Source organism: Hemiscyllium ocellatum, chromosome 25 (assembly GCF_020745735.1).
Source record: "Hemiscyllium ocellatum isolate sHemOce1 chromosome 25, sHemOce1.pat.X.cur, whole genome shotgun sequence".
NCBI classification, from domain to species: Eukaryota; Metazoa; Chordata; class Chondrichthyes; order Orectolobiformes; family Hemiscylliidae; genus Hemiscyllium; species Hemiscyllium ocellatum.
In genome coordinates this window covers 22239051-22383229 of record NC_083425.1, presented here as the reverse complement: position 1 = coordinate 22383229, position 144179 = coordinate 22239051, and the positions used below count along the sequence as shown (strand labels likewise).

Here is a 144179-nt window from a genome sequence, read left to right as displayed (position 1 = left end):
CCTGTACTTGCACATTCTTCTTTATTTCCTGAATGAGAGCCAAGGCTGGGATAAAGTATTGACTCTCCTAACTGAATGTGCAGTATTTTACTGTCAGGCTACAGGGCATTAGAGTAAGTTTTTTTTTTGCGAAGTATGATTTGCAAAACCATTTAAAAGTCATGAAAGCAGCAGGTCTGATGTTGAAAGCAAGAGAATTTATCATCATTAGGGAAAAAAAAGTGGCCTTCTACTACATTCATACTGCAAAAATAACATTATATACCTTCCAGTGAATGGAATTACTGTTCTGTACAGATAAAACCATATGAAAATAAATGTACATACATAAATGATGAAAGGTCATGAACAATATTCATTGCTATCCAGCTTTACGATGTAGCTATATTACCAAGGAATGCCAATTGCTATTCTTGCCAAAATGTACCTATATTTCAAGCTGACATTCAAAAGTATTAATTTAATTGTAAAAGGGTTGATTACTCACACAACAAGAACTTTATAGCACTTGAGGCAGGGAACTGAGGACAAAGCAATTCCTGATCAGATGGAATAATGTGAATTGATACTACACTTACTTTCATCACAAATTCCCCTTGTTTAGATTCAGATATCACAGATGGTGCATTGCAGTGACAAATCCCCCTCACTGTGCTGAGTTTGTATGGTCCCAAAGCTAATTAATACTGAGATCTGGAATGATGATTATTCCAATTTGGGACTTTGTAGAATGTTTCGCAAATTTTCACATTGCAGCAGTTGGCATTGGTAAGGGAGGGGATAATCACAACAAAGCAGTTAAGAAATGGACTCAGTGAGGGGAAATTCAGGAGCATTGCAATGAGGGAGCAGAAATTATTGTATCTTGGCGAACCATGATTAATGGATCAATTGTTCTGTCAGAATATGTGGATACTAAATAACTCCAGTGCTAGTGCTGTGTATTCCCTTGTATTTACCATTACACGGTTTCACAAAATGACAAGGAAGATGTAATACTTCTTTCATTGTGAACATACATTTTGAAAGCTGCTTCGTATTGTTTGATGCACAATACCAGTTCTCTAAGGTACTCAGAAGAGCAACAAAATACAACAATATTTGTAATTTTTGTCATGATCAATTAATTGCATTAATAAAACACTTTGTCCATGAAAGAACCCAGTTTAGAAAAACCAACAAAATAACCATCACGCCATTAAAAAAATTGTGAGACATTAGCCATGGTCCAAGTGAAAGATTTCACCGAGGCTCTTGAAGACTAATACCAACAGAAGAGATTTGAGGAGATAGTTCCTGAAAGCAGGGAAACAGTGGTGGGTAATTTATGGGCTAAAAGAGGGTAAAAAGGGTGAGCCTGGGAGGAAGGAAGTGGAGGATGGGATAAAATAAGATGGAATGGCAGAGATGCCATATCTATTGCCTTCTTGCAGTTATTGGGAGTTTACCAGAGGTGAGTGGTTCACCTAGCCTTAAACTAAAGTGCCTCATCCCACTGTTGCTGGTATTTTGTTAGTGGTGAATGGCCAACCTCCCATGTGGCAAAACTGCCAGGTATTATCTGGTGGCCTCCCTGCAGGCACAGGTGGAGGGGAGCAAACCTGATCAAGTAACAGAGGTGTCTCCTAGTCGTGTCCTTGCTGAAAGAACCACGTCTCCCTTCAATGTGGCTCACCTGATTGGCTGCAGTGAGCCCTGAAGCCATTTACCTTGAGCTTAAACCTCCTTACGGTAGCTGCTGACTGGAGACAGTTCAAGAGGTGGCCATTGCCAGCAGTGCTGGGATTGAAGAGCGGCTCACTGACCGGCTTGCATCTTTTTGGGCTGTATTTGATGTTTTTTCTAAGAAGAATGAAGGCCACTGTTGCAGTAAATGAATTGGCTTCTGGATCAGTGGTGCTGGAAGAGCACAGCAGTTCAGGCAGCATCCAACGAGCAGCGAAATCGACGTTTCGGGCAAAAGCCCTTCTTGTCAATGCAAAAGTAAACTAGGGCTGTTATGGCTGGGAGAGCTGGGATTGCCGCTAACTTTGAGGCAGTGAATGAGGAAGAGGTGGGTAGATCTCCCAGATTTTAAGCAATACCAAATAAGCACTGTACTGTCCTATGTGAGTGACTGATCCAAGGTCAATATGGCTTGACATCAAGACCTCCCAGACAAGGTGTCCTCTCCTTAACTTGTTGTTTGTGGATAGAAATGAAATCTGTTACTGAGCATTGTAGAAGCCCGATTGTCATCAACATGGTTAAAACATGGAGGATGATGCGGCAGGACAGGGGTAACCCGCATAAGACCTCACCGTTTACCCCTTAGTTGGAGCCCCAGGTTTCAGGCCGGGGTCCATGGATTCTGGCTTTAAAACATGGGAAGTCAAGGGAGTCTCCTGTCTGGGAGACCTATTTGAGGGTGAGGTCCTGGTGTCTTATGACCAGTTAAGTCACAAGTTTGGGCTACCCAATAGGAATCTCTTCCATTATATTCAGATTAGGGATTATATACAGAGAAGGATCACACTTTTAACTCAGCCCTACAAGTTCGACATGGAGAGAAGAGTGCTCTGGTGTGCAGACATTCTCTCGGTCAGTACTCTGTATCATTTACAGAGAGGGGGCACCTTGGAAAATATGGAAAGACTCTACGGAGTCAGGAGCTGGGGGTAGAAATACCATCTGAAACATGGGAGGACATATGGGAGAATGTGAAGAAGATCTCGATATGCAATAAAGAGCAGGCTATGCAATTTAAGATTCTCCACAGACCTCATATGGCCCTGGAGCGATTAGCAAGATTCAAGAAAGGAGCATCTCCAGGGTGCCCTAAATGTAAGATAAGTACTGGCGGCCTGACACATTGTCTGTGGTTGTGCCATAAGATTCGTAAGTTCTGGGATGCCATAGTGAATGAGATGGAAGGGATCCTAGGAATGGAAGTTAGGGCGAATCCAGTATTCCTTCTTTTGGGATTGCTAAATCTGCCTTCACGAGATAAGCACAGGAAGAGATTATTCAACATTCTCACGTATTGTGTAAGGAAGAAAATTTTAATGAGCTGGACCTCAGAAAACCTCAAGTCTCATAGGGTGGTATAGATTCATGATCGAGCATGTTCCCCTGATTTTCTTACGAACGCGGTGCACCAGAAAATAGAAGTATTCTACAATACATGGCGGCCCTTTTTAAATTACATAGACGTGTACCTGTCAGCCATATTGACTACAACCTTTATATAGCCGTGAGGACTGGATTTGGTGGTCGGGGACCTTGCGGGGAGGAGACTTGAATAAATAATGGTATAACAGTTAATGCTTCCATGGATGGGAGCTTTGCTGGAGGTGCACCGGGTGGTGTAATTTAATTTAATTTCACTTAATTAAATTCAATTTAATTTGGTTTGAGTTGAGTTCATTTTAATTGATTTTATCTAGTTGGACTTAATCTAGGATAAGTTGGGATAGTTAATTATAAATTAAGCTGATTTAAACTAATTTGCTAAGTTCAATTATTTATCGAATTATAATGTGGAAAGATTGTTCATATTTTTGTGATAGTTTCAGTTTATATGTAGAGGAGTAGGCAGTTTATTGTTAGTGTTTTTTTGTAATATAGGTTTGTTATACTATCTTTTGTATTTTTATAATTTTGTAAAAAATAAAAATCTTCATCAATTTAAAAAAAAAGATTCTGAAGAATATACTAACAACATGAGCACATGAAAACACAGATTCCACATAAGAAGGTGATGTTGTTAAGTGTTAGTATGTAAATAACCAAAAGATTAAATGTTTGGGTATAATGGATTTGACAACGTGCACATTTTGGTTATTAATGTCATTTTCAGCAGTTAATGCTTAGATTATTAATTACCGGTTAATGTTGCCTGGGATAAAATTAAAGTTATAAAGAATGTTTGAAGTTGAATTCAGTTCGACAGGAAGGCTCAAGTTATGTCTTTCTTACCTAGTGCCAATTTTCTATCAATTATTGCTGCAATAATCTCAGCTCCAGGTAGCTGAGATGGGTCAGCTCAGAGGGCTGGGAGAAGAGTGGAATAGGGGTAGTCCCTCGATTTGAACTCATGTGAGCCTGATGAAAGTCATGGTCAAAGGGCAGGAAAATGACATCTCAAGAGTATCATACCTGCTCTTGCTTTCAAGCCCCATGATTCCATTCTCCCTGTAATGCTCCCTATCCCACCCCCTGCCCCTCCCCCCAACACCGCCAGAACTTTATCCATGGGTTGCTTCTCCACTCTGGGAGTTTAGGAATATTGTACTGGCAACAGCTCTGGCCTCCTCAGGCTGGCAGGTCTCAATGGATGAGACTTTCTCAATTGGGGTCTTATTCCCAGTTGGCCACTGAGCAGCGGCCAACCAGATGGCTAATTGCTGGAATATCAGGCAGATTTTGCTTAAATGACATGATTTTTCTCCCTGCTAATCTCTCATATTTCTAGACTTAGTCCAAAAACAGAAGATTCTGATCTTCATTGGGATTCAGACACTTAAAAGGGTCAGGATAGAATATGAATAAATTAGAGTCTCAGTGCCTCCTGTGTTGAAAAATAATTTGTATTTTTTCCCAATTTTTGCATTGCTTTTTTCTATTAGTTTGTTTGATCATTTCAAATAACTCCATGCTGCTGTATATGGTTTCTGTAAAGTGATGGCAGACTATTCTTCTGAAACTAGGACAATGAAGACAGAACATTGCCAGAAAGAAATGAAATGGTGGTCCATTCAACTAAAATATGACACCTCACTAGAAATTCTACCTTTTTGTGCTCATTGGACTAAACACCTGCAAATACATCATTTCTGATTCATTTGGTGACCTTGGATTATGCAATTTGGATTATCTAACTACAGTCAGTTCTGATGTAACATGATGGTTCCATTCTTGTGTGATCTCACGTTATAAGAAAATCGTGCAATAGCACACCATGTAAACTAATGAGGCCAGAATCGCATTATAGCCAATACAGGTAAGGAAAGTTCATGTTCTACAACAACAGTCTAAACTCTTTAATTGTGTTAAAATCAATTCACATTGAAGAAATGTACATTATAGCAGAACCAATTGTATTTTATTTACTCATTTTTACTTAAGTTTTTAATGTAAGTTAACCCCAAATTCTCCTACTTTGCTTTTTAATTGGGATTGAGCTTTAGAAAATGAGAATCAAACTGAAAGATAATGATTTGAGTTTTGTGTATTTTTAATTTAAGTTACTCTCTGTAACACTCACTATGTTGGGATCTAATCAATCAAAAACAAAGAAATTTAAGACTGATTTTTCCACTGAATGCAATTGAAAATGCCCTGCATTTCTGTCCCAACTAATTCTCCTCAGATTATTAACATTACTTGTATAAATAAGTTCTTAGAACAATTCAGACATATTACTCCAGTACTAGAGTGTTGCTGTAGATGGCCAGGTCACGTCGGCACTAGGAGTTGACCTGATCAATTTCCAGTTCAGGGAGCAAGGTCATCTCCCCAAAGCAAAGTCTTTTTTCAACATTTGCATGACAGTCTCAGCAGCCAGGCCGGTCTGAGCAGGAAACAAAAGTGAGTTTTCCACTTGGGAACCTGACAGCCTTCTGGACTCAATATTGAGTGCAACAATTTTAGGGCTTGAAGCACCTTCTCCCATCTCCTTACTCCAGTCCCCACACACCAGGCCTTATTATCACACGGTCTGCTCTTAAACACCACATATCATTAGCCACTAATTCACTCTCCGAAGCTGATCGTTATCACTCCCTTATCTGTTTAACTGTTCATAGAGTCATAGAGATGTTCTGTTTCCATGCTGTACCTTTGGTCCAACTCGTCCATGCCGACCAAATATCCTAACCTAATCTAGTCCCATTTCCAAGCACTTGGTCCATATCCCTCCAAACCCTTCCTATTCATATACCCATCCAGATGCCTTTTAAATGCTGTAATTGTACCAGCCTCAACCACTTCCTCTGGCAGCTCATTCTATATACGCACCACATGCTATGTGAAAAAGTTGCCCCTTAGGTCCCTTTTGAATTTTTACCCTCTTACTCAAAACCTATGCCGTCTAGTTCCGGACCCCACCACCCCATGAAAAAGACCTTGTCCAATTACTGTATCCATACCCCTCAAGATTTGATAAGATCATCCCTAAGCCTCTGACACTCTGGAGAAAACAGCTCCAGCCTATTCAGCTTCTCCCTAAAGTTCAAATCCTCCAACCCTGAGCCTTCCTTCTTTTTGGGCTCTATCTCCATCTATTGCTTACTCCTTATCCTCTCCCCCTACTCTATTTTCTGCATATAAACTGACATTTTCTGAGCTATCATCAGTTCTGAGGAAGGATCACCGAACGTGAAATGTTAACTCGGATTTCTCACCACAGATGCTGCCAGACCCCAGTTCTTTCATTTCTTAATAAAAGTGAGATTCCCAGCTTGGCTGCCGAAGGGAGAATCAGACTAAAGCCAGAAACAACCCCAAAAATAAAATAAGTTGATGGTTTTAATTTTGATGGCTTTTTCGGGACCAGGAGAGGTAGGAGCCTAATTAACCAAGTTTCCACTAACGTAGAAGTAAAAGGCTTCCAGAAACTTACCGTAATCATCGAATCCCCACAGTAATGACCAAACCAGATTCACCTGCTTTTCACAGTTGGCCTTTGAGCTGAGTGAATTGTCACCATTTCACAATGTAAATAAATTAGAAGTCAGCAGACCACATTTAACAGAAGCGTGGGTGTTGAAATCTACCAAGTCTTATCTTTAGTCCAGTGGGTGAAATTTGGATTAGTATCAAGTTCGTCTGCCCCAAAACAGAGAACTATTAAATTCAGGTGCATAATTGTATAAACCGTATTAATAAGGAGCAGGGATTTATGATTAACATTTTCTAAACTCTTGGGAAATCATATAGTTGCAATACTAATCACAGAAATCTTCCTATTCTGCTCAAAACATTGACTAGCTCATGTCAACATACAAAGGGTTAACACTGCAGGATTACGAGTTGGGGAAATCAGAAGTAGAAGTAATTATGGAAACCAACAGCAGGTATCTATTAAAACAGCAATGACAGCAGATTTATTAGTTGTATATCATACAATGAAAGTAAATTGGTAGAACAGACATTGGCAAAGAAGCACAATACTTCTTGGGAGTGTCATAGGCATTCTCGCTTTAAGTGAATACATCTGAAACCACTTAAATGGGAATAGTTTGACAGAAATATCATCCATCTAGCAAAGCATACCTAACAATAAATTCATGCTGGTTTGAATGCATTAAACAATAGACATAAAAATGCCTCATTTAGAGGAATGTTCCCATTAACCAAGTTTCCGCTAACATGCACCAAATATACTGGCACATGATAGAACATAAAGAAACTTCAGAAGTCCTAATGGTTATTTGTAGAGAATCAGCAGAGTCTGATTTCATTTCTACTGGATTTAGGTACTAGGTCTGGTGACTGGCTTCTTCACTTTACGGACAACAACTCGCGTTCTGCGGGGCCCATCATTGCCCGGCTTCTCGTGGGTGGATTGCACCCGCCTCTCACCCATTCGGGTGGCATATCGGGCAGCCTTTAGCTCATCCACAAATAACTCGATTCCCTCAAACTTGTTGGTCAGCTCAATCAATCTCTCCTTCAAAGCATTAAACTCTTTATAGAGATCATCAAGTGCTTCAGAGAGCGTATGAATCCTGCATGGGAGCAAAGGAAAAGAGGAAACACTGTTATTCATATTCTGCAACACAACTCTGGTTTGTTAATCTTTATCAAAATGAGCTTGAAGCAATTTTTCTTATATCAGTGTTTTATTTTGCTTCTCAACCTATCAGTTATACCATCACTGGATGGAATGGAGCAAGTATGCATAATAATTACAAATAGACCCACTGAGAGACCATTAACTACGGCTTGGGCGATCTCTACATTTGGCTGAAGGTGTTGGCAGGAATTTCATTTTCAAACAAAATAAATAAAGCATATGATCAATATTCCTTTAACAGATTAATGGAGAAAAGATCTGTTACTAAGTTAAACAGATCTGGACAATCCCAGATTCAGTCCCAGCTTTGGACTCAGTTGGTCAAATTGTTTCCATGCACTTGAATGAGCAACACAACAAGGATTAACTGATGACATGCTCCTGGTTGTCCTATGACTAGTGGAAGGTCAAGGTGGGTGGGTGTTCAATTAGACCAGGATCATGCTTTATCTCCTGCTATTCTCTCAGCCCCTATTGAGTAACCAGCTCATTCTGGATCTTGGGCACACAAGTGCACAGAATGGTCAAACATGCTGCCATAATTTGGGGCAACCAGGTCAACAGTAGCTTCAGTGAAAGGAGGGAAAAAATGTGACCCTTCAACAATGGTTATATAATTCAGTTAATGAGACCTTTTAAAAACATTTAAATTTCCAAACAAAACTTTATCTCTTCTGTAGTTCAAAGAGGCTTTGCCTGGAATGATAACTCAAGCACAGGGCTCCCTCATTCAGTCCATGTCTGACAATGATTGTCACCATGTCTAAAAAAGCTCAGATGTGACTGCACCATATGATGAATGGGTGCATAACTGTTGAATCAAAACTTCATATAGAGAGGAAACGTGAGAAATGGAGCTGAAATGGCAAATGGACTGAGGTCACAATCGCTCACAATGTAACCTGGTGAGGAATAGGCCTGAGCAAATCCATTTTTTTTCCTAATCCACTAGCAGCATCACAGGTGCAGTGCAGCATTGGAAATATTGTCCAAAAGCATGAATAGATTGTATAATAATGAAAGGATTCAGATTTGAGAGCAGGAAACTGCCTGTCTATAAACAATGCCAAAGAATTGGTTTTGCTTATCCTTACTTTCAAATGGAAATGTCTGGCAAATGAATTAGGTAAAACTAGGAGATGTAAAATTGATTGAATATAAAAGCATTTTAATATACAGTATATGTTCTTGTGTTTAAATGATGCTGCAGTTACATTGTTCTTCCTGTTAAGTTGTAGCTGTGATTAACAGGATCTACTGATAAAAGTCAAAAGTTTGGAGAAATTATTACTTTATTTGAGAAATATTTTGTTAAAGAATATGAAATCAATATGTAGGCCTAAATATGGATAAATATACATTTAAAATACTGGACTGAAAATAGTCCAACTTAAAATGCTTCAATTCCCAAATGCTTCAATTTATCTTGCTTTTCCCTTTCACACATATTGTGCTGCTTCTGCCTCTTTTGATTTTGTTTCCTTGGCTAAAGTGGAGTTTGCTGAACCTTCACTTGAAACAGTGAAAGTGCCCAGATAGAATCAAACTCATTCCTTGTTCTTTCACTTAGAGGCATCCCATACCATTGGAGTGTTTTGTTTGCCATCCCAAGAACATGGATTGTCCATAATGCAAAAAAAAATGGCTGCCTTGTTTTTCTGGCTACACTTCAAAAGTATTGCATTGACCTTGAGACCTTTTGCAGCCCCAGTTGTAAAAAAATGCTACAAAAATGTGAGTTCTTCCTTTACCGAATTCTTACCGTCCGTAGTCTGGTAGCACAGTCTGATGATCATACAGTAGCATGTCTTTAATCTGAGTCATGATAGCAAATTTCCAGTTGTCCAGAACATTGGTAAGGTTTGCACAGCCTCGCATATTCACCTTCTTTGCTAGAGATTAAAGGCACAACATAATTCATGTTTCAAAGGAATGTAATCTTCTTCATAAGGTCACTATTGCAGTTCAATCATAGCAGTATAATCTAGATTGTCATTCATTTCACACAGAATCAGAGTACAGTCTTGAATCTTTAATTCAAAACTCATTATCATATATTTTTAAAAAATAAAAATTAGAAAAAAAGACTCCCATATTTATAATCAAATTCAAACACAGTCTTGCCAACAAAAAACAAAATTGTCATAAATTTCCTTATTACTCTCTTTAGCCTCCTCCTATATCATTCTCTTACCTGACTGGCCAGGTTGGTTACCTACTCTCATGCTACATTACCTTTGGCTGGTTGGTTAGTAGGAACTTATAGATGCCATCTTTGTCTCACTGAGGAAGCACTTTGCGGAATCCCTCAGATGATTGTCTCCTTAAATGGTTGTCTAAGGCCTCCCTAGATCATCTACTCCAAACATTGTTGTTATTCAAAATAATTAAAGGGTTCAATCCATTGATTAACCATCTTCTAAGTTTGAGCCCAGTTCCCCTTGCTGGGTCATTCTGTGAAACACAATAAGTTGGTTCTCAGGATTCAATTTGCTAATATGTTTCGCATCTTGCTAAGACTGTCTCTGAACTTTACTTCTCTATTGTAAATATATCTAGCTTTGTAACCTTTCGTATAGTGTACACACACACACACACACACAATAAATTGTCTATGCAGGGGATTGTGTATTTATCCAGCTGTTTAAGATCCCCACAAAACCTGTCAGGCTTCACCATCGGTATGATCGGTGCTGCCCATTCCACTAACTGGGCTGGTTTGATGATTCCTTAGCTTTCCAGCCTTTTGATTTCTGCCTCTACTTTTGCTTGTAAGATAAATGGCACTGCTGGACCTTGCAGAATTGTGGAATCGCTTCCAGCTTAACATGCAAGGTGACCTCGGCTCCTTTGATAGTTCCCTAGATCCTTCTGAAAAATTCCAGGTATTTAATTGTGACTTCCCTCAGGCAGCCATTTTCTAATTGAAAAATGTTGAACCAGTTGAGGTGATTCTTTCTTAATCAATTTCACCCCAACAAGCCTAGGCCCAGGCCGTTTACTACAGATCAATAACTGAACCTGCTTTTCATAACAGAGCAGAACTGAAGTTGTATCCTAAATCTGTAAAGATTCCCTGATATAGGTCCTCAGCCTAGCCAAGGTCTTGCATAAGCTTGAGCAAAAGGGTTGGAGTCCAGAGTGAATTTTGTTAAAGACTGGTTTTGCAGTCACTGAAATGGTCACGCTGGTATCTATCTCCATTAGAAGCAGGAGATCGTTTAACCAGATGGTTATTTTGCTTGATTCTGATTTGGACGTTGCTCAGGAATTTAACTATTCCAAACCATGTGTAGGTGGACTTTCAAGGGTGTCCACTCTCCTGGATACCACCCTATGAGTTCTCTTAGTCACTTTAGATCTAAGGGGACTCTTTTGCTATCTCAGGTCCACATATCGGCAGCAACTACAATGGCTTGCCATCTTGGGTCCTGAGGAAAATTTAACAGTTTCGTTGAAACTTGGCTTTGTTTTGGGGTTTTGCTGTGGGGTGACCTAGAGTTCCTCTGTTCAGGAAATGTCCTGAATGAGGCTATGGATTTGCTTTCACTCAAGTAGTGTTCCCAACAGGCGAGGATATCCACTTCCATCAGAATACCCTGCAACTCATATGCTCCATTTGTCACATTTTCCAGTCATAAAGCCAGTTTTAGTATCTGCTCAAGTCCAGTCAAACTTCAGCCAGTAGGTGCTTTTGCATGGTTACATCATTAATCCCACATACCAAACGGTCTCTCCACATCTTAAGGGTTAAACCAAAGTCACATGCCTCTGCCAGTCACCTTAACCTAGTCAAAAATCCCAACATAGATTCCCCTGGTTCTTGAATTGCCAAGTAAAGATGATAGCATCTCAGAATTACAGGAGGCTTGAGGTCATATTTCTTAAAAAAAACTTCAACTCTTTAAGGACTGCCTTGTTTCTGATACTGAAATAAATTTCATTCCCTATATAATGTACACATAGCTAATTGATGATGTGACCTCCTTTTCTAAAATTTTAATTTTGTTGTGGTCATTGAAGTAGGACAAAGAAAGGAACCAGTTCACACTTCCTATTCAGTCAAAACACATACTGTATTCCAAAAGCTGAAACCACTTATTCTTCTATTTTCACTACTTTAAACTTACGTCTCTAAGAGTGCTATTTTAGCCTTGGAGGGAGTACAGCACAGATTTACATACATTATACCTGTACACCATGAGTTAATTACCAGGCAAGATAATACAACAGCACTGTATTTCTAGTAATTTAGAAAGTTAAATGATTAAATCAACCAAAATCATTGAAATGCAATGATGGGGATATTGAATGGATACAGAGAAAGTATTTCCATATGTTAGGGAGTCTATGACTAGGGGATGTAGCCTAAAAATTACAACCAGACCTTTTAGGACTCAATTAAGAAACATGCCGACACACAAAAGTTGCTAGAACTTTGGAACTCCATTCCACAAATGACAATTGATAATTTAAATTGGAAACTCAGTTTTCCTAAAGAGTATAGGGCAAAGGCTAAGATATGGAATGAGATCACAGATCAGACAAAATCTCATTGAAGGGTAGAGCAAGCTGGAGGGATTAAATAGCCTCCCCCTATTTCTGTAGTGGGATCAACAGTCACTTGTCACTAAGTGAGATGCAGATGCTGGACATTTTGCGCCTAGCTCAGTTTGTTCTCCAGTGACTTTCAGTGGATAGGATGAATTGGATGGGATGTGAAGTGAGCTAACAAATTGCTGTCATCTGTTTTTCAACCAGTGACAAAAGTCAAAATTACTTCCACTGAAGTACATCAAAATAATACTAACTTTCATCAACACTGTTGAGTTTGACATTTCCAAACCCAACTTTTCAAACTATCTAAAATCCTTCAGAATAACCTACTGAATTGTTTGCAGCCATTCTCCCTTTCCACCTCAGTATAATCAGTAAAGTTTGTCTCCACATCCACTTTCAAATTGCTGAAAAGTTTTCAGAGCAAAGATCCCAGCACTGCACCTTAGGCATCCCATTAGCCAATCCCTGCAGCTCTGATGCAGCAGCATGTATAATCACTCTGTCTCCCTTCAGGCAGCCAGTTCTCAACCCACTTCAATAACTGATCTAAATTATCTATTTTGTACTTTCACTCTAATACACTACTCTCCTGTTTCAAAGTGCTTGCTGAAATCTAAAGGAAAATGTCCACAAAATTCCTTTCATTCACAAGAACTGGAGGTTGTCCTATTAAAGCCAAGTTGACCTGCCCTGGTAACATCATAGCTGATCATTAATGGCCATCATTGGAATTATCTCAATAGTGACCCTACAAAAGATCTGCAAAATGTGTTGCTGGAAAAGTGCAGCAGGTCAGGCAGCATCAAAGGAGCAGGAGAATCGACATTTTGGGCATAAGCTCTTCTTCAGGAATGTGGAGGGTGTGCCAAGCAGGCTAAAGTGTCCTTGGTAGCTTTCAAAGACCAACTATTCCTTGGCTCTTTATTTATGAGCAATCGCTTGCTTAAGGCTACTTCCAACGAAGTACAAGGTCGCAGCACCATTCCCTTCATTTCCACCCAAATCCAGGTCACTTAAGAAATCACTTGTTTTCATGGCTGTTTATTAGCAGTATATTATTCCTGAAAATGACTCTGATTAGTTCTAAGAAAGATATTAAATAAGAATGCTAGACACAATCCACTATTGTCATACAGAAGAGTGTGTTCTACACATAATGTGCTCTTAATTTTGTCCTAAGAGTCAGTTTTAAGCAGTAACAGAGGACTGGGAGATGTAAGTAGTTATAAAAAATGATCGTTGCGTACACTAAACGTATAGATTTTCCAATTACAATTCTTGCACCCAAGGGGACTGAAGGTCAATTTTTGTATTTGTTTACATAACAGCACAGTACACTAATTAAATGGTGGCACAGGGAATCTTGTTTACATCTTTGCACCATAGGGAATCAGAGTAATTTGTTAACTTAGAGCAGAATAACAATTAAATTATAGTGCCTTTAGGGGTCTCTTGCAGTGTGCTAATATTGTAAGCGGTTTGCAGTGTATTACATAAGAAATAGGAACAGCAGTAGGCCATTCAGCTCCTCAAGCCTGTTCCACCTTTCAGCAAGCTCATGGCTGATCTCTCCGAGGCCTCAACTCCATTGTGCCAGCTCAACTATAGCCCTCAAGGCCCAAAATTTCAAAACTTCAGCCACCTCACCTTTAAGTACGCTCAAACCAACCCAACTCTCGGGGATAGAGAATTCCATATATTCACTACCCTCTGGGAGAGGAAATTTCTTTGCATCTCAGTTTTAAATGAGTGTCCCTCATATGCTCTTGCACTTTTTCTTCTCATCAACAAATTTGGATATATTACACTTTGCCTCCTCCTCCTCCAGACCATTAACATACATAATAAATAACTGAAGCCCCAGGGCTGATCTTTGTAGCACTTCACCAGTTACATTATTCCAAGCTGTAAAAGACCTACCAATCCTGTATCCTATGTGTTCACCATTCCTCAGTACATTCTAGTAGATTATGGAATTCGATGAGCTCTTACCTTGTGCAATAATCCATTACGCAGGACCTTATTGAATGCCTTCTGGAAATCCACACATCTATCAGTTTCCCTTTATCAACTCTGTTTCCTTAAAGAATTCTAGCAAATTTGTCAAACATAATTTCCCTTTAGCAAAACCATGTTGATTCTTGATTGTGTTTGATTGTATTGCATTTTTCTAAGTGTCCTGCTATTTCCTCCTTGATAACTGCTATTAACATTATTCCCAATGACAAATGGTAGGCAAGTAGATCTGCCTCCCTCCCTTCTTGAATGGAGGCATCAACAGGATGGCTTGAACAGCGTGTGTAACCCACACAAAAACATTTAAAACCATTTATTCAGGTTAAAACCACATACAGAGAATAACATAGAATAACACAGAATCACTTCGTATGAAATCAGGCCATTTGGTCCATTAAGTCAGCACCAAGAGTATCCCACCCAGGCCTATCCCTCTACAGTTTCCCTATAATCCTGCATTTCCCATGGCTAACCAGCTTAACCTGCACATCCCTGGATATGATGGGTACTTTAACTTCAACACAACACTGTTTTCTCCTGCAACCTCCTATAGAACACATGCAGAGAGGAAAACGTCTCAGCATTTTGTGGCAGGGGCTGGGAACCAGAAGAGAAGACAAGTAGACAGCGAGGTAGAAACTGGAGACTGTAAGAATCATGAAGATAGCATTAATAAGGGGAAGAGTAGGCAGAGAGCAGATGAATGCAAAAGAACTGGTGGCCTGAAATGTATCTACTTTAATGTAAGGAGTATAGTGTGTTAGGCAGATGAACTTAGGGCTTCGATTGGTGCCTGGGAGTAAGATGTTATTGCAATCACAGAGACTTGGTTGAAGGAAGGGCATGACTAGCAACCAAATGTTCCAGGATATAGATGTTTCAGACAGGACAGGGAGGGAAGTAAAAGGGAGTTGTATTCCTGGTCAGGGATGATGTCACAGCTGTGCTAAAGGAGGACAATATGGAGGGCTTGGGTAGTGAGGCATTATGGGTGGAGCTGAGAAATAAGAAGGGTGCAGTTACATTGTTAGGGCTGTCTTACAGGCCTCCCAACAGTGAGCGTGAGGTAGAAGAACAAATAGGTAAACAGATTATGGAAGATGTAGAGGCAATAGTGTAATGGTGATGGGAGATTTTAATTTTCCTAACATTGACTGGGATACACATAGCGTCAGAGGTCTGGATGGGATAGAATTTGTAAAAAGCGTCCAGGAGGGTTTTCCAGAGTAGTATGTCAATAGTCCGATGAGGGAAGGGGCCATATTGGACCTGGTATTGGGGAATGAGCTAGGACAGGTGGCAGAAGTTATGGTGGGGGATTTACTTGGGAACAGTGACCACAATTCTGCAAGTTTTAGAATACCCATCGACAAAGATGAGAGTGGTCCTGAGGGAAGAGTACTAAACTATATCAAAATTAGTCAGGAGCTGGGAAATGTGGATTGGACACAGCTATTTGAAGGGAAGTCCACATTTGATATATGGGAGGCTTTCAAAGATAGGTTTAAGATAGTGCAGGATAGGCATATCCTGTTGAAGGCAGAGGATAGGAAAGGCAAGATTCGTGAACTGTAGATGACAGGATAAATCGTACGGCTAGCCAAGAGGAAAAGGGAAGCATATATAAGGTCCAGGCAGCTAAGAACAGAATGGGTCCTGGATGAATATCAGAAGAGTAGGACCAGCCTTAAATGAGGAATCAAGCGGGCTTAAAAGGGGTCATGAAATAGCTTTAGCGAGCAGAATTAAGGAGAATCTCAAAGCATTTTATTCTTATATAAGAAGCAAACGGGTAACTAGAGAAAGGATTGGTCCACTAAAGGATAATGAAGGAAGGCTGTGGGTCAAACCTGAGAGAATGGGTGAGATTCTGAATGATTATTTTGGGTCAGTGTTTACGGAGGAGAAAAACATGATGAATCTTGAGATTAGCGATAGATGTTTGATTAGTCTGGATCACGTTGACATAAGTAGGGAAGATGTGTTGGGTAGGCTAGAGGTTATTAAGGTGGACAAATCCCCAGGACCGGATGGGATCTATCCCAGGTTGCTGAGGGAGGCGAGAGAGGAAATAGCTGAGGCCCTGGCAGATATCTTTGTGGCATCCTTAAAAACAGGTGAGGTGCCAGAGGACTGGAAGGTTGCTCATGTTGTCCCCTGTACAAGAAGGGTAGTAGGGATATTCCAGGTAACTACAGACCAGTGAGCCTGACGTCAGTGGTGGGAAAGTTGCGAGAAAAGGTACTGAGGGATAGGATCTATTTATATTTTAAAAAGAATGAGCTTATTGGTGAGAGGGAGTTTCTCAAAATGGAGAAAGATGACCAGTGATGTTCCACAGGGATCGGTGTTGGGGCCACTGTTGTTTATGATATACATAAATGATCTGAAGAGGGTACTATTGGTATGATCAGCATGTTTGCAGATGACACGAACATTGGTGGAGTAGTAGAAAGCATAAGGGACTGTCAAAGAATACAGGAGAAAATAGATAGACTGGAGACTTGGCAGGAAAGTGGCAGATGGAGTTCAATCCAGACAAATGTGAGATGATGCATTTTGGCAAGTCTAATTCTGGAGTGAATTATACAATGAATGGAAGAGCCTTGAGAAAAATTTATGAACAGAGATACCTGGAAGTGCCATTGTACCCTGAAGGTTGCTGCACAGGTGGATAGAGTGGTCAAGAAGGCACTGATTCCCAACAAAGGGCTTTTGCCCAAAACGTCGATTTTCCTGCTCATCGGATGCTGCCTGACCTACTGTGCTTTTCCAGCACCACTCTAATCTAGACTCTGGTTTCCAGCATCTTCAGTCCTCACTTTTGCCTGGTCAAGAAGGCATATGGTATGCTTGCCTTCATTGGACTGGATAGTGAGTATAAGAGTTGGCAGGTCATGTTAAAATTGTACAGGACATTGGTTTGGCCACATTTAGAATACTGTGTACAGTTGTGGTCACCACATTACCAAAAGGATGTGGACGCTTTGGAGAGGGTGCAGAGAAGGTTTCGAGGATGTTGCCTGGTATGGAAGGTGCTAGCTATGAAGACAGGTTGAGTAGGTTAGGATTGTTTTTATGAGAAAAAAGGAGATTGAGGAAAGAGATAAGCTTTTTCCCAGGGTGAAGGATTCAATAACGAGAAGTCTTGCTTTCAAGGTGAGAGGTGAAAAGTTTAAGGGGGATACACGCGGCAAGTACTTTACACAGAGGGTGGTGGGTGTCTGGAACGTGTTGCCAGCAGAACTGGTAGAGGCAGTCATGATAGATTAATTTAAGATGCATCTAGACAGATGCATGAGTAAGTGGGGAGCAGAGGGATACAGATGCCTAGGAATTGGGCAACAGGTTTAGACAGTAGATTTGGATTGGCTCAGGCTTGGAGGGCCGAAGGGCCTGTTCCTGGGCTGTAAATTTTCTTTGTTCTTTTCATAATGATGACATTGGCTTAAAGGATGAAGTTTTAAGTCAGGGTACATCATTCAATACCAATGCTCTGTAAACGAAACTACAAAATCGAAGTGGTAGGGCACAGGTACAAATAGAGTGACAATGTAATAAATAGCATCATTCAAGTTGGTGTTTCATTAGCCCAGATTTTACCTACAAATGAACATGGGAATTAGGAGAATGAATGGGCCACTCATCCCTTTGAGCCTGTTTCACCATATGATATAATCGTGCTGATCTGATTACTCCACATGCCCACCAATCCCTATCCTCTTGGACAAAGACAATTCTCTTTTCTCTGTCTAAAATGAGCAAGCCAATATCTTGAAGCAGTAACCCTAGTAACTAGTAACTCTAGTAACTCTAGACCTATCCAGAAGATCATGCATCCTTTCCACATCCACCCTGTCAAGATTTTCAGTTGAATCAAGTTATCTCTGGCTCTTCTAAACTACAGGAAATATCATAGCAACCTATCCAACCTCTCCTCAGGCAACATATCCATTCCAAATACGAATCAAGTAAACCTTTGAACTGCTCTCAATGCATTTACATCCTCCCTTAAAATAAGACAATCAATACTATATACAGTATTCTAGGGTCGTCCCATCCATATCATGTATAACTGAGGAATAACCTCCCTCCTTTTGTATTCTGGTCCCCTCGCAATATAGTTTTTATTAACATTCCTTAAGATTATACCTAAATGGTAATCTTTTGCAATTTCTGTGCTAGGACACACAGTTCCTCCTGTATCTCAGAGTTCTTTAACCTCTCACCATTCACATGACACGCTTCTTTTCATTCTTCCTTCTAAAATGGAAATTTCACGTTTTCCTACATTATACACGATTTGCAAGATCTTTACCTGCTCACGTAATGGGTTTATAGCCCTTAGTGGTCTCCTTATATCCTCTCTACAACTAACTTTCCTACCCATTTTTGTGTAATCAGCAAATTTACCTCCCAAACCTTCCGTTCCTTTCATAGAACATAGAAAAGTACAGCACAGAACAAGCCCTTTGACCCACAATGTTGTGCCGAGGTTTACTCCTAACGCAAAATATAATAACTTACCCTATGCACCCTTCAATGCACTGTTGTCCATGTGCACGTCCAGCAGTCACTTAAATGTCCCTAATGACTCTACTTCCACCACCACCGCTGGCAACGCATTCCATGCATTCACAATTCTCTGCATAAAGAACCTACCTCTGATGTCTCCCCTATACCTTCCTCCTAATATCTTAAAACTATGACCCCTTGTACCAGTCAATCCTGCCCTGGGGAAAAGTCTCTGGCTATTGACTCTCGATTCCTCTCATCCAAGTTATTTGCATAATTTGTAAATGGTTAATGCTCCAGCACTGATCCCTGTGGCACAGCACTTGTAACATCTTGATGACCTTTTCTGGCTACTTATTCTGAAATTATGCCCTTGGTCCTTGACTCTCCCACATTAATACATTTTCTTGTATTTGTTAATACACAAGGGAACAAAGTCAGTGAACCATAGATTAATTATTCCTGTGTAATAACATTTTTCCATGTATTTTCATCCCAGCATTTCTCCCTGCACCCTAGCTGGTACCACATAAGGAACAGTGAGAGTGCATTGAGTCTGTTTCTATGCCTTGCTGAACAGCCTTAGGCTCACACACAACCACCTGATGAAGGAGCAGTGCTTCGAAAGCTAGTGCTTTCAATTATACCTGTTGGACTATAACCTGGTGGTGTGATTTGTACCTTTGAGTTGGTAGGTCAAGGGTTCAAGCCAGACTTCCAAAACCAAAGTGTATGAATGATGTTGACTAGACACTGCAGGATTGAAGGAGTACTGTACTCTCTTGAGCTGCCAAAATGACTGTTAGCTAAATGTGAAAGATTTGTGTGGCACAACTTGAAGAGAAAGGGAATTGACTTGATTAACATCTATTGCCAAACCAACACCTAACACAGATAACCCCAGTCATTTATTTCATTGACCTTTGTGGGAGTATATCACTCAGATTTGAAATTCTGCTTGAGGAGTGGAACTAAGTGACATAGTTCAAAGAAAAGACTTTGTACTGGAAATGTTAAAGCTTCTAGTTTCTTGTTCCATTCTCTCTACGGACTGAGTATTTTCAGCACTTAGTTATTTATTCTTTTGTGTGGATATATAAACTTGGAGAAAAAAACACATGGAGCAGCATAGTCTCTGCATTCACCGATTCAGATTTGAATAGACCTGCCTCACTGTCTGCTCGTCCGATGTTTGGTTGTTTCACTGTAAAAACAGTGTGCGTGGGCATGTCTGTATGTGCACGTGTTGTGCATGTATGCACGTTGGGGGGTGGGGGAGAAAGAAAGGTGGCACCAGACCCAATGTCAGCTATCAGCTGTATATTTTAATGTATAAAAGCAAGATAGTACACTTTTAAGTAGGAAATGTTCAGCTCATATTAGTGCTCTTACATGTCTAACAATATAACCAGGAGAAAGTGAGGACTGCAGATGCTGGAGATCAGAGCTGAAAATGTGTTGCTGGAAAAGCGCAGCAGGTCAGGCAGCATCCAAGGAACAGGAGATTCGATGTAGAAGGGCTTATGCCCGAAACGTCGAATCTCCTGTTCCTTGGATGCTGCCTGACCTGCTGCCCTTTTCCAGCAACACATTTTCAGCTAACACTATAACCAATCTCACACACATTATCCCCATTAAATATATTGGTCATTCCCAGTTCCTGAGCTGTAAAATGAACCCACAATGAGACCAAGCACTTGGCTCCTCTCCTGAATTTGTAGTAGTTGCAGTTTGTTAGGAATTTCTGTTGCTGGCCCACAATCCAGATTGCATTCATTGCAAATGGAAGTATTCTGGATAAGTTCCAATATACTGCAAGACTGTTACTCCTAACTGGTTAAACAGTCATCAAGAACCCCCTACATATACATTGTGTGCTGCCTTATATAAATAAATTGTTGTTGGCACTTTCCTACGGTCTGGTAGATTGCTGAAGTGACAACAGTTATTCAAAGCTTGGATGAACAAGTTGATAAATAGATAAGTAAACAAGAAACTGTGGATGCTGGAGAACTAAATTTTAAAAAAAACACAAATTGCTCAGGTCTGATAGATAAATGGGACAAAAATGCATCTATTGAACTGGAGTCAATATGATGGAAGATTACTGTTGTTACAATTAATTTTTACTAATATTGAACTTCAGACAGGGAGCAAATTGAAATTGAACGTTGTATTTAATTGGGAAAAACTTCCTAGAGGCAAGAGCTGGATTGGTGCAAAATTAGGATTGAATCTTTATGTTGCCAAAAAACTAGAACATCAGATTAGAAATGAATGCAATCCTATTTCACATATTCAGACTGTACTGAATAACTTTTAGCTGCAAAAAATTCAGATCGATCATTTCCATTGGAGACAAAATCTGTTGCTGAATGAATATATAAAACTAGGATAACTTTTGTGCATGTTAGAAAACTTCTTGTTGCTGTGTCTCAACCTCTACAGACTGAACAAGTAAACAGGATAAATAAATTATGTAACTGTAATAAGTCAGTGTGAAACAATGTAGATGTCACTAATTAGCTGGTGACGGAAGGCAAACCATAGAAATTGGAGCATTCATAAGAAATGGTGTTTTATTAGGATCAACTGAAAATAAAGTTGATATAAACATGACTGAGTGTTACCAAAGCCCGTTGCAAGGTCTTGTTCAATACTAAAATATCATGTGGATCAAAATATTGTTGAGCACACCAGCTTGAGTACACTCAAATTCTGTGTAATTCACCATGAAGTAATTGTAATGATTTGTTTAGAAGTGAATTCTATGCCTAACGCAACTTGCTGGAAGACAAGTCTGGCAAATGTACCCTCCCTGTCATGTGGGGGTGCCAGTGTTGGACAGGGGTGGACAAAGTTTTTTAAAAAATCACACAACACCAAGTCATAGTCCCACAAGTTTATTTGGAAACACTAGCTTTTGGAGCACTGCTTCTTTGTCAGGTAGCTGCCTGGGAGCTGCACTCCGAAAGCTTGTGCTTCCAAATAAACTTGGTGTTGTGATTTTGTTTTAAACTTTGATGACCCCCCTTCCTGTCTAGTTCAAGCTCCTTATCTCCCCCTCCCCCCCCCCCAAAAAAGTAGAATTTTTCTTGTTGACAATCCCACATCAGAAGGCAGTGTTTGCCAGTCTGATCCCCTGCTTATCCCACACCAGCTGATGTTGTAATAGTCCATGTACAGCAGACCTGAGATATACTCTATTAAGTCCTAAATATGTAGAAAATTGGAACTGTAAATTTTTTTTTCACTTCTAATTAGCACCCCAGTTGGCAATAAGATTAGAATTCACCCCAAAGAAATAAATGGGCAGTCACAGTGTTTCCTTACTAACTGTGACCTCACTTCTTTGTTACAAACTCATGGATATGGAAACTGAAATGTTTAAAAACAAAATTCCTTTTAATGCTAGTCATTTCTAACATAACCGCCAATTCACATGATATGGGGAAGAGCCTGCTATGTCACTTCTGCCGTGTGTCTCCCGCTGATCAACACCCAAATCAGTCAGTGTTGAGTGAATCCTACTCAACTGCCGCTTATTAAATCGTGCGTATGGCCTGCAACAAAATAAATTACATTTTAAATTAATTTATCTGTGGTCCAAGAGAGATGTGGTTAATACAATTCCGACGACCCTCTTTTCTCCACTTTCATTAACCCTTGATGCAGAATTCTTACATTAACAATTGGCGATTCAAGTTCCCTGAAGTGAAACATTTCAAAGGATACCTTGCAGTGGAAGAAGCCGCCGCGCCGAGAATTCCGATCTCCCCTTACCTTCCGATCTGTAATCCCACTCTCGGCTCCTCCGCGCCGAACTGGCCATAGCCAGCAGCAGCACCAGCACCAACTTTTCCATCTGTCCCTGCAAGAGGAACAGTCCGGTTCAAGCGGATTTTGTACCCAATCTCTCCGAAGCGCTTCACACGCTGACACGGAGTCGCTACTGAGCTGACATCGAGTTCAGAGCTGCCGACAGAGCCTACCGACATCCCTCCCAGACACACAGCCGGTGTAAAAATGAAACATTTACCTTTCATTCACACTACACTCACTTACCCCAAAGTCTGCTCTCTAATTATATCAGCTTTGATTTTTTTTTTAAAAAGAGAGGGCGTTTGAACAATTCTGGCTCGTCTGTAATTGCTGTCTCACTACTTCAAAGCCTTTTGTCAAAAAAAATGTTAGCCCAGCTATGACACCCTCCCCCAACTGTAGTACAAACAAAGCCCCGGTTTGCGCTGAGTGAAAGGTCAGTGTTGAGGAGGGAATTACTGACCTACTCTGAGGTTTCTGTGAGCTGTACAAGTCCCGGCTTCTCTCAGCTCGAGTTCCCCTTTCCGCTTCATTTATTCAGGTGGAGAGCCGCCAATGTAAATATACCCGCGGAAAATGTGCTCAACTCTCTTCAGATGAAACACTTGTCTCTAGGGAACTACGGTGTGAAGACCCAAGCAATGTTTCTTGCAGTTCTTTGGAAATTAGTTCCAACGTGAACACATTATTCTGACCACACAGAATAAAAGGAACTTTTGCCTTCCAATTGATCCAATGTTGCGTGGTCGAGTTGTTATTTATAAAATCCCTCTTAATTCAGAGTGACTCAAGATCATGGAGATACAAGAACAACTCTTTCACACGCCGTTGTTCCAGACTTAACCATTTTAACATAATGTCCCCATCGTCCTTCGCGACCTTTCTCCTGACATAGGAACAACTCGGGGTGGTTTATCCTGAGAGTCACCTATACCTCAGGTTGGGGCGGGGTGGGGGCATGTTAGGAAACTGAGAAGGCGAATTCTTCAGCGTTACCTCAGCCGCTGTTGGGATTGAGGTTCGGTCCCACCCTCAGGCAACTGTCTCTGTGCACTTTGCATGTTCTCCCGCTCCGTGCCAGTGTGCGGTTTCCTCCGACAGTTCAAACATGTGCAAGTTGGGTGGATTGGCCATAGGAAATGCAAGGGTCTGAGATGCTCTTTGGTGGGTCAGTGCGGACTCAATGGGCTGAATTGCCTGCTTTCACGCTGGAGGGATTCTATGATCACTTTGCATGATGAACCAGCCGTCACGTCAACAGCATGGGTGGAGTTCCCACAGCAGCTGAGGAGACTAAGAAGTTCCAATTTTCTCATCCTCTCCTTTCTACTGAGGTGTGGTGATCCTCAGACCTGCTGTGCTTTTCCAGCACCACACTCTGGACTCTGATCTCCAGTATCTGCAGTCCTCACATTCTTATCCTTCCTATCACCATAATCCCTTCCAAATGCACAACCCACTGAGGTTTCTCCTATTCTGGTTCTCCTCCTTGATTTTAACCTGTTGTATAAGGTAATCATTCTGAAAGGCTTACTGTTGAAGCTATGCCCAATCTGACAATGTCTTTGCATGGAGAAACTATCATGCACAAGGTCCCAATAGAGACAGACACAGCATACACAGGCTCAGATCATTGCGGTTGTGCTGGATTAGTCAGGTACAATGTTAATTGTACATATTGCTCACATGCAATAAAACATACTTTGTTATTCAAGACAAGCTCCTCAAGACAAGTCATTGTGTTGGGACTCTTGAGTGGTCTATCCTCAACAATTCAAAAGGTCCTTAGACATCAGGATAGAAAGGGTATTATTAGAAGCATTCTACTCCAATAGTCCACTGCCAAGGGCCCAATACGAGATAATCATGCCATCCTGGAAGTTGTGCCATCAGCTGCCAATATCCTAAATTCTGGAATTCTCTCCCTGATGTCTCTTTCCTCTGAAAGTCCCATCTCCATGTCCAACCCTAAGATCGTTTGCTGTAATATCACCTTATGGTGTCAAATAGTGATCCATTAAAATATCTCCAGATTTAACTGTTAAAGACTTAAATATCAAGTTGTTGTTGTTAATGGTGAACCTGGAGAAGTTGGGGAGAATCTTCTGAAATTACTTGTTGGAAATCTTTTTTGAATTTGTAATTGATTTTGCACAATTTAGCTCCATGATTCTCACATCATTGGGAACATTATGAATAATCCTCATGCCTTTCAGAAATATTGATTTAAGAAAAAATGCATTTAAAGATATGTCTGAAAATACCACTTGCCACCAATGCATTTTCTTTCAATTCACAATGAAAAGCCTATCCATGTCTCTTGCATTTGAAAACTTATTACCTCTTGTTTAAAATGAGGGCATGCAGATGTTAGAAATCTGAGACATCAACAGAATGTGCTGGAGTAACTTAGCAGATCTGGCAGAATCCGTAGAGATAAAAACAGAATTAACATTTTGAGTCATGACTCTTCGTTCAGTGACCTTTTGCATTTGACTTGTGCAGCAAGCTCAAGGTTAGAGTGGTGCTGGAAAAGCACAGCAAGCCAGGCAGCATCCGAGGGACAGGAAGATTGACATTCATGGCAAAAGCCTTTCATCAGAATTGAGAAGGTGTGATTTACTAAATATATTTATGATTATGAAAATACTTGACAGAATCAACACTGATTCTGATGAAGGGCTTTTGCCTGAAACATCAATTTTCCTGCTCCTCAGATGCTGCCTGACCTGCTGTGCTTTTCCAGCACCACTCTAATCTTGACTCTGCTTTCCAGCATCTGCAGTCCTCACCTTTGCCATGTGCAGCAAGCTACTATGCCTTGTCCTCTAGTGCTGAGCTGTGGAAGTTCACCTGGTTTCCCACCATGTACTTTGAATGCCAACTAATTTGATCTAATCATGAACCTTGAATGCTTGAACCTAGACACTGGAAAGTTTTCATTCTTCTATGATTTCAAAATGTAGAGCATGTTTTGTGAAATAATTAATGTGTGAGCATATGGAATGATTTCCCTAAAGGAAACTGCCTGATCACTTCCTTCAAACAGATAATATTCTGTTATCAAGTTTGTGTGATGATTTACATTCATTATGGAAAGAAACACAAAATGCAACAAATAGAAGACAATTTTAGACTTATGTTTATGGCCTCTAGTTCTAGTTTTTCCACAAGTGTTTAAGTATTGATTCTGTCAAGTATTTTCATAATCCTAAATACATTTAATGAATCACACCATCGATGCTTCCTTTACTGTGGTGTGTGAATATTGTGGTACCCTAGACTTGATCTTCTTGGCTTCCAGTTAGCTAACAAGAAATTTGAGTATGCAGAAATCAGATATTTTCTTGTTGGCAAGATGTAACAAGTGGTGTACAACAGGGATTAGTGCTGGGGTCCTCATCAGTTACATACATCACTTGACTGAAGATACCAAAGTAATTGTTGCTAAATTTGCTGACAACACAAAGATAGGTAAGAGAGTAAGGTTGTTACAAAGGGACAGAGATAAGTGAGTCGACAAAGATTTGGGAAATGGAATTCACTAAGGAAAAATGTTAAATTGTCCATTCTGGCAGGAAGAATAAAGGAAAAGCATGTTATCTGAAGGGTGAAATATTTCAGAGATACAGAGGGATTAGATGTTTGAATGCATGAAGCATTAAACATTATTCTGCAGGTACAGCAAGTAATTAGGAAAGCTAAGTGGGGAAATAGATGGTGACATTTTGAAAAATGCCCATATTAAAGAAGAGGAAGTGCTCGATGTCTTGAAATGCCTAAAGGTGGATAAATCCCCAGTGACCTGATCGGGTACACCCTAGAACTGTGTGGGAAGCTAGGGACGTTATTGTTTGGCCCCTTACTGAGATATTTGTGTCATTGATAGTCACAGGTGAGGTGGCAGAAGACTGGTGGTTGACTAACGTGGCACTATTTTTTAAGAATGGTGGTAAGGACAAGCCAGGGAACTATAGACCAGTGAGCCTGACATCGGTGGTGGGCAAGTTGTTGGAGAGAATCCTGAGGCACAGGATTTACATGTATTTGGAAAGGCAAGGACTGATTAGGGATAATCAATATGGCTTTGTGCGTGGGAAATCATGTCTCATGAACTTGATTGAGTTTTTTGAGAAAGTAACAAAGTGGATTGATGAGGACAGAGAAGTAGATGTGATCTATATCAGTAAGGCATTCGACAAGGTTCTCCATGGGAGATTGGTTAGCAAGGTTAGATCTCATGGAATACAGGGAGAACTAGCCATTTGGATGCAGAAGTGGCTTGAAGGTAGAAGACAGAAGGTGGTGGTAGGGGATTGTTTTTTCAGACTGGAGGCCTGTGATCAGTGGAGCGCCACAAGGATCAGTGCTGGATACACTACTTTTCGTTATTTATATAAATGATTTGGATGTGAACACAGGAGGTATATTTAGTAAGTTTACAGATAACACCAAAATTGGAGGTGTAGTGGACAGTGAAGAAGGTTACCTCAGATTACAATGGGAACTTGATCAGATGGGCCAATGGGCTGAGAAGTGGTAGATGGAGTTTAATTAAGATAAATGTGAGGTGCTGCATTTTGGGAAAGCAAATCTTAGCAGGACTTATACACTTAATGGTGAGGTCCTAGGGAGTATTGCTGAACAAAGAGACCTTGGAGTGCAGGTTCATAGCTCCATGAAAGTAGAATTGCAGATAGAAAGGATAGTTTTCTCTCTCTCAACAACTTCTCCTTCAACTCATTCCATTTTCTCCAAATCAAAGGTGTAGCAATGGGTATCCGCATGGGTTCTAGCTATGCCTGCCTTTTCTTGAGGTATGTGGAACATTTCTTGGTCCAGGCCTACCCGGGTCCCCACCCACAACTGCTTTATCGGTACATCGATGACTATTTCGGTGCGACTTCATGCTCTCAACCTGATCTGGAAAAATTCATAAACTTCGCTTCCAGTTTCCATCCCTCCATCACCTTCACCTGGTCCATCTCCAACACTTGCCTTCCTTTCTTTGACCTTTCTGTCTCCATTTCTGGCAATAGTCTATCCACTAATATCCATTACAAGCCCACTGACTCCCACAGCTATCTGGACTACAGCTCTTCTCACCCTACATCCTATAAGGACTCTATCCATTTCTCTCAGCTCCTTTGCCTCCGCTGTATTTGTTCAGATGAGGCCACTTTCCAAAGTGGTGGTCTTAATATGTGCTCCTTCTTCTCCAACCATGGCTTCCCACCTATCATTGTTGACAGGGCTCTCGACAGCGTGTGGTCCATCTCCCGCGCCACAACCCTCACCCTCTCCCTCCCCTCCCAGAACAAGGATAGGGTCCCTCTTGTTCTCACCTTTCACCCCACCAGCCTTCACATGCAAGGAATAATCCCCCGCCATTTTCACCAACTCCAGCACGACGCCACCACTAAACACATCTTCCCTTCCCTCCCCCTGTCTGCATTCCGCAGAGATTGTTCCCTCTGGGACAACCTAGTCCACTCCTCCATCACACCTAACACCTCTCCCATCACATACGGCACCTTCCCATCACACCTAACACCTGTCCCATCACACCTAACACCTGTCCCATCACACACGGCACCTTCCCATCACACACGGCACCTTCCCATCACACCTAACACCTCTCCAATCACACACGTCACCTTCCCATCACACCTAACACCTGTCCCATCACACACGGCACCTTCCCATCACACCTTACACCACTCCCATCACACACGGCACCTTCCCATCTCACCTAACACCTCTCCCATCACATACGGCACCTTCCCATGCAATCACAGAAGGTGCAACACCTGCCCCTTTACCTCTTCTATGCTCACCATCCAAGGCCCCAAACACTCATTTCAGATTAAGCAGCATTTCACTTGTACCTCTTTCAATTTGGTCTATTGCATTCGTTGCTCCCAATATGGTGTCCTCTATATCGGAGAGACAAAACGCCGACTAGGTGATCGCTTTGCTGAGCATCTTCGGTCTGTACACAATCAGGTCCCGGACCTTCCCATGGCTTGTCACTTCAACACACAATCCTGCTCCCATGCCCACATGTCTGTCCTTGGCCTGCTGCAATGTTCCAGTGAAGCTCAACACAAACTGGAGGAACAGCATCTCATCTTCCGACGAGGCACGTTACAGCCTGCAGGTCTCAACATTGAATTCAACAACCTCAGATAATTTTATTTCGTTTTTTAAAATATATTTTTGTTTCACTGTTCTGTACCTCTTGTTTCTTGATTGTCTCTCTTTCTCTCGCTCCCCACTCTCTCATCACCTTTTTCCTCTCCTCTTCCCCCTTTGCTACCCTTCTCCCCTGTTTTCCATTCTGCCTCTGCTTCACCCCGTCCCCCCATCCCACACATATTTTGCCTTGGTCATTCACAGCTGCTAATCTCCCTATCTCTCTATGCACTGTCACTATCACTTCTTTATTGCTACCTTTGCTTCTGCAGCCATGACTCACCTTCTCTCAGCCTATTATAAATACCTGAAAAATGTGTTGCTGGAAAAGCGCAGCAGGTCAGGCAGCATCCAAAGAGCAGGAGAATCGACGTTTCGGGCATGAGCCCTTCTTCAGGAATGAGGAAAATGTGACCAGCAGGCTAAGATAAAAGGTAGGGAGGAGGGATTGGGGGAGGGGCATTGGAAATGCGATAGGTGGAAGGAGGTCAAGGTGATGGTGATAGGCCGGAGTGGGGTGGGGGTGGAGAGGTCAGGAAGAAGATTGCAGGTTAGGAAGGCAGTGCTGAGTTCGAGGGATTTGACAGAGACAAGGTGGGGGGAGGGGAAATGAGGAAACTGGAGAAATCTAGGTTCATCCCTTGTGGTTGGAGGGTTCCTAGGCGGAAGGTGAGGCGCTCTTCCTCCAGCCGTGGTGTTGCTATGGTGTGGCGATGGAGGAGTCCAAGGACCTGCATGTCCTTGGTGGAGTGGGAGGGGGAGTTGAAGTGTTGAGCCACAGGGTGGTTGGGTTGGTTGGTCCGGGTGTCCCAGAGGTGTTCCCTGAAACGTTCCGTAAGTAGCCGGCCTATCTCCCCAATATTAAGGAGGCCACATCGGGTGCAGCGGATGCAGTAAATGATGTGTGTGGAGGTGCAGGTGAATTTGTGGCGGATATGGAAGGATCCCTTGGGGCCTTGGAGAGAAGTAAGGGGGGAGGTGTGGGAGCAAGTTTTACACTTCTTGCGGTTGCAGGGGAAGGTGCCGGGAGTGGAGGTTGGTTGGTGGGGGGTGTGGACCTGACAAGGGAGTCACGGAGGGAATGGGCTTTTCAGAATGCTGATAGGGGAGGGGAGGGAAATATATCTCTGGTGGTGGGGTCTGTTTGAAAGTGGTGGAAATGACGACGGATGATACGATGTATGTAGAGGTTGGTGGGGTGGAAGGTGAGGACCGGTGGGGTTCTGTCCTGGTGCCGATTGCAGGGATAGGGCTCAAGGACAGAGGAGAGGGAAGTGGAGGAGATGCGGTGAGCATCTGCAGTCCTCACTTTCTCCTAGTATAAATACCTCCCTATTTCTCCCCCTTCTTTTAGCTTTGACAAAGGGTCAGTTAGACTCGGAACGTCAGCTCTTTTCTCTCCTTACAGATGCTGCCAGACCTGCTGAGATTTTCCAGCATTTTCTCTTTTGGTAATGAAGAAGGTGTTTGGTATGCTTTCCTTTATTGGTCAGAGCATTGAATATAGGAGTCGGGAGGTCACATTGCAGCTGTACAGGACATTGGTTAGGCCACTTTTGGAATATTGCGTCCTATCAGAAGGATGTTGTGAAACTTGAAAAGGTTCAGAAAAGATTTACAAGGATGTTGCCAGGGGTGGAGGATTTGACCTATAGGGAGAGGCTGAATAGGCTGGGGCTGTTTTTCCTGAAACGTCAAATGCTGAGGGGTGACCTTTATAAAATCATGAGGGGCATGGATAGGATAAATAGAGAAAGTCTTTTCCCTATGTGGGGGAGTCCAAAACTAGAGGGTATAGGTTTATGGTGAAAGGGGAAAGATATAAAAGGGACCTAAGGGGCAATTTTTCACACAGAGGGTGATGCATATATGGAATGAGCTACCAGAGGAAGTGGTGGAGGCTGGTACAATTGCAACATTTAAAAGGAGTCTGGATGGGTATATGAATAGGGTTTAGAGGGATATGGGCTAAGTGCTGGCAAATGGGACTAGATTAGGTTGGGATATCTGGTCAGCATGGAGAGTTGGACCAAAGGGTCTGACTCTGTGACTCTCTGACTCTATAATATTAAGACTTGCTGCAAGGGGAATTGAGTACAAAAGTATAGAGGCTATCCTTCAGTTGGATGAAGCATTAGGGAGATCACAGCTGGAGTGCTGTGTTGGTCTTCATATTTAAGAAAGGATGCAGATGCATTGGAAGCAGTTCAGAGAAGGTGTTTTATAAGACAATATCTGGCATCAATATTTCCTTTAAGTTGTGCAGCTATACATGTGTACAGCCACTTCAAGGTTCTGTGCACAATGATTAGCATTGGCATGCCACCTGCAGCATTGACTTCCTGTTCTGAAAGTTTTCATCTCATGGACAGTGGAGGCCTACACAGCCAGAAAGAAAGTGAGGGGAATTCTGCCTGGAATGGGCAGTTTGTCTAATGAGGAAATGTTGGACAGGTTAGACTTGAATCCGCAGGTATTCACAGGAATAAGAGGTGATCTGACTGAAATATATAGTATCCTAAGGGGTCTTGAGAGGATGGATGAGGAAAGGATGCTTTCTCTTGAGGGTCAATCTAGAACCAGGAGGCTCACTATTTAAAAATGAGGGACTGCCCATTTAATGCAGAGATGAGGAGGAAACAAATTCTCACTGAAGGTGGTGAGTGTTGTAATTTTCTTCCTCAAAAGCTATGAAAACACAGCTGTCTTTAAATATTTTAAAGTTATTTGTTAAAGAAAGGATGAAAGATTAATGAGGGCAGATGGCAATGAGGAATAATCAGATCAGCATTATCTTATTGAATAGCAGAACAGGCTTGAGGGGCTGAGTGTCCTCTTCAAATTCTAATTGGGATGTTTGCATTGTTGCCTTTAAAGTGTACTTGAGAGTGACACTCAAATACCCATTGACACTGATTTATTTTGAAATCTTTAGTTAGTAAGTTAGCTAGTTAGTTAGTAACAGTGAGGTAAAACTAATCCGTAGACCTGACATGACTGCAGGAGAGTGAGTTGCAGCAAGCCAAATTTTAGGCACCATTTAAATCTCATTATCAGGCAGGTCAAGTTCAAAATTTTAATTTATTTCAGAAGTCAGTCCAACCAGTGAGAATCTCTGCCAACACACAGACCTGACTAGTTATTCAATATTTCAGGAGAATGGAATCATGCATTGGTAATTTGATCTGCTGTTGCTTTGGAATACTGAATGTATCAAAAACACCTCCATCTTTACACGATGTATATAATTACAGGAAATAACAAACCTAGAAAGCAAAGGCAGATGATCAAGTAACAGAGTGAAAAACATCTCTTTTTTTGTTAACTCAGTTGCCAGTGAGTGAGATTTCATAAATTAAATTGACATGAACCTAAATACCTCACCTTCACAACAAAACCCATATCACATGAATGAATAAAAAAATGAACGTACCCAAAGATGTTTTGATGTTAATTGCAGTTCCCAACTATTACTTTAGTTAGGATTAACTGAATTAGCAGAGACTAGGGATTGAATCTGGGACATTCTGATCTATGTGACTCATTGCATCTACTTTTGTGCACTGCATTATTGAGCTGGCATGCTGCTATTTTTAAACTATTTTATTATTTCACAAATTTTGCTGACAGTTTTCTCTCACCCACAAAATGGACAAGGGGCTTTTCTGAATCCAGTAAAATGTTAATGTTATGTCCTTTCTGAGAACACACAATAATATTGTACTTTGTGGAAATGTGTTTAAAAGATGTCAGGTCAATTCACACTGCTCAGAAACATAGCAGCAGAATGCAGAAAAAGAGAGTGGACTTATGCAATTAAAACACATGCAAAATGAGAAATCATTAAGCATTCCACATAATTCACAATGTACATGATTTAGTGGAAACACAAGACTGATGTAACATCTGTGGCATGCTGTTCTTTAGGGTTTGGGGTTTGGGGTATGGGTATAGAGCCATAGCATGTTTGATGTTGAGGTAAAACTTGAAAAATGTTTGGCATCCTGACTTGAGCAGAAAGACTGATTCCAAAATTTTTTCCATTCTTCTACTGGAAAGCCTGATCCCTTGCTGTTATGGCTCCATAGGCACCATTTTGCTCTCAAGTGCTTTTCCCAAGTGACACTTTACAATATGCAAGATGTTTTTCATGCAGGCAAAGTATTTCAACCCAATCCTGTTTTCACTACGCGTACCCACAAAATACATTTCAGCAGAAAACCACTAAATTGAAACTGGGACCATAATTCAGGATGATTTTCGCCATCCTTTCACCAGGAGGTGCAAATGTGAGTCATAACATGACAACTCAGTTGTGCACAGGAACATAGGATGTTTTGTAGCTTTTGTACTTGTGACTTTTGTGTTTGTACACTACAGTTTTAAGTGGTGTATTTTGTCCTTTCTTTTATAAAAAGAGGTTGAAACAGAGGTGTTGACTTGGTCAGCTCCAAACCAATAAAGTAAATAGCTTGTGAGGACTTGGGGTTTTTTTTTCTTAAAACCGACTATTCAGAAAAGATGTTAGGAAGCACTTCTACACATAAAGGGGCTAGAAGTTTGGAACTCTCTTCCACAAATGCCAGTTGACAGTTTTAAATCTGAAGTAGATAATACCTTTGCTCAACAAAAAAGTTAAGAAATATGGGCCACAGATCAGCCATGAGTTCATTAAATGTCATTTGGTGTCATCTCTTTTGGCAAAATGAACATTTAGCTGTATGTCCTGAGTTGAAAACTTGATCAGTTCTTCATTTCTTTGCAATCCAGCTGAATTGGTACTTGCTTAAGGTGGCCATTAAACTGTAATATTCAAAGGAACTTTACTCAGTATAGCACTGAAGTGTCAGTATCGGATTATTTTCCCAAATCGTGGGATGGGTTGTAAAATGCAAAACCTCTGATTCAGGGAATAAATACTATCGACTTAGCTGAATAGAGTATATAACTGACCAAACTCCAGAGGTATGGAGATCATGCAACAACCATATAGGTGACGACTGAGTTCAGGAATGTGATATTTATCAGTCTCAGTGGAACAGTCTCAAAAGGCTGAATGGCCTATTCCAGTTCCTATATTCCTATACCTAACTTGTTGCTGTCTGCTGACCTAAAATTGTGGCCAGATTACAGCTGCTAGAAATAAGTAACTCAGTGTTCATGTTCCTGACAGTGGGAGGTACATTTCCTAAACATAGTTTATTGGTAAAGTGCAATTATTACCAATTCCCTGACCAGCCATGAAGTTTGGGCAAATGCTGTTGCTGTGCTGTGTACACTATGAACAAAACAAAAGGTCCAAACTTCATAAAATAGTTGATCTGCTAAAGGGTTAGAATTTTATATTGTTTTTGACCCTTGGCTACAAAGGTTAATAAAGCTGAAGTGCTCCAGTAACTCCAAAATTAAAATAAGATGTTGATCATTGAAGAAAATTTTGCAAAATGCACTGAAGTTAAAAATAAATGAATAATAGTTGTACATGTTATTGTAATGTAATGCATCTGTTTCCTGTGATGAATAACACATTCCTGAACTCAATCGTCACCCATATGGTGGTTGCATGATCTCCATACCTCTGGAGTCTGGTCAGTTATATACTCTACTCAGCTAAGTTGGTTGTATTTATTCCCTGAATCAGAGGTTTTGCATTTTGCAACCCATTCCAGGATTTGGGAAAATAATCTAACACTGACACTTAAATGCTGAGTAAAGTTCCTTTGAACACTACAGTTTAATGGCCACCTTAAGCAAATACCAATTCAGCTGGATTACAAAGAAATGAAGAACTAATCAAGTTTTCAACCCAGGACATAACAGCTAAATGTTCATTTTGCGAAAAGAGGTGACATCAAATGATATCAGTGCATTAGTAGTTCAATTATCACATTAATTTTTAGTTTCATTTACTTTTGATTTTCTATTTAAAAAATACAATAGTTTCTCCTTGCTTTGCTGTGTTCTGCGGTACTATCCTTGGTCCCTTATTGCTGCTCATCTATACAGAGCATAATGACAATGTTGCCAAGAAGCAAGTGTTATTCCTAAATGTGCTGATGGCTTTCAATATTAGCTCTTCCCGACCTGCTCCATTCTGATTGTTGTGGATAAGCTAGAACCTTCTTTGACTAAGCATTGGCAAGTCTACAGTTCACCCCATATTATCGTCTTGTTATGAAGGTGTGGGTGTACTCACCTTTAAGATAGTTAAAAGCTAGCAGAAGTAGCTAACATAGCACAAAATGTTCTGAACAAGATATAATGTAACCTTTTCATCCAGTAGCTAGGATAGCTGGTTGCCTGGAAATGACAAAACAGATTAAAATTATGTCAATCAGTTTGAATTATACACCAGAAAATGCCAAACTCCAATCAAGTTTGAATTTAATACATTGACAATCTTAAAAACTAATGACACAATCCAATGATTTGGGGGTATAAGACCGGGGAAAATTAAACAGAGGAGAACTGCCAAGCCACTAGCACCTACAGACTGCCTGGAGAATAGCTCTCTGAAAGGTACCTTATTGATCAGTGACCTGTGAAACAGAAATCCATAAGAAGAAAAGACGACCGAGGAAGAGAATATTCGACATCTGGCTTGTTTTGAAAACTTGACTTTTTGGCAAATCTTAATCAGGGGGTTTTATCGAACTAGTATTGTAGAAGAGGAAGGTAAAAGATAGGAGAAAGTGAGGTCTGCAGATGCTGGAGATCAGAGCTGAAAATGTGTTGCTGGAAAAGCGCAGCAGGTCAGGCAGCATCCAAGGAACAGGAGATTCGACGTTTCAGGCATAAGCCCTTCTTCAGAAAGATAGGTTAGAGGAAGGAGTTGTAAATAGTTGTTAGTTAATTGTTCTCTGTTATACCTTAAGAAATAAAGTTATTATTACTTTAAATAGACCTTGTCCACTTGAATTTTCACAGATTACTGCATGGGATAAATCTTTTCTGTGGCTGGTTTAAATTAAGCAGGAGAGTTTACCCCATGGCATAACAGTTTGGGGGCTAGTTGCTGGGATTTGAATGGTTAGGGAGCTTTTGTCAATGCTTTGAACAGTTTAGGTCTTAGATTTGTGAATTGAACTGGTTTAGACAGATTTGAATAGATTTGGGGGTATAAGAAAATCCCAGCAGATTTAAACACTTGCAGGTCCTAGACCTTTAAATAAAATGTAGGTGAGACAATTTGTTTAATTTCAGTGACTACTGGTTGATTAAGTTAAATGTGAGAGAAATGACTCTTAAAATTGCTAAAGAGGTTCTGGCATTTGAAGATTATTTGCAAATTTGCCAAGGAAATTCAGAAGAAAAGAAAAAGACTATACTTTTAGAATTAGTAAATAAGTTAGATTTGGGTTCAACCAAGGACAGAAGTAAAGCTGAAATTGTAAGGGAATTACTCAAACACCTAAGTGGATCAGACAAACAGACAGTGCAGTTGAGGTACAAAAACTTAAATTACAATTGAGGAAAATGGAGTTAGAAGATTAACAAAGGGAGAGAGAAAGGGAAATAGAGAAAGAAGAAAGAGACAGAAGAAGAGAGAGAGGAAAAAGACAGAGAGAGAGAGAGAAGGCTGAGCAAAGAGAAAGAAGAAAGGGTGAGGGAAAGAGAATTTGCACTTGATAAGTTGAGACTTAGTCAACAAAGTCAAGTTAACAGGATGGAGATTAAAAGAGAAGGTAGTGAAAGGTATAAATGTCAAAACTCTGCCACATTTTGATGAGAAAGATGTTGAAGCTTTCTTTATTTCGTTTGAAAAACTGGCTAGGCAGATGGAGTGGTCTGAGGATTTATGGGTAATGCTGGTTTAGACTAAACTGGTAGGCAGAGCTAGTGAGTATTTGCTATACTGTCAGATGAAGGGTCAAGAGATTATGAAGTGGTTAAATAGGCTATTTTAAGTGCTTATGAATTGGTACCAGGAGCATATAGACAGCGGTTCAGAAACAAGAAGGAACCAGGTCAGACTTATGTTTAATTCTTTTGAACTCAACAGTCATTTTGATTGATGGGTGCATGCATTGAAAATAGATCGGACCTTTCAGGCTGTAAGAGAGATTAATGTGCTGGAGGAGTACAAATAACTTACTTCCAGAGATGGTAAGAATTCACCTGGAGAAACAGAAAGTTCAGGAATGTGCAAAGGCAGCAGAATTAACAGATGAGTATAAGTTGGTGCATGAGACATGCATCTAGGCAGAATTTTGTCCTGTAATGGATAGAATTTGGGAGAAGGGGAGATCCTACACTATGAAACCAAGAGTAGAGAGCATGGGTAAGAATAAAAAAAAACCCAAGAGGGTGGAAAGAAGGTGAAAGGCCTCAGGTGTTTCCACTATGGTAACATGGGACACAAAGTCACAGTGCTGGTCGTTAAAGAAAGGCACTGTGGGAAAAGTTATGGTAAAAGAAGCTAAGCCAGTGACAATAGTGAAACTAGTAAAGGAAACCCCAAGAAGAGCTGAGGAGCTGCATCAGAGTGTACAGCCGAGACAGGGGCTGGGTATGGAGTTAGTACCTGTTCTCTACAAAGAATTCGCCTCTGTGGGTAAAGTGTACTCAGAAAGAACAGGGGGAGAAGGACAAGAAGTTATAATTTTGAGAGATACAGGTTCTAACCAGTTGCTGATATTAAGGGATGAGCGAATATGCATTTTTTCTGATCTGTTATTCGAGAGAGTGTGGTAATTTGTGGGAGAGATGGACAGAAATTTAGCGCTCATCTATATACAATCAGGTTGGAGTGCCAACTCAAGACTGGGGAAGTTATAGTGGGAGTGATTCAAGAGTGTCAGTTTCAGGAATTCAGTTTGTTCTTGGGAATGATTTGACAGGATCCAAGGTGGGAATGATTCCCCTTGTTGTGGAGAAGCCCAAGGAAGACAAAGAAATGGAGGAATTAAAACAGAAATATCGTGGTATTTTCCCTGACTGTGTGGTAACCAGATCCCACTATTATAAGTCATAACACCAAGGTAAAATTAAAGAGAAAGATGAAGGAGGTGAGGTTCAATTAGCAGATTTGCTTGATATAATGGTGCAGGAAACACCAGAACAGGCAGAGGGTCAAACAGAGGTGTTTAGCCCTGAAAGACTAGAATACTTGCAACAGCAAGACAAGGTGATAAAAAATATATATGTGGGTGTGTCCTTTGAAAAGGAGGCAGAGAATATTCTGGAGGGTTATTATCTAAAAGATAAAATCCTAAAGCAGGTTAGCGCAGAGGAGAAATGGGCCAACGAGCACTAGATTGTGTTGCAGGTAGGATACACATAGGAGGTGTTACGGGTAGCACACAAACTACCTGTAGGAGGTCACCTAGGGGTACGAAAGATTCAGGCTAAGGTACAAAAATATTTTTATTGGCCTGGAATGCACAAGGTTGTGGTTAACTTGTGCCATACGTGTCATACGTGCCAAATGGTAGGGAAGCCACAGGCGGCAATGAATTCAGCAATTTTGTTGCCAATTCCAATAATTGAAGAACCTTTGACACAGGTTATAATTGATCGTGTAGGTCCCCTCCTGAGACCTAAAACTGGGAACCAGTACTTGTTAACCATAATGGATGTGTCTACAGATTTCCGAAGGCAATTACATTACAGAGTATCAAGGTTAAACGGGTGGTAGAGGCGTCAGTAAGTTTCTTCACATGGTATGGACTACCCAGAGAGATTTAGTCCGACCAAGGGTCAAAGTTTACTGCTGGGCTGTTTAAGGAGGTTATGGATAGCTTAGGTATACAGCACTTAAACTTCAGTGCATACCATCCTGAATCCCAGAGAAATGTAGAAAGGTGGCATCAGACCTTGAAGACCATGTTTAGAGTATACTGTCAGGATTACCTGAATGATTGGATAAAGGTATCCTATTCATATTGTTGGCCATGGGAGATGCACAAATGAATCTACTCAGTTCACTCCCTTTGAGTTAATATTCGGTCATGAAGTGAGAGGTCCTTTGAAATTAATTAAAGAAAAATTGACAGGACCAAAATGGGAGATCTCACAACTAGATTATGTATCGGAGATGAGGGAGAGACTAAATCAAGTAGGCTAAACAGCAGCTAAGGAGGGCAGAGTGTAGACTGAAGCACATGGCAGATAAAAGGTTTGAGACTCTGATGTTTTCCTGAGGGGCTGATGTGTTATTACTGTTAGCAGTGATAGGAGATCACTTCAAAGCCAGGTTTAGTGGTCCCTATCAAATTGAGAAAAAGTTGAGTCAGGTGAACTATCTAGTGAAAATGCCAGATGGGGGAGAAAAAAATGTCATGTGAACATGTTGAAACCGTATTATACTAGAGAGAAAGAATTGGAGAAACAGGTGTTAGTTACTGTCTAATGACTAATGGTATTGTACATGAAGTTAATGAAGATCTAGACCATCTTAAGGGGCCTTTTGGTTCAAGATTGGTCAAAAGAATCAACGGAATGCGGGCTGTACAAAACAAGGTTATCAGTTTATTAAAGTAAGGCAACTTGACGCAATTCTGTCCAGCAACTCAGAGGTTAAAGCTTCTGTGCTCCATGTCAAAATTGCACAATTACATTAAAAAATTATACATTTATATGTTTTAACGAGACAGTACAGCCTTAATTACAAGAAAAGACCAATCAAATGTAATAAGGTGACATGATTTGCAGCAGGTTAATCCAATGATTTAGTTAGTGTTAGTCACTGCCCTGAATGAGGAATCAAACCCACATGTGGATTTTGAGGTGCCTCAATACAGATTAAAAAATGAAGTCCTTGAGACGTGGGATAGATTATGAGCTATCTGGCTCAGGAGCTTAGAACACAGTTAAAGATTTGTTACTGCAGTATAAGGACATATGTAAGAATCAGATGGGGAGGACTAATGGTATTGTACATGAAGTAGATATAGGGAATACGGCTCCAACAATACAACACCTCTATCGGCTTAATCCTTTCAAAGCCAGACAGGTCCAGATGGAGGTGGAGGCCATGCTCAACGAGGACATCATCGAACCAAGCTAGAGTGGAGTTCGGCACTCATCTTAGTTCCCAAACTGGGCGGGACTCAACGATTCTGCGTGGATTATCAGGTCAATGCAGTTACAAAATCTGACGCATATCCAATTCCGAGATTGAAGGACTATATGAAGAAAGTTGAACATGCCAGTTACATCACGAAGTTGGACTTAATGCATGGTTACTGGCAGGTACCTTTTTCAGAGATGGTGAAAGACATTTATAGAGTCATAGAGATATACAGCATGAAAACAAACCCTTTGGTCCAACCCGTCCATGCCAACCAGATATCCCAACCCAATGTAGTCCCACCTGCCAGCACCCGGCCCATATCCCTTCAAACCCTTCCTATTCAGGTTTAAATGTAGCAATTGTACCAGCTTCCACCATTTCCTCTGGCAGCTCATTCCATGCACATACCACCCCCTGTGTGAAAATGTTGCCCCTTAGGTCTCTTTTTTATATCTTTCCCCTCTCTCCCTAAACTTATGCCCCCTAATTCTGGACTCCCCCACCCCAGAGAAAAGACTGTCTATTTATCCTATCCATGCCCCTCATGATTTTGTAAACCTCTATAAGGCCACCCCACAACCTCCGATGCTCCAGGGAAAACAGCCCCAGCCTGTTCAGCCTCTCCCTATCAAATCCTCCAACCCTGCCAACATCCTTGTAAGTCTTTTCTGAACCCTTTCAAGTTTCATAACATCTTTCCGATAGGAAGGAGACCAGAATTGCATGCAATATTCCAACAGTGGCCTAACCAATGTTCTGTACAGCCGCAACATGACCTCCCAACTCCTGTACTCAATACTCTGACCAATAAAGGAAAGCATACCAAACACCTTCTTCACCATCCTATCTATCTGTGACTCCACAACCCCAAAAGGGCTGTATCAGTTCAAAGTGATGCCCTTTGGAATGATGAATGCACCCACCACATTCCAAAGACTAAACTGTGCAGTCTATTTGGATGATGTTGTGATCTTGAGCAAATCCTGGAAAGATCACACGGTACAGTTGGCACAGCTCTTTGAATGACGAGACGCAAAACTAGTTACAAACTTAAACATACCTGAATTCGTGAAAGCAGAGGTGACATTCTTGGGATATAAAATCGGTCATAAAAGGTTGACCTCCACGGAACACAAAGGCAAAGGCCATTGAGGAAATCCCACGATCAACCTCGAAGAATTGAAGCACCTCTCTCTTCGGACTCAATGGATTCTGTCAAAGGTTTGTTTCAAACTTCAGGGTCAAGAGTATGGTGCGGAAAAGCACAGGTCAGGCAGTATCCGAGGAGCAGGATAATTGACATTTCGGGCATAAGCCCTTCATCACAAACTTCAGCAGTGTAGTGATACCATTAACCAATTGATTGAAGAAGAACAATACAAAGTTTTGGTGGATAGAACATTGCCAGGAGGCACCTGACCATTTGAAATCTATATTAACCATCAAACCAGTTTTAGCTACACCAAACTTTTCAAAACCTTTTAAAGTCACCATCGACACTTGTGACATAGGAGTTGGAGCTGTACTCCAATAGGAAGATGAGGATGGGATTGAACTGCCAGTTGGTTACTTTTCAAAGAAGATCTACATCCACCAGTAGAAATACTTCATGACTGAGAAAGAACATTTTACTGTGTATGTCACGAACAATGTGTCAAAGATGATGGTGTACGCTGATCACAATCCGCTTACATTCTTAGAACACATTAAGGACAAGAATATGGGACTATATCATTGGAGTCTTATGTTACAGACTTTTAATTTAAAAATTGTACATGTTGCGGTTCATAAGAATGTAATCACAGATGCATTATCCCGGATTTAAAGTTTAGATGAGATTTGTACTTATTTAATGTTTTATATATATACAGTTATCTGTGAAGAAGTTAAGATGAACTTAGTTATAGGTATGTTAGAGTAATATGTTTAAAGAACAGGAAAAACAATGAAGCCATCTTTTCATTATGATAGTTCATTTTTTCTTAATGGGGAAGTGTTATGAAGATGTGGGTGCATTTGGAGTTAAATGTTAGCAGAACTACCTGACACATCGCCAAGTGTTCTGAACAAGATATAATGTATCTTTTTGTCCAGTAGCTGGTTTTCTGGAATCGACAAAACAGATTCGAATTAGGCCAATAAATTTAAGTTATACCCTGAAAAATACCAAACTCCAATCAAGTTTGAATTTATAGATTGACAATCTTAAAAGCCAATGACACAATCAGATGTTTTGGGGGTATAAGATGGGGGAAAACTGAACAGTTGAGAGAACTGCCAAGTCACCAGCAACTGCATACCACCTGGAGAATAGCTCTCTTAAAGGTACCCTTATCGATCAGTGACCTGTGAAACAGAAATCTCTAAGAAGAAAAGATGACAGAGGAAGAGAATATTCAACATTTGGCTGGTTTTGAAAACTGGACATTTTCGTAAATCTTAATGGGGGGAAGAGGTTTAATCAGACTTGTATTGCAGAAAGGGAAGGTAAAAGATATGTTAGAAGAAGGAGTTGTAAATAGTTGTTACTTAATTATTCTGTTATACCTTAAATAAAGTTGTTAAACTTTTACTTTAAATAGTTTATGGACTCTCAAATATTCACAGATTACTGCACTGGATAAATCTTTTCTGTGGCTGGTTTAAATTAAGCAGGAGGATTTACCCCGTGACGGAACAATCTCTATAGTGGAATACGGAGGTTCACACTTTGGCTGAATCAAATTCTGCATATTAATTGTGTCCTAAAACACTAATTTCTGTCACCAAAACTGTCCATTTCTTCTACATTCTATCAAGTCCTGTGGTGTCCGAAGGCACCCACTACAGACCACCAGCAATATCATCTTTTCACCTGCAATCTTGACAAGAGAGAAGACTGAAGTTTGACACAATATAAGATAATCACAAAAAATAAGATGTGCTGAACATCAAGGTGCTCCTTAAATCATATCTACAGGAAGACCAGTCTATTGTGGCAGTGCATTTAAAAATGACCAAAGCTGTCCACATTCACAAAGCTGTCAGATATAGACACAATCTGGGATTCAGAACTTGAACAATTTTGAGATCTTCCTCCTCACTCATTATTGCAACACAAGTAAATGGCCTTATCCCAGTGTAATTGAACACTGCCGCAAAGGACAGCCTACCTGACTATAACAAACCTGGTCATAATACTGAAAAGCACAGTTTATATCTGAGGAACACAAGAGTCAATGTTACGGGTACAAGCCCTTCATCAGGAATTCCTGACAAAGGCCTTATGCCCGAAACATCGACTCCTCTGCTGCTCGGATGCTGCCTGACCTGCTGTGCTTTTCCAGCGTCACACTTTTTGACTCTGATCTCCAGTCCTCACTTTCTCCTAATGTTTATATCCAGTCAATTTCACAATGAAAAGCTGGATCTTGGGGCTAATCTTTTGCTAGTTAGGGACTATTGTTTCCAACGATGACTCCCACACTTAAAATTAGGTAGCACAATCAAATAAGAGCAGAAAAATGCCAGCAAGAAAGAGATCAAGAGTTAGAAAGTGGTTTTAGATTGGATATCTTTCTCAGCTGGCAGAACCATGGGCTGAATTGACTAGTTATAAATGTTCTGTTTCAATATAAAAGTTATAATTTAACCGTTCAATCTGTAATTTTTATTACAAGTTAGAAATTAGGAGACATATTGGAAAAGTTAAGTAAATATGGAGCATGGAAGATAACTGGAAAAGTATTAAATTTAAATTGTGCATTACAAGATTACATTTCAACTTATCAGAACAGCCATTTTATATACATATAACTATATTAATTAACATCACGAAGCAAAGGTTTGGTTCTGACAAAACTTCTGCCTAATCAACTGAACAAAATTTCAGACCAGAGGCATTCTCTCTAGCTGCTCCCTCTCAATTAGCATCACAGATTACTGCCCATCAGCCCATTGTTGTTTGTGAGACCTTGCATTTTTGCAAGCTGACAAATATGTAACAGCTTTTCCAACATTACACAGGTCACACCACAAACCTACCTATAAATCGCATCTGGGGGTTGGGAAATGTTTTATGTAAATGCAGGCCTTTCTTTTTCCAAAGTGCAATAAATACAAAAAACAATTTAATTTCATTTTCTAGAATTTTATTTTATGCTCAGCCACTGCAGAAGCCACAACTTCATGTGGCAATGTTAAATACACCTGGGTGCAAAGTGAGAATATCCCAATTTTTAATTAGAGAACAGCAGTGATCAACTATACAGAATGTTGTTTCAGATCAAGTTGTTTAACACTGTTACTAGTTAAGAAAGATCTTTAATTTTTATTGCGCATATCCAATGTTTTAACTGCATAATATAAATCTTCACTTGAACCCAACAGCGGTTACTCTGAAGCAATCACATTTGATGCACTCCTAAACATGCTCAGATGGTTAATGGCAGAAATCCATTTTGGGTCCTTGACAATCTCCCATAAATAACTTCTTCATTCAATGCTCAGATGGATAAATCATAAAATAGTTAACCGGACATTCAAATGTAAAGTATTCATTCACAAGTACACTTTTTAAGATCCATATTCAGATAGAAATTATTGCAGGGAAAAAATTGGGTCAAGTACAAGATACACATGATGAGAAAACGTGCATTCTTAGCAGTGCTTTTGCAAGCAACTAAACAATTTAGTCAAGTTGATTTCAGAGAACGAGCTGATCTCCACTATCATTCACAGGGACTCGTGACAGTGAGACCAACATAATGGTCCTGTCTCGGACAGCAAGGGCCTATAACTGAAGAGGGGTTAAAAAAATCTGAGCAGGGAATCCACAGGCAGCGATGGAAGGCAGAAGATTCCATATGAGGATAAATAACTATGAGTGGAACAAAATCCAAAGGTAGAACTTCTGAGAAAAGGAATGGAAATTAATTAGTGCTGCAAGATGTAACATAACTATAATTGTTGGTTTCCAGAGTTAAAATATTCTAAGTATTTATTATATTTACAGGGATAGTCTATTCATTAGTCAAAATTACTAAACTGAAATGAGTTTAACTCAGATTGAAACTGCACAAAGATGTCCACTGTGCTGTTTAATTCAAAAGTGCTTAAATTATACAACTGGTTAAAATTAAATTTTCAAGACAAGGGTAAATTTGAACAGGAATAGATTGCACAAAAGATGAATATGTTCCATAGCTCTGTGTAATGTCTCCTACATGTTCAAAGAAGAGTTATTTAAACCACAGAAAAATGCACCTTATTTTTAGGCTGCAGATGCATTTGAATTGTGATGCACGAAGCTTGTAATTACATAGATAGACATGTAATTTATATTTAATTTTCTAATTGTACATATTATTAGATCCCTTAAATTGTGCCACAATGAAGACAGCAGAGTGACATGTATGAAACTGAAGTCAAACAATTTTAAAGGGAAGATGTTGATATGAAGATGAGCTTGAACTGATGAATGGCTATTTTTATGATTCAAATGAACAGCTACTTCCTGGAGATTCTAAGATTAGAATCCTCAACCATAATAATAATACTGTATTTTATGGATACCAGTTCAATCAAGTGCTAACCTCTTGACTGTTAATGTCCTGTTGTTTTGCTGATGAAGAGAAGGGATTAAGAAGGTTTTGCTCCACATATTGATAATGGAATGTAACCTCATTTATTACACTTGCAAATGGTGGACACTACCTTCTCATTACCTGGAAGCTCTAACAGACTGAATATCTCCTAAAAGCCTGTGTATGAAGGCTTTAAAATGATAATTAAGGCTTATAAAAACAGGTGAGTAACAAAAACACTTGCTATCAACTATCTATCCTCAAATTGCTTGTTTAAGTTTCCATGTGTTGTTCCATTCCGTGTTTTAAGCTAGCAAGTTCAATTATGTAGTTTGAAGATGCTACTGACTTTCAGAATATGCAAACTACTTGTCAAATATCGCTCCATTTTTCCATTGTTCCATTTTTGCTCATAAACAAACTCTCACTAAAGACAAGTAAATGCATTAATTTCTTATACATTTTCCCACTAATTACTTTTCCATACCTTTTTTGCAGCATCAAGTCATTTTAAAACAAACACCGAATACTGCATCACTGCTCCTTACTGGTCTAAACTAATTTTACAGATAGGACAGTGGTAAAAATGGAGCATGGAGGTGGCCAGTGTATTTAAAATATAATGTTAGTGCATTTCAAATGATGTTTGTGTTTATCTAGTCTGCTGGAGGCTGTGTCAATTTGCACATGAACAACAGATTTGGTAGCAATCAGAATGAAAACATTTCCATGATTCACCTCCACATCAGTCTTGGCCATGCTGGAAAAAAAAGTGATATGTAACCCGCGCCGTGATCTTCTACCCCAACATGTCTTAACTTGGTTCAGCATTGACTTTGGAATTGAATGACTACCTTTGGGGCAAGAGAGTCGTCTGTCTAAATGCTGAAACAGTCAGGTCACCCACACACAAAGTATAGCAAACGATCACGTGACTCAATCCATATTACTCTGTCCCCAAAATGATTTAAGTATTTGGTTTCTACATAGCCTGTTTCAGCAGGCAACAAAGTGCAGTTGAGAGAGGTTTCAATGTTAATGCCACAACATGCTCAACTGATAGGTTTGGTCAACCAAGTGGCCAAATGATAGAACTGTAAGGCAAAATAATCTGCGATTTGAAAAGCACAAAAATTTCACCAAACATAAGGTGGTCCTAAACTCTTATGTGGCCAGTCAACCCATTCTAGACACTTAGTGGGAAATACACAGTGCAGGGCCTCAAAGTTTACCTCTCTACAGATATTTGTTATATATTTGCCATCCTGCCAGAAGTTCTGAAACCTCTCACAACTCATTGATCATGTAGTTATAGTCAGGAACCTATAACATCAGGCCTGTGTAGAAAACATCTTAACTACCACATTACTGGGCCTGCTTATTAAAAATAATCTTAATCTTCCTGGGAGATCATCTGTTAAAGTAGCATTCAACTTTTTTGTCGTCATGCTAAGAATACAGGACTTAAAAAATAAATAAAAGGAAGTACAGGGTCATACCACAGTGTTACAAATCTGTAGTCTCCATAAAACAAATGATTTGTTACAAATCCCTTAATACAAAAGAAGCCTGCACTGACCTTTATTCAAATATCAGTCCTTGGCAAGTGAAGTGTATGTAAATACATGTCATATGACTGAATTGAAGTGTGCAATGGTACACTTCTACCATTATTTGCTGATGCGCATTCTAGTTAGAACAATATTTAAGTTTTTCTTATATTTGAAATTGTATCCCAACAAACTCTTAGTCCAGTTCACCAGCACATGATAAAAATAAATGTGCATCAGCAGACAACTGGACAGATTACTTTAAAGCAATGCAGCTAAGCTTTGGAGAGCATTGTACAACTAAATATTGGTCATACTTAAATGACTCATCCTTACGTGCTCTACTCCAATGAAATATATTTAACTGCACATACTTGCAATTGTCTGAAAACACTGGTACTCTTGATATTTTTGATGGGAAAGTAGGGAATAGGCTTTGTCACAGGACTAATTATTATTGGTTTTTCAAGTTGCTCTAAATTTAACTGTATGCTTTGAGTATTATGGTTACCTCGATGTTGCCAAGGCTAACATTCAATTGTTAGGCAGGTTTAAGACCACCACCAAGAGGTGTTAACTGTCAAGGCAGGGGAAACTGCCACAGATTAACCAAATAACACCTATCAAGAAAATATCTTCAAGTGTTTAACCTTATTTTGCCCGTTCAAATTAAGAACTGCTGTAACATATAGTCTCAGCTTTAATTCTTCAGTCCTCTGTGACTCATCCGCATTGATAACATCTGACAGCACAAAGCAAAACTTGCCAAACTAAGCATCATCACGTTTTTGGTACTTCTTTTTTTGAGGGGGCACCACATATTTGAGCAGTTTAGGTAACTTGCTAAATTAACTTAAATTTGAATAGCCTTCCATAGTCTTTAGGTAAAAGCTAACCTTCAATAGCTGTTCCTGAGTTGGGTGCTACATTTTGCTCTCCAGATTTTATAACTAATGAACAAGGCAAGAGTGTCATTTTAACCCCCATAGAATTTGTTTTGCACAAATAATGACACCTTCTCAAAAAACATTCAACTGAAACGTGGAAGAAAGTAAAAGTCCTTGAAAGTAAAATTTGTATTTAGTAATTGTTTTTAATCTCAATTAATAAGTCCAGGCAGACCTCAAGAGTACAAGTTCACTTGTAGCATTTGCTTGCTGGATCCAGAGTGCCCTGGCAGCCACCTTGCCTTCCCAATGGACAAAGGATCAAAGGGTATGTCCAAATCCGGCTTGCCTTTGCTGCTGGCTAGGTTCGAGGAAGATTGCACATTTCACATTGGTCAGTGCCTGGGTGGTTCATGAATGTGCAATGTCTACAGGACCACATCGCAGTGGGAGCAGACTGTGGAGACCCTCCCAGTGCACCATAATCAGAAGCACTGTGTGGCTGAACTCCCACTGTACCTGTAAGTGGACAGCAAATGATTAGTATCAGGGCTGAAAAGGTTTAAAAACATACAGCACACTTGCATGTGCACTGTAGAGGACTAAACATTCAAATTCATTCAGGTAAAGTTGAGCATTTTATGAGGAGAAACTGTGATACAGATGTATGCCAAACTTCAGAGTTGGTCACCACCAGGACCAGATAAAATAATCCAGTAATCTTTTGTTAACATTATAAAAGCAATTCAGATTCTCATCTCCTGTTAGGTTTCTGTTGCCCAGCAGCATCACAGCATCTCGCAGCAGACTTAGGATTCCAAATTTGGTAAAAAGGTCAAAATTGGAATTTTGTATTGTTTAAATCAAATGGCACCCTTTTTAAAACATTACAGCTATGAGTAGTGGTAGTTACATAGTGAAACTTGCAGCATGATGCATAGAGTCCTGTTCTTTGTAGACTGAAAGAACATGTGCACACAAAGTGAGATTTTCAATGCAACAGGTAAGAAACATCTGCTAGTTCATTGCTCAAGGTAAAGTCCCGAACAATAACAGTCAACCTGCCTGATTTACAACCAGGAAATGTCAGGCCATTTATTGTCGATCCTCAACAGCTTTATTCCCCATGGCACACCTCCATAAATCAGCACTCTCCTCTTACACATAATAAATGTTGGTTTTTCCCTTTATTAGTATTCTTGTGAATTGTCCTGATGGGTGAAGGACAAAATGCTTACATTTCAGCAATACTCAGGTTTGTGTAGTTTGAATGGAATGCTAGATTTTATGTAAAAGGGAAATGCATATTTAAAGTTCAAATAGGTAAATCAATATTTTGACGTTGCATATATTAATCATATTGTAAATATCTGCTACCTACTGTCATCAATTTACAAGACAAGAAAGTGGGATGAAGTTTGTTCTAAAAAAAAGGTTAATGGTAAATGTCTTTCCCTAGGATGGGGAATTTCAAGACAAGGTGACATATTTTTAAAAGCTGAGAGATTTAAGGATGACATGAGGGGCAAATTTTTTTGTTAAAACACAGTGGGTGGTTTGCATGTGGAATCAACTTCTTGAGGAAGTGGTGGATGCAGGCACAGTTACAATGTTTAAAAGACATGTAGAGAGGTACATAAACAGGAAAGGTATGGAGGGATATAGGCCAGAAGCAGGCAGGTGGAACTAGTTTAATTTGGGATTATGTTCAGCATGGACTGGCTGCTTCGCAGCTGTACGATTCTGACTCTTGGGTGATCAGAAGGTTTGCACGATAGGGAGAACATTTTGAAGAATACAAAATCAATTACAAATATTCCTGACCACTGGTCACATTCTTTTACTAACAATTTCCTCCTTAGCAAAACCCTAACATTCCTATACAATTTTGCTCAAACAACAAAGCGAAGATTTTTTAAAAATATGGCCTTCTTTTATTTCTTCCAGGGATGACAGTGTCTGTAGCAAGGACAGCGTCTGTGGCCCATCCCCAACTGCCTTCGAGAAAGCGTTGGTGACCCGCCTTCTTAAACTGCTGCAGTCCATATGCACAGTCATTCACAATTAAGTTAGAAAAGGATGTGCAGGACTTTGACCCCATGATAAATGAACAAACAGCTTTACAGTTCTAAATAGGAGAATGATGTGCAGCTTAAAAATATTTAGTTACTGCAATCAGCTTTTGGACATTGAGGTTGTGAAAATTGTTATACAAATTCCTTCTCTGTCTTTTGCTCACCCCTGTTAGTCATGACAATTGGAAACAAATACTCTTACATCCGAGAGGGCATTCAACATCACATATGTAATGTGGGCTTGGAACTTGGTGCAAGATACAGACAGACTGGGTAGCAATGACAGATTCACTTTGCCCACCAACACAACCAGCCTTTCCTGTATATATTTTCCAATAGGCCACAAGAAACATTTGACAAAATCAATTTTACAATTTGCATTTGTGGAATTTGAATAACTAACATTTGGATTATGAATCAGGTACCACAATCACAATACTGTTGTAACTCCTTTACTCACAAATTGTCTTGTTCTAAAGGCATTCATTCTTTTCATTCAATTTCACACATCAGAAACCTTCTGAGATCTGTCTCCAGCAGCAATGGTTTAAAGTTTAAGTCTTAACACTGTGGATCAAAGTGGATGGGTCAGGCGAAAGCAGAAGTGTTCCACTAATTTTTCTTTCTATCCCAAAATGTGCCAAGTTAGATTTGGCTTCTAAACAGAAAAGTTGTGAATCAGACCTGGAACTTGCCTACTGCGATGTACCCAATGCCTAATTCACTCAGGATATCAAAAATGCACTTTTTGTAAACAGACAGACATTACATTCACAACCTACTTAACAGCAATGTCTAAAATTCACACGTAATCTTTTGAGAAAACTAGGAAAGAATACCAGTAAAGTTCCAGGGCAACTGAGAAACCATTCAAGAAATCAGTATTCTTGATCACAGCTGTGTATGCAATAGTAGATGTCAAATTGTGATTTGAGTGTCAGCTTCTGATCTAAGACTGACTGGTATGTGAAACAGATACACAAATAAAAGTTAGAAATTCATGTATTCTACTATTACTGTTTAGATTGACTGCACTACCCATCCCCTTTATCTCCTTACTGCAGAGCTGTTCAATGGTAGCCCATTGTTCAGATCTCTTCCAGGTCTGGGCAAGTTCCTCATTCCGTGTTTTCACTGCTTCCAACAACAAGTTGATACTATCCTGTTAAAGATATGAAAGAGTGAAAGTTAAGCACCCAGAAATAAGATCTATGTCACTATTGAGAACGAGCACTGTTGGAGATGAATGAGGACTTTAAATGGCTTGATTGTAATAACTTGCATTGAAACAATTTATTTCAAAGCCAACGTTCACAAGAGTGGAAGCCAGTTTCCGAATTCCAAAATAAGAGTCATTTGGATTTTTTAAAAATAGAAACAGGTGATTAAATTGAGTGCAAACTCAAATTACAACTGTGTTAGTGGCTGGACATAAATAATTAGCATAATGATGTAGGACTAAGACAGAGTATATAAATAATAACATGGAGTCATCATTTGGCCACTGGCATGTCAGAAACTCTAGTTTACACAAGTACACTTCAGCTATGAAGGGACAAATGCTGCTAAAATTCTTGCATAAGTGCAGTTCAGACCTCTACTAATACACAAATTAATACATATAAATAAATCACTTCTTGCAAAAAAAAATTTGTAACCTTAAAAACTTCGTAGTATAATAAAAACTGTACAGAGCTAAACTCAATGTAACCAGTTAGAATAATCAATATTTTAAATTAGACAAACATTACCTATATCAGTATAAAGGGAAGTATTTGAAGAATATACAATAACTTGACATTCTGATAAAATAATTGCCATTTGTGAAAAGTAGCTTGCGTTTAATAAAACACATAATTGTTCCATATGAAATTGAGGTTTTTGAACAAGTTTATTTTCTGATGCCTTTTCATATTTCACACCACAGGTGGTTCTAGATGTGCCAAAATATTAAAGTTTGGATGTTGCATCACATGGATAATAGAGTGAAGGATTATGGCAAACAATATTGATTTTAGAAAGCTAAAACTCGAAATTCACCAAGATACATTCCACAGGATGTGGGTGTTGCTAGCATAGTCAGCATTTGCTGCCCATCCTAACAGTCCTTAATTTAGCTAAAAATCACACAACACCACGTTATAGCCCAAAAGGTTTAATTGGAAGCACACTAGCTTTCGGAGCAACGCACCTTCATCAGGTGATTGTGGAGGGCTCGATCGTAACACAGAATTCATAGCAAAAATTTGCAGTGTGATTTAACTGAAATTATATATTGAAAAATTGGTTGTCTGTTAAGCCTTTCATCTGTTAGAATACAGTGATAGTTTCACTTCTTTCATGTGTAAATCACAAAATCCTTTTTTTAAAAAAGTTGCATTCTCGGGTTAGCTGTTAACAATGGTGATAGCTAGACAATATGTTGAAGGTGTTAGCCCTCTGTGTTCTCTGTCTATGACCTGATGTTTAGATTGATTCTAATCTAAAAAATGAGCGAACATAAATTCATGCAGTTTTTGAGCTCAGAGTTCTACATGAATGTATGCAGTTTTTGAGCAAAGTGCAATGTAACTTTGCAAATACAAATTCACCCCACAAAATATATGTGTGATTGTGTGCGTGTGTGCACGCGCGCGCACGTAGTGAGTGCAGAGTGTCTTAAGTCTGTGAGGGGGTGCATGTGTGGGTGTCTATAAGGGTGTGTGTGGGTGTCTGTGTGTATCTATGTCCATGTGTATGTGAGAGTGTGTGTGTAGGAATATCTGTGTGTGAGTGTCGTGCAACGGTGATCACCTGTAATGTGACATGAACCCAAGGTTCCGGTTGAGGCCCTCCCTATGGGTACCGAACTTAGGTATCAGCCTCTACTCGGCCACTTTCCTCTGCTGCCTGTCCCGAAGTCCACCTTGGAGGATGGTAACCCGAAGGTCCGAGGCTGAATGTCCTGGACTACTGAAGTGTTCCCCAACTGGGAGAGCACCCTCCTGTCTGTTGATTGTTGTGCGGTGCCCATTCATCCATTGTCGTAGCCTTTGCTCGGTTTCCCCAATGTACCATGCCTCCAGACATCCTTGCCTACAACGTATAAGATAGACAATGTTGGCTGAGTCACATGAGTACCTGCCATGTACAAGATGGGAGGTGTTCCCACGCGTAATAGTGGTATCTATGTCCACAATCTGACATGTCTTGCAGCATCCACCGTGACAGGGTTGTATGGAGTTGTCCTGACAGCTGGGCAGTTTGCTACGAACAATGATCTGTTTGAGGTTTGGCGGTTGTTTAAAGGCAAGTAGTGGAGGTGTGGGTAAGGTCTTGGTGAGGTGCTCATCCTCATTGTTAATGTGTTGCAGGTCACGAAGAACATGACGTAATAATTCAGTCCCTGGGAAGTACTGAACAACTAAGGGCATCCTATCAGTTGCAGCACGTGTCTGTCTCCTGAGGAGGTCATTATGTTTCCTTGCTGTGGCAGCGTCGGAACTGGCGGTCGATGAGTCGAGCATCGTATCCCGTTCTTGTGAGGGTACATCCTTGAGTACTTCCAGGTGTCCATCACGTTCCTCCTCATCTGAGCAGATCCGGTGTATGCGTAGGGCTTGTCCATAGGGAATGGCTATTTTAATATGTTTTGGGTGGAAGCTGGAGAAGTGTAGCATTCTGAGGTTGTCTGTGGGTTTGCGGTAGGGTGTGGTGCTGAGGTGTCCGTCCTTGACGGAGACGCACGTGTCCAAGAATGAGACAGACAGTCAAGAGTAGTCCATGGTGAGTTTGATGGTGGGATGAAACTTGATGTCACTGTGTAGTTTTATCAGTGACTCCTCGCCATGGCTCCAGAGGAAGAAAATGTCATCAATGATCCTGGTGTACAATTGATGACATTTTCTTCCTCTGGACAACTGCTCGGCTCTCAGGACAACTCCATACAACCCTGTCACGGTGGACGCTGCAAGACGTATCAGATTGTGGACACAGATACCACTATTACGCATGGGAACACCTCCCACCTTGTACATGGCAGGTACTCATGTGACTCAGCCAACGCTGTCTATCTTCTACGTTGCAGGCAAGGATGCCTGGAGGCATGGTACATTGGGGAAACCGAGCAAAGGCTACGACAACGGGTGAATGGGCACCGCACAACAATCAACAGACAGGAGGGTACCCTCCCAGTTGGGGAACACTTCAGTGGTCCAGGACATTCAGCCTCAGACCTTCAGGTGACCATCCTCCAAGGTGGACTTTGGGACAGGCAGCAGAGGAAAGTGGCCGAGCAGAGGCTGATAGTTAAGTTCAGTACCCATAGGGAGGGCCTCAACCGGAACCTTGGGTTCATGTCACATTACAGGTGATCACCATTGCACTACACACACACACACACACAACCTTATAGACACACACACTCCCACATGCACCCTCTCACAGACTTAAGACACTCTGCACTCACCCCACACACACACACACACACACACACACACACACACATTTTGTGGGGTGAATTTGTACTTGCAGAGTTACATTGCACTTTGCTCAAAAACTGCATATATTCATGTAGAACTCTGAGCTTAAAAACGGCATGAATTTATGTAAAACTCTTATCTCACTTTTTAGATTAGAATCAATCTAAACATCAGGTCATAGACAGAGAAGACGGAGGGCTATCACCACTGTTAACAGCTAACCAGAGAACGCAACTTTTAAATAAAAAGGTTTTGTGATTTACACATGAAAAAAAATGAAACTATCACTGTATTCTAACAGATGAAAGGCTTAACAGACAATCAATTTTTCAATGTATAATTTCAGTTACATCACACTGCAAATTTTCGCTATAAATTCTGTGTTACGATCTAGCCCTCCACAATCACCTAATGAAGGAGCGTTGCTCCGAAAGCTAGTGTGCTTCCAATTAAACCTGTTGGGCTATAACCTGGGTGTTGTGTGATTTTTAACTTTGTACACCCCAGTCCAACACCGGCAGCTCCAAATCTTGAATTTAGCGGCATGCTAGGTTATTAGAGATGGTAGTTAAGAGTCAACTGTATTTTCTGTCGGTCTCGAGGCACATGTAGACCATGTCAGTCAAAGTTGGAGAATTTCCTTCACTTTGGGACATTATTGAATTGGGTAGTTTTTTACAGCAATTGATGTTAGTTATGGTGATCACTATTACAGATTTAGCAACTGAATTTAAATTCCATTAGCTGTCATGGTGGAATCTGAACCTACATTCCTCGAGCGTTAGGTACAGGATTGCTGGTCCAGTGGTATTAGCAATGCACCATCATCTCCCAACACATTAAACCGAACAAGGAAAATCAAAGGATTAACGTTCTCATTCTCAGGAATAAAAAGTTAGAGATTTTTTTTAAAAACAGGTTTTTCAAAGTAACAACTGAATAGCAGATATAAATATGCAGACTATGGAAATACTAAGCCATGACATTGCCACTGAAAATTTACTGACATCACTTGCAAATATTTTCAATAAAATTTATTTGCAAATTCATAGCTGCCTTTTGCCAATAAGATCCACTTGTCCTAGGACCTGGCTTTCTAATTTTGATTGTCTATGATACTGAGCCACAGGGTCAGAGATGTAAAGCACAGAAACAAACCCTTTGGTCCAACTCATCCATACTGACTTGATAATCTATTTCCATTTGTCAGCACTTAGCCCATATCCCTCTAAACCATTCCTATTCATATACCCACCCAGATGCCTCTTAAATGTTGTAATTTTACCAGTCTTCATCACTTCATCTGGCAGCTCATGTCACACACACACCATCCTTTGCATGAAAACGTTGCCCTTGGGTCTCTTTTAAATCTTTCCCCTCTCACCCTAAACCTATGCGCCCTCGAGTTCTGTACTCCCCCAATCCAAGAAAAAACCTTGTCTATCTATCCTATCCATACTCTTCATGATTTTAGGAACCTCTACAAGGTCATCCCTCAGCCTCCGACGCTCCAGGGAAACCAGCCCCTGGCTATTCAGCCTCTACCTATTCAGCCTCTACCTATAGCTCAAATCCTCCAACCCTGGTAACATCCTTGTAAATCTATTGTGAAACCTGTCAAGTTTCACAACACCCCTCCATTAAGAGGGAGACAAGAATCTCTCACAATATTACAAAAATGGCCTAACCAACGTTCTCTACAGCCACAACATGGCTTCCCAACTCCTACACTCAATACTCTAACCAAACAAGGAAAGCACACTAAATGCATTCTCCACTATCCTACCTACCTGTGACTCCACTTTCAAGGAACTAAGAACCTGCACTTCAAGGTCTCTTTGTTCAGCAACACTCTCAAGGACCTTACCATTAAGTGTCCTGTCCTAAATTGCCTTTCCAAAATGCAGCGCCTCACTTTATCTAATGTAAATTTCATCTACCACTCTTCAGTCCATTGGCCCATCTGATCAAGATCCCGTTGTACTCTGAGGTAATGTTCTTCGCTGTCCACTACACCTCTAATTTTGGTGTCATCTGCAAACCTACTAACTATGCCTCCTATCTTTACATCCAAATCATTTATACAAAATGACAAAAAGCAGTGGACCCAGCACTGCGATGCATCACTGGTCACAGGCCTCCAGTCTGAAAAACAAACCAACACCACCAACTCCCTCCATCTTCTACCTTCAAGCCAGTTCTGTATCCAAATGGCTAGTTCTCCGTATTCTATGAAATCTAACCTTGCTAACCAGTCTACCATGACAAACCTTGTTGAACACCTTACTGAAGTTCACATCCACTGCTCTGCCCTCACCAATCCTCTTTGTTACTTCTTCAAAAAACTCAATCAAGTTATTTCCCACGCACAAAGCCATGTTGACTATCCCTATTCAGTCCTTGCCTATCCAAATACATGTAAACTGTGCCCTTCAGGATTCCGTCCAGCAACTTGCTCACCACCGATGTCAGGCTTGCCACCTTTCTGAAATAGTGGCACCACGTTAGCCAACCTCCAGTCTTCCAGCACCTCATCTGTGACTATCAATGATACAAATATCTCAGCAAAGGGCCCAGTAATCACTTTCCTAGCTTCCCACAGAGTTCTAGGGTACATTCGATCAGGTCCTGGGGATTTATCCACCTTTCTGGCTTTTAAAACATCCAGCATATCCTCCTCTGTAATGGGGACTTATTTCAAGATGTCACCATCTATTTCCCCACATTCTGTACCTTCCATGTCCTTCTCCACAGTAAACACTGATGCAAAATATTAGTTTAGTATCTCCCCAATCTCCTGCGCTTTCACAAATAGGCTGCCTTGCTGATCTTTGAGGGATCCTATTCTCCCCCTAGTTAAGCGTTTGTTCTTAATGTATTTGTAAAAACCCTTTGGACTCTCCTTAACCCTATCTGCAAAAGCTATGACCCCTTTTTTCTCCCCGATTTCTCTCAAGTATACTCCTACTGCCCGAGGATTCACTCATCTTTGCTGTCTGTACCTGATATATGCTTCCTTCTTTTTCTTGACCAAAACCTCAAATTTCTCTAGTCGTGCAGCGTCCCCTTACATCTACCAGCCTAGTCTTTCACCCTAACACTGTCTCTGGACTCTGGTTATCTCATTTTTGAAGGTTTCCCATTTTCCAGCCACCTCTTTACCTGCGAACATCCGCATCCCATCAACTTTTGAAAATTCTCACCTAATACTGTCAAAATTGGCTATCCTCCAATTTAGAATCTTAACTTTTAGATCCTGTCTATTCTTTTCCATCACTATTTTAAAACTAATAGTGTGAAGAATTCCTAATCTGTGACTACCCCATGTACTAAACCAACCACTGATTTTGGCAAAGGCTTTGGTTGAAATGCTGTGAAATTAAGCAGCAGTCATTTAAAAAAGTATATTTCCCACTCCCACTGGTCCTAAAGTAGCCTTATCTGGCCCTACCAGATACCCAGTAAGGGAAATTCCTGCCTTAGGCATGATTTATCACCTTCTGATGATTATAGTTTTTCAAGGAATCCTACTTCCTTAAGGAACTTTCACTTGTGTCTGGTAGGGTATAAGGTGATAGTAGATTTTCACTGAAACCCTTGATTATATCAACACACAACTGAAGTTTTTCTGCAATGAGAATGTGTTCTTATTTTCTTTTAAAACACATCTGCATTCAGTTATACAATATCTGGAAGTCATATATAGAGTGTTTACTACTGATACAAATGAACTTAGCTGTGATGTTTTCCTTCATTCATCATTGTCTTGCAATTAAAATAGCTTTTATCTTCAATAACATAATTAAATTTTAGAATGCCAAACAAGACTTACTTTTAAGAGCAAATACAAGAGCAAAGGATGTATTCTACAGCTGAACTGCCGAACTGAACTTCCATTGTTTACTTGGACTTCAGTAAAACATTTAACGAGGTTCCACATGGTAGACTAATTAGTATAGTTAGATCATTTGGACACGAAATTGGCTTGATGGCAGAGTAGAGGGAGTGGTGGTGGATAGTTGTTTTTCAGACTGGACACCTGTGACTGCTGTATTTCACAGGTATCAGTATTGAGTTCACTTTTGGTTGTCATTTATCTAAACAATTTAGATTAGAATATATGAGGTGGTCAGACAGGACATTGGTGAGGTAAAAACAATGACTGCAGATGCTGGAAACAAGATTCTGGATCAGTGGTGCTGGAAGAGCACAGCAGTTCAGGCAGCATCCAACGAGCAGCGAAATCAACATTTCGGGCAAAAGACATTGGTGAAGCCTCTTCTGGAGTAGTGTGTGCAGGTCTGGTTGCCCATGAATTAACAGGCTGTTGTCATAAATGGAGGGTTTGAGATATAAAAACAGACTGGGATTTTTTCCACCAGAGTGTGGGAGGTTGAGGGGTGACCTTATTGACGTTTACAAAATCATAAGGTGAATGACGAGACTCTTTTCCTTATAGTGGGGAAGTTCAAAATTAGGGGGCATATTTTTACAGTAGGAGAAGAAAGACTTAAAAAGGACATAAGGGGCAACTTTTGTTTTGAAACAATGTGGCTCATGTGTGGAATAACCGGTCAGAGAAAGTAGTGGACGCAGTTACAACATTTAAAAAGATATTTGGATAAGTTCATGAATAGGAAACATTCAGATGGATCTGGGCCAAGTACAGGCAGGTGGGACTAGTTTAGTTTAGGAACATGGTTGGCATGGACAGGTTGGGCCTGTTTCAATGCTGTGTGATTCTATGAACAGTTTGTATGGTTAAAAAAAAACAGGAAAGGAGATTATACTGGGCCACAAGATTTAAAGTTCAATTTTATAATAATTACTGAACATGGCTTTCCCTTTATCTTGGTAATTTAGAATACTGCTTACACCATTTTACTAGATGGCAAGAATATATTGAATGATGAAATTAAGCTGTTAGCAAGACTCCAAACTACTGGCATTTTTCCAAAGCAGTACTAAGTTGAGTGAAATCCTAATAAGACAAAATTTACAATCCAAATTGGAAAGGTTAATTCAACTTCAAAGACTGTCACAAGATCGGTCACACCTCAGATGCCACAACCCCTCAGTATGCCCAAGATGAATATTGTAAAATATGACTTATACTTTTATTGCTAAAAGTTAAAATTCACACTAAAATTCATAAAATAAATATACTGACAATGAATTATTTGAAATGAAAATACACTGAACTCAAAATCAAATGCATTATAGACAGAGTCCCAAGCAGTTCATATTTTGATTGATTCTGATCTCCAGTTGATTACAACCAACCAAACCATTTAAGACCATAAGACATAGGAGTGGAAGGCCTTTCGGCCCATCGAGTCCACTCCACCATTCAATCATGGCTGATGGGCATTTCAACTCCACTTACCAGCATTCTCCCCGTAGCCCTTAATTCCTCGAGACATCAAGAATCTATCAATCTCTGCCTTGAAGACAGTTAGCGTCCTGGCCTCCACTGCACTCTGCGGCAATGAATTCCACAGGCCCACCACTCTCTGGCTGAAGAAATGTCTCCGCATTTCTGTTCTGAATTGACCGCTCTAATTCTAAGGCTATGTCCACAGGTCCACAGAAAAAATTTCCTAGTGTCCACACTTTCCAAGCCACGTATTATCTTGTAGGTTTCTATTAAGTCTCCCCTTAATCTTCTAAACTCCAATGAATACAATCCCAGGACCAAAACTGGACACATTACTCCAAATGGGGCCTAACCAGAGCTTTATAAAAGTGTCAGTAGCACAACAGTGCTTTTATATTCCAACCCTCTTGAGATAAATGACAACATTGCATTTGCTTTCTTAATCATGGATTCAACCTGCATGTTTACCTTTAGACAATCCTCGACTAGCACTTCCAGATCCCTTTGTACTTTGGCTCTACGAATTTTCTCACCATTTAGAAAGTAGTCTACGCTCTTATTCTTTTTCCCAAAGTGCAAGACCTCACATTTGCTCACATTGAATTCCATCAGCCATTTCCTGGACCACTCTCCCAAACAGTCTAGATCCTTCTGCAGCCTCCCCACTTCCTCAGTACTACCTGCCTGTCCACCTAACTTCGTATCATCGGCAAACTTCGCTAGAATGCGCTTCTCTCACATGCATATAATGTGCTTCCTGTTGAGCTAAAAAGTAAATTCTAGAAATGATCTTTACAGACATTCATTGGTAACATGCCAAAACAGCTAGCTACTTCTGACTCAAAATCAACTCTGGGTCTGGGGGTGGCCTGCCAAAAATATGCACACACACATTTTTAAAATACGGATTTATATCCATATTGAAAAGCAACTCATTACAGTAAATATTTTAAGTATCGAATGAGCATTAAATCCACAAAAACAGAAGTTATGTAACTGAAAAAGCAAATAATCTGCAAGTTTAAAAAATAGTTCCGGAATACTTTCCTCCTGTAGAATACACAGACATGAGCAGAGCAGAGTAAAACTTCCTAACAGCATGTACAACGCTGGACTGCAAGATCAGATCAGGATAGCTATTCAGATTATATCTATATAGCTAACATTAATGTACGCTTAACTTATTCTCTTTCACTATTAATTTGCACAAAAATACTTCAATGTAATAAATCTGTTCTTAGTGGGTGATTTTGCAAAATTATGTAGCCATGTGAACACTCCTTCAAGTGGAAACTGCCCTCCCCCCAACCCAGTATTGCCTCACAAGCTCTACACATAAAGTTACATGTGTCTGACACCTGCCTGACCACCTGGAAGTGCTTTTCACCACTGAGGAGGCCCTTTTTAATGATAGCATTCTCACCATTTTCCACCAGGTGATGAAGGGGTACAAAGCTGGATGAGAATTGAGAAGGTATGGTTAGTGAGTTTGCAGATAACACCATAAATGGTGGTATAGTGGACAATGAAGGAGGTTATCCAAGATTACAAAGGGATCTTGATCAATTGGGCCAATTGGCTGAGGAGTGACAGATGACGAGTTTAATTTGGATAAATGCGAGGTGTTCCATATTGGTCAAACAAACAAGGGCAGAACTTATGCGGTTAATGGTAGGCCCCTGGGTAGACAGACCTTGGTGTTCAGGAACATAGTTCTTTGAAAATTGCATCACAGATAGTCAGGGTGCTTAAGGCGGCTTTTAGTATACTTGCGTTCATTGCTCGGACCACAGAGTATAGTAGTTGGTACAGCATTTTGAGGTCGTCTTACATTGGTGAGGTCACTTTTGGACTACTGTGTACATTTCTGGTCACCCTGCTATGGGAAGGATACTATTAAATTGGAGATGGTGCAAAAATATTTACAAGGATGTTATGAAGACTGGAAGGTATGATTTATAAAGGAGAGGCTGGGTGGTATGGGAGTTTCTTCCCTGGAGCATAGGAGGCTGAGGAGTGACCTTATAAAGAGAGATTTATAAAGTTATGAGGGGCATAGGTAAGGTGAATAGCAAAGGTCTTTTCCCTAGGATGGGGTAGTTCAAAACTAGGGGGCATATTTTGAAGGTGAGAGGGGAAAGATTTAAAAGCGAACTGAGGAGCAACCTTTTCACAGAGGGTGTTCGTGTGTGGAACAAACTGCCAGAGGAAGTAGATACATTTACAACACTTAAAAGACGTTTGGACAGAGACATAAAAAGTAAAAGGTTTGAAGGGGTATGGGCAAAATGCAGGCAAGTGGGGCTGGTTTAGTTTGGGAAACTTGGTTAGCATGGATGAGTTGACCACGGGGACTGTTTTAGCACTGTATGACTCTATGACTATTACTTTCAATCAGACTAAAATTGTCCAAATTACCACAGATAAATTTGCCCCATCGTTTTCCAATTCCAAACAGCATTAATGTTTTGGATTTTTCTCCCCAGTTATTCATTGCAACCAAATATCTTTTAAACGAATAAAACAAAACTCCTTTCGGGTGTGGTCACAACTAGACAACTTAGGGATTTTAAACAAAAATCAGATATGTTAATAGAATGTCTAAACTGTTACATTGTATGTTCAGGGCTATTGAATGATACTCACTCTGAGCGGCATAACATCATTGGTTACCAGAAACAGAAGTAGGTGGAAATCTGAGATGACATCAAGAAAGACAGCAGATTGATTCTGTGATAGGTAGGAGGCAAGGGTATGGAAATCCTGTAGTAAACAAAGGAAGTTACTGTTTGCTGCTTTAAGGAACACAAGAATAAAGACAAAAACCGAAATTGCCGAAAAAGATTCAGCAAGTCTGGCAGCATCTGTACAGTGAAAGGCAGAACTCTGAAGGGTCATATTTTGAAGGGTCATGGAATTCCCATAGTGTGGGAAGAAGTCATTCGGCCTATTGAGTCTGCACCAACCCGCTGGTCACTGGACCCAAAGTGCTTTGTCTCCACAGATGATGCCAGACCTGTTGAGTTTTTCCAGCAGTTTCACTTTTTGCTTCCAATTGCCAGCATTTGTAGTTCTTTAGTTTCTAAAACACAAAAATAAAGCTTGTATTAAACAATACTTATTTTAGCTAGTTTTGAGAAGGTTTGTAGCTCAGGTTGAGGTCGACTGTTTGCTGAGCTGAAAGGTTCATTTTCAGACATTTCATCACCCTACTAGGTAACATCATCAGTGAGCTCCGGATGAAGCACTGGTGATATGGCTCGCCTTGTATTTGTGTTTAGGTTTCCTTGGGTTGGTGATGTCATTTCCTGTGGTGATTCCATTTCCTGTTATTTTTCTTGGGGGTGGTAAATGGGATCCAAGTCAACACGTTTGTTGATCGAGTTCTGGGTTGGAATGCCATGCTTCTAGAAAAAAAAAACTAGCCACCAGGATACATGAACATCAACTAGCTACAAAAAGACATGACCCTCTCTCACTAGGGTCTTTACATACAGATGAGAAAGGACACCACTTCGACTGGGACAACACATCCAACCTAGGACAAGCCAAACAGAGACACGAACGAGAATTCCTAGAAGCATGGCATTCCAACTGGAGCTCCATCAACAAACACATTCTAACTTATGTGACACAAGTAGAAGGTTCTATTTGGATGACCCAACTTTCCTCAAAAGTTCCAGTTAATATTGTTAATGCCAATTCAGATTATGCAGATCAGACATTGACTTCCTAGCTCATTGTGAAGAATCAATATAAAACATTTACCACCCCCTGAGAAAAAGAACTGGAAATGACATCACCAACCCAAGGAAACCTAAACACGAATAAAAAGCAGGCCATACCACTAGTGCTTCATCCAGAGACTCACTGATGTTACCTAATATGGTGATGAAACGTCTGAAACTGAAGCTTCCAGCTCAGCAAGCAAACCTACATCCAGAATATTTATTTTTTGGTACTGTGAGTATTACCTGAGGGCACTAATACTATAACTAATATAATACAGACCGGGCAGATTGAGGTTTCATATTCTTGTTTCAATGAGTTAACTGTTTTAATTCAAGGAATAATAAGAAGGCCACAATTTAAATAATTGCTACGCTGATAGGCAGAGGAGGAAAAAAAGCCAACAAGCTGGATGCAGGTTCAAACGTGGCATTCAAGAGAGCATTGGATGATGATAATGGGTGAAAAAATATACAGAATTACAGGGGGAAGAAATGTTTGGAACAAAGCCAAAGTTTCCAGCGTACCAGTGCAGATATGTTACGTTAAATGGCCTTCTTTTGCGCTGTAACATTTTGTGATTCTACTTCCTATTGCTTTTGAATGGCTTGTCCTGGAAAATGCATATTGACAGGTAAAGACTGAATGGGCTCTGCTCTGATGCTCACCACAGTTAAACAATACAACACTCACTGTCAATCTAAACAAATAACAAGTGTTAACTTGGGTATTTGAAACCATCCCTCAGCAAGAATCAATACCTTCAAGAAGGGAACAGAAGTTTTATGACTGTTTCAGTCAAGTAACTTATCAAGGTAGAAATTCTTCGAGTAAAAAGTGAGGTCTGCAGATGCTGGAGATCAGAGCTGAAAATGTGTTGCTGGTTAAAGCACAGCAGGTTAGGCAGCATCCAAGGAACAGGAAATTCAACGTTTCGGGCCAGAGCCTGATGAAGGGCTCTGGCCTGAAACGTCGAATTTCCTGTTCCTTGGATGCTGCCCAACCTGCTGTGCTTTAACCAGCAACACATTTTCAGCAAGGTAGAAATTCTAACTTATTTGATACAAGTAGAAGGTTCTATTTGGATGACCCAACTTTCCTCAAAAGTTCCAGTTAATATTGTTAATGTCAATTCAGATTATGCAGATCAGACATTGACTTTCTAGCTCATTGTGAGGAATCAATATAAAAAAAATGACAACTTCTACTGGAAATCTATGCAATACATTACTTCAACATAAATTTGGATCAAATTATAATGCACTTATCTGAAGTCAATTTAAATTGAACCAGCTGTTCAAATTATAGTCTTAAATGAGATATTAAAACCAAACTCTAAACAGTTAAACTTGATCCTAATGAGCTACCTTCTGAACAATTCATGGTCACATGAGTTATTTAAAAAAAAACTTGCAGGGTATAGCTATAAGAGTAGTTTTCAGTGTGATTTATTTGGGTGAATCATAATCAAATATCATCACAATCCACAGTCGTATTTTAGAGAAATATAGCTTTGTATAAATTTCTGGTTTTGGGGTTAAACCCAAAGGCAAGTTAATTCTCACTGAGCCACGCTAAAATAACTTGAGGGAGTTCAAAAGATTATGAAGCAAAACCTAAAAATCCCATCGTGTGTGTCTGTTTGTGGGTGCGCGTATGTGTTTTAGTGGAGGTGGCAGCTATGGAAGTGAAGAAGTGAAGATAAAGTGTGAAGAAAATGCAAACATTAGATGTTCATATAGTTGTAAATTTGGAAACGATAGAGCTTTAAGCAGTAAACTCAAGCATAGCTGTACTCTCATTGGAGTGATATTATTGAAATGTAATTGTTAGCCACAATCTGGGTCATTAATAAACACAATCTATTACTGGGGGTTTTCATTAGCTTTTGTTATCCTACAATTATTGGCCACTCTTACTTAGGAGACCATTTACTGGGTGCATCCATATGCCTCTGGATATTTTACACTGTAGCCTAGTGGTGGTGTTTGTGTTGTAGAGTCAAACAAACCAACATCCATGCCAATAGGTTTAGTGAAATGCAAGAATGAAATCATTTTACAACAGCTGTGAATTTATGAGGTGGATTATTATGTTCAACAATTCACATGTGTGTGGCAAGTGCTGCTAGTTACTGCTTAAAACTATGTCAGCCAGCTTCTCTGCAATAACACAGAAGGCAAAACAATCCTGTAAGAAAATTCAAATGTAGGCCAAAGAGAATTCACAGTTCATAAAAATTTCAGCTCAACTGTTGGTATTCTGTTTTGTGCCTGCTTCATTTTATGCGCCCATTCAAATTTTAACAGAATGCTAACTTGTTCATTACAGCAGTGAAACATTTACCTGTGTCTCTCCGACGACATCCCTGTTCACAACAGGGAAGGGGTGTGGGGATGCAGCAAAAGTGTAAACAGGATCTTTTGGAAAAGTTGTAGGAATCTATATTGGATGTACAATCAATCAATCAGAATAAAAAAATCAAGTTTATAGATACAAAAGAGAAAATCATGAAAACAGGCAGCATATAAACATATTTGGAGCAGATATCGGCCATTTTGCTCCACAACTTGCCACTTAACAAGATCATTGCTGATCTATGTGTTTTGAAATCCTTATTCCTGTTAACCTTTAATTCAACTGCTGAACAAAAATCTCTCTCCTTAAAATCCTCAGCAGCCTTCTGATCAGAGAGAAAATACATTCTCGTCTGCCCTAAAAAGGGTGATCACGAACTTTAAAAGTGTCTCTTAGTTTCAGACTCACCTACATGAGGAAACATTTCCAGATCGACCTTGACAAGATTATTCAGCATTTTATATACTTTAATCAAGTCCCACAATAGTATTGTTAGAGAAAAGGCAGACTAGTATTTCAGAAATATACCAATTGTTAGGATACTTCTGACTAGGAGTCTACACACAAAAACATCACCCAGTCCTGTCATATTGCAGAAGATGCACAATTGCTTCAAATTTGCCTTATTTTCTATTTTTAATTCTAGAATTCGACATTTGCACTTCTTTAAAAATAGATAAAATGTTTCCATATTTGAAACGACTTTGGATAAAATTATCTTTAGGAATGAGATAGCCAGATTTTCTATAAGACAGTAACAACTTGCATGCACTGACTACCTTTAAACAGAGAAAAGGTGTCCTGTGCTTCTCAGGAATATGCACAAAAATAAATGCCAAGACAATGTAAATATGAGATGGGACCAAAGCTTTGATCCACATCTTTGTAAGAGCATGTTATTTGGGGAGAAGGATGGATGAATTGAAGAAGAAAATCTTAGAATTTGAAGCTTTGATAGCTGAAAGCACAGCTGTCAGTGTGTTAAATCTGAGTGGGATATATAAAAAAAGCTGCAGACAGAACAATGGAGTTTTAGCCAGGGGTGAGGGCTTTATGGCTGGGCAAGGTTATCAGCTAAGGAGTGTATGGTATTTAGCACAATGGTGAAAATTCTTCACTGGAGACAGTAACTGACAATGAGTTGAGCAAAGGCAGTGAGCAAGTGGGATTTTGTGCTGTAACAAAAAGACAGGAGAAGGTTAAATTGGCTTGAGTTTCTATAGAGAAATTGGTGAAATCAGAGGGGTGAGCATTAAAACATTTCAGCTTGGAAGAAACAAAGATATGGCTGAAGTTTTTATAAGGACAGGTGTAGTCTTTGCAATGATATCAGCTTGTTCTGCCAGATAGGCTTCAACAGAGTGGGAGGGCAGACAATATTCAAAAACATGGAATAAGGTGGACTTTGTGGCTATGATGTCACAAAGTTAAAAATCTCACAACACCAGGTTAGAGTCCAACAGGTTTATTTGGAAGTACTAGCTGTCAAAGCACTGCTCCTTCATCAGGTAGCTGTGATCAGGTTGAGAGACTTTTTAAACTTTGTCCACCCCAGTCCAACACCAACAATCCACATCATGATGTCTCAACACATTTTAAAACCAATGAAGTAGGAACCTAGAAGGTTTTGCACAGGATATTTACAAATTATGCACAGCCCAACAAAATATATTTAAATGGTGCAGAGCATTAAACAGAACAAGCCATGCAAAACAGTTTAAAGGGATATTGACCGTAATAATTTAAAACTATTGCTTGTGGAGAAGTAAGGCTTTCGGAACAGTAGTTGGGATCTATACATGCATGTTATTGCTAATAGAAATCAGTGCCTGGAACACCTGCACAGGAAGCAGCTTCAGATTCTAAATATTTCCATGTACTGGCAGCTGCTGGGCTGTCTGCCGATCTGGTTTCACTTAGATTTCTGTACAGTGCCTTACTTTGGCTACTGTTTTAAGAACAGTGCCGACAAACTATAATCCTCCACATCTGTCTGTTATTTCTCAAGAGAATAATCATTGACCAAAATCAATCAGCACTGCATGACAAATAAATCTGTCTTAATAATGAACGAAACTGAAAAAAACAGTTTTGCAAATCAGTAACCAATTCAACAAGTTAAAATAATTAACTGAATCTAATAACTTGTATTAGATGGGACAGCAATGCCCAAACTAGGTTTTGAGTTTGTCTGCTATGATACTAATTTTGCTTGTCAGATATTGGAACTTGTAGGGTTGGTTACCAAGTGAAAAACATTTAGGATTAATAGAGTATAATTTTAGTTCTAAAAATAACAAATTTCACCATGTCTACTACCAGGCTGCATGTGATCAACATTACAGGGAAGTATTTCACCACTGAATAGAAACTCAACTGAACATGCCAATTTTCTCCCATTTGTTCTTTCCTATAAGCACTCACTTATTGTTGAGTTAGGTGTCAGGTTGCCCAAAGCCATATATCTGTGAACCCCAACAGGGAGTAACATCAAGATGTTCCTGTTAAGGGTACATCATTGCCAAGATGGTAATTTGATCAAGCTTCTCCTTCCTTAGCCCAGGAATGCTGAAACTAAATGTAGTTCTTCAAATACCATTTGGCTGGCAACTTTCCATTCAGTGTGACTGAGTTATTCATAATTTTAACCAGTCTTGTTTTTGTATAGCTACAATTCATCTTCAACCAGAAGCTCTACTTAACGGATTTCTGTTCTTTTAAGAAACAAACATACACATAAATGTTTGGTTAAAAATACTGACAAGAGCAAAATAAATTTACAATGCAATTTGAACATAGTATGCATTAAGGAAACTAGTTTTCTCAAGAGATAGGAGATATAGTAGATAGATGTTGCCTGTGTAATTTGTACTTCAGTAATTGAAATGACTTAGCAGTGAGTGAGATGACACACAAACTATGTGTACTTCTCATCAGCCTCAAACTTAACCCACATTAATGCCACCAAACTACCCATTCAAAACATGATGCCCGTGTTTAAGCACATCAAGTTTATGCCTTTTGATTCTGCAACAGAATTATTTCTGTATTGCAGTACTGGCAAAACAACCATTAATAGATTCAAGCTCCATATTATGCAGCCACAATCTAAATGTTTTCTCGCTTTATCCAAGGAAAAATGAAATACAGTCCTGATCAAATTCAGGATTAAAGATTTACCTTGGCTCATACTTACATCTATGATCAGATACTCAACTGGCAATGGCCTTGCTAACTGTGTAATTTCGTTACCAAATTTGTCTATGTCCTATGAGAGAGAAACCACACGAACAGTTTACATGCTTTGGGTTAACACTATTATCATTATGAAAAATGTTTTGCAAAATTTCTACTCAAAATTAAGCTTCTGTTAGCAATAGTAGTCTAGCATTCGAATAAAAGAATAAAACAGCCTTCAAAAGAACTTATTCAGTCTCGTAAAATGGGCAGATAGATGAAAGTTAATGCACAGAATCACAGAGCGATGGATTCCCAATGAAGCATTTGGACAGGCAATATGAAGTAAATGGTATCATTTTTATAGGGAATGCAGGAACATGAAGGACTGGGGATTCTTTGAAGATAGTAAAACAAGTTGGTAAAAGCTATCACTTTTACAAATGGTGATATAGAGAACAGGAGCAACAGTGTTTTGCCAAACATTGATAAGTGATGGATTAGGCTGCAGTTGAAGAATCAGATCCAAATTTTGAAGAAAACAAATTGCATTTACATTGGATCCTTAACATAGTTAAGCAACCTGATGTTCTTGACAGGGGTTTATCATACAAAACTTGACACCAAGACCAGAAAGTAGCATCAGTTCAGGTCTCCAAGAACACCTTAAAGGATGAAAGACTAATTAAGAGATTGAGAGTGTGAATTCCAGAATGTAGGGCCATGGCAGTTAAAAGCATCCTCATCAATCATGGAGTGATTAAAATCTGGATACACAGGTCATAATTGGACGAGTGCTGAAGTCTGAGAACTGGAGGAGATTACAGAGATAGGTCAGGTTATATAAAAACAATTAGTATTTTGAAAATGAGGCATAGCTTACAGAAGGTCAGTGATCACAGGAGTGATGCATGAACAGCCTTTTGGATGAGTAGAAGTTTATAGAGTTTAGTAAGCAAGAGGCTAGTCAAAAGCCTGTTTACAGTCACAAGGCAATGACACAGACAAGAATTTCAGCAACTGAGCTGAGGAAGTGTTGAAGTCACACAAACTTCCAATGGAAGCAGCCAGTCTTAGTGATAGTGCAGACATGTGCTCAGAAGCTTAACTGAAAATCAAATCTGACACCAAGGATGCGTTTCAGCCTCAGCTGCCAACGAGGAAGGATGGAGTTAGTGACAAAGAAAGAGTTTGACGACAATGGATTGGTTTTCCCAATACCTTGTTTTAGTCAATTTCTGCTCAGCCAATGCTGAGTGACAAGCAAGCAGTCTGACAATTTAGAGACAGTGGAGTGGTCGACAAGGGCATGAGTGAGGTATAACTGGCATGCTTTAGCTTTCATGTGGAAAGTGATGAGGTATTTGGAGATGATGTCACCAAGGAGCAGCACGCAATGAGAAATAGAAGGCAGCCCAATGCTACAGCTTTCAGAACAACATTCCCCTTATTTTGTTTGGAACGTGCTGGATTTTTAAAAATCATCCCCAGAGAAAATCTGAGAATCTCAAAAGATTGAGGAACTTGTTACATTAGAAAGTCAAGTATATTCAAAAACATGGAATAAGGTGGACTTGAAGTAGAGAATGTCAATGTGGAATTTGACAGAGGTGTTCAAAGGTATGATGCATTTTGATACGATAATCACGGAGGAGTGTTTCTATTAACTGAATCAGTAACTTGAGGTCACACATGTAAGATAACTGGGAATAAAACAAAAAGATTAAAAGGTAGCAAATTATAAACTGATTGCATGGCCTGACAGAGAGGTGGAAACGGATTCAGCAGTAGCTTTCAACAGGCTGCTGGGTACATATGTGGACAAGATGTTCTTAAGATACCTTTTTTTGTGCTCTAAGATTCCATAAAATAATTTATGTATTATTTTTATGATAGAAAAATGCTGTCAGAAACTTCACAGGAGTGATGACTCAATGCATAGACACAAAGCCACAATAGATTATGACAAACTTAGACAAACAGATAAGTTTTAGGAATTTCTTAACAGAGACAGGTTTAAAAAAAAAGTAGGGCAGTTTAGGAAGGGGATTCCAGAGCTGAAGACATAGGCAACTGAAAACACAATCACCATGGTGCAGTAAAAAAACTCATGGCTGCAGAGATGTCAGAACTGGAGGAGCGCAGAGATCTGGTAGAGCTGCAGGAGATGAACAGTCAGGAATGAAGAGGTCCATAATGGCGATGGACGCGAATAACCTCACTGATAGAAAGGACATGGCGTTGGTTGCTCAATTCAGCGTTTCATGGGACATCAAGGCTGCAGACAATTTGGTTCAGCCTCACATTGAAATGAATACTCAAGATGTCTCAAAAGGAAAAGTTTCTTCACTTTGGTGAACAATTTTCCTTAAGCATGAAAACAACGTTAAACAGTATATCGTACTGTCACTGATTTCATCTTTTTTTTAAATCACTCACGGGGTATGGGTATCTCTGGCTGACGAGCATTTATTGCTATCCCTAATTGCCCAGCTGACAGTTAAGAGTCAACCAGATTGCTGTGGGGGTTCTGGAGTCCACTTTGCTTCGAACCTCAATGGCCCACAGCACCAACTTTGTATTTTCTTTCCTTTCTCCCTGCAAGATTATAAGGCTGACCTTAATAGCAAACAAGGAGAGAATGTCAATAGGGAATTTGACAAAGGTGTTCAAAGATATGATGCATTTTGATACGATAATCAGGGAGAAATGTTTCTATTAACTGAATCGGTAACTTGAGGGCACACATTTAAGAAAACTGGCAATAAAACAAAAAGATTACAAGGTAGCAAATTATAAGTTGATTGCACTGCCTGACAGAGAGATGCAAACAGATTCAATAGATTGAACTATTTATTGCAATTGTTTGGACTCATGCTGCACATTGTGTTACACAGTGTATACTGTCAGCTAATCAATCAATTACCTTATAGAAAACATCAGGAACATACTGCTCACTAGAGGACTCCTTAACATATCCCAGCTCTGGTGCATCTCTGCACGGCAGAAAGCAGTCATCGCCTACGAGAGCCATACACTGATTGGAAACTTGGTAACCTTCAAAATGAACTTGATTATCTGGGCCACCTAAGGAAAGTGAAAACACAGATTTGCAGTAGGAAACATACCAAGTCCTTGTTTAAAACTATTTACCTTTAACAAGCAATCTTACGTGGTCTGTGTTCTTATTTAGTGTGCAAGATTTGTTTTAACACAGTTTACCACTGGCATAACTGAGACACACAAACTAATCGGCACCAATTGGATTGGCCTCTTCCACACTTTTATCCTTACTTTTGCTCTCTGATCCCCTGATGGTGGCTGTCTCAATTCCTAACTCACCTTCTTGGTGGCAATCCTCAGACTTGCAGTGTCTCTTGCTACCCTGACTCACCCTTTTATCAAATCTCCTGAACCCTCACTGGGATTAAAGGGCTTGAGACATAAGCAGAGAGAGATAGAAGTAGCCGCAGATGACTTTCTTCAAATGAATTGCTGGTTAACCTCATCCTGTTTTGGTCAGAAATCTCCTGGTAACAAATCCCTGAAGCTGACAATGCAAACATCATACTGGGACATAACTCCTCTCTGCTGATGTAAAACCAGCAAAGCTTACAGTGCTTGCTTACACTATCACTACTTAATCATGGTCACAGCTCCCCATAATTCTGAAACTCAAGCCAGAGTGGAAAGGGAGGTATCTGATAAAACTCCACGTGAGGAGAACTTACTACCTGCAAGTTGAAGCTGCTCTTCCTGCTTCTTACTGGTCATCTGTAGTGAACGTTCAGGAGCGCAACAATCAAGTGGGAGAATTGGAAAGCATGTTCAATGAGATGGTAGGTTAGGGAGCAAATGAGGCCACAGTCAGAGGGTTGGCAACAATAAAGGTTTACAAAAGGTGAGAGATTATGACAAGCAGGTACTACAAGTGGCAAGTTACCATTTTCATTTTATATTGCTCAGTTCACTTTATTTTAAAATATTTTGTTTATCAATATAGAAATTTATCACTGTAAAGAATCTTAAAAAGGTATATACTTTAATGTTTTTATTTCTGAAGAGAAAGGCTCTATAGCATTTGATTGTAGCTTTTACGTTGATTTTAATGGCAAAATATGATTCACCTCAAGTTGCAACTTTCAGGAATACAACTATGAGTTTTAAGTGAGAACTTACTGCATGCATGATGCATAGATGTGATGGGAGACTGCATTATTTCAAGATTTCCAATCCTACTCTCTTGCTTAAATCAGTGCATTTGCAACACATTTCTGATCCAAATTAAAAGTCAGAGCAAAAAAGTTGCAAAAATGTAGGTTTTGTTCAAAGTACAAAGTTGACATTTTTACATTTAAAAATTTGACATATCTAGTCACCACTGCAAACACAATTCTTCCAAACCTTGTTCTGCTGCAAGTGCTGCAGCCAAAAAAATTAGGGAGCTTCAGATTCCTGATAGGGAGAAACACAACAGATTTTCTCCAGGAGTTATACCAAGAATCATGGTTGGCAGAGAAATTTCATTTAGATCAGCCTTTGCAGCTGCTGTAAGTGGTGCAGAGGTTAGTCTCTATATTACAATATTTTTCATAAGCTGAGATTTTATCACAATTAACTCATACCTGTTGCTAAGACGGTAACAAACTTGGATCCAAAATGATTGACAGGAGATAGGCGGCAAACATTTGGATGCTTATTTTGGAAATCTCCTGCTGTGATGCATTCTTCTGCGCTTAGAAAATGTGCATCCTGACAAAGAAAAATAAAACCAGCAATGCTTCAAATTTCTAAGCTCAGGTAACATAAATACAGCTGTTTAATTTTATTTTTGATTGCCAATGTCAAAACAGCTTTAGGCTGTAGCTTGAATGACTAGAATTATTACCACTTAACTAAATGGGTTTAGGACCAGCAGTTGGTTGGTCCTCCCGAAGTAACTCTTTATTCCGCTACCAAGCAACATGCTGGTGTTGGCCATGTTTCCACACGATTTGTAAGGCTTGTACATCAATGCCAGATCCTTGTTAAAAAAATTTAAAAATAATTCCTCAGTTCCCCTAACTATTTTCTTCGCTTATTTCAAACATTTCTCTTGACAATGCAATGCTTTCTGTTTTGATGAGTCAGACTGGAAAAGCATTCAGGCTTTACAGCAATCTGAAAAAAAATTGTTTTTCCGACCTACTTTTTCCTCTCAATGCCAATTAGAAAGTTAGAATCAATAACTTCTCAGCATTGATTACAGACAGTGTCTTCCAGTATTCATCCTTTAGAAACCTCAATCCTTTTTTTCCCCAAGGAAACAGTTTCAAAAATGTTATATCTTTATCCTAACTCAAATTACTTATCCTTGGTACCATATAGATAAATATACCATTCCCAGCCTATTAATTTTGTTTTCACTACGGGTTGTTCTAAACAGTACATACTGATCTTTTAACTGTGGTCTGCTATACACCTTCCAAAGAAAAGTCAGTGACCAGATAAATAAGAAGTGTGCCCTGTTGGCACTACACCAGTTTCAGCTGCTCCCAGTATGTTGAGTGGAACTTCCACCCTTCATGTCAGAGGGACTCCTATCTCCTGGAGTTGTTGGTCAATCTGACTGGCCAGCAGCTCCAATCGTCCTGACATGCCAGAGATCAGTAGAGAATACTGTCTGGACTGCAAGCTGTGCCAGGATGAAGGTGCCAATGGACCCCCTGAGTAAGGTAAGCAAGGGCATTGGATAGGGTGGGTTCAAGAATCTTTTGGGTGGGGGTGGGGTGTGACGGCAGAGGGAGACAGAGCAGACAGTGAGCTTGAAGTCCAGGTGAGGAGACAGAAAAGAGTCAATCCCTCTTCCCATTCTTAAAACATTTTTTACAAAAATGGGCTGCTCATTCCTGCCTGCTTTATTCCTGCCCCATTTTACCCAGCCCCCAAGAAAAAGACACCCTATGTGGCTCTTAAATTTGTCAGGGCAATAGGCTGGACTTTATCATGAAATTGTATTCTCTTCAATTCAATGTCTCTCTATTAGCTTTCTCTCCACAAGGCGGCACGAGATCTGGACTATTTCTTCCAATATCAGTGTGGATGGTAGTGAATGTAAGTTGCAAACTGACTTCATTTAAGTTAATAAAATTTGACTTATCTTCCACAGTTGAGCATATTGAAGAGACTTTTAAAAATGTATATAATTTAGTTTTGCAATGCATTTTTATTAGTTAGATGTATCTAATAATACACTTATGATGTTCAGGTACTGTTTTATCAAATTAAGGCCCAGTCTAACAAGAGTGTCCTTTTCTAATTTGAAATTTATTCACATAACAGAATCCTAGAAATAAGCTTTGCAGAAGACAAATAATTCTGTACATGACTGACACTTTAAAATTTAATGGAATTATGAGTTGATCCTTTTCAACTCAGAATGACAGGCACATCTGCATGCGTCTGTAGTGATGCCATTCTTGTCTGGGAGAGTTTTCTGGAATGCAGCAAATATCTTCAGAGTAAACATAGCTCCAAACATTTTCAGAACTCAAGCTTTTTTGCCTTATTTCTTTCTAGCATTAACTTAAAATTATAAGTATCAAAAGGCATAGTTTTAAAAGCATCTTTCCGTTCTGTTACCAGTTCAATCTGCTACAAACACAACTCATTTGTCTGAAGAGCTTATTTTGAATAATCCTGAAGGAAAACATTCTCAATTTGGGAAGTTAAAAATCACAACACCAGGCAGGTTTATTGCGCAACAATAAAGTAGCAAATCCAGTACCTATTCCTACTACCTCAGTCAACGAAACTGCATACCAGTTAATTACCTGAAAACTAAAAACCATAACTTTGTATGGCCTTATAACATTAAGCCTCATCAACAATGGATCCTGAATGGACCAGAGAAGTTAAAATAGATTCTTCTGCCCTAAACATATGTTTATTCAATTGTTCTAGCACCATTAAGAAGCAGTTTCATTTTATACCAGAGCTGCAGTTATCATATAAATGCAGTCTGGATAGAAATTCAGGCCCAACATCATACTGGCACAAGTACAGCAAGAAGTTATACTTTCCATTTCACGTCAGAGTGAATAGAAATTTTCTTTTACCTTCCAAATTTAAATCCAGTATGTTTTAGCTTTACACTATGAACCATGATGTGTGAATGCTCCATAGCTCAGAGGGGATAGATAAAGAAGGTGGAAGGAGAAAACAAAGTGGATATGAAAAAAAAAGCACAAAAACAAAGTAATAATAAGGGGCCTATTTAAAAAGGTCAATGTATTAAACAGAAAAACTGCATACAGAATTTGAATTGCATGTTTCTTTCAGTTTTATTGAATGATAGATTTCTTTAAATTAGCAGGAACAATAAAAAAAATCAGGTTTTAAATAATTTTAAATTAAATACATGTTATGGAGAAAAGCGTAACAGCTAAAGTTAATATTAAAATTGGAAGCTGTGAAAATTGAATAGGTGGATAGCCCTGTTCTCTGTCAGATCAACAAACACACTTGAAGTGTAGCTTAGTTTTTAAAAAACATAAAAATACAGTATGCATTGGAGTGATCAATTTTCAATGAAAAAATTCTTACCTTATTCCTGATAAATTTGACAGTGCCTTTTCTTGTGTCCTCTGATAATAGATCTGTGAATATCCAACCAACCTGAAAACGATAATGTAACAAGTCAAACACAGCCTAAATTATTAGGGATGTGTGTTTTAACCTTTCCACCACATGTCAGTGAATTTCCATTTAACTTTCAGTCAGAAGCAGAGGACATATTAACTGACTTACATACTTCCTCTCACTGCTATTGTGTGTGTGGCCAACAAATACATTTAAAAACATTGCAAAACTGATAGGGTGAGTGCAAATGGGTATGGAAAATCTGGCCCTGACAGTAGGCTTACAGCACCAATATTTAACTGAGTTAGCACATCTAAATATGATCTTTTACTTATAATTTCCGATCTGACCGAAATAGTTCTTTTATTGAAGTACCAAAGTTTGAACATTTTTGATAACTGTTGTTAAATTTAAAGTAAAGTAACACTTGGTAAAGTATTCAGTAATGAAATATATTAGAGTTGCAGCTGCACCTTCTGCTGAAACATGGAATAGTTTTGGAGAAATGTACATTCTGCTACCAAAAAAGCCAAAAGAGAGCTGTAGAATTTTGCAGCGACAAATTCAAAGGAAGTTCAACTCCTAGTCAAGAAAGCATTGTTTGTGCTGAATTTTTATTTGCTTATTTACTACTTAGCTTTGCTTGCACAAGCTTAGTTTTGCCATATTAAGATTTTGTCAATAAAAAAAATTTGAATTTTCCATTTTAATACTTCAAAGCAGTGCAATCTGGAAAATGACTGCTATTTTTCCATAAAGAGTTTGGAAAAGTTTCTTGTATAATTTCATGTAAAGACCCAAATTTACTTTGGATGGTTATTATCCAGAAGTGGCTTCTACTTAACAAGTCAAGAATTCAGTTGCCACTGAATTTAAGATCTTCCTTTTTCTACTTATCAGGGCTGCAAGTTAAATAAACTTTTCACGCACTGAGATCTCACATTGTCCTGCCATAGCTGCTGGAAACAATTACTCCATTTACTGTAAAGCAACTTTCCACATCTGCTTATTATTACTATAACAGAAAAACAATGCAAGCTCCAACTAATGGAAGAGAGATCTTTTTAATGTCGGGCATAAACTTCAAAATGTGTATGATCTTAAAAAAGATAACCAAAGAATGACAGATTATTTTGTAATAATTAAAAACTTGGTATGACATTAAAAGTTCACTTATTCTTGAATGGACAAACCTAATCTCTTTTGGCAAACATGCGAGGTATCTCGTGGGTCAATACACAATTTCACACCTTCAAGTGTTTGAATGCCGAACCTCAAGAAAGAACTGATGCCACTGCCCTCCAAACGTTTTGTTGCAATTTGGAAGGCAACATTCCAATTTCTGAATGTAACGATGCAAATTAATATGCAGACGCCAAAGTCGCCATCCAGTAGTACTAAGTCTTACCAGTGCCCTTTCACTCACCTTTCTTAATCCAAGTTTAGCAGCAATTTCATCTACAACTTCAGCTTTTGGGTCTTCCAAGAATTCTAAGCTGTTTGCTGTACCAACCTAGACAAAGAGCAGTCAATCAAAAAAGCAAGCTACACTCAAAGATAAGCAACTATGCGTTCTTACACAGTGATGTTTTAAGGGTGGCAGATCACCTATTTCTCGAGACACACTGCTGGATTAACTAAAACTTAATGTTGCGAGCTCTCAATGTCAATATTTTTGGGAAGATATATGAGCTTTATACAAAGAATGACAACTGTCAGTTAGAAATAACCTATTCTGATCAGAATTCAATTAAATCTAAGGTAAAAGGTAGTCTCCAAAGTCTTAGTAGACCGTACAGCCACTCTCATATTAGAGAGAGGTGAATGCAGGTAGTTTAATATGAGGCTCACCGTGCCTCAGATCAATTTTTGTTTTTGGCTGGTGGGTGGGTAGCCAGTCCTGGGGGTGGGGGGGGGTGGTGAGAGGGAGAAAAAGGACAGACCATCGTGGTAACTTTAATTAGTGCAGAAACTGAATATATTGGCAACACTTCGCATCACAAACCAGCCATCCAGTCAACTTGAGCTAACTCCCCACCACAACTCCCCCCAACCAAACAGCAAAGTGGAAATTGAGGAAGTGAGTAGTAGCAAGGACAATTCAACAGCTCAAAACTGGTCACAGAATTAATTTCATCCTTTCTATTCACACCACTGATGGATCGTGAAGATTAGAGAAAACAAATAGAGAAACATACTTCCAATACATGACATTCTCAAAGCTTACTAATCTCTGTTCTGGGAGCAGGAGAGGGCAAATTGCCTATTGACATAAGTAACTATTTCCACTTACGTTAATGCAAAGAAATATCCAAGTTTACCTCGAAACAGATTTTTCATTCAAAGAGGTGGATTGGTTACTACCAACCTTTATGAACCAAGTGTTATTCATCTCTTAAATTAATGATGCTGCATTCATTAATTAATGGATTCCATCTTGCTTGTTGGCAGTTGACAGTGTAACTGTTCAAAGATATATGATTTACTCCTGCCACATTAGGCTGCTGTAGGATTCCAGTTAGGTTACCAAATGCAGGTTTAATGTTGTCATCACAATCTTTGGACTAGTGAGCACCTTCTGAATGCACATGTAACAAGAAATGTGGGTCTTTGCTCTATCTTTAAGGATAGAAACAATGGTCAGCAGATGGAGAAGTGTTCACTTATGATGCATTGCTTAGACCGGAATGGGAAAATAATAATCATGGTTTGATAGCAAAGTGCTTACATGACTGGACTAACCAATCAGAGAGAACTTTAATTTATGTATTTAAATACATTTGCAATAAAAAGCTGGTTTCAGTAACGGTGGCCATGAAACTACCAGACGGTCACTAAAAAATTCATCTGTTTCAGCAACGTCCTCTGGGGACAAATCTGTTGCCATATTCTCTGGTCTATGCACTCCTTCAAATCCACAACACTGATTAACTTTTTACTGCCATGGAATTGGCCTATCCAGTCACTCAGTTGTTTCAAGTTCAATAAATTCTGGCCAACTTGCAGTGTCCACATATCGTTAATGAATTATAAAATAAAAACTCTTTCCACAATATCTGGTTAGAAATAGCATGCTATGTGTGCATTGAAAAATTAATAAGATATTGAAGCAATTCAATACAAAATGCAGCAACGCTACAGCATTTCTGAAAAGATGTGCATTCCAATCAATGAATTCTGAACATTCAAACTAGCATGGCAACAAATATAATATTTATTTATATTGTATCATAAATGAGCAGTATATTTATTGCTAGAGTAATCAAGTCAACTCACAAAAACTGGTATTCTTCTCTTTAGAGAAGAGACAATATAGGGCCATCTGGTGGATCCAAACTGCTCTTATTGTGCAACTGGAAAGAAGTGTATTCAATACCAACTACCCTTCTTTGGTAGGTTGATATCCAGAGGACAAACATTAAGTAATTTGACTTTAACTTCATCACAAAAATCCAGGTATATTTACCCTTTGCATGAAGTAGTTATTTTTGGCATTTAATGTATATGTCATACATTTGAGTTTAATACTTATTTGGATTAGAAAATATTTCTTTTTCCACATTTGTTCCACTCTCTTCCTTTAAGGGTCCCAGGACCTTATGTTAAGTCTCTTTTGTGTTAAATAGGAAGCAGGTAGCATAAATTTAGTCTGTGTAAAACATCTGCCATAATCTGTGTCATATTCAGCCTGGCAAAGCAAATTTATTCTCATGGCTGCGGAACTTTCCCAAGCAACACAAGACATTTCTCTCAGATCTTTTCATTTTTAGGAAGCAGTGCTAACATTTCTTCTCTTGCTTCTGTAAACATCACTTAACTCATTCTATACATACTGTAAAAATGCAAAACTTTGTTGAATATATAAATAAACAAAGAATAGAAAGAGTCCTCATAATTTACTATGTCACATCCATGAAAAAACTGGAAAAGGAAATCTGACCTGTGGAGGTTCATAGATGGCAGCAACCTCTGCTCGAATACCTAAAGGAATGTCCGTGTGCTCGGTGTAGCGACCATAAAGGAACCCAAGGCGCTGGTTTCCTGTTTGACGCCAAAAGTTGAGGAAACGATCTGCTATCGTGTGGTTCTCGAACATTATGTTGTCCACATGCCTGTATTTCTGTTCAAAAGATAATAACTATGGAAGAGATCTTGGAAACAATTTTCTAAATATAAAAGGAGACAGTCAACATACAGAATTTGATAAATATTTAAACAGCACAAACATGCTCCACAAATACAGCCATAATTTGTTATTTAATCTTCAAGTTCTTTTAATTACCACACCCCTAAAGAAAGAAATCAATATAAAGCTCCTGCTGATAATCCTAATTGTTTTGAGAATAATGCTTTAGGTTTTGAGTTATCAATACAAATGAACAGCATAAAATTGGAATCAATGTCCAAGCATTAAAGAATGAGAAGTGTTCCAAGGGAGATATTTAAAACGAACAAAAAAGATTCACAAGGGTGGCTACAGAAACTATTCTCACTGGTTAGAGGAAGGTACAATTTTAAGATTAGCATCAAACTGAGTTTTTATTTTCCATATTCATTCATGGGATGTTAGCATCACTAGCAATTCCAGCACCGGTTGTCCATCCTTAACTAGTCTTTAGAAAGTGATGCTGAGCCATTTTCCTGGACCACTGGAGTGCATATTGTGAGGGTCATCATAGTGCTGTTAGGAAAGGAGCTCGATATTTTTGATCCAGTAATGTGAAGGAATGGAATAATGTGTTGCTGGTCTTGATTGCATTGCATTGTTGCTGGAGCTGTTTTGAACAGGTAACAGAAAAGACTGAAGAAGATAAAAGAGTTGTTGTGGCATATGTGGATTTCCAGAAGGTGTCTGATACAGGTCCACACCAACAAACCTGAAAGGAAAGTTATAGGTCATGGTAGAAAAATGGACAATAATAATGTGGATAAAAAACTGGCTTAAATGATAATAGAAAGTAATGGTTAATGGATATGTGTACTGGAGTTCCTCAGGGACAGTTTTTGGACCCTTGCTTTTTGTGTTATACATTAATGATCTGGATCTTTGTGTGCAGGGGAAAATTTCAAAGTTTGCAGATGACATGAAACTTGGAAAAATTGTAAACAATGAGGACAGAGTGGAACTCCTAAAGTGCACTGACAATTTGGTGGACTGGCTGGATAGGTGGCTGATGAGGCTCAATGCAGAGAGATCTGAGGTGGTGTACTTTGGTTGGAAGAAAATTGAAAGATAAGGAGATTCTAAAAAGGGAATGAAGGAGCATAGAAACTCGAGTATATATGTGCACAGATCATTGAAAGTGGCCGGACAAGTAGACAAAGTAGTTAAAGCATACAGTGTCCTCAGCTGTATTAACAGGAGCATGGAATACAAAAGAAAGGAGGTGATGTTGAGTTTGTAGTCGGCTCTTTTTTTAAGACTTCAGCTGGCATACTGTGTCCAGTTGTGGATGGTAGATTATAAAAAGGATGTAAACACATTTGGAGTGCACAGAAGCGATTTACAAGAACTCGTCAGAAATGAGAAACTTTGGCTATGAGGATAGTTTGGAGAAGTTGGGACTGTGCTCTTTGAGAGAAAGTTGAAAAGAAATTGCATACAGATTTTCAAAATTATGAGCAGGCTGGATAGAGTAGATAGGTGGAAGCTGCTCCCTCTCGTAATGGGAAAAAGAAAGAGATGAACGTAGATTTCAAATGATGTGCAAAAGAAACTAGGGTGATGTGAGAAACAACACTTTCACACAATGAAATGGAATTAGGACATGGGATATACTGCCTGGAAGTGTAATGGGTGCAGGTGCAAATGAGGCATTCAAGAGGCTTTTGGATGATTATTTGGACAGAAATAGTGTGCAAGGATATGGGGTGGGGGGGGGGGGGGGGGGGGGGGGGGGGAGGAGGAGGAGGAGATTGGCACTAGCTATCTATGCTTGTTTGAAAAGCATGTGTAAGTATAATAGGCCAAATGGTCATCTTCTGTGCAGTAACAATTCTGCTATTCTGTGACTGGAATACTTTCATGTCAGGGATAATGAAAACTTGGAACTCACTCCCACAAAAAGAAAGTGGGATGTGAATATCACAGAATATGGAACAAAGGAGACATGGTAAAGCTGGCCCAGATCTGAAGGAATAGTAACAGATTTCAGAAGCTGAATAACCTACACCTGTATGGCCACACGCTGTTTTAACAGGTTTTACCAGCTCATCTTCATCAGGGCAGCAGTGCATAAAGCAACACTGGGCTATAAGGTAGTGAAGAGAAACTGAGTGTAATTGGATGGAGTTAAGGACACAATTGTACTCATCTGGGATGCATCTGCACCACATGCCCACTTCCCTACCCTGAAAGATCCTGTGTACAGTGGTAGTGACCCCCACTTCTGAACCAGGATGCCGAGGTTTAAGTATACAGTATCTTTAATCAGATTGATTTTAATACAAAGTGCACGTCCTCACCCTGTAAACAGTTTGATAACACTGGAATAACAACCATATGTGAAGAATCGCTGTTCTGTTATGGTCCAGCAATCTCAGTGGAAGTTCAACTACAGAAATTGGTCAATTGCAGATGAGGGCAGGCCAGATGCAAGCGAGATTTCATTAGCTTTAGAATGACTTATTGTTTCAATGTGATTTATCCAAGGAAAAAATCTTTCTGAACACAGTAGTCAATTATTGGTCCATGATAACCAGTGCTCACCGACCACTATATAACCGGTCTCTCTACTTCCATAAAACAACAAAGCAACAAACCATGGACCAATTATAACTGATTTATCTGGGCTGAAAAACATCTTTTCAAAAACATATGACTCTAACATAATAACATCACCTCAATGCATCAGTTCAGCTCATGTATTGTTGAAAATCGCATCCATACCTTTGTTACCTTCACATTTAACAATTTCAATGTTCTCCTGGCACATTTCCCAGCTTGTATCCTCCATACACCTGAGCTTCTCCAGACATGTGACTTGTACCTTGACTGTCACTTAACCCCATTCACTAGCAATCCTAGCTCCTGGTCTGACAATACTTAAAATTTTAGAATGCTAATCACTGAGTGTTTAAAACAAAAAGGCCTCACCCTGACATGTCTCCAGTTTAGGCTGCTTGTGAATTTCGATTTAATTACTCAATCATTGGTAACTCTGCTTTTAGTGTTGGACACTAATCTCTACAATTTCTTCCCTTAAAAGAGGGGCAGCTGTGTTAAGACGCTGTTAAAACTACCCATTTAAACAATCTTCCAGACTGTTGTCCTAACATCCACCTCAATTTTAAACTTTGTTCAATAACACTCCTATTAAGCACCTTGACACTTGTATTTATATAGCACCTTTAGTGTATAAAAGTAGTTATAATTATACGACGTTACATAGTGCTTCACAGTAGTATTCGTTTATATCCAACAGAGTCACATAATGAGATATTAGATAAAGAAGGAAAAAAGTACGAACGAAATGTTGGCCTTCAACACAAGGGGACTACAGTATGGAAATCTTGCAGCGACTGTCAACAACCTTGATGAGATTGCATCCAGGGTATGTGTATAATTTGTGTCTCTTTACAAAGGAAAGATATACTTGCCACAAAGGGAATGCTATGAAAATTCACTAGACTAGTCCCTGGGAAGGAGGGATTGTTTTATGAAAAGAAATTCAGAAAACTTGCCTGTATTTTATCTAAAACACTGAAGATTCGATGTAGGTAGATGCTACTCAACATCTTAAAGAAAATGTGAAAGAGAGAGAGATGCGAGAGGGAATTCCAGAACTTGGGGTCAAGGCAACTGAAGGCACAGCCATTAACGGACAAGAGGCTAGTGTCAGAGGAACACAGATTTTCAAGAGTTGGCAAAGAAGATTACAAAAACAGAATGGGTCAAGGCCATACTGATAGGACAATATAATAAATTGGTCTCTGCTTCAAATCAGACAGAATTGTTCCAATCTTTTTGGGTGTCATTTTATGTTAACTTTTAACAGATCATCGATTCTATGCTTAAATTATTTAACAATGGATTAAATTGCCTTTAAATGTACTTTACATCCTTCTCTGTAATAGCCAATACTCTACAGAATTAGGTTGTGAATTCATGCAGTGACAATTAATTCATACTTACCTGTCTGTTAAGGGTTATAGCACTTGGTTGGCACTTTGTACAAATTCCATCAGGCCATGGAGGATGCCCTTCACACCCAGATTTGATTTTGCAACTAATATTCTCCAAAGCAACAAACTTGCCCCTGTGAGCAGAAATACAATCACATTTGAATCTTCCAACGTTCCAACAAGATTGGGCAAATCCAATGAAACTTCTGTGCTCTTGACTCATCAGGACAATGCCCTTTATTGTATGTTTTGTGAAAACAGCATTTTACATCATATGAGAAGTGTGCGCTGATTGGTTGCCATCGACTCTGATAATCAGAGACATTGCCAAAGAGAATGAATGATGACTTACAATCTCTCGACCGCTCAACAACTCTTTAAACATCTAAACATGCATTTTTGCCTAATGTTAACCTTTGAAAGCAATTTAAGTGTTCACTATTTCAGTGAGAGTCATCTTTCAGTCACTGAACAGTAGAAATGTAATTGTGATAAATTGACTAATGGCATGAAAACCCAACATATGAATGTGCTCACTTCAGCAATACTTCAAAAATATAGTAAGTTGGACTAAATGGTTTCAACTCGAAGTCAAACAGTAATGATCAAGCTATGAGAGTGCTGGTATTTAAAGCAGTTACCAAGTAGTCATCTTCAATCTATTGGCAGAAAAACTATGCTATTTCCAAGAGGAATTGGTTTTGGAGCCAAATTTCAGCAATTTGACTTTCATACACAAATGCTGTGACTAGCTGTCTTTAGAGCAGAACAGCGAGCAAACAAGGCAAGATGGAATAATAAAGGACCTGAATATACTTTTTAAGGTATGATGGAGATGTCTGGCATTAGTTTACGTGGGTTATTGATTGCATCTAATGGACATAAATCATCAGGTTAGCAAGAAAATTCCAAACTATGTCAATAATCAGGACTGGGACATGTTAAATGGACGTATTCCACAACATGATATTCTGGAGAAAGGTTTCTTTTTTTCCAGTTTTCATAATCTATTAGAGAACTTCATCTAGTTTATGCCATTATTTCATGATTCTAAGGCAGTTGAACCAACACACCTGGAAATAAAAAATGAATGAGACTAGAGTAGAACCGTGTTTACAAAATAATTGTAACAGGGAACCCAAGGAACTCTTTTTATCCCCCCCAGAAAATACTTACTTATCAGCACCACCAGTCAGTTTTCGGATGTATGCATGGAATGACATGTGTTTAACAGGTGGGTCCAAATGATTAAGATAATCCTCATCAAAAGGCTAAATAATAGAAATCACAGGTCATAAACACCAATGAATATAAAGTATTTATACCAAAACGAGAACTATTATTTGCGTGCAGAACAAGTCAGCAAATTATTTACAAATACCATTAAACATCTATTGAAATGTGCTTAATGCAAATAGGACCACATGCAGTGAGACAGAGTATTTTAACTACTGCCTTTGGTATTTATGGGAAAGTGTGTGAGATGTACAATTAAAAGCAAAATTTCATGGATGCTGAAAATCTGAACTGAAAACTGTAGGAGTAGTAGGAAAATTAACATTTCATTATTAATTTAATGTAGTTTAGTCATATTGGCGAAATAGATTCATTGGTTATTTGAATACTACAATTACATTTGAACAGAATAACAATGATGTAGATTTTAAGCACTTTAACATCATGTGACTCTGCTCAGCCTCGCTTGACAAAAAATGCACCAAAGAACTGATGGATGACAATACATGAATGTTTTGGGGGCAAAGAACAAGGTCAAAGTGCCTTTAATTAGTTCATTCCTATTTTATGATGGTGAATTATGCAAACTTCAAAGCTGAAAGAGAACACATCCTCTCAGCTCATCAGCCCTTTATCAGCAATCAAAATGGCAGAAGGGAGCTCCTGACATAAAAAATATTGTCACAGCTCCATACTGAGTTTATTTTAAATTGTTTGAGAAGCGAAGAAATTATACATGATAAATCCTTTTACGAAAGGTAACCTTTGCCTTACAGTTAACTTTGGAGCAATGTATGTTTAAGTTTGTAATTACAAAAAGCTTTAGATTTTCAACACTCAAGACTATGTATTGACTGAATAAAGAATAATTCAATATTTCACTCTTTACATACTCTGCATAATAATTTGTTTAAATTAAAAAAGCACACAACACCAGGTTATAGTCCAATAGGCTTTTTTGGAAACACTAGCTTTCGGAGCATCAGGTGGTTGTGGAGTATAAGATTGTAAGACACAGAATTTATAGCAAAAGTTTACAATATGATATAACTGAAATAATATATTGAAAAATATCTGGATTGTTTGTTAAGTCTCTCATCTTTTAGAATGACCATGTTGGTTTCAGTTTTTTCATATGTAAATTGCAAACCTTTTTTAAAGTTACATTCTCAAGTGAACTTTAACAATTGGTGTCATGTCGGCCCAGATTTGTCACCATTTAAGGTGAGAGTTGTTCTGTGCGGGACTGCCTGTGCCACAATGGTCAAACTGATTCTAATCTAAAAAACGGATTTACAGAATCTTACATGGATTCATGCAGTTTTTGAGCAAAGTAAAAATGTAATTCTGCAAGTATAGATTCACCCCACAAACTTATACGTCTGTGTGCGCGAACATCTGTCAGTGTGTGTATAGTGCAATGAGGTCACCTGTAGTGTGACATGAACCAAAGGTCTTGGTTGAGGCCATCCCCATGGCTACCGAATTTGACTATCAGCCTCTGCTCACCCAAAGGTCCGAAGCTGAATGTCTCAGACCACTGAAGTGTTCTCCGATTGGGAGGGAACACTCCTGTCTGTTGACTGTTGTGCAGTGTCCATTCATCCATTATCATAGCCTATGCTTGGTCTCGCCAATGTATCATGTCTCAGGGCATCCTTGCCCGCCAAGGTGGACTTCAGGACAGGCAACATCAAAAAGTGACCGAGCAGAGGCAGATAGCCAAGTTTGACACCCATGGGGATGGCCTAAATTGGGATCTTGGGTTCATGTCACACTACAGGTGACCTCACTGCACTATACACACACATAGACAGACACACACGCACACACAAACTCCTACAGACCCATACACTCGTGCAGACGCTCTCTCTCATGCTCACACCATAGACACACACCGTCTCACAGATTTATACCCCTTCACACTCTCACAGACACTCATAACTCCCCCAACACCACCACCACCACCCCTCCCCCACCCCCGACATGCACACCTACACATACAGGTTCGTGGGGGGAATTTGTACTTGCAGAATTACATTTTACTTTGCTCAAAAACTGCATGAATCCATGTAAGATTCCGTAAATCCGTTTTTTAGATTAGAATCAGTCTGACCCTTGAGGCACAGACAGTCTCACACAGAACAACTCTCACCTTAAATGCATTATTTGGGCTGACATGACACCAATTTTTAAAGTTCACTTCAGAATGTAACTTTTTAAAGACGTTTTGCGATTTACGCATGAAAGAACTGAAATCAACATGGTCATTCTAAAAGATGAGAGACTTAACAAACAATCCAGATATTTTTCAATACATTATTTCAGTTACATCACACAGTAAACTTTTGCTATAAATTCTGTGTCTTACGATCTTATACTCCACAACCACCTGAAGAAGGAGCAGCGCTCCGAAAGATAGTGTTTCCAAATAAACCTGTTGGACTATAATCTGATGTTGTGTGCTTTTGAACTTTCTACACCCCAGTCCAACACCGACACCTCTAAATCTTGTTTAAATCAGTACTTGCGATCTTCTGTATTATTTTACATAGTTACCATTATAAACAACTTTTTACAATATATCTTTACCTCAAAAAAGGAAATAAGGAAATAAAAACTCTTTTCAGGCATTCAAATATCAAAAAGAAAAGCAAAATCATAAAGTGCCTTCTAAGAAAAAACAAATAGTCAAGGATAAGAGCCAGATTTAATGGAAATTTCACTATTTAAATAAAAATTGAGACAATGAGCTTAAAAATATCAGCCACTTGGTCCTGACAGTATACCTATTTGTTTTAAAAACGGGAGAGGTAAGGAGAATATTAAACTATCCTTTTATCTTAATGAAAAGCCATATAAAGCAATAACAGCAAAGCTAATATGGAAGGTAGGCTCACAGATAATGACAACATAAGGTACCAGTCAATCAACATCTATCACTCTTAACAACCAATTGGAAACTGATCATGTGTCCCTTAAACCAATTATCAATAAATCTTGCTGTACCTAAGCAAATTAGAATACAATGATATAATTGATCATGCTGAGAGTTGTGGCTTCAAAACAGTGACAAGTTTGAAAGTGAAATTATCCCACTGTCCAAATGAAAGCACAAGATCCTTAAGGTTGTGGAAAGAGACCAGAGACTGTGTAAACACAACACCCTAAACTGAACCAGCATGCAAGAGTCATAGTATGCTTGTTATATTGCTGGCTTGCTTTCATAAGTATTATGTAGAATTCAAGTAAAACTTCTTGTGATACTACACCAACTGTCTCCTGTTGCCTTATCAGTTAAAAATCTCAAATGAACAAATTAATATTGGAATAAATAAAGTAAAGAACTGAAGATGCTGGAAACCTGAAACACAAACACAGAAATTGTTTATATGTACCAATTTTTTATCTCCCCCCCAAACAAGTTAATTTTTCCTTTTATTCTTCCCTTCTACTCCACAAAACGACTCAATTATCTCTTTAGTTCACACAATAAATGTATTTAAAACCTCCCAGATTGTTTTTATTTTCTTTATTATATTGTCCTCATTTGTTTCAATACAAATCAATCCAAGTGATTTGCAATGTGGACAGGATAAATAATTACCAAGTAATTATCTTTCCCGCAAAAACAAACAGGAAATACTGAACATTTTATTGTAAATGACAAAGAATGATGCATAAGTTTACGATTTGATTTTGATGAATTGATAAAAATCAGGATCTGAAATATCATACTTAGTATTGCTGAAAAAGCTTTTCATCTTATACTGACTGGGACAATCTGCATGAGAAAGCAAGGACTGCAGATCAGAGCTGAAAGTGTGTTGCTGGAAAAGCACAGCAGGTCAGGCAACATCCAAGGAGCAGGAGAGTCGACGTTTCTGAGCCTGAGTCCTTCTTCATTCCTGAAAAGGGGCTCAGGCCCGAAACGTCGACTCTCCTGCTCCTTGGATGCTGCCTGACCTGCTGTGCTTTTCCAGCAACACACAATCTGCATGAACCATCAATGTAAAGGGAAAACAACATTTTATTCTGTATAAGCAAGGAAAGCTGATCGGTTGTGGCACAGTTCCTTGAAAGAGACGTCACAGGGTAGTGAAGGCAGTGTTTGGCACTCTTGCTTTCATTAGTCACACAACACACTTTTAGAGTATTGTGTGCAGTTCTGGTTGCCCTGCTGCAGGAAGGATATTATTAAATTGGAAAGGGTGCAGAAAAGATTAACAAGGACATCACCAGGACTGGAGGGTTTGAGTTACATGGAGGGGCTGGGACTTTTTTCCCCTGGACTATAGGAGGTTGAGAAGTGACATTATAGAGGTTTATAAAATCATGAGAGGCATAGAAAAGGTGAATAGCAAAGGTCTTTTCCCTCTGGAAGGGGAGTTCAAAACAAGAGAGAATAGGTTGAAGATCAGTGGGGAAAGATTTATAAGGGACCTTGAGATGCAACATTTTCACACAGAGGGTGATTCATATATGGAATGAACTGCCAGAGGAAGTGGTAGAGGAAGGTACAGTTAAACATTTAAAAGACATTTGGACAGGTACATGAATAGGAAAGGTTTAGAGACATATGGACCAAATGGGATTAATTTAGTTTGGGAACCCAGGTTGGCATGGACGAGTTGGACTGGAGGGTCTGTTTCTGTGCTGTAAGACTATCATTTAACTAATACATACCAAATGGAAATGCCTCTATCAATGAGAATCCACACAAACCAATAAGCACTCTCTTCTCAGTGTAAAGTGTTGTTCTCCCTTTACATTGATAATTCTTACAAACTGTCTCAATGAGTGCAAGATGAAAAGCTTTAACAAAATTGCCTTTTTTCAATTAAACTCAAGTTCTGTGCCATAATACAACTACAACATTTCAGGTTGATTAATGTGCTGTACTACAGATGTCTTTTTCCAAGTACTCCATATTGGTACTGATAGAAAACATGCTCTGTATTTTTAAATAATGTATCAGATATGTATATTGTTTTAACTACCGTTTGAGAACCAAAATGCAAATCAAATACTCAAGAATTAGTCAGAAAAAAATTTTTTTTAAAGCATTCTGGTCCATGATATTATCAAAATACACAAACCTATATCACTGATTTTAATAATTACTATAGTGTGTTGAACTACATGAGGTAATAGATCTGATTTTGAAATTTTTCAATTGTTTCACTAAATTAAAAATGATGTCCAACAAATTTGATTGACTGAATATCCCTCATTGTTGTAAAAAAATGAATATCATTGTTGCCTCAATTATTATCATCGTGCATACCTCTCAGCTGGTGTACGTTCTGGTCAGAAAGTTGATTTCATGCCCATTATTAACATTGCAGGGTAATAAATTAGAGCACTATATACAGTCAAAATGTCCTTACATGTAACCACTATGGAGATGCCAAAAGCCTTACAAATTGTCTTCAACAATAATTCTTGGACAGTAATTTAAATTCTAGAAAAAATAATGCACCCTAATTGCCAAACAGATTGATACTACTGTGACTTCCTACTTACCTCCAGTGGTACACAATGAACACATTTACCCAGTGCACCATGCCGACACCTGATTAAAACACAAACCCAAAAGTAGGTCAACAAAGGATACAATTCTGAAAACAAAACAGAGTTCTTAGCTGAGGTGTTTACTATGTGGCAGTGTATAAATGACCAATGGAAATTAACAGCCTGTTTTGCATCTTCATGTTATTTCTGTTGAAATCATGGAGACAAAAGATGGGCTGTCAATTCATTATCTTCTGTTATACACTGTTGCAGTCACAGTCCAACCCTCTACATCAAAGTTTTCCAGAACAGGATGAAAAAAATACAGTTATTACTACAACCATCTTTATCAATTTGTGGGCATTATAACTACAAGAACTCATTTATATCTCATCTGTGAGGACATAATACTCAGCCACATTTATCATTACCACAGATCAATTAAGTTGGGTAATACTTCACATCAATTGAGAGAACTATTTAGATTATGCTTTCAACCAACATAATAAACACTTTCCTAAAATCAATTTAGAAAATAGATATTGCATTTCCCTCAACCTTCTGCTGTTTCATCGGAAAATCAATCAGAATTGCCTTTTACAAATCTGCACTGGCTCTCCTAACTGAACTCAGTTATTGTTCTTAAATCTTTCCTACCATTGATGTTAAAGTGATTGGCCTGCAGTTACACAATTGTGTCACATCTGCCACTTTCACCTCTTCCATATCTTGTGAAGATTTTCATGACCACATCCCTTAGCAACCCTCTTAGCAATGCAAGCTATTTGGACCAGCCAACCTATTCTGTCTAAGCCTCGACAGCTTTTCCTGTACACTCTATCAAGTTTCACCTAATCTATTACCTCAACTTCAATCAGTACTTTGTTTAAGCATCCTCTTCCTTAGTAAGGATTGACATAAAGTACTCATTCAATTTTCAAGCCTTAATCGGTACCTCTACTTTATGGAAAAAAAAACTCCTAGAGGAAGTGGAGGAGGCTGGTACAATCACATTTAAAAAGCATCTGGATGGGTATATGAATAGGAAGGGTTTAGAGGGATATGTGCCAAATGGTGGTAAATGAGACAAGATTAATTTAGGATATTTGGTTGGCATGGATGAGTTGGATGGAAGGGTCTGTTTCCTAGCTGTACATCTCTACGGCTCAATAATTACCCATTTTCTCTCTTATAGGGTTCACCCCAATTCTTACTATCCACTTATTATTAAAGTGTTGGTAGAAGATTTGTGGGTGCCCTTTTATGTTCCTTGCCATTCTACTCTCATTCTCTTTGCCAGACTTGTTTTCCTCTTTATTTTGCCTCATTTTTGACAAGGATCACAATTGAAAAATTCAACTGACACATATCCCATTTTATTGTGTCCTATTATCTATCTACCTTTTCATTCAAGGCTCTGAGTCCCCCTATGTTTTGCTTTTCTTGGAATGTATCTAACCCATAACCTAAAGAGTTATATTCCTTCAAGGTCATCTATTGTTGAACTACAGTTTTTTGCCTGTCAGCCTTTGAATTAATTTCCCTTTCACCCCATGGAAATTAGTTCTCTCACAAATTAGAAGTTTACTTTTAATTATTCATTTTCTTTCCACAATCTAAACCTTGCAATCTGATGATAATTCCTACCTAAATGTGTACACACAGGCATCTGGTCTGTTTGGCACAAAACAGGTGTCAAACCTGGTTTAGACACAACACTTTGTTATATGCCCACCTTGCTTCAAGATTGCAAATTCAAATCAAATTCTCATGGCTATATTAGGATTCATGGGTACATGAGCATGCCGGTACAAGTTCATGCCAATAACACAATGCAACTAGGCTTGTAATCTTAGAGTTCTGTAATAAAACATTGAGCTAATAAAACAAAGACAAAAACCAAAAGAAGTGAATGGGAACAGAGACCATACACCAGAAATACTCCAAGAAATAGTTTAAGCAGCATGGGAATGGTCTCAGAACTGGCTGTCAATCTTTCTGAAAATAGATGGTCAGTGAAAGCAGAGAATAACTTATAATAGGGAGCATTACCTCTTAACAAAGGTAATAAACTTTGAGTACAGAAATTAACAGATATTTTCTTGTGCTTTAAGGGGTCACCTTTCATCTTAATTTAGTGTTTTGAATAAAGCCAATGTATCATTCAACGCTTATAAAACATACATAATTAACATCAAAATGTTACTATTCACAAAGTCTTACTGTTGCTGGTCCCGGTTTCTGTATATCTTTCCATCCTGCTTCATTAGGTACTGGTCAATCTCATCCTCCACAACAGGCACTGCAGACATGGTCGAAACACGAGACCCTCCAGGAGTCTGAGCTGAAGTCTCCATAACTTGAGTGGAAGTCCCAGCATCACTTGATGGAAAGAGGAACAGCATGTCTCCATGTCTAAGGTAGAAAATATTAAAGATACATTATCAAGCTTACACCTATCGAAATATTGAAGAGCAATTAAACATTCAAACCTAGGGCATATCACAGTCAAAATAATATGAATTAAAGCACTTCTGCAGCCAAAGCAGCCTCTCAAACTTGGGAATCTGATCATTCCTTCAAACAGCTGCATTTTCTGTACGTACAACATCCAGCAATAGCTTCAATGAGATAAGTACAATTTGGTTGTCATAGAGTCATAGAGATGTACAGCATGGAAACAGACCCTTTGGTCCAACCCATCCATGCCGACCAGATATTCCAACCCAATCTTAGTCCCACCTGCCAGCACCCAGCCCATATCCCTCCAAACCCCTCATATTCATATACCCATCCAAATGCCTCTTAAAATGTTGCAATTTATTCAAAGTTATTGTGTTGAGTTCTTTCTGGGTTGTTTCTCCTTAACTACCTAAATGTCAAGTTTTCAAACACAAATCCAAGGCTCTCAGTTTAATGGGAAACATGATGTGGAGGTTCCGGTGTTAGACCGGGGTGGACAAAGTTAAAAATCACACAACATCAGGTTTTAGTCCAACAGGTTTATTTGGAAGCACTAGCTTTCAGAGTACTGCTCCATCATCAGACTTCATCCACATCTATCTGATAAAGGTGCAGCGCTCCAAAAGCTAGTTCATTCAAACAAACCTGTTGGACTATAATCTGGTATTGTGATTTTTAACTTGAAGGGGAAATAAGATATTAATGTCCTCTCAATATTTCTGAGCCATGAATTAACTTTTAACATTCACATATCAAAATAAGACATAGAGCAGAAAGAATACAGCTTGGTGGAATTATCTGCAAATGATAAAGGTTTTCTTTTCTTAACTGCTGCCCTCCCAGCTTCACTTGGTCTCACCACAACTCACCAAGTCCAATGGGACTCAGGCTTGAATAAATATAGCAAATGAATGGTTCAAACATTTACCACAGGTTATGATTAGAATCACTGGAGGGTTATAGCATCAGAGGAGGCCATTCAGTCCATCAGGTCTATATTAGCTCTTGACAGTAGCAATTAATGCACTTTTTATTCATTCATGAAATGCCTTTAAAAAAAGTGATGCCTTTTTGAACCACTGCAGTCAACTTCATGTTGGTAGACTGAATATCATTGGACAGGGAGTTCCAGAATTCTGATCCAGCAGTGCTAAAGGATACGGATACATTTTCAAGGCAGGATAGTAAGTTGCTTGGAGGGGAACATGCAAGTGATTATGGTGGTGATGTCCCCATGTACCTGCTGTCAGGAATGCACTTTGTAAATGCTTCACACTGCTGCTATTGAGTTGGTGGTTGAGGGAGCGAATGTTGTAGGTGTAGTGTCAACCAAGTAAGCTGCTTTGTCCTGGATAATGTCAAGCTTCCTCAATATTGTTGGAGCTGCAATCACCCAGGCAAGTGGGTTACATTACAGCACATTGTGTCCCTTAGATGGAGGATAGGTTTTGGTCAGTCAGATGGCGAGTTACTTGCTACAGAATTCCTAGTCCCCGGCCTGCTTTGTAGCCAAAGTAATGAGATTAATTAATTGGTGCACTTCAGTTTCTGGTCAATGGTAACCCCCAGAATATAGATAGTGGGGGACTCAGTGATGGTAATGTGATATTGAAAATCAAGGGTTGGATTATCTCTTGCTGGAGATAGACATGTGCAGCATACAAGTGTGAGGTAATGTTAATTGACAGTTGTCAGCTCAAATCTGTTCTGGCCTTGCTGCCTTTGGACATGGATTGTTCAGCATTGGGGTTGCTGCAAATGTGTAGTGCTCAGCACTAATCATTAGCAAGCATACCAATCCTGATCTTATGATGAAAAGAAGGTCATTGAAGAGTGAGCTAAAGATAGTTAAGACCATAAGAAATAGAACAGGAGTAGGCCGCTTGGCCTTGCTCTGTCATTTAATAGGGCCATGGCTGATTCTCACATTCACTTTCCCGCCCTTTACCCATATTCCCTGACTATCAAGAATCTATCTCGGGCTTAAATATATACGAGAACTCTGCACTCACAGCTCTATGGCAAGGGGTTCCAAATGTTCTCAACCCTCAGAGGGAACTCAACTCAGTCTTAAATTGGCACCCTTTATTCTGAGACTGTGCACTTTGGTGCTAGACTCTCTAGTGAGGAGAAACATCATCTGTGTTTACCCTATCAAGCCTCTTAAGAATCCTATACTTTTCAATGAAAGTAACATCTCATTCTTCTAAATTCCAATGAGCAGAGTCCCAACCTGTGTAACATTTGTTCATAAGACAATCCCTCCATACTGAGAATCATCCTAGGGAATGTTCTCTGAACTGCCTCCAATGAAGTTAACGTTTCCTTAAATAAAAAGTCCAAAACTGCTCTCAGTACTCCTGATGTGTTATCACCAGCACCTTGTACTGTTGCGATAATATTTCCTTACTCACATTCCAACCTCCTTAAAATAAAGGCCAACATTCCATTATCCTTCCTGATCACCTGCTGCAGGTGTGCGCTATCTTTCTGTGGACAAAGATTTTTGTCATGTGTCCTAATGTCTCCTTAGCTTGGTGTCATTTTGTTTTATTACAACTCCATGTAATGCTTTGGATCCTTTCATTATGTTAAAGGCATCATATAAATGTCATGTTTTGGAGGTGCCAGTGTTGGACTGGGGTATACAAAGTTAAAAATCTCACAACACCAGGTTGTAGTCCAACAGGTTTATTTGGAAGCACTAGCTTTCGGAGCCTGCTCCTTCATCTCACAACCACCTGATGAAGGAGCAGCGCTCTGAAAGCTAGTGCTTCCAAATAAACCTGTTGGACTATAACCTGGTGTCACATAAATGTGATACTCTAATTACTCATGGCCCAATCTATTGCAAGAAGGGGGTGTTTTATGTAATCTACAAATAACTGAAAAGGCTTGTCATAAACACAACAATCATAAACATTTCCAAAAATTCAGAATACTTGTAAGCAATGAGGAGGAACAGCTTTTCTTTCTAAGCCAACTTTTTATTATGGTTTCTGCTTGCAGAACACAAAACTTTATTCCTGATGAAGGGCTTATGCTCGAAACGTCGAATTCTCTATTCCTGAGATGCTGCCTAACCTGCTGTGCTTTGACCAGCAACACATTTGCAGCTGTGATCTCCAGCATCTGCAGACCTCATTTTTTACTTAATATTAGCAAACAAACGACAGAACAGGTGAAGATTGGAGTGAGCAAGTAACACAATCTACACAGATCTATTTTTTGATCACTCCAATGACCAAGGGTTTTGCTTTTAGGATAGAATGGGACTAGAAAACAAAACAAAACAGACATCTTCACCCCATGTACATTCTTGTCCTTTAGGCAACTTCACAGTCAGGCAAATTGCGTATGCCTTTTAGTCTTTCCCCCAGTTACAAAGTAAATTGAATAGAAATTAATTTTCTTGGTAGAGCCACTGGTTTATGATATTTAAGTAAAAACTCATGTTTGTTGTTTGGATTTAGATTAGATTACTTAGTGTGGAAACAGGCCCTTCGGCCCAACAAGTCCACACCGACCCTCCGAAGCGCAACCCACCCATACCCCTACATTTACCCCTTTACCTAACACTACGGGCAATTTATCCTGGCCAATTCACCTAACCTGCACATCTTTGGACTGTGGGAGGAAACCGGAGCACCCGGAGGAAACCCACGCAGACACGGGGAGAACGTGCAAACTCCACACAGTCAGTCGCCTGAGTCGGGAATTGAACCCAGGTCTCCGGCGCTGTGAGGCAGCAGTGCTAACCACTGTGTCACCGTGCTGCCCAAAAGATTTTTACATGTGTTTTGGAGACTGTATTCGATTGTCTTGCAAATTTTCTATCAAATTACATATGATTAAATTTACTCACAACTTTAGGTATAAAACTTGCTTAAGAAACCCTGTTACTGAATAAAGTCATTCCTTCAACATCATTTTCCAGGCTTCAATAAATCCAAAGCATCAAATGATCGAAGTAATCAGCGAGGAGTTACTTCTATGTCCATTTTAACACATTCAGCAACAGCAACACTCCCCCTCCCCCCCCCCCCCCAAGCCACCTCAAAACGTTTCCTGTCCATTCATTTTTTAAAAATCTTAATGTGCTGAAAAGTGTTCATTACTATTAAAAATGATTAATACCTGTACGTACTTAATTTTAAGCAAAGAGAGTGATTTATTCGTTGGGGAGATCTCTCCAGTTTTATTTCTGTTAAGGTATACAGAAAAGCCATTGTTAGAACAGCCAAATTCCTTTGCAACCTAAAAAGAAAAACACATTAAATTACAATTAGGATGCAAAAGTTAAAAAGTTAAGATTTTATGCATGCTTTGATGCTCTCAATTTCTGATAACAAGAAACAAGCTTTTTCCTGATACAATCATAATTGTCAAACAATGTCCCATATTCCATCAACATCCTTAGATTCTTCCTGTCAATTGGGACAGACTCAGAAGTAGCATCACAGTAGTACTTTGTTGGGAGGCATTGGCTGTAGGAATCCTCAACAATGAGGGTTAATCGCAAAGAGTCATTTATCTGATCAAACATTGGCAAGAAATTTTCTTGCCGATCTACATCTCCCAATAGATAGACCAGTCCACCTGTGTGCTGGACCACAGTTGGTACCAGGGCACAGAATATACTCAAGAGTGGGGGATTTCAATGTCCATCACAAAGAGCAGATGGCAGCACACCACAAAGTTGGCAAGTCCTGAACGGCATAACTACCCAGAGTAGGCCTGCAGTAGATTGTGAGAACACCAACATTACAGAAAAACCTACTTGAGCTTGTCCTCACCAATCTATTGCAGATATATCTTCCAGTAAAGTACTGGCAGGAAAATCCATCACACGGCCAATATGGAGACCAAAGTCAGTCTTCACCACGAGTCATGTTGTATATACCAAAGAAGTAAACAGGACAGATTTCAAACAGACCGTCCACCTCACAATCATGGCATGCAGGAAGCACTAGAAGCCATCAGCAGCGGATTTATGTCCCACCACAATCTTAAAGTACCAGCAAATAATCCAGGCACTGAACCGGACATATTACAATAATAGCAACGAGGAATGTCAAAGAACAAGCCAGGAGCATCATCTAAGGTCCTTCAGTACAAGGTGCCAATACAGTGAAGCTACAGCAGAGCACGACATGCAGGCTAAATTGCTCCTTCTGCCATCTATAGGCAAAATCAAGTGATCTTAAACAAACAAATCTGATCATGGCTCTGCAGTTCTCCAACATCCAGTTGTAAATGACATTGAATAATTAAACAACTATTGGGAAATGAAAGGTCCATAAACATTGACAATAACAGCCTGGCCCAGGATGTCTCGCCCAGCAAGACACAAAAAGGCTGAATATTCACAAACACCTTCAACAAAAAATGAAAATAGATAATTCATTTCAGCCACAAACAGAGGTTCCTACCTTCACAAGTGCCAATTTTCAATCAATTTGTTTCATTAAATAATATGGCAGGAAAAAATTGCTGAATGCAAGAAATGCAGCAAAGGCTACGATGCCTAACAACATGCTGGCTGTAGTGCTGAAGACTTGCTTTGCAGAACTAGCTGCATCTCCTACCAAGTCCACGGGGTTGCAACACTAGCATATATGCGAAGTGTGTCCTGGTCACAAAAACAAGACAAATCCAAATCAACCCATTATTGTCCCAACCAAAGAGCTGGAAGATGTCAATGACAATGCAATCACCTGGCATCTACTCACCAATAGTCTGTTGACTGATATTTAATTTGGGCTGAATAGGACCACTTGGACTTTATGCCAGCTTTGCTCCGAAATATGAAGCAGAGAGCAAAAGCCAGAGGTGGAATGAGTAACTAGACTTGGCATCAAGGCAGTATTTGACAGGGTGTGTCATCAAGAGGTCCCTGTAACATTGAATCCAGAGGTTTTCAGGAGTTGGAGGCATACCTAATGTTGTGATTGTTGGAGACCAATCCAAGAACAAAAAAGAAAATTTACAGCCAAGCCTGAGCCAATCCAAATCCCCGTCTAAACCTATCACCCAATTCCTAAACATCTGTATCCCTCTGCTCCCCAACCTACTCATGCATATGTCCAGACACACCTTAAATGAATCTACCATGCCTGCCTCTACCACCTCTGCTGGCAACATGTTCCAGGTACCTACCACCCTCTGTGTAAAGTACTTGCCGCATGTATCCCCCTTAAACTTTTCACCTCTCACCTTGAACGCATGAATTCTTGTTATTGAATCCTTCACCCTGGGAAAAAGCTTATCTCTATCTACCTTGTCTATATCCTTCATGATTTTGTAGACCTCAATCAGGTCCCCCCCCCCGATCTCCATTTTTCTAATGAAAACAATCCTAACCTATTCAACCTCCCTTCATAGCTAGCACCTTCCATACCAGGCAACATCCTCGTAAACCTTCTCTGCACCCTCTCCAAAGCGTCCACATCCTTTTAGTAATGTGGTGATCAGAACTGTACACAGTATTCTAAATGCAGCTGAAACAATGTCTTGTACAATTTCAACATGACCTGCCAGCACTTATTAGATTGGATTATCTACAGCATGGAAACAGGCTCTTCAGCCCAACAAGCCCACAATGACCCTCCAAAGAGTAACCCACCCAGACCCATTCCCCTATATTTATCCTGAACACTATGGACAATTTAGCATGACCAATTCCCCTGACCCGCACATCTTTGGATTGTGCGAGGGAACCGGAGCACCCGGAGGAAACCCACGCAGACATGGAGAGAATGTGCAAATTCCACAAAGACAGTCACCCAGGGTGGGAATCAAACCCAGGTCCCTGGTGCTGAGGCAGCAGTGCTAACCACTGAGCCATCATGCTGCTTATACTCAACACTCCGTCCGATGAAGGCAAGCATACCATATACCTTGTTGACCACTCTATCTACCTGTGCAGCATCCTTCAGAGTACAATGGTCGTGAACTCCCAGATCTCTCTGCTCATCAACTTTTCCCAAGGCTCTTCTGTTTACAGTATAGTTGAATCTAGAATTAGACTTTCCAAAATGCATCATCTCACATTTGCCTGGACTGAACTCCATCTGCCACTTCTCTGCCCAACTCTCCAATCTATCTATATCCTCCTGTATTCTTTGACAGTCCCTTATGCTTTCTTCTACTCCACCAATCTTTGTGTTGTCTGCAAACTTGGCCTCCTTCTTTAGAGACCGCAATTTCCCTTCTCACATGGTTAAAGATGCCCTTCAACGCATCTCGCCAACATCCCACCCCTCCAACCGTAACAAGGACAGAACGCCCCTGGTGCTCACCTTCCACCCTACAAACCTTCGCATAAACCAAATCATCCGCCAACATTTCCACCATCTCCAAAAAGAACCCACCACCAGGGATATATTTCCCTCCCTACCCCTCTCCGCCTTCCGCAAAGACCGTTCCCTCTGTAACTACCTGGTCAGGTCCACGCCTCCCTACAACCCACCCTCCCATCCTGGCACCTTCCCCTACCACCGCAGGAACTGTAAAACCTGTGCCCACATCTCCTCCTTCATGTCTATCCAAAGCCCTAAAAGGAGCCTTATACATCCAAAGTTTTACCTGTACATCCATTAATATCATTTATTGTATCCGTTGCTCCCAATGCGGTCTCCTCTACATTGGGGGAGACTGGGCGCCTCCTAGCAGAGCGCTTTAGGGAACATCTCCGGAACACCCGCACCAATCAACCACACCGCCCCATAGCTCAACATTTCAACTCCCCCTCCCACTCTGCTGAGGACATGGAGGTCCTGGGCCTCCTTCACCACTGCTCCCCACCACCAGACGCCTGGAGGAAGAACGCCTCATCTTCCACCTCGGAACACTTCAGCCCCAGGGCATCAACGTGGACTTCAACAGTTTCCTCATTTTCCCTTCCCCACCTCATGCTAGTTCCAAACTTCCAGCTCAGCACTGTCCCCATGACTTGTCCTACCTGTCTAGCTCCTTTTCCACCTATCCACTACACCCTCTCCTCCCTGACCTATCCCCTCCCCCACTCACCCATTGTACTCTATGCTACTTTCTCCCCACCCCCACCCTCCTCTAGCTTATCTCTCCACGCTTCAGGCTCACTGCCTTTATTCCTGATGAAGGGCTTTTGCCCGAAACGTCGATTTCGCTGCACTTTGGATGCTGCCTGAACTGCTGTGCTCTTCCAGCATCACTGATCCAGAAACTTACTGATCAGACCAACAATGCCCTCTTCCAGATCATTTATGTATATTACAAACAACAGTGGCCCCAACCAGTGGAACACCACTGGTCACCTTTCTCCATTTCGAGAAACTCCCTTCAACTACTACTCTCTGTCTCCTGTTGCTCAACCAGTTCTCTGTACACCTAGCTAGAACACCCTGCACACCATGTGACTTCACTTTCTCCATTAGTTTACCATGGGAAACCTTATCAAACGCCTCTCTAAAGTCCATGTATATGACATCTACAGCCCTTTCTTCATCTATCAACTTGGTCACTTCAATCCAGGATATCACAATAGGAGTTCAAGGAGGTAGTATCCTATCTCTAAACATCTTCAACTGCTTCATCAAGGTTCCACCCTTCACGACAAAGTCAGAACTGGTTCAGCTTCAATTGGAAGACTGCATCCAATTCTGTGCAACGTACTTTCATAAAGATGTGAAGGATTTACAGAATATGCAGGAAAAGTTTGAGAATGGTTCTGGGAACAGGGACCTTCAACTAGTTGGATGGTCTGAAAGAGATTTGATAACGATGTTTGTATCACGAGACATTTGAACATAGTAGACAGAAAGAGATTACTTCCATTGACAGAAGGGTTCAGATCCAGAAGCTACAGATTTAAAACAATCGGCAAAATAGCTGAAGGTGACATGAGGAAAAATTGCTTTGTGTGGTGAGTGGTTATGATCTGCAATGCACTTCCTGAAAGTCTAGTAGAAACAGATTTAGCCATGGCTCTTAAAAAAAGAAATTAGATAAGAATTTGAAGGAATAGGGAGGCTATTGGAAAAGGTATCAGTCAAATTACACTTGAAGCGATCCAGCTGGGACTGGATGGGCCAAACCATCTCCCTCTGTGCTATAAACATTCAATGATCCCAAAAAGAATGTTTACCAATGATTGCACGTTTCCATTTTACACTTCTCAAATAACGATGCGCAATCCATGTCTTCAAGGAGCAAGATTTAGACAACATTCAAGCTTCAGCTGATAAGTGGTTAAGGAACATCTGTGTCACAACCAACACAATGCAATGACCAGCTCCAAGAAAAAAACAATTCTGCCTTGCGATTCAACAATGGTAATACCCATTGTATTCCCCACCATCAACATCCTGGGGCAGTGCAGCAGTCATCATTCCCTAGCTACACAAATTCCTTGGCTTACAGGTCAGAATTTGGGAATTAATTTCTCATCACTCAGACAGCAGCGGTTCAAGGCAGCAGCTCAACATCACTTTCTCAAGATAGCTTTGGATGCGAAATAAATGTTTGCCTTACCAGTGCTGCCCACATCCTCGCAAATGAATTTTTAAAAATTCCTTACTTTCCCAACTTCTTAAAGTGTAACACTTTACTTGTATATCCAGTAAATGCACATCTTATAAAAGTTACTACAACTCAGCTGACAAATTCCACCTTTAGCAATACCCAAAATCTGCACTTCTGAATTCCAACAGAAGTTCCTACATTTTAAAGTAAATTAAACATGGTCTTATTTTGCATTGCTTTTTGACTTTTTCAGCCACACTGATCCAAACACATCCAAGTTTGACATGATAAGTAACATGAGCTCCAGAGAATAGGATTTTGTAGAAGCTGGCTGCAGAGAGACATAGGACCTTTCAGCCCACTGAGCTCTCACTAACCCTCCAAGAGCATCCCACTCAAATGCCTACACTATTGCTGGCACCCCACATTTACCATAGCTAGCAACGCTAGACACTACAGGACAACTTAGCATGGCTAATCCACCTCACCTGCACATGTTTGGACTATGGGAGGAAACCAGAGCACCTGAAGAAAACCCACAGAGACACAGGGAGAACATGCAAACTCCACACAGACAGTTGCCCAAGGCTGATATCAAAGCCGGGTCCCTGGCGCTATGAGCAGCAGTGCTAACCATCGAGCCACCGTGCTGCCCTTCATGATATGACAGATAATTGAATCCAAAAGACATCTTATTCACGAAATCAATTCTTTTACTAATCTTGATTTAAACATTTTTTTGTTTCAAACAGTGGAGTAACACCTTTAGAATGGGAACACACTGTGGTATTAAACAGATTCATAGCTGGCTTGCAGGAGGTGCTTTTTCATACATCTGCTGCCACTGCCCTTTGAGGTAGTAGGTGTCATGGGTTTGAAAGATGCTGTTGAAAGAGAATGATGAACTGAAGTGCACATTACATATGGTTACAATGCTGCCATCACATGCCAATGGTGGAGGAAATGAATGCTTACGGTTGTGGATAAGGATGCCAATCAAGTAAGCCACTTTGTCGATAGTAACATGCTTCTTGTGTTGTTGGAGGTGCACTCTATGAGGGAAATGGATTGTAGACAAACTTTGGGAAGACAGGAGGAAAATTTTTCACAAAATTCCCAACCTCTGACCTGCTATTATCTCTGATCCTGTTCAGTTCCTGGTCAATGGTAACCACCAGGATGTGAATAGTGGGGGAATTCAGCAATGATAATGTAATGAATATCAAGGAAACGTGCAGTTACTGCAACATGCACTAAGAGATCATATACTATTTTCCAGTGGTAAACAGAAAATTTATCTTAACATGTAAACGTAGCTGAATTCACCTGTATAATATACTCAGAGCACAATTTATGTAATGCAACTGGAACAAATTGTAACCTGGAATGTCAAAATAATCAAAACTTGGAAATATTTTTCTAATACTCCTCAGTTATTTCAAAGAAGATGTCTACTGCCTTGTTGCATTTACCCAAATCTTCTTAAATGCCAGTAGTATTCATTATAACACTTAATTCATGTTCTGATATCACTAAAATTGTAAAAACAGGTATGGCTTAAGGTTACAAAGTCAACACATTTTCAAAATTGCCTGTCCTTTTATCAGTACTGACCAGCCATGCATTTCCAGCTGCTTATATTTTCATTTCTTATATCAACATTTGCATGTTTTCCTTTTTATTTTGCAGCTTTATATTGACTGAATGTATAATATTTACACTATATCCCAATGTGAAGAAAGTCTAATAAGGTAGCCTTGAGAAAAGCTGTTTGCTGATAAGGTGAGTTGGTGTTTTGCATCTTTGACTTTTTAAAGCCACAAATACAAATTGGAGCAAATAGACAATCTGAAGAACTGAAAGATGACTGCTGACTTCAACAAACTTTTGTATGTTTGCTACTACTTGTAAACAAATAAATCCTCCCTTTTGGCTGGCTACCTGTTCTTCATTTGGATTCCTGTCTGCTCAGTTGAGTGTTGTGGCTGAAATCTCATCAATAAAACAGCAATTTGCTTGCATGTTGGAAGTACAATTTCAAATGCATGCAAGTGGCTAAAATGTGGCACATAGTTAATATAGACATGGACTAATAGCAAGATTCAAGTAGAAACGAATAAGCTTGGAGAATGGACATGTAATCAACAAACAAACATTGAAATGCATTAAGAAAGTGGCTTTGGTAGGAAGAATAAAGAGACCATGTACTCCTTTGAAAATAATTACCTACATGGGATAATGGAACTAAGGGATTTGGAGGTGAAAATTTACAAACCATGTCAAGCAGCAAGACAATGAAAAAGCTTAAACAAAAACAAAAAGCATTGGTGTTCATTTCCAGAGGAGGTAATTCAAAATTTGTATAGAATCTTGGTTACACTATACGTGACATATTCTGCAAGGTTCTGTCTCTATGTTAAAAGAAAGGATAGAAGCACTGAAAAATATTTTAAAATGTTTTACAAGAATGATACCAGAACTGAGAGGTTATACCTATTAGGAAAGATTGAAAGATCAAGGCTCTTCTCTCTAGAAGAGAGAAAACAAACTGAACTAATGGAGATCTATCAGATTATAAATAGGCCTAATAAATTAGAAATTGAGACTGTTATCATTTGCACGTGAGACTGGAAAGAGAGACCACAAATACAAGATAGTTAGAAAAAAATTACTTTAGCTGGAGTCAAGGCAATTGCCCAGATACAGTTTAGAGAATGTGATATAAAAGGAGAAAGGAACAGAAGGCTATGTTGAGGAGTTAACAAAAGAAAGTTGTAAGGAGAGTTTTGTGGAGCATATAAACTGTTATGAATGCATTGGACTGAACAAGAAAGGCTCTAAGCAGCAGCCTGGGAACTACAGACTGGTGAGTCTGACATCAGTGAGCAGTAAGTTGTTGGAAGTGATTCTGAGGGATAGGATTTACATGCATTTGGAAAGGCAAGGACTGATTAGGGATAATTAGCACGGCTTTTGTGTGGAATATCGTGTCTCACAAACTTGATTTGGAATTTTTTTTGAGGACATAACCAAAAAGGTTGATGAAGACAGAGCAGTAGATGTTGTCTCCGTGGACTTCAGTAAAGCCTTTAACAACATGGTAGACTGATTAATAAAGTCAGACCAATGAGATTCAGGGAGAGCTTGTCAAATTGGATAGAAAATTGGCTTGATGGTAGGAGGCAGAAGGTGGTAGTGGAGGGTTGTTTTTCAGACTGGATCCGTAAGGATCAGTGCTAGGTCCACTGTTATTTGTCATTTATATAAACAATTTATGTAAATAATTTGGATAAGGAAGAATGGTTAGTAAGTTTGCTGATAACATTGGAATTGGTGGTGTAGTGAAGTGAAGAAGGCATCCATGTGCGCAAAGGGATTTTGATCATATAGGCCATTGGGTTGAGTAGCAGCAGATGCCGTTTCTTTCGGATAAATGCGAGGTGCTGCATTTTAGTAAAGTGTTAATGTTAGAGCCCTGGGTGTTGTTGTCAAGCCTAGAGACCGAAGGTTTAGGTATAGGTACATAGTTCTTGGAAAGCTATGTTACAGGTAGACAGGGTGGTGAAGAAGGCATTTAGAACACTTGCCTTCATTGCTCAGACCATTCAGTATAGTAGTTAGGATATCATGTTGAGGTTGTACACAATATTGGTGAAGTCACTTTTGGAGTACTGTGTACAGTTCTGGCTGCCTTGCTATAGAAAGATTATTAAATTGGAGAGGTTCAGGGTTTTGCTATGAATAGAGAGTTTGAGCTATAAGGAGAGGCTAGATAGGCGAGAACCATTTTCACTGGAGCATTGGAGGCTGAGGGGCGACTTATGGAGGTTCAAAAAAAAATGAGAGGCATAGATGAAGTGAATAGCAGAGGTCTCTTCAAACAGGGAGTTCAAAACTAGAGCAATATTTTCAAGTTAAGAGGAGAAAGATTTAACAGGGACTTGCATGGCAATTTTACCCCCCACATAGAGGGTGGTTTGTATGTGGAAGAAACTACCAAAGGAAGTGGTAGATGCGGATACAATTAGAACATTTAAAAGACATTTGGACAAGTACATGATTAGGAAAGGTTGAGAGAGATATGGGTCAGATGCAGGCAAGTTAGACTAGTTAAGTTTGGGAAACCTGGTTAGCTTAGATCAGTTGGACCAAAGAGTCTGTTTGCATGCTGTATGATGCTAGGTGCTTCAAATATGAGGGACATGCTAGATGCAAAGCGTGAGATATGTAAAAATTAACAGGACCCAGTGTAACAAGTAATTTTATATTTAATGGAATTGGAGTCCGATCATTTAAATATCAAAAAAGGAACAGAAATTTACAAATAATACTTAGTTAAAATAGTTACATTTTGTGAAAATTTGTTTTTTTTTCCCCAACATGTTTACCAAAGGTACTCGAGTAGAAGAAGAGAGATATAAAGGAAGTATACAATAGGTTTAACAGAGGTTCTCAGAAGCAAATTCCCCCTGAAGAAAATAGTTCATTACCTTTTTCAAAAATTGGGCTCCTGTTTCTCTTTTGCCCACATTAATCCTTTTCATACCATGTGGTGACTGAATGCGGACAATCTAAAAGATTAAATAAATATTTAAGTGTACACAAACATGATAAAATTTTATGTAAGCCACTGACAATAACGGTAGCAAAATTACGCAACGCTCTCGGTTAAACTTCAATTAAAGCCCTTCAATATTGGAGATCTGGGAACATTTTTGAGCACTCAAGATGTCAAATAGCCTGCTAATTCATATTAATATTTTCAGTGGGACTTCAGTGAACCCAAACAAAAAGCTAATAAAAGTACTGAGTTATTAAATACTATATGTTTATAGTACCTCAACGATTTCAAATCAATTTTGATCCAACCAATGTCAGCTACTTCAGGTTATCATTTTGCCATTGGCAGTAATTCTTTTGGACATCCCAATCCTACTTTAATATACATTTCAACCATGCTTGCAAGGGCAAATGTTTCTCCTAACAATCCTCAAAGTAAAACCAAGGCACATGGCATTCTATCATATTAAAGATCAATCATCAAAACAGGGGCACTACACTGGATTTGCTGCCTTCCTACAAATTGTAGGACCATACGAAATAGCAGCAGAATTAGGCCATTCGCCCAGAGTTTACTCCATGAACCACTCATAACTGATATGTTTCTCAAGCCCATTCACCTCCCTCCTGCCCAATACACTTGATCCCCTTACCAATTATAGACCTATCAGTATTAAATACACTTAATGACCTGATTTCCACAGTTAACAAAAAAAAATCACACAACACCATGTTATAGTCCAACAGGTTTATTTGGAAATACAAGCTTTCGGAGCACTGCTCCTTTATCAGGTAGCTCGTGGGGCAGGATTCATAAATTCTGTGTCTTATGATCCTGCCCCACTAACTACTTGATGAAGGAGCAGCGCTCCAAAAACTTATGCTTCCAAATAAACCTGTTGGACTATAACTGGTGTTGTGCGATTTTTAAAACTTTGTCCATCCCAGTTCAACACCAGCATCTCCATATCTTGGTTTCCACAGCCCTTTGCGGCACGGGGTTCCACAGATTCATCATCCTTAATTATCAAATTCCTATGGTACAAATAAGGTGAGCTTTTATAAAAGTCTTAATGAACTCTATGATCCGAGCAGTGAATTTCAACATATGAAGTGTTTAGCCTGATCCTGATATTAGCTAGCCTAATTCTAGAACAATGCAATTCCACGCAGTTCTTTTTAAATAATCAACTGTTGTTTGCAGTGAAAGCTTCAAGAACAAACAAAAGTGCATCATAATGCTGCGGCTGCAATGTTTGACCATTGTGTTTCCCATCCATCCATCATGTCTGTCAGTCCACAATGGATGATAAAGGGATTTATTCCTAAGCCACAATATTCATAAGATCAACGGATAATAACAAGATCTATAAGAATGTGCATTGACTAAGCCATTGTAACCTGTAACTGATGGGGAAAGCATGAATCTGACTTCAGAGGGTAAGGCCACAAATCTGAAGTAAATGTTGCAATACTATTGCCAATTTCATGAAGTGTCCAGAAATGTCAAATGATTCCTCTTTGCCATGTGCAAATTCAGTCTATCAGCCTGACTTTTGCATTAAGGAGGAAATTAACAGTATCCATAGCTTTTCTGAAGCAACTGAATAATGTACAGCTTTGACACAAAAAGTTAAATGTCAAAATCCGGGATTGGATTTCTGATTTGCCCCATTCACCCAAAAACTGCACACCAATGATATTTTACCATTGCAATCCAGAGAAAGTTGGGAAATTGCTGTACTCACCACTTAGTTATCCAATAATGATAACAAAAAGGTTAGGACTAGTAAGTTTAGAATTTGGTTTTTTAAATGGCATTTAAAAAAAGACAATTACTGCCGAACAAGCTCTATGGCCTTGGAAATTCACAAGCATTTAGATTGCACTTATTCTTGGCAAGCTTTAAAAAGAAGTCTATTCTTAAAACTCTATTTTTCCACACTCTTTTATTCCTCTTTCTCAAGCCTTCTTTCTCTTCCTTTTCACACTCTCTACAGTATATCATTTGACATAAGAGTTAAATATTCTAATTCACACCTCCACGTTTTCCTTAACTTCATGGATTGAGGGGGCTGCTGTTATTTGCCTCATATATACACAGCCTAGATCCCTTATAGCAGTAACCAGCTTATAAGAGTTATAATTAGCAGGAGGCTTCCACTTAAAGCTCATGGAAAGGCATGGGCAATTAAACCATGATGAAAAATAATCTTACTTTCACAGCTGACTATAAAATGTGTCAAATTTTGAGATATTACTAAGAGATAATATTATGAAATAAAATATATTTTGCAGAAATATTTTAAAAGTGCATATGAACTATATCTTACTTTTGTCAGACTATAGCATGAATAGCATTGTCGCAAGATAAACAATAAAACTGCAGTCAAATTTCATTAGTTAACCAATACCCAACAGCTGAAAGATCATAGACAGATGGTACCTGGTGAGCACATTCTGTGCAAGTGTTTAATAATGCATTGAATCTCACACTGCCTGAATAAAAGTAGAGAAAGAGAGTTACCCAACTTGCTGCTGCTGCTGCTACGGATTAACTCTAAAATGGTTCTATGGAGTGTGTTAAATGTATTGTTCCAAAATGATATTTCTCTTGCAACCTTTTGCAAATATTCAAATCGATACTCCTGTGATTAGATCATTCTTTGTACTATCGGGCTTGAATATTAAGTTTTCTTTCCAAAACAAAGCTTGCACATTATTCTTCTTTTATTCCATTATAATTCAATCTGTCAACATCTTGCCAGCCAAGTTTATATGTAACTACACTAGGGAAAAAAAAACAGTCCAAAATTTAACATAGTACTGGCCTCTTCACATACATCATGGAAGAAATGTCACTCACATGATATCATCCAAATTTAATTTGATACAAAATGATTTTACACACGAGTTGACTTTTTTTTTGTTGACATCCAAGGGAGTAAGCAAAGCAATTAAATCCAAATATAAACATCTCTGAGATTTGTTCAATGCTTAATTGACAGCTTTCCTTTGAATTCATCAGATAGCTATTTACATTCCTTTGGATGAAATTACTTTTTTTTAAACCTCACCAACCCTCCACCCTCCTCCCCAATACCCCACCACCCCTCACCCCTTTATCTGCAGCTCCTCTTAAACCCACTCCAGTCTGGAAGAAAGGTTACATCCGAAACATTGACATTTCCACCTCTTGATGCTGCCTGACTTGCTGTGTACTTCTAGCCTCTTGTTTGTCTACCCTGACATTACCTTTTAGCTATTTTACATTGCACAATTCTTTTAAAATCTTTGAAATGAAATGGCTAAATCAGATTGCGCTACGGATAAGGAGAAATAAAAATCCACCAGTGCAGAAGAACCAAATTATTATTCAGTACAGTCTTCACAATTGCTTGTAATTTCACCTTCAACAAAGGACTAGTTACCACATTTCCAACTGTTTAATAAGCTTAAGTAAGTCATAGTCTAATGCAACGTCATTGTCTTCCAAACTTGAAGAAGAACACAAAGGCCCAAATAAAATCAATAAATTAAACTAGAATGGACAATATCATATTCAATTTCTGGAATGCCACCAATTTAGTATTTTTCTACCTGGGCATTAGAGGTGGTACATGGAGAACAAATCTGTGGGAGTGGTCTAAGACACTGAAACCCATAAAAGTGTCAGAACTAAAATACAAAAGAAAAAAAAACATTTTACTAGTCTTCTCTCAACAGTAGCTGGTAAGAATCAATCCCTGGATTGGCAAGAATTTCAAAACAATTCTGGCAACTCAAATTCTGTATGCTATCATTGCCCTACATGTTGCAGTCAGGAGTAATAATCTCTTGACCGACAATGATTTGGAGATGCCGGTGTTGGACTGGGGTGTACAAAGTTAAAAATCATACAACATCAGGTTATAGTCCAACAGGTTTAATTAGAAGCACTAGCTTACAACCACCTGATGAAGGAGGAGTGCTCTGAAAGCTCGTGTGCTTCCAATTAAACCTGTTGGACTATAACTGGAGTTGAGTGATTTTTAACTTTGATTGACAATGAAATATTCAAGCATGGTATTGACCAAGTACAAAATGTTCGAGTAAAAAGTGAGGTCTGCAGATGCTGGAGACCAGAGCTGAAAATGTATTGCTGGTTAAAGCGCAGCAGGTCAGGCAGCATCCAAGGAACAGGAAATTCGACGTTTCGGGCTAAAGCCCTTCATCAGGAATCCTGATGAAGGGCTTTAGCCCGAAACGTAGAATTTCCTGTTCCTTGGATGCTGCCTGACCTGCTGCGCTTTAACCAGCAATACATTTTCAGCAAGTACAAAATGTGTCAGCATATGAACTGAGAAGTCCAAATAAACAAAGCAAAATATAAAAATAATAGTACAGTGATCAATTATACTCACACAAAAATAGTTTGTGTAAATTAATTATTTTACATGTTCATGAAAATCTAGTGCCATGCCTCCTCTTGATTTTTATGACAAATTATTTACTTGACTATCAGAAATATATCCAATTTTATTCAAAAGCAATTAGTTTTAACAATTCTTACATATTTTCTGTAAAACACTGTTCAACCCAGAGACAGAGTTTACATTATTATTTTAATTTAATAAAATGCAATAACAGTATAATAGACTAGATTGGAGTATGTTAAGAACAAGGAGAATGGTCTTAACCAGTGGCTCTTTAAATTAATTTAATTATCTACTAATTATGTAATCTTTGTTATTGATTTATTTGCTATGGCCTTTTGGAAAGGGAGTATATCAACATCTTAGGTGAGGAGTCAAGACTGAACATGGTCACACTGCGTTAACAATCACAACTGAAACTACATCTGTGTCAAATCACCTCTGCTATCAGTTATGTTCAATAATAACTCCAGCCAGTAATATACTGTGGCAACACTCACTGTTTAACATTCTTTAAAAACGTTCTCTTTAAGGAAGGATATACTTAACTCAGAAAGGGTTAACACGGCTGACTCTTAGGTTGAGAAGGTCATCCTATGGGTACAACTGAAGCATAATCAGCTGACACTTTCCGCTCTTATGGTGCGGCAGTAGTGTCCCTACTGCTCAGTTAGGAGACATGGATTCAAGTGTAGTGTTGGGTAATTAAATTTCAAAACAGGAAGATTAAAAATATCTATACCTTCAGAAGAATAAGAGATGATCTCATTGAAAAGGTAGAAAATTCTCAAAAGAGCCTGCCACAGTTGATACGTTACGGCTTTTTCTCTGGCTGATAAGCAGAGAACATTATCTCAGTCTCAATGAGGGGGTCAGCCATTCAGGTTAGAGAAGAGGACAAATTTCTTCACCCAGAGGCTTATGAATCTTTGGAATTAAGTATCTTTGAGAGCCATGGATACTCAGTTATTGAGTACGTTCAGTACTGAAACAAACAGATTTCTTACGCACTAAGAAAATCAAGGAAGGTGGAGAACAGGACTGGAGACTCAACTTGACACAGAAGATCAGCCATAATCATATTGAAGGGTGAAGCAGACTTGGATTGTATGGCTTATTTCCAATTCTGATCAACATTACATTTGATTTTTTAGAAAAATGCAGATTGGCCAACTTCTTGTAAACAAGGCTTCATCATAACGTGCCACATCACCATACATTTTAAAGAAAGATGCTCATTTATACTGCACGTTTCACAACTGACAGACTGCTCAAAGCACTTTATGGCATTTGAAGTACTTTTTGAATAAAGAATATTGTAATGGAGGGCGTGCAGCCAATCTGCATGTCACAAACCTCCATAAAATAGCCATGACATGATGTTCAGATTTTTTTTGTGATTTTGACTGAACACTGGGGTTAACATGCTTGTTCATTTTTGAATGTGCAATAGGATCATTTACATACATCTGAATAGGCATATAGAGTTTCGGATTAACATCTCATTTGAAAGATGGCACCTCTATTAATGTCACACTCCCTAAGGACTGCATTGAAGTATCAGCACAGTTATTCTATGCTCAAGTCTTGGAATTAGAGTTGAACACAAATATTTGAGGCGTGAGTGTTGCTAACTGAACCAAAGCCAGCATTCAAAAACTGAATTCCTATGTGCATTTCTTGGTTACAAGATTTTACTTCACACTGTCACTTTTGTCACATTTTCTATTACTAATCCATTGTAAATTCTTACACTGCTTTTCATAATTAAAACTGCCCACACATTTACACTGTTACACCAGTGGTGGTGTTGGAGTGACTCAGTTCCATATCTTGCTAGTTTCTCAACCTTTAGTGCAGACACACTATGTTCCAAAGGGCTTCCAGTCCTATTTTCTGATTGGCAATGTTTTCATCTTTTTAAAACTATAAATATAAAATCAAAAGGTGTTATACAGACACATAACAACTCCCAATCCACTGTCTGCTTTACATACCATTCAAGATTCCACAGCTAAAACTCTAACATGAGTGTTCTCTCCATGAACGCAATCTGACCTGTGTGTTTCCAGTAGTTCATCTTTTGTTACTGGATTTCACGCATGCTGCAATTCCTGCATCTATATCCAAACTCCCACTGACAACTACCCTTGCTTTTGACAAAGCTAGTTTTATTTTTAATTTTAAAACATTTAAGTAAATAGCCTGCCTTAACTTTCTAATCCAAAATGACAACATACAACAGTTGATCACTAAATAAAGTGTCCATTTTCCAATCTACCAAATAATTCATTTGCCATTACCATTCACAACCTTCAAAGTGCAATGAAGTAGCAATTAAAAAATAAGAGACAATTTGCATTAATCTAGTCCCTTTAAATTAAATGTCTAAAAGTACTGTAAATAATTATACACTTAGATCCAGTTAATTATCTTTAAACTCTCATATCATGGTTACAGGAGAAAGTAAAGCATTTACTGAACTGTTAACACCTTAACTATTTACATGCACATAATACTCCAGATTGAAAGTAATTCATCTGGAATCTTTTAGACTGCCTTCAATTTGTAATCTTTCAAGTACACAAAGAGTTGCAAGACTTCTTTGTTTTAAAAAAAAATAAAATCAGGTTGTTCAAACTGCTTCTCTAGCTTACTTCCTCAAACTATGCAGACATATTAAATTCCCTCCCCATGCAAAATTGCCAACTCATTCAGGGGTATGAATCCACAGAGGGCAGCAGCACTCCAGCACTTGGCTCAAGCCGATCTTCATGTTCATTGAGGATGGGACAAGCCAGTTTACAGACTAGGGATCCTGGCCAACATGACTCAGTCCAATCTATGTCCTTCTTTAGTGACTGAGCAATTATGTGTGCTTATAAATTCAATCGTTCAGTAAGACAAATTGAACAAGCTAGAAAAATAATTCTAAATACTGACATTAAAACCTATAATGGTCGTGAAATCTGTTGCTCAACATGTGACTATGCAGCAATGCTTAACTGCTGTTTATTCAATTTTCAGAGGCCAAAAATGCAGCTTTGCTGTGAACGAGTGTCCCATTCATACAAACAATGCTGACAGTTCACACAAAAGAATTAGGCAATACCAGTATAATTGTTGTGACTGCATTCTCCAGAAAGTTCAGTGGGGGCCAACATAATGGACTAGTAACAATCACAATTCGATATGTTACATCAAACAGGGACTGAGTTTAACGGAATGATCACTTCAACCTGGGCAGCAAGGCAAACCGACAGTCCACACATTGATTAAATAATCCAACGTTGCTGCAAGTCATGTTGGAGGTTATGTCGTGTGATTTTGTGAGTGGCCGAGAGAACCCCACATCCTTCCCCCGGCCTCTAGCTGGCTGAGGCAGGGAGGGAGAGCGGGAAGATCGCTGCCGGATCTGCTGCCTCATTGCTCCGAACCCGGTGGGTGCCTGCCGGACTCCCGGGCCTGAGGCTAACGCTGAGGCTGTCAAACCCCCATCCTCAGAGCAGGCCGATCGGGCCTGGGAGTTCAGCAGGAGACTCCGGGACTCGGCCCGTCTCCCGGGGTAGGGAAAAACAGGGGTTGGACAGGAAAGTTTCAGGCCCCAAGCCCGAGCAGGCGGCAAAGCTCGCGCCGACGGTGAAGCCGTTACTCACGATATTTTCCGCCATGACGCCGGTGGAGCAGCTCCTCGGCCTTTTACCGAAATCTCCCTTCCAATTCCAACGCGTGTCACCGCGGAACCCGTCCGATGCCGCACAGCACAAGCGAACAATCAGTTCCGCCGTACAAACGTTCCCCCATCTGTGTAACACAGTGGAAATGCAAATACAAACCTGCATTTTTACATACAAACTGTCACACGCTCAATGTGCACAATAATTAATTGCACATTGACCACAAATTTTCTAGCAAGTCCTCCACTTCCATTTCGTTTCCCCTCACAAATACAGAACAGTTTTTTAACTTTGACACTATTGAGATGGACATAGAGTCATAGAGATGGACAGCATGGAAACAGACTCTTTGGTCCAACCCGTCCATGCCGACCAGATATCCCAACCCAATCTGGTCCCACCTGCCAGCACCTGGCCCATATCCCTCCAAACCCTTCCTATTCATATACCCATCTAAATGCCTCTTTAATGTTGCAATTGTACCAGCCTCCACCACATCCTCTGGCATCTCATTCCATATATGCACCACCCTCTGTGTGAAAAAGTTGCCCCGTAGGTCTCTTTTATATCTTTCCCCTCTCACCCTAAATCTATGCCCTGTAGTTCTGGACTCCCCAAACCCAGGGAAAAGACTTTGTCTATTTATCCTATCCATGCCCTTCATAATTTTGTAAACTTCTATAAGGTCACCCCTCAGCCTCCAACGCTCCAGGGAAAACAGCCCCAGCCTGTTCAGCCTCTCCCTGTAGCTCAGATCCTCCAACCCTGGCAACATCCTTGTAAATCTTTTCTGAACCCTTTCAAGTTTCACAACATCTTTCCGATAGGAAGGAAACCAGAATTGCACGCAATATTCCAACAGTGGCCTAACCAATATCCTGTACAGCTGCAACATGACCTCACAACTCCTGTATTCAATACTCTGACCAATAAAAGAAAGAATACCAAACGCCTTCTTCCCTATCCTATCTACCTGCGACTCCACTTTCATGGAGCTATGAACCTGCACTCCAAGGTCTCTTTGTTCAGCAACACTCCTAAGGACCTTACCATTAAGTGTCTAAGTCCTGCTAAGATTTGCTTTCCCAAACTGCAGCACCTCGCATTTATCTGAATTAAACTCCATCCGCCACTTCTCAGCCCATTGGTCCATCTGGTCAAGATTCTGTTGTAATCTGAGGTAACCCTCTTCGCTGTCCACTACACCTCCAATTTTGGTGTCATCTGCAAACTTACTAACTGTACCTCCTATGCTCACATTCAAATCATCTATGTAAATGACAAAAAGTAGAGGGCCCAGCACCGATCCTTGTGGCACTCCACTGGTCACAGGCCTCCTGTCTGAAAAACAACCCACCACCACCACCTTATGTCTTCTACCTTTGAGCCAGTTCTGTATCCAAATGGCTAGTTCTCCCTGTATACCATGAGATCTAACCTTGCTAATCGGTCTCCCATGGGGAACCTTGTCGAACGCCTTACTGAAGTTCATGTAGATCATACCTACTGCTCTGCCCTCATCAATCTTCTTTGTTACTTCATCAAAAAACTCAATCAAGTTTGTAAGACATGATTTCCCACGCACAAAACCATGTTGACTATCCAAATCAGTCCTTGCCTTTCCAAATAATGTACCTCCTGTCCCGCAGGATTCCCTCCAACAACTTGCCCACCACCGAGGTCAGGCTCACTGGTCTATGGTTCCCTGGCTTGTCCTTACCATCCTTCTTAAACAGTGGCACCGCGTTTTCCAATCTCCAGTCTTCCGGCACCTCACCTGTGACTATCAATGATACAAATATCTCAGCAAGAGGCCCAGCAATCACTTCTCTAGCTTCCCACAGAGTTCTTGGGTACACCTGATCAGGTCCTGGGGATTTATCCACCTTTAATCATTTCAAGACATTCAGCACTTCCTCCTCTGTAATCTGGACATTTTGCAAGATGTCACCATCTATTTCCCTATAGTATATATCTTCCATATCTTTTTCCACAGTGAATACTAATGCAAAATATTCATTTAGTATCCCCCCATTTTCTGTGGCTCCACACAAAGGCCGCCTTGCTGATTTTTGAGGGGCTCTATTCTCTCCCTAGTTACCCTTTTGTTCTTAGTACATTTGTAAAACCCCTTTGGATTCTCCTTAATTCTATTTGCCAAAACTATCTCATGTCCCCTGTTTTGCCCTCCTGATTTCCCTCTTAAGTATACTCCTACTTTCTTTATACTCTTCTAAGGATTCGCTCGATCTATCCTGTCTATACTTGACATATGCTTCCTTCTTTTTCTTAACCAAACCCTCAATTTCTTTAGTCATCCAGCATTCCCTATATCTACCAGCCTTCCCTTTCACCCTGACAGGAATATACTTTCTCTGGATTCTTGGTACCTCATTTCTGAAGGCTTCCCATTTTCCAGCCATCCCTTTACCTGCGAACATCTGCGTCCAATCAGCTTTTGAAAGTTCTTGCCTAATACCATCAAAATTGGCCTTTCTCCAATTTAGAAGTTCAACTTTTAGATCTGGTCTATCCTTTTCCATCATTATTTTAAAACGAATAGAATTATCGTCACTGGCCCCAAAGTGCTCCCCCACTGATACCTCAGTCGTCTGCCCTGCCTTATTTCCCAAGAGTAGGTCAAGTTTTGCACCTTCTCTAATAGGTACATCCACATACTGAATCAGAAAATTGTCTTGTACACACTAAGAAGTTCCTCTCCATCTAAACCTTTAACACTATGGCAGTCCCAGTCGATGTTTGGAAAGTTAAAATCCCCTACCATAACCACCCTATTATTCTTACAGATAGCTGAGATCTCCTTACAAGTTTGTTTCTCAATTTCCCTCTGACTATTGGGGGGTCTATAATACAATCCCAAAAAGGTGATCATGCCTTTCTTATTTCTCAGTTCCACCCCAATAACTTCCCTGGATGTATTTTCAGGAATATCCTCCCTTAGCACAGCTGTAATGCTATCCCTTATCAAAAATGCCATTCCCCCTCCTCTCTTGCCTCCCTTTCTATCCTTCTTGTAGCATTTGTATCCTGGAACATTCAGCTGCCAGTCCTGCTCATCCCTGAGCCATGTTTCCGTAATATCATTGCTATGATATCCCAGTTCCATGTTCCTAACCATGCCCTGAGTTCATCTGCCTTCCCTGTTAGGCCCCTTGCATTGAAATAAATGCAGTTTAATTTATTAGACCTTGTCTCTGCCTGCCCTGACTGTTTGACTCACTTCTGTTCTCAGCTGTACCCATCTCAGCTGTATCTCCCTGGGTCCCAACTCCCCCCACCCACCTTACTAGTTTAAATCCTCCCAAGCAGTTCTAGCAAATTTCCCTGCCAGTATATTAGCCCCCTTCCAATTTAGGTGCAATCCGTCCTTCTTGTACAGGTCACTTCTACCCCAAAAGAGATTCCAATGATCCAAAAATGTGAATCCTTCTCCCATACACCAGCTCCTCAGCCATGCATTCATCTGCTCTAACATCCTATTCCTGCCCTCACTAGCTCGTAGCACTGGGAGTAATCCAGATATTACTATCCTTGAGGACCTCCCTTTTAAAATTCTACCTAACTCTCTATAATCTCCCTTCAGAGTTTTAACCTTTTCCCTTCCAATGTCTTTGGTTCCAACGTGGACAATGTTAACATTATTTTTCTTAAACTGTCTTTGCACACTGAAGTTAAAAAAAACTGGCGTGTTGGGACATTTCGTCAACTGAATAACTTCCTGTGTATGATGTAGTAGAGGTGCATTGTAGTTAATAAGTTTGGCTTTTATCAAATAGGTGCAATATTGTGTCAATGTGGGACTGAAGCTGAAAACCAAGTTACAAATACTCAACGTTATTGCAAGATTTTAATAGGGAATTTTTAAAAAATCATTATTGTATCATTCATAGAATTGTGTGTAAATTTACAGAATCAAAATAGGCCATTCAGCCCAACAGATCTATTCTGTAGTTTATGCTTTGCATAAACCATCTCTCACCTTACCAGCATATCATCTATTTACCCCTGTGAAATATGTAACTATATCTTTACTCCACTGAGCATGTGTATAGGAGTAATGCCCATCACAATATCTGATGATATGGAAGTGAGCCCTAAATGCATTGGGTTCCCAGAGATTTCTTCTTTACCATCTCTTAAAATAGTTAATTTTTTTAAAAAGTTGTTGAAGTAGACTATTTTCTATTAACAACCCAGACTTAATCTTAGAATATGTTGGTAAGTGGTGACCAGATCCACAGAACTCATGGCAAGCATCAAGAGTTACCTTAACTCACCAAGACGAAAAATACTTAGTAATGGAAAATGGCCTTTTCCAGAGCCACTGGACCACACACATGGTGCCTGTGAGCAGATCCCATATTGGATCAACCAGTGTCATTGATTTAGTTGATACCAGATTGCCATTGGCCTCAAAAGAAATCAGATAAAGACCAAGTCAGTGTGTTGTCTAAGTGATCGATAGCAGTGCTCATGTAATTCTTATCAGGTGGGGCACAAAAGACACTGCTAAGTATGATGATTCGATTCATTCCTTCGACTCTTAGTTTAATACATTACCACATCAAAAGGTAAAATTTAATTAGTGGAATAAAGAGCGAGGGAAGTCTATTGATTATTCTGTAAATAACTTGTACTGCCCTCGTTGCTGTTTGCCAATATAGAAGATTGAGAGATTAGCTCATAAAGGACTGTATTAATGTGTGAATGTTTGATGCAGCTCTTTTGGAAAATTTCAGTTTAAAGTTTAATCATAAAATCCTTACAAGAGGAAGCAGGCCATTCAACCCATACCAACCTTCAAAGAACATCCCACCCAGACCTATCTCATCCCTGGCATCCTGTATTTCCCATGACTAAGCCACCTAGCCTACCCATTCCTGGATTCTATTTAGCACAGCTGATCCACCTAACCTGCATATCTTTGCACTGTGGGAGGAAGTTCATACAAACACAGGGAGAATGTGCAAATTCCACAGAGATAGTCATCTGAGGGTAGAATTGAATCCAGGCCCCTAGTGCTGTGAGGCAGCAGTGCTAACCACTGAACCACCATGCCACCCATTAAATTTCAGCTTTATATGAGCAAAGGCTGTGCAGTTCACCAGATTGCGCTTATCAAATACAACTGGCTTTTTATCCTTGAGAACAGAGAACCATCCTGGTGCTGCACTACTTGAAGTTGACTCAGTTGAATTAATTAATTAGGGGTTGTCAATGTGGCCTGTAAGATAAATGACACAAATAGAAAGGGATACCATTTCCTGCCACTGTTTCTTGTCTGTATTGTCAGGGTAGCTTCACATTGTCGTCAACCTTGTCCAAGCAGTAATGTTGTGCACCATTTTAGGGTGAGTTGTGAAGAAGAATCACTGGACCTGGAACGTTTACTCTGCTTTCTCTCCACAGATGCTGCCAGATTTGCTGAGATTTTCCAGCAATTTTTGTTTTTGTTACGATTTTAGGGTGGTTTGATAAAGTAGCAATAAGAGTTTTCTATCTGCCCTTCTATCAGCGAGGGACAAAAATGGAAAAACAAACCATCTGCATCTACAACTATGCAAGAAGTAAATGCTGCCAAGGCACAAGATCCATTTTTCTGGGTGGGGGAGGGGAGAGTGGTGGTTGCAAAAGACCATTTCTGGCATGCATTTTTCATGTTTAATAGAAAATACACTGACAATAAATTGGCTACAGGGAAAAGTGTAGCCATTCTATCAGATTCTCTACCATTATTGAAGCCTCAATTTCTCCAACCGTCTTCCACCTCAAGGTGTGGGGGGGCGTTACAATAAAAGTATGAGAGCAGATACAAGCTATCCTTTTTGAGGATGGGATGGAGATCATTGATACTGTGTACATTGTTTCCAAACAAAATTGTTCTTTATTAAACAGGGATGTCTGGATAGAATGGAAACCTTTTTATTAACTAGCTGAGGAAATTTGGCATGATGGCGAATACCCTTGCCAACTTTTACAGGTGCGCCATTGAGAACATTCTGTCTGGATGTATCGCTACCTGGTATGGCATCTGTACCATTCAAGATCCGAAACGGTTACAGAGAGTGGTGAACCCAGCCTGGACAATCACAAAGGCCAATCTCCCATCTATAGAATCCATCTATCAGGACGACTGTCAAGGAAAGACCGCCAAGATTCTTAAAAAGATCCATCCCACCCTGACAATGTTTTTCTACAATCTCTACCATCGGGGAGAAAGTACAGAAGCCTGAACACATGCACCAGCCTGTTTCACAACAGTTTCTATCCTACTGTTGTTAGAATACTGAATGGACTCACAAACTCTTAGCATTAGCCTGTACCTGTGTTTTTGTTTTTGCCACTGTTTATCAATTATTTACTATCTATGCTACTTAACTATATGATCTGCCTGTACTGCTCGCAAGACAAAGCTTTTCAATGTGGCTTGGTAAACGTGACAATAAATTCAATTCAATTCAATTGAGGAAAGGTACAAGAATCCTGGAGTAAGATTCGCCAAAAGTAACAGTGACCTGCAGCTAATTTACCTCCATTTGCTCTTATAGAAATGAATGGAAGTGAATAATATTGACATAAAGGCAGACAATACAGTAGATGGAAAGATTTGGGAACTTGCTACACTGTTTGACCGTAATATTGATGATGATTAAGCCTCTGCAGTCTGTTTTGAGCTACTGCATGTTTTTGTTGAATGATCTGAGGAAGAATGGAATTTATCTGCTTTTCTAATGACCTTGCTGATGATGAATTGCCAGCAGCCAGCAAAAATGTTATCCAAGGAGAATGATATATTTAACTCTAACTTGGATCAAACCATTATTGAATATTCAGTGATTACCTAATTGACAAAAAAGTCAGTTGAAGCGTAAAATTGAGACTCGCTAACAAGTCATGGAGAGTTTGAGAAATATCTTCCAAAAGCTTAAATCTGGGCATCAAACTAAGATTGAATGTATTAAAATAAAGCAAACAATTCTGAAGAAGAGCCAGAGTGAATGTGGAGCATTAACTCTGTTTCAACCTTCTCAGAAACTGCCAGACATTTTCTGTTTTTATTTAAATCTAAACGAGATTGGTGAAGTCCAATCACCTAAAAAAGACTACCAAACTAAAAACCCAAATATTAGCAGTGCCACAGAGTAATCAAGTAACGGAGCAATTATCTGAAGAAGTACCATACTAGCTGTTACTCCTATCGCCTGTTAAATTCTTATTGGGAATATGCCTGTTCCTAAGGTTGAACATGCTGTTCAGAGGTTAACAGTGCTGCCTCACAGCACCACGGGCCTGAGTTCAATTCCAATCTCAGTCAAATGTATGTGTGGAGTTTGCCTGGTTTCTGCGTGGGTTTCCTTCCGGTGCTCCGTTTCCTCCCGCAGTGTAAAGATGTGCAAGTTAGATAAATTGGCCAGACTGAAATTGTCCATAGTGTTTAGGGATATGTCAGCTAGGTGGATAGTCATGTTAAATGTGGGGTTACGGGATACGGTTGGGGGTTGGTTTTGGGTGAGATGCTGTCCAGAGAGTTAGTGTGGACTTAATGGGCCAAATGGCTACCTTCTGCACTGTAGGGGTTCTATGGTAAGTCTGAGGATCGAAGTATTGCTTGGAACTTCCTAACGATCCTGATCCAGAAGTTTGTTCTGCAGTTGATGATGTAGTTCTCTTGGTTCCTGTGATGTTACTTTCTGCAGCACAGCAGCTTCACACTGAAGCAAGTTTGGAAATGACACAGAAAGTGAAATTCCTACCTCAGATGTGGCAAGGAAGCTCTTAATATCTGGTCTCCAGAATTTTCTTCAGAATTCTCTTTGTTCTTCTTTCCATCCATCATATTCATCCCTCGATCATAATGTAATGCTGAGGAAATGAGAGTAAGAATTTCAGTTCATTGTCTTCCTTTATAAGCAATTATAATCAGTCAAATCTGAGATTTTTTTTCTCTCTTGAATCAGTTATAAGATTCAGTCAGTTCCTTCATCAGTCTTATTGCTGTTACGTTCAGGTCATTATAAATGTCACAGCTCAGGAGCCAGTAGTCATGAGAAGAGCCAACTCTGCTACACCAATGCTTTTACCTTCCAAGAAAATGATAAAGGAGCACCTACTTCCCACAAGTCCTCCAAAAGAGCTGAGGGTCCTGTCAGAGATTGATACCTTGAGACCTAGAGACTGGAGTTGGCAGTGAGTAGGATGTAGCAATTGAACAGAATTTCTGAATAATTCATGAGTTTAACAGTTTGTGAGAAGAGTGTTCTGGAGGAGATGTGGGGTTAACTATATCATTAATCCAGTTAATGCTCCTGAACATACCCGTAAGGAGCTATGTTATGATGATATCAGATCCACTGGAACAGTGACCAGTTGTGCAGTTTACTGTAGGAGTCATGCCTTACTATTTCTTGCAAATGGTTAATAATTAATATAGGTTGTTGATGTTTGCTAACATGGCGACAGATTACCTTCTATTAACAACCCAGGCCTAATGTCACCACACCATATGGACTTCTCTACCTTTTCCTCAATAAATCTATGCTATTCACCGAGTTCACGTGGCAGGAAGTTTCACATTCTCCATCACTTTGAATAAAGAGGGTTCTCCTGAATTTTTCAATGATTAATTGGCTATCTTTATTATAGTCATAGCTCTTCACTCACAACATCTTCGTGGCTGTCGTCTGATCCCTTCAAAATTTAAAGATGTCTGCTTTTGACTTCTATACTTCTTGACAACAAACTAAAGTATTTTGTTTGTCTTTGTATTGCTAGAGCACCACTACGCTATTGGCTCTTATTTTACAAGAAGTACATGGTCTCCTTCTTTCTCTTCCTAAAATGTACACCCTTTCAATTATTCTGTATTGAACATTAGCTTGCCCCTTACTTGTATGTTTGTCAATATATTCTTGTAGGCTGTTGCTGTCTTCCACAATATGAAAATACCCTGCAATTTGATGCCAGCTGCTTATATTGTTACTTCTAATTTCTGAGTTCAATGCAAATTTGTAACTTATGCACTGACTCTTATGAAATACCACTTTCCCCATCTGCCAATACAAATAACGTTTGTTGTATTCATAACATTTTCAAACAGTTCTGCACTTCAATGCTGAATTTTGGAGCACACAAGCACCTCTCATTGCAATGCTGCAGCAAAGAACTTCATGCACAGGGGCAGACACCCATTACATGGATTCAAACTTAGGATTCTTGTTGACTCTCTTAGCACTCACTCTTTTTGTGACTGTTTCAATCCCCATATCATCCCTGTCTTTCTTTGCTTTGATTTGCCATTTTGTGCTTTTCCTCCTCAGCCAGAGCCTAAAGGTTTATAGTACTTACGTCTTGCTTTAATATTTATTGTAAGTCAGGTCATATGCCATGGTTGCCAGCATTTATAAGTTAACGGGGTGGATGTACTGTGGTGTGGCAATGCTTGCACCATGTTCCAGCCACATACATGACACACTCATTGGAGACAAAGCTTCACAAATATCCCCATCTTTAATGATAGAAGAACCCAACACATCAGTGTAGAAGATTAGGCTGAAGCATTCACAGCATTCTTCAGCTGGAAGTGCCAAGTGGATGATCCATTTCACCCTCCTCAAGACACCAGTCTTCAACTAATTCGATTCATTCCATGTGATATCAAAGAACAGTTGGAGGCACTGGATTCAGTAAAAGCTATGGCCCTCACAACATTCTGACAATAATACTGAAAACTTGTGCTCCAGAACTTCCCACATCCCGAGCCAACCTCTTCCAGTACAACTACAACACTAGCATCTACCTGACAATGTGGAAAATTGCGCAGATATGTCATGTACGCAAACAGCAGGTCAAATCTAACCCAACCCATCGGTCTACTCTCAATCATCCATAAAGTGATGGAAGACGTGATCAATAGTGCTGCTTAGCAACAACCTGCTCACTGGTGACAAGCTTGGGGTCCATCAGAGCCACTCAGCTCCTTACCTCATTACAGTATTGGTTCAAACATGGACAAAACAGCTGAATTCCAGAGATGAGGTGAGAGTGACAGCCCTTGACATCACAAGTCTGTGTTTGACCAAATGTGGCATCAAGGGACCCTAGCAAAACCAGAATCAATAGGAATCAGGGCTATCTCTTTGTTAGTTGAAGTCATGCCTGGTACATGGAATGATGATTGTGATTTATTGGAGATCAGTGCTTACAACAGCCACTTTAGATTATCCTGCATTGTATTCTGATTTGCATACACATTGACTTGTAAATGGACTCCAGAACAGAACCTATTCACAAGCCAGGGACTGCCTGAATATTGATTGGAGTAAGATGTTATGCAAGTGGTCATGTGTTTAATTTCAGGCAAAATAAACTTGAACAGTTTTGAAAAGAATGAATTTAGTAAGATATATAAACAAAGAAAAGAAGGATTTTCAATGACTATGAAATAATAGCCCTGGAAAATATTCTCTAAAACTAATAGAGTTATTTAAGTTTTAAAATGCACATTATACTAAAGAATTCTGCGGACAAATATAATATAAATGATATAAAACAGCAAGTTCCAGGGAATGTTGCTTTTGAAAATAGAGGTTTGCAATGAACTGATATAAATCAGAATACAATTAACTTGAAGTTAAAGCTTTCATAAGACTAATAATGATTGGAACTTTCTAGAAATGAAGAAGCTACTTCTAAGAAAGCAAATAGCTTTTAAACAAGGAAGTGGTGGAAGAAACATATATAGGAAGATTATGTAAAGACAAAATAATACTGACCAGATTGTTGAATATTTCTACACATTTCTGCATTTATTTCTCAGGCGATTGGTGGATTAACATTTTAGGAATTAACAAAAGAGATCAAATTCAGATTGTTGATGTGAATTAAGCAATTAAAAAATAAAAAGCAATTCAGAGTAATGGATCATATCTACAACAAATATTAATTAAATTAAAGTTGTTTCAAGATGTAAAGGATGTATATTGTCTAGATATTCTATATGTCAAAGAGCTTCACAGGTGAACGTAAAAGAATAACCTAACAGTTACTTATGAGCAGTTCTCAACCATTTATATGGTTAGATGTATCAGTTACTTGATAACCGAGTTTTTATTTTGGTGCAAGTATATTTTTCCCTTCTAGGAACATGGCAGGATGTACTGAACAATTAAGTTTCAATAACTGGTACCTTGATTTCTCTGCTTCAGAAAATTGTGCACCAAAACAATATTTTAACAATGGCGTGCTGCTAATGAAGAAATTACAAGTTTCTTCAGTCACATTTAGCAAATCCAATCACTTTATTTATTGCTTTGATGTCTCTATGTAGCACATCACCGTAAATTAGTTACAACAAACTGAAAAAGGCATTTACCTCTTTGAAAATGCTTTCCATTGGTGTTGTGTGTTCTGGCATTTTTTGGAAAGATAAATAATTATACTTTTCTATTTCAAACTGCGCCTTAATCATCTTCTCATCTTTGCTAAATAAGTTCTGTTTTTCATAATAAATAATCATTTGTCATTTACTAAAGAAACATGTTGAGGGATCTTTTAATTCTAACCTAATATAGCTAAAGTTTATAACTGGCCAAATCAGTAAACTGGGTATGGCATTTATATTTATATTGTAGCTTACAGTGTAGTGGAACCAGAGGGTGACAATTCAGTCCTCCAACCTCAGTTGTAACAATCTCCCCACTTTACCATCACCATCAAGCAGAGAAATCAACACTTGGTACAATGAAGATTGAAAAGCCAAGAGCAGCATCAGGCATATCTAAAAATAAGTACTTTTTGTATGCCAAACAGCAACAGACATAAATGTGCTCTACACTTTCAATTTTGTTGTCATTACTTGTGACTTACTAAGCATCTTGATTTACACTGTGAATATTCACATTTTACAGGTTTATAGGAAGAAATATTACCTTTGCCTGCATTTTTACAACCAGAGGAAATGACTTTCAAAACTGCTCTGTCATTGTGTACAAGACAGAACATTTGAGAGCTTTATATTAGACAGTCAAGTCTCAATTTACTGAAAAAGAAAATGCATGTTATTCCCTTGTATGACCACTCAGGGTCAGTACGATGCTTTATCATTTCTGTAAGACTAGAAAGTGAGTTTCAAATTCAATGAGATTCAATGATTGGTCCAGTTTGAGTTTTAGGTGCTTTTCATTGTTTTAGCTACTTGTATACAAACAGCTAACAGTGGATACAAGTTAATACACACTCTCTGTTTTCTATACTCGAATGGTATACTTTTCCAGCTGCCATAACCAGGTTGGGCATGATGAACTGGTCCCATCTTTTCAAGCTCCTTAGGTATGAGGCTGTAGCTTTCTCCAATTAAAAATAAAGTTAACTTTTTTATTGTATGCAATAATGAGCCAATCAAACAATTTTATTACATTGAAGAAAGAATAAGCATATTATCTCTGGAAGCATCATCAACTTGTGACATCAAGTCTGTGGCCTTTATGCAGTCACTTAGGTCTTCATACATACAGAGGGACAAAGTTAAAAGAGGATAAAAGAATATACAGCTTAATGTCCTTTGGGTGTCTTTGGGTATTAGATTTTAACCTGAGATTACAGTTGCAAAGTTACATTCTTGGATCATATTAAAGTGAATCTTGCAGTTATCTTTTAAATTCTTGATGGTCTGATGTCTACTTCCAATAAATGATGTCAAATTTGACACTTTGCTTCTTCCTGAAGGAGAGAAATTCTTCTCAGCCTGTGTTCAGTCATGTATCTCCTCCTGCCTGCCAGAAACAAACCCTTTGAAAAACAGCTGGATTGGGTTTTCTGTGTCTGCTGAACTTAAAAAAATTGCAGGCAGTGCCTCATCTTTAGCATGTGAAAATTCCTAGAATATTGCAAATCAAACAGGAGACGAGGACTTTTTCCACGGTTCCTATTGGGAGTGATGGGGGTGAGGTTCACTATGATGAGGAGGACGTCAACTGATTACTTTCATTGAACTCGAATGAAATGTTAATCTTGACTCAGATTGTGTTTAATCAAATCCAAATACTTTTTATGAAACTTGGCCAACTTGGGTAGGGTCTTGGTTCTGAAATTCCCAGATATTAAATTGGCAAATGAAATTCAAAGATCAACAATTCAAATTTGTTTCATCATGTTTATATCTATGACTAAGTTTGGTCACATACCCATCTCTTGAGGTTCACTTCCTACTTCAGGACTTTAACACGTAAAATCAAAGTTGACATCCCAATGCAGCACTGTGGGAGAGCTGTACTTGTCCTGAGGACAAGATGTTTCCTAAATCTCTGTCTAGTTTTTCAAGTGAATGTAAACAATTACATGGCATTACTACTCAGAAAATCAGGGGACTTACCCACAGTGTCCTGGCCAATATCTGACCATTTACCAAGATCACACAAAACATGTTATTTGATCATTTCACCATTGTTGTTCATGGGAGGTTGCTGTGTGCAAATTTGCTGCTGTGTTTCCTATATTCCAATAGTGACTACATAGAAAAAAATGGTGTTTCATTGGCTGTAAAGCACTTTCAGAAAACTGGTCATTCTGAAAAATGTTCTATAAGTGCAAGTTCATTTGTACAATAACTGCTATGTGTATAGTAAACAATATTTTCCTACTTGGCAACAATGTATTACAGAAAATGATTTGTTCACTGAGGATTTAGTACATTTTCCCAAAATTCTACCATCAATACAATAACTAAAATATATATAAATAAATGCCAATCGATTTCCCATGGCACTACACATGCTAAGTCAGAAGATATGCTGCTTTATAATAACACAATGCTTTATACTGTGTAACCAATAACTTATTGTAAAGTAGAGCTGTATTAACTTGACCTTAGCCTTTGAAGTCTCAAAGATCAATAGTGTCAAGACATATATGGGAGATTAATTGTCTTTTGAGAGGATATAAAAGTTTGCAGTCTACTGTTTGTCTGTAAATTCCCAACACCAGCTCAGAAAATGTCTTCCTTAAATAAGTCTATTCCCTGGGGTGGGGGAGTCCAGAACTAGAGGGCATAGGTTTAGGGTGAGAGGGGAAAGATATAAAAGAGACCTAAGGGGCAACTTTTTCACGCACAGGGTGGTACATGTATGGAATGAGCTGCCAGAGGATGTGGTGGAGGCTGGTACAATTGCAACATTTAAGAGGCATTTCGATGGGTATATGAATAGGAAGGGTTTGGAAGGATATGGGCCGGGTGCTGGCAAGTGGGACTAGATTGGGTTGGGATATCTGGTCGACATGGACAGGTTGGACTGAAGGGTCTGTTTCCATGCTGTACATCTCTATGACTCTATGGAATGACTACCTTCTGTTTTTGACAATTTGAAGAGTGTAGGTGTTATGCCTGGACTGTAACAGGCTCAAAACCTTCATACTTAAGTAGTGAATTTCCTGGGCATTGCTCACAAAGAAATCAATGATATCGAGCCCAAGATGCCACAAGCTTGCTCTGTCTTTGTAACTGCAAAGAGAAAGAGAATCTCTAATTTACAAAGAAGTACCTTACCCTTTTCTAATATCACAGGGTCGGGGAATTTGACAATTTTTCATAGGCCTTCACTCAGGTATCAGCACGGAAGGTATGGCAGTATGTTAGAATGGCAAGGACTGGGGTAATGCCACAGTCAATATAAGCATGAATTGGGATAGGGGTTGGTGTAGTGGGGTGTGAGTTTGATTGGAAGAGCTGGCCCATGCAGCTGGAGTTGGTAGCAAAACCTGATGGCTGGACAGTTGGTTTGTGATGCAGAGTGGTGCAAATGCATTCAATTCCCAGTTTGGCTGAGGTACCATGAAGGACCTGTCTCCTCAATATCATCCTTTGCCTGAGACATGTTGACCCTTCAGTAAAACTCACCACCAGTCTTCCCTCTTTCGTGAGAGCACGGGACTTTGGTGACTTTCGTACTTGAAGCTGGAAAGAAGCAGTTGTGACAACAACGCATCACCACACAAAACTGAGTGCAAGTTCCCACAAGGTGCAGACCAAGTGTCACAAGTTTGCAGCTTCATTTCCATCATAAATTTTCCCCAAATGCGTTGGCAAGAATGCAGCTAATCTGGAATTCAATGTGCCACAAAGAGACAAGTGTTATAGCATTCAAAATGTATTAATCCACTGATAATGTGTAGCTGTATTTAAAATGATCTGTTTCCAATCATAAAGTTCCATTACTGTGATCCTGAAGTTAGTTAGAGTTTAATTGTTAATAGCAAAATGCTTGAAGCTTTTAGATTCACAAGATACATATAGATAAAGAAGCTCCCTTAACCAATCTTCGCCATCCATCTATCTGTCTAGGAATGCTTCCATTAAGGGATATTTATTTTTTAAATATTCAACAAATTTTGCATCAACTGCAGCTGATAGTTAACTTCATTTGTTGATCAAACTTTATGCAAAGCAGAAGATCCAAGAATCATTTTGTTTGTCCTATGGTCTCAGTTCAACTTAATTTTCAAGACATTCCTTAGGTGAATACCATGGATATTATTTTACCTTGTACATGTCTCATTTTACAGTTTATCACCTGAAGACAATAGCTAATATAATAAAATTGCAATTTATAATCTGCTCTACTGAAAGCGAATTAGTAATTGACTACTGTAGTGAAAAATTGATGAGGTAATGTGGATATTCCTATTTGTTCAGGATAGATTATGCAGTAACTACAGTAACTAGGGAAGGGAAAATGTGGATTAGATATTCATTGCTCATTTTTATTAAGTGAGGAACCACAAGGGGTTTAAATGAAATAGTTTATTTTTCTATATTTCCATACTAGGTTACAGCTGAACAGAAGCTACTGAGATAGATTTCTCATGTGGTTTGAAGACTATCGTGCTTCATTTAAAGTTTAGTTTCTGTGCTCCACATACCACTTGCTCCATCCACGCAGCACCATACAAATTCGCCAACTAGATTTCTAATACATGTATAAAAATAGGGCTCTCTACATACTGAGTTTTACACACATGTATATAAACACACATAAAGATCTCGCAAAAGTGGAAATGTAAATGTTTAGTGAATTTATTCTCCCAGTCTGCTCTGTCTGAGCACAACTGTCAATTCCAACTGAGTCTCAGCATTATTAGGAAGTCTGAGGAACACCTTGGGCACTTTTAATATCCAAATCTGGCTTTATTATGCTAATATTGCATGCAATGTCTAATCTCATCATTATCTTCAACATTGCTTGGATGGGTTGAAATCAGAGGAGAAAGTGAGGACTGCAGGTGCTGGAGATCAGAGCTGAAAATGTGTTGCTGGAAAAGCGCAGCAGGTCAGGCGGCATCCAAGGAACAGGAGAGTCGACGTTTCGGGAAATCAGAACCTTGTTGTAACTGGATATTAGTCTTATTTTTCTTTCAGCATCCTAAAATTCTGTCATGGCTAGGGATGTGCAGCTTTTATTTGGGACCTTTCCCAAACCCCAATTGGCTCTGGAAGGCATCACCAGCTAGGGCTCTGAGAAAGACATCACCCTGTTAGAATACCACCAATCCCATTCTATTATTCCTTTTTGATGTGCCCTTAAATTGGGTATATAGAACATTACAAACATATAAATTGGAACAGAAGAAGACTATTCAGCCCCTTGAGCCTGCTCTGCTGTATAATAAGGCAAAATAGGACCATTGCCGGCTCAAATTGACATAGCCACCTAGCCCTGATTACCTTTCACTCCCTTGCTTGACGAGAATCTGCCAACTGCTGCCGCGACATTAACTGCCTCAACCTCTCCACCCCTCTCACCCACTCCAACCTCTCACCCTCGGAACGTGCAGCCCTCCACTCCCTCCGTTCCAACCCCAACCTCACTATCAAACCTGCAGACAAGGGAGGCGCGGTAGTAGTCTGGCGCACCGACCTTTACACCGCTGAGGCTAAACGCCAGCTCGCGGACACCTCCTCCTACTGCCCCCTTGACCATGATCCCACCACCAAACCATTATCTCCCAGACCATCCATAACCTCATCACCTCAGAGGATGTCCCATCCACCGCCTCCAACCTCATAGTCCCACAACCCCACACCGCCCGTTTCTACCTCCTGCCCAAAATCCACAAACCTGACTGCCCTGGCCGACCCATTGTCTCAGCCTGCTTCTGCTCCACAGAACTCATCTCTGCATACCTCGACATGGTCCTGTCCCCCTTAGTCCAAGAACTCCCCACCTACGTTTGGGACACCATCCATGCCCTCCACCTCCTCCATGATTTTTGCTTCCACGGTCCCCAACGCCTTATCTTCACCATGGAGATTCAGTCCTTGTACATCTCCATTCTCCATCACGAAGGACTCAAAGCCCTCCACTTCTTCCTTTCCCGCCGTACCAACCAGTACCCTTCCACTGACACCCTCCTTTGACTGACTGAACTGGTCCTCACCCTGAACAACTTCTCTTTCCAATCCTCCACTTCCTCCAAACTAAAGGAGTTGCCATGGGCACCCGCATGGGCCCCAGCTATGCCTGCCTCTTCGTAGGATATGTGGAACAGTCCATCTTCCGCAGCTACACTGGCACCACCGCCCACCTTTTCCTCCACTACATCGATGACTGTATTGGCGCTGCCTCGTGCTCCCACGAGGAGGTTGAACAGTTCATCCACTTTACTAACACCTTCCACACCGACCTCAAATTTACCTGGACCGTCTCAGACTCCTCCCTCCCCTTCCTAGACCTTTCCATTTCTATCTCGGCGACCGAATCAACACGGACATTTACTATAAGCCGACTGACCCCCACAGCTACCTAGACTACACCTCCTCTCACCCTGCCCCCTGTAAAAATGCCATCCCATACTCCCAATTCCTTCATCTCCGCCGCATCTGCTCCCTGGAGGACCAGTTCCAATATCATAAAACCCAGATGGTCTCCTACTTCAAAGACCGCAATTTCCCCCCAGACGTGATCGACGATGCCCTCCACTGCATCTCCTCCAATTCCCACTCCTCTGCCCTTGAGCCCCTTCCCTCCAATCGCCACCAGGACAGAACCCCACTGGTCCTCACCTTCCACCCCACCAACCTCCACATACATCGTATCATCCGTCGTCATTTCTGCCACTTCCAAACAGACCTCACCACCAGGGATATATTTCCCTTCCCTCCCCTATCAGCATTCCGAAAAGCCCATTCCCTCCGTGACTCCCTCGTCAGGTCCACACCCCCCACCAACCAACCTCCACTCCCGGCACCTTCCCCTGCAACCGCAAGAAGTGTAAAACTTGCGCCCACACCTCCCCCTTACTTCTCTCCAAGGCCCCAAGGGATCCTTCCATATCCGCCACAAATTCACCTGCACCTCCACACACATCATTTACTGCATCCGCTGCACCCAATGTGGCCTCCTCTATATTGGGGAGACAGGCCGCCTACTTGCGGAACGTTTCAGAGAACACCTCTGGGACACCCAGACCAACCAACCCAACCACCCTGTGGCTCAACACTTCAACTCCTCCTCCCACTCCACCAAGGACATGCAGGTCCTTGGACTCCTCTGTTGCCAGACCATAGCAACATGACGGCTGGAGGAAGAGTGCCTCATCTTCCGCCTAGGAATCCTCCAACCACAAGGGATGAACTCAGATTTCTCCATTTTCCTCATTTCCCCTGTCCCCACCTTGTCTCAGTCCCAACCCTCGAATCAGCACCACCTTCCTAACCTGCAATCTTCTTCCTGACCTCTCCGCCCCCACCCCCACTCCGGCCTATCACCCTCACCTTAACCTCCTTCCACCTATCGCATTTCCAACGCCCCTCCCCCAAGTCCCTCCTCCCTACCTTTTATCTTAGCCTGCTGGACACACTTTCCTCATTCCTGAAGAAGGGCTCATGCCCGAAATATTCTCCTGCTTTTTGGATGCTGCCTGACCTGCTGCGCTTTTCCAGCAACACATTTTCAGCTCTGATCTCCAGCATCTGCAGTCCTCACTTTCTCCTCGAAGAATCTATCTACCTCTGCATTAAAAATATTCAAGGACTGCTTCCACCACCTTTTGAGGAAGAGAGTTCCAAAGACTCACAATCCTCCTAGTGAAAAGAAAGGCCTAATTTTTGTTTTAAATGAGTGACCATTGATTTTTCAACAATGGCCAGGTTTACATGCATGCAGAGCTGGATTCAGGTGGGAGTGGGCCAATTCTGGATTGAATTGGTCATCTAGCTTTCTCTCCTAGAGTATTTGACATTGGAGTGACCATTTGATATCATGAAAGTAGAAATTATGAAATGTTGTCTTGCAACGACTTTTTAAAAGATATCCAACTTGAGTAGTTAGTCAATTTATGTTGAGGCAAGTGTAGTATACAAGCATTCCTAATCACCAAATCCCAAGTAGATCGCAGTCACCATTTGCAAATTATCTTAACTTCAAGATTTGGGATGGATCAAGGATGGACCCATGGGATCCACCTATGTCAGGAAACCAGTACGGGAATTTTTAATCTTCTGTAGTTTGTATGATAAGAGCTCCCAGGAAAACCTGTGGATGTTGTATGTCTTGTCTGTAGGTTTAAGGAGGCAGTGAATTATTAGTTCAATTTAGCAGAAGAGAAACATTGGTCATACACAATTTGTCTTACCCCTAAGAGTTGTATGAACAAAACAATAGAGTGTCAGGACTAACCAAAGAATACAAAAAAGAATCGATATTTCAAGCAAGAGAAAATTTAACACCTACTACCTGTAACCCTTACTGAGGAGTAAGATTACAAATGTCACATTTGACTCTTATTACAAATTATTTTGTCCAGAACTTTTTATTATTCATTTGTGGGATGGATATTATTTAGATCTTGCTGTATTTTGACACCATCTGCTTCAGTGTCTAAAGTGTTGTGAATGGTGCTGAATATTGTGCAATCACCAGCAAAGAACCTATCTATGTTAGTCCATGAACTGAGTCTGCAGACTTTGCTGAACCTGAGCTTTCATTTCCTATGTTAAATTCAGATAAGAATAGCCATCAGTCAACAATCTATGTAACATGCTCCTCTATTGTCTCGACTCAAATTTTAAAATCACTCAGAGGGATAATGAGGGTAAACAGAATGGTGCAGTGGCTGACTAAACGTGAGCTCTGTGAGTGATATTCGAATGCTGGGGGATTTTTCTGTTTACTTTCTCTGGAGAATTGGCACTCACCAAACAAAGCAAAGCAGAAAAGGGGTGAAAGCTTGTTACACCAGATATTCACCATCTTTGCTTTTTTCTCAAAGTTCATGCTATATCACTGAGCATAAGCATGTTTCCTCCTCAATTTGCAGGTTCAGATGTTGTGCCAAGATTGCAATAGCGCCATGCAAGTAGGCTGAGGAAGAAAAATCAGATGTGCCTGTCCTCAGTTAGGCCACTGAACGAGGTGAGGGAAATTGCTCGTTATAATACAAATGTATCCTGACAGTCTGAGCAAATATTTTTTTTTAAATGGAAAATTATGGCCAATTTTCTGTCACATCTCAGTATCAAAAACTGCATAATCAAACTGGCATTTAAAATTTTAAATTCATCTGAAGATCCTGAATAATCTTAAATGCCATAGAGGGGAGCATTGAAATTATGGTAAATCTAGTCTGTGACTTTACATAGCTGGCTATTTATGTGACCATCCCACATAGGTAGCTGATTATTTATATGATCAAAACTTCCATGGGAAATGTTGATGGTTGAACAAGGGATATAATAAGTACACAACTGACCTAAGATAGTGGTTATGATCACTTGACGAGCTTGGGCAACCCATATGGAATATACAAAACTGGCTGCATTGGAATTATCAATCAAGAGGCACTTTACCTCGGTGAGGCATCAAGAAATTCACATTTTTTTTATGCATGATAATTTGGATAATATTATGATAATAACTATGCATGAGATGAATGATTACGTGCTGAGTGTTTAGTTTGAAAAATACAGGGAATTAAACTTGGACTATTCCAGCAAACTATACTTCAGTAACTTGCTTTGAGCAAAAAAATGGACGAGAGCAACATGAACTGATAACAGCTAGGATACTAAATGCTCTTCTCACCCTCTCTTTCTCAATCTCAAAAACACACACCATTTAAAATTCAATTTTGAAATATCACCATTCACTGAGAAATCAAGGTTATCTGCAGAATTCACCACTCCTGAGGAAATGGGGCAGCAGACAAACTGTTGGGGCCTAGGTTTCAATTTTGCAACTCAAGAACTCTCAAGAACTTTAAAACAGAACTGGGCTTACCTTGCTTGCCAGAGGAGACGCACCTTCCTCTAGCCCCTCCTCATTTCCTAACCTCTACTTTTTAAGCTTTCTACTACTTGAGTGTAAATGTCAGATGTCACAATTTCTTGTTTTTCTTTGGTTTACTAAATCAAACTAAATATCTTTCACTCAAATAGACCTTGGAATTGGGTGTCCTTCATCTTCTATCTGGTTAACAAAGTTTAATTAAAGGGTGATAGCTATGTGCTGAGGAAGAGATAAAAATATTTATTCTAATTACCAGGAGGGGTTTAAAAAAGAGGGGAGCCTTCTCACTTGGTCTGGATAAAATAGTGAATTCAGTGTCAGCATAGTGAGATAGTGGTGTCATGAAACTATCACTGGGCTGGCCAGAAACCCAGGTCAATGCTGTGGGTATATGGGTCTGAATTCCACCAAAATTGAAGTTAGAATTCAATAAAAAAAGTCTACATTAAAGTGCATAAAGAGACTAATGGCAACAATGTAGGCACTGGCAATTGTCATCAAAAACTATCTGATTTACTAATCTCCCTTAGAAAATTAAATCTGCCATCCTTACCTGGTCTGACTTACATGTAACTCCAGAGCCACAGCAACGTAGATGATTCTAATTAAGTATGGACAATAAATGCCAGACCAACCAATGATGCCCACACCTTGTGAAGCATTTTTTTAAAAATTAAGTTTGCCCATTTAAAATTGTAACAATGCAATAATGGAATAATCAGATCCCTGACATCAAGAAACAAAAAATGTTCAGATTTTCCCTTAAGATTTAAGGTGTCAGTTCTGAATCTCCCCAATGAACAGAGGCTACTTTATTTCCTCGCATTTACATCTATTTAATTGCTATTCTCCTCTCAGCTCCTTACTCTCTCCTCCTTCCACAAGAAATAAGATATGAAAGTCATAGCTTTTCTGGGTCTCATCCAGCTTTGCCATCACCACCATTTCCATGCATGGTCTATGGACAGCATCCTCCATGCAAGTGGGTATTGCCAACGTGCCTCTCCTTATCAATATGGTTACTTTCAGAACAACTTACAGACTTCAGCCCTTCAGGACTTCATTTAGCAACTCATGAATCAACATACGATGCATCTGATGCCTTTAGATTCCTTTGTTAGTGCTCACTTGCTTCACTTTTACTTTGAGGCTCTCAGCACCTCTGGCTTACAGTACAGGCAGAAAGGCAGGAAGCTCATCATATGTCACAGTAGTGCTCAATCAAGGGCATTGCTGTATGGCACTGTTACATCAATGTCACATCTGCACATTGCACATACATGAAACCAATGGTCATGTCTGAAAGTCAAAGAGATTCAGAAATAAGTGGTGTTAAGGAGGACTACAGTCTGCCTGGGGGTTCCACCAACGTCAGTCAAAAGGCTCATCTGATTCCAGGACAGGATACTGGCCATGGTTAGTTTTTCATTTGGTCTTATTGCTATCTCGGGATCATTATTTTTGCTAGCTGGGGTTTGGACACGATCAGTCCTGCAGGTCAAGTCCAGATAGTCCAGAAAGCTACATGGCTGCACGTGTGCGCAGCCGTTCTGATATTCCGTTAAAAATCACACAACACCAGGTTATAGTCCAACAGGTTTAATTGGAAGCACACTAGCTTTTGGAGTGACGCTCCTTCATCAGGTGATAGTGGAGGGCTCGATCGTAACACACAATTTATAGCAAAAATTTGCAGTGTGATGTAACTGAAATTATACATTGAAAAATTGATTGTCTGTTAAGCCTTTCATCTGTTAGAATACAGTGATAGTTTCACTTCTTTCATGTGTGAATCACAAAACCTTTTTTTAAAAGTTGCATTCTCGGGTTAGCTGTTAACAATGGTGATAGCTAGACAATATGTTGAAGGTGTTAGCCCCCTGTGTTCTCTGTTTATGACCTGATGTTTAGATTGATTCTAATCTAAAACGTGAGATAAGAGTTTTACATAAATTCATGCAGTTTTTGAGCTCAGAGTTCTACATGAACGTATGCAGTTTTTGAGCAAAGTACAATGTAACTCTGCAAGTACAAATTCACCCCATAAAATATATGTGTGCATGTGGGTCTTTGTGTGTGTGTGTGCGTGTGTCTTTCTGTCTGGGATGGGGGTTGTGAGTGTGCGAAAGTGTGTGTGTGTGTAGTGAGTGCAGAGTATCTTAAGTCTGTGAGGGGGTGCATGTGTGTGTGTCTATAAGGGTGTGTATGGGTGTCTGTGTGCGCGTCTGTGTGTACCTGTGTCCATGTGTATGTGAGAGTGTGCGTGTGTGTGTATAGGAATATCTGTGTGTGTGTGTAGTGCAATGGTGATCACCTGTAAAGTGACATGAACCCAGGTTGAGGCCCTCCCTATGGGTACTGAACTTTCCTCTGCTGCCTGTCCCAAAGTCCACCTTGGAGGATGGTCACCCGAAGGTCCGAGGCTGAATGTCCTGGACCACTGAAGTGTTCCCCAACTGGGAGGGCACCCTCCTATCTGTTGATTGTTGTGCGGTGCCCATTCATCCATTGTCGTAGCTTTTGCTCGGTTTCCCCAATGTACCATGCCTCCAGGCATCCTTGCCTACAACGTATACGATAGACAACATTGGCTGAGTCACATGAGTACCTGCCATGTACAAGGTGGGAGTTGTTCCCACGCGTAATAGTGGTATCTATGTCCACAATCTGACACGTCTTACAGCGTCCACCATGACAGGGTTGTATGGAGTTGTCCTGAGCGCCGGGCAGTTTGCTATGAACAATGATCTGTTTGAGGTTTGGTGGTTGTTTAAAGGCAAGTAGTGGAGGTGTGGGGAAACCGAGCAAAGGCTACAACAACGTAGCATTTTCACACACAGACGCGCACACAGACACCCACACACACCCTTATAGACACACACACATGCACCCCCTCACAGACTTAAGACATTGTGCACTCACTACACACACATGCACGTTCTCACACTCACAACCCCCATCCCAGACAGAAAGACACACGCACACACACACACACACACACACACAAAGACCCACATGCACACACATATTTTGTGGGGTGAATTTGTACTTGCAGAGTTACATTGTACTTTGCTCAAAAACTGCATACATTCATGTAGAACTCTGAGCTCAAAAACTGCATGAATTTATGTAAAACTCTGTTATCTCACTTTTTAGATTAGAATCAATCTAAACATCAGGTCATAGACAGAGAACACAGGGGGCTAACACCTTCAACATATTGTCTAGCTATCATCATTGTTAACAGCTAACCCAAGAATGCAACTTTTAAAAAAAGGTTTTGTGATTCACACATGAAAGAAGTGAAACTATCACTGTATTCTCACAGATGAAAGGCTTAACAGACAATTAATTTTTCAATGTATAATTTCAGTTATATCACACTGCAAATTTTTGCTATAAATTATGTGTTACGATCGAGCCCTCCACTATCACCTGATGAAGGAGCGTCGCTCCAAAAGCTAGTGTGCTTCCAATTAAACCTGTTGGACTATAACCTGGTGTTGTGTGATTTTTAACTTTGTACACCCCAGTCCAACACCGGCATCTCCAAATCCCGATATTCCGTGCATGCGATTGACGTCAGTTTACCGTTCGCTGCATTGACTTCCAATGACAAAGTCACTGCCAAACATGGGACTTGGAGGGCCAAGTAACTGGGATGAGAAATAGTTTTACACCTTCAGTTGCTTTAATTGTATTTCAATGAAAACAGGAAATAGTCAATGTAATTTCCTAGCCTGATCCTGCTGCACAGCCCAGTGCATTTGAATGAAAGTTGCAACACTTTTCAACAAATAAAGTAACTCTTTTGAGGAGATTCCTGTGTGAAATTATGTCAGAGCATTGTGGACCAATCATCAGCAGTCTCTACAAAATGGACACTGAACAGTTGATCTTCTGTAATTACACCGGCACCACTCCCCACCTCTTCCTCCACTACATTGATGACTGCATTGGCGCCATCTCGTGCTCCCACGAGGAGGTTGAGCAATTCATCAACTTCACCAACGCATTCCACCCTGACCTTAAATTTACCTGGACCATCTCTGACACCTCCCTCCCCTTTCTGGACCTCTCCATCTCCATTAATGACGACCGACTTGACACTGACATTTTTTACAAACCCACCGACTCCCACAGCTACCTGGATTACACCTCTTCCCACCCTACCTCTTGCAAAAATGCCATCCCGTATTCCCAATGCCTCCGCCTCCGTCGTTTCATGCTCTCAGGAGGACCAATTCCACCACAGAACACACCAGATGGCCTCCTTCTTTAGAGACCGCAATTTCCCTTCCCACCTGGTTAAAGATGCCCTCCAATGCATCTCGTCCACATCCCGTACCTCCGCCCTCAGACCCACCCCTCCAACCGTAACAAGGACAGAACGCCCCTGGTGCTCACCTTCCACCCTACCAACCTTCACATAAACCAAATAATCTGCCGACATTTCTGCCACCTCCAAAACGACCCCACCACCAGGGATATATTTCCCTCCCCACCCCTTTCCACCTTCCGCAAAGACAGTTCCCTCCGTGACTACCTGGTCAGGTCCACGCCCCCCTACAACCCACCATCCCATCCTGGCACCTTCCCCTGCCACCGCAGGAACTGTACAACCTGCGCCCACACCTCCTCCCTCACCTCTAAGTAAGGCCCTAAAGGAGCCTTCCACATCCATCAAAGTTTTACCTGCACATCCACTAATATTATTTATTGTATCCGTAGCTCCCGAGGCGGTCTCCTCTACATTGGAGAGACTGGGCGCCTCCTAGCAGAGCGCTTTAGGGAACATCTCCAGGACACCCGCACCAATCAACCACACCGCCCCATGGCCCAACATTTCAACTCCCCCTCCCACTCTGCCGAGGACATGGAGGTCCTGGGCCTCCTTCACCGCCGCTCCCTCACCACCAGACGCCTGGAGGAAGAATGCCTCATCTTCCGTCTCGGAACACTTCAACCCCAGGGCATCAATGTGAACTTCAACAGTTTCCTCATTTCCCCTTCCCCCACCTCTCCCTAGTTCCAAACTTCTAGCTCAACACTGTCCCCATGACTTGTCCGGACTTGTCCTACCTGCCTATCTCCTTTTCCACCTATCCACTCCACCCTCTCCTCCCTGACCTATCACCTTCATCCACTCCTCCACTCACCTATTGTATTCAATGCTACTTTCTCCCCACCCCCACCCTCTTCTAGCTTATCTCTCCACGCCTCAGTCTCTCTGCCTTTATTCCTGATGAAGGACTTTTGCCCGAAACATCGATTTCGCTGCTCCTCGGATGCTGCCTGAACTGCTGTGCTCTTCCAGCACCACTAATCCAGACTGTGGAAAAGCAAGCCTGGTTTTCAGTAAAAGAGGTTTAATTCTCCCCTCTAATCACAATGGACACTTACTGAAAGCCAGTCTTGTTTTTGCGAAGAGATTTAGATCCTCCCCTCTAACACAATGGACACTGTGGAAAAGCAAGACTGGCTTTCAGTAAGAGATTTAGGTCCTCCCCTCTAATCGCTTGGCTGTGACTCTCACATGATTCAGGAACTTATTTTTGGGTTCGTTACTTCTGGCTGATTCACTTGATTGCTGGTGAAACAACAGTTTTGACTTTTTGTGAAAACTTTCCATTAACGTTGACCAGAAATTGAATAGATCCATGGTGCAGTTCATGATGAAAACGATCCACTGTTTACCTTTTATCAAGAAGGGAGATGTGGGTGAACTCAGTCCTTTGATTTTCAAGGTAAAAGATCATAATGATAACTTCAAAATATTATAATGATAACTTTAATAAGTGATAATTTGATAATGACATGCCCTCTTGATGCATGAATGCTTAATATCATTTCCAAGGAAGCATTTTAATTTTCATAGAATTACATTATTCCTTCTGGAATGAAATTAGAAAATGGTGGGAGTACTCAACAAGAGCAGCATCTTTGGAGAGAAAGTGAAGCTAACTTTTCAGCAAAATAACCTCTCATCAGGACAACTTTCTGGATTTTTCAAGGAGTCATTGAAAAAAGCTATGAAAGAAAGAAAATACAGTTTACAAAGTTAGAAAAAAAGTGCCATTTATTAATCAGCCAAATAAAAGACATTGACAACAGAGATAGAAGTACAGTCTCCTTTCTTTAATATGTACATTATCTCCTTGAGAAGTCATGTTTGATTATCTTTGCTTAGACAATTGCAATGTATGATGGCATTGTGAGTTCACTCAAATATTGGGTCTCAATAAAATTATATCTGCTGTTAATATCTGTGCCTCACAATGTCAACTTATAGTTGGTTATGAATGTGGAAGTAATCTCAATGCACAGAAGAAATTTCCACGTTTAAAAACCAGCTTTAAAAAAAAGGATGTTTCCAAAGACTGAAAGCCCATTTTTCTTAGTGTAATTTTCTGAAGAATGGGTAAGGCATGGGTCAGTACATTAGTTACATGGTCAGTCATGTTGAAATGAGGATCTGAAAAGTGGTTATATTGCAATTAATTGAAAACATCACAGTGAATCTTTCGGTCATCAGCTGTTCATCAGAATGATTTAGAAGCTTGTGAAATCAAACTCCACTCAAGGACACGAAGACCTTGGCCAGTGTGACAGTCATTACATGAGTATGAAATTGCAGTGTGTTTGTAATGTCACTGGATTAGTAACATAGAACCCCAAGCTAATGTTCTGTGGA

The 144179-nt window shown here is 39.8% G+C and overlaps 1 protein-coding gene across 2 annotated transcripts; it reads right to left on the bottom strand.

Annotated features, from left to right (window-relative positions):
- Positions 1 to 48086: 48086 nt before the first annotated feature.
- On the bottom strand, positions 48087 to 116260 carry nploc4 (NPL4 homolog, ubiquitin recognition factor). Of its 2 annotated transcripts, XM_060844912.1 has the most exons (17): positions 116169 to 116260; positions 108028 to 108108; positions 98181 to 98290; positions 93794 to 93985; positions 91583 to 91631; positions 85997 to 86091; positions 84831 to 84954; positions 80637 to 80816; positions 78123 to 78209; positions 76661 to 76732; positions 73702 to 73828; positions 72003 to 72163; positions 69096 to 69167; positions 65888 to 65983; positions 62459 to 62575; positions 51035 to 51137; positions 48087 to 48419 (listed from the first exon to the last, which is right to left on the bottom strand). In XM_060844912.1, the coding sequence occupies exons 1-17, from the start codon at positions 116181 to 116183 to the stop codon at positions 48262 to 48264; spliced, it is 1839 nt and encodes a 612-aa protein (XP_060700895.1). In that variant the 5' UTR covers positions 116184 to 116260; the 3' UTR covers positions 48087 to 48261. The 2 variants fall into 2 exon arrangements, with proteins under 2 accessions (XP_060700895.1, XP_060700896.1); XM_060844913.1 differs by lacking the exon at positions 116169 to 116260 and having other exon boundaries at positions 98181 to 98237; positions 108028 to 108106.
- Between the last annotated feature and the right edge of the window lie 27919 nt (positions 116261 to 144179).

Excerpts from the sequence above, each read along its gene's own strand:
- nploc4 (XM_060844912.1), bottom strand. Across the intron at positions 93,986-98,180 it reads CTCTCTTTGCTTAAAATTAA|ACATGGAGACATGCTGTTCC; the intron begins GTACGTACAGGT and ends TTTCTACCTTAG. Across the intron at positions 76,733-78,122 it reads CTAAACTTGGATTAAGAAAG|GTTGGTTGGATATTCACAGA; the intron begins GTGAGTGAAAGG and ends TATCGTTTTCAG.